At 34.9% G+C, this 120,393-nt stretch overlaps 1 protein-coding gene across 6 annotated transcripts; it reads left to right on the top strand.

The window, feature by feature from the left end:
- The first annotated feature begins 2,627 nt into the window (after window positions 1-2,627).
- Window positions 2,628-118,939, top strand: Scn3a (sodium voltage-gated channel alpha subunit 3). 6 transcript variants are annotated; one of them, XM_046447580.2, is made up of 28 exons: window positions 2,628-2,866; window positions 22,551-22,687; window positions 37,878-38,191; window positions 43,783-43,901; window positions 45,831-45,920; window positions 49,351-49,479; window positions 50,145-50,236; window positions 51,081-51,353; window positions 52,522-52,585; window positions 58,707-58,848; window positions 59,530-59,736; window positions 66,954-67,238; window positions 73,335-73,631; window positions 74,710-74,842; window positions 76,169-76,407; window positions 82,616-82,789; window positions 83,895-84,251; window positions 86,011-86,481; window positions 97,314-97,434; window positions 98,543-98,697; window positions 99,373-99,546; window positions 106,209-106,331; window positions 108,956-109,228; window positions 110,083-110,136; window positions 110,960-111,097; window positions 112,358-112,462; window positions 114,114-114,384; window positions 115,234-118,937. In XM_046447580.2, exons 3-28 carry the CDS (start codon window positions 37,928-37,930, stop codon window positions 116,427-116,429), a joined length of 5,946 nt encoding a protein of 1,981 aa, XP_046303536.1. In that variant the 5' UTR covers window positions 2,628-2,866; window positions 22,551-22,687; window positions 37,878-37,927; the 3' UTR covers window positions 116,430-118,937. The 6 variants fall into 6 exon arrangements, with proteins under 6 accessions (XP_046303536.1, XP_046303531.1, XP_046303543.1 ...); XM_046447575.2 differs by having other exon boundaries at window positions 73,335-73,682; XM_046447587.2 differs by lacking the exon at window positions 50,145-50,236 and adding an exon at window positions 49,961-50,052 and having other exon boundaries at window positions 73,335-73,535.
- Window positions 118,940-120,393: the final 1,454 nt, after the last annotated feature.

The raw sequence follows: 120,393 nt of genomic DNA, 5'->3' as shown, positions 1-120,393 counted from the left end.
AGGTTAAATGAATATTTTTTAAAAAAACATTTACAATGGTGACTGATACATGTTACTAATAAATGTCAATTTCATTACTATTTTTACTATTGTAAATATTTAAAATATTATCTGAGGCTTTTTCTCCAGATCCCAACCTCCAACCCTTAATTCTGGCCAAATTCCAAGGTTATTATGGTCTAAGTGAAATTATCATCAGAAAGAGTCAAAATAATGATCATATTCTTGTGCTTTAAATTTAAAAGGTTTCAATCTAGATGATAGAAGATGAATTGTGTCCCTTCCCTCTGAAAACATATGTTGAAGTCTTAATTTCTAATACCTCAGACTATGCCCTTATTTAGAAATAGGGTCTTCACAGAATTAAGCTAAAATGAGATCATTAGGGTCTATCCTCACTTGAAATAATGGGTACCTTATAAAAAACAGAAATTTGGACATAGTGATAGATATGCACAGAGGGAGGATTATGTGAAGAGATGCAAGGAAATCATCATGTATATGTGGAAATATGTGGCTACACTATCACAAGCTAAGAAATGTCAGAGGCTATCAGGAACTGAAAAAGGAAAAGGAAGTATCCTTCCCCTTTCGGAGGTGCATGTGTCTTCTGATATCTGATTTTGACCATCTAGCCCCCAGAGCTGTGAGACAATAAATTTCTGTGCTATAAGTTATCCAGTTTGGTACTTTGTTATAGCAGCCATAATATACTGATACCTTGAGTATAAGATAGAAAGATTTAAGAGGAAAACTTGTAGATCCAATTCATTATGACATAGAAAGAAAAATCCAAACAAGCTCTTCTGACTGGAAAGAGAGTTCGTTTAGAAGCAAAATAACCCGACCCAAGTGGATTCTCTGATACAGGAACTGTAGGTATTTTACTCAGTAAAAAGTTGGAAAAATGAGAAGTATGGATATTTTGGTGGAGCAGAGATTGCACTTCACCTGCCTAAAGCCCACAGAGTGCTTTATATCCCTTGGATTGGAAACAGTAGAAAAGAGATGGCTGCCTGGGAAAGGGAGGCGGGCTTTAATCATCCAATTACAACCTGGAGGGAGTGATGCTGAAAAGATGCTACTTGTTTTTATTCCCTCCATTGCCAAGGCCAGGATCAAAAGTTAGCTGAGAGGAAAGGCTGTTGAATCCTGAGATAAATAATAGTTGTAAATAAAGGATGTTGCCCTGTAAAGATGAAGGAATGTTGTTCTGGGGCCAAATGGAAGTGTGGGTGCATTGTAGATGTGGAGGGATGGTAGTGTCCATGGATCAGACCAGATTCTAGACCTCAGTGAATGTTCACATAGGAAGGGGAAAGGCCAGGGATCACACTGTGAATTCTCCATCTATGTAGGTTTTCCTGAACTTACATCAGTCTCCATGAGAAGAGATGGAAAAGGAAAATCATGCACGGGTTTAGTGTAAAGCTGAAATCATTGGGAAGAGCCTCAAGTGATTCACTTTGACTAGACTTTATTTTTCTGCCATCAAGCAAAGTGTGGGCTATAATTAAAAAGTAAGTAAATAATGTTTCCCAAGCACATTGCTGAAAATATGTTGTCAGCTATATTTGTCTCTCTTTGTTACAAGTAAGCTGCTTAAAATGACAGACACTGTATGTTTCTATCTTTGTCTTCAAAGCTAATATAATTCTTGACTTAGTTGTTGTCTGTCCATGCAGTCGTTCCATCAGTACAACTGTATTTAGTTTTTTTTTTTTTTTTTTTTTGTAAATTATAGTTGTTTGCTTGAAAATAAATTGAAAAGTCAAATGAAAAAATCACACTTGGATTGAGAAATCTCTTAACAGGTAAAAATTTTCACTTTCATTATGTAGTGTATGTTTTAATATCATTATAAAATATGTTTTCTTAAGTATTTAAAGACCTACATATTAAAATTCATCTGAATTATCTTCTTTAGGATGAATTCCAAAAATTCCTAGTGTTGTACAAATACACCTTGTTATAACCAATGATCTAAATTAACTAGGCTTTACCAAGGTAAAGGATATTTTTGTAGTTTCTGGTAAACATTTTAACATAAAACAACATAAAAAGACTCTTCTCGAAAATTTATTATATTTTTTTTCTAAAAGTCCCAGTGACAAACTTTGAAAATAATTCACACGATGAAGAGAAAATATTTTCAGAAAATCAAAGAAGGCCATAGAAGAGATCTTACAAAACTCTACATACAAGATATAAGGTAGCCTATAAGTATCATTTCTGAATAGAAATTTGAAGATTAAAAAAAAAACCTTTTAGCAATTTATCAGTGAAAGAAGTTTCCAAATTTATAAAACTTAAAAAAAAAATCTGCTAGTGATTTTAAATAACTGGGTATGCAAAAGGGTCTCTTTGTACATACTCAGGTGTGGCAGACAGACTACATTTTTTGCAACTTGGGAAGTGTTACCTTCCTTCACCTCACTGCTGTCATCTTGTTCACGACGTTTCCACACAGGTTTACCTTCTCCCTAGATAGAGAATAATGGGAGTGTTCTGCCTTTTGTTCGATTTTGCAAGTCTGCCAGTAGATGGCGGTACCACGCTGGGTGCTGCCAGCCATTCTTTTTCTTTCTTTCTTCTTCTTCTTTTTTTTTTTTTTCAAAGCTGTTTTCTGATATATGTTGGGTACCATAGAGTGAATCTCAGAACAGGAAGCGGAGGCATAAGCAGAGAGGATTCTGGAAAGGTCTCTTTGTTTTCTTGTCCACAGAGAAAGCAAGAAAAAAATTGTAATTAATTTGCAAGCCTCTGTGGCCAAATATCTGAAGAACTGCAGGGGAAGGCGTGTTACAGTCTAACCATCTTGGATGCTGGGCTTTGTTGTGCTCTGATTCCTAAGGCTTTCTATCAGGTAAGCTGACAAAACATTTAATTTTTTGCACCATGTAATCTAGCAAGCAGGTCATTTTTCTCATTTTAAAATCATCTTCGTGTTATTTTTAATACAAGGTTTAAATATAAATTACAAGAACCAAATGCATCATTTGATGTGTAAACTGCTTACTATTCTTTATCTTTCAAAAGAAATAGAGCCTGTGTCTATAAATGGTGACTTACAGTACAGACTAGGCATTAATGATCTTGTGTTTTTGAAACATGCAGATGCTTATTATTCATTGTATTCAGAGAAAATATAGTTTATTACACTTAAAGCAAACCTAATGGATTTTATGGCTGTATCTCACCTATTTAAATGTTCAGTGTGTCCTGTTTCTTTATACATCAATGTACAGTGACATTGGAGCTATATTTTTTTATGCTTTAGTCTTTTATTTAGTAGCTTTGGAGAGGCCATGCATATAGGAGTGATAACAATACAGAGGTGCTTGTCTGTTAGAGACACATTATCATTTTTCTCCAAAATCTGTTTTTATAGAGGAAAGGAGATCACCGATACTAATCATTACAAAGAAATTTAATCTTCAATAATAAAATGATCTCTATGTGTTCCATAATGTGCTATTTCCTTTTCTTTTAGTATATTCATCTTATGTTAAATATTTACCTTTTAATTCACTGATTTAAAGGGTATTATATCTTCTGGGTAAATAGTCCCATAAGCTTGATATATTTCTGTTTATTTTTCTCTATGTGGATTTAATGATTGGTTATTATTTACCAGGAAGAGCCATTTAATCCAAAAGGACAATAATTTATCTATGGTCTATATTTTCTATAGGTGTCTTTAAAATATTTTTATACCATAACCATCAGTGTTTCATTCAGCCAGCAATTATATATTTAGAATAGAAAATTGTGGACAGAAATTCTGTGGGTAATAATTGAAATACAAGTTTTTTAAATGATAAAGGCTTTTTAATGTATACAACAGGTAGTGCACTGTCACTTATGAGGACAAAGATAAAGGCATACGTGCTTGTAGGAATTTGTATGGAAGCGTCTCATGGCATTTGCTCCAAATAGTGTCTGCCCTTTATGAAATAAAGACCTATGATTTCAACCTGGGTTTCTGGTCACTGCTAGCTGAAAGGGCCTTAAAAATAGAATTGGAGGTGTCTGGACCATAATTTCTAATAATATGGTAAAAAACTGAGATCTCAAGTAACAATTTACATTGAATGGCACTAACACTCCCCCTAAAAGCATTTTAAAATAGTGATTGCCTCTGTGGAAAGCCCTGGTCTTGTGTATTTTAGAAGAACTCCTACTATAGGACATAAAGAAAACTGTTTCTTTGGAAAGGGTTCTTAGAAATAAATGTGAATTGGCTTGAGGGTATTGTGCTGTACAACGTGCTGCCCCACAGGTGACTGATGTGAGTAACTTTGTTCTCCGTAAACAACAGAGCTGGTTGATTGAGGTGGTTTACATTTATGAATGGGTGTTTGCATTTTGGCCCTGAATGTTGCCCTTTTCTCCCTTAGTTGCAATAATCTCTTGGTTGTTCATCTGTATGTGTAGTCAGAACGAAAAAGCAAATGCACCAGACAGACTCTTCACAAAATGTGCCATTTGAAATTTTGATAGAAATTAAATGACATATAAAACAAGTTTGATTATAAGAATCTATCTGTGATTTCATTTGTAAGGTCAAGAATGATAGTGTCATTTTTTCATATAATAGAAACAGATTGGGCTCTGAAGTGGAGTTTTGAGGATCTGGTTCAAGTTCTGCTACTAATGAGCTTTGTTGCCTCAGAAAAGACACCATGTATCACTGAAGTACATTTTCCTTCCTGTAAAAGATGGGAATTGAAATCAAAGATAATATACGAAGACCCTTTTCCTTTTAAAATTCTTTTATTTCTCCCTTAAATATAATCTAAGACACATTTGGCTCTCACTGAGCTGCATATTACAATGAAAGGTGTAATAAGCATGAGGATAGAGAAACAGAGATGTTTTGGTGGTCCTTGGTCAGTTTCTTCTGTGTGGAAAGAAGTAGGGAGCAATATGGAGAAGTGGTTAAGAGAAAGAGTGTGGCGGGTTGAATCCTTGCTCCAGTGTTCCTTGACAAAAACGTTTAAGCTTTCTGAACTTCTAATACATCATCTGTAAAATGGTAATAATAATGCCTACTTACAAGAATGGGGAGAGGAGATAATGTCTATTTGGCGTATAGTATAGAGCGTGGAACATGATTACTGCCTCCTTCTCTCTGTCTGCACCTCGACAAACACCCACCGAAAGGAACAGGTATCACTGTTAATGTTAGTGCCAGTGGTAAACTACCTTCTGCCACAACAGGAAGGTTAGAATGAAACTGCCAAGAACTTCTGTAGCTGAACAGTGAATAATTCTCATCCTGGAAGATCGCCCTTGCTGAAACAACAGCAATAAATGTGTTACCTATAATAATGCCAATTAGCGGCAACATTCTGGGCGCTTTCTGGAGAGTTCATAGAAGTCTGTAATACCTTCTCAAAGACAGTTCTATCTGTCCAAATATATTATCATGAACTCTGTTTCTATGCCTTTTTCTTTTTTAACAAAATAGAAACAAGGAGATTGACCGGTTTGCTTCAATAGATATTACATGTTCAACAAAAGACCTCTGGGACGATTCACAGACGCAGTCTAGGTTTCATCCAAAGTCAAATTTAAACGCCAAATAATTTCTACTGTGAGCATCAGATCACAGAACCTAAATCCTGGAAATGTCTTGGCTATGTGATCAACCCACTAACTCTTTGCTGTTTAAATCCGGTTAATGGTACAATGGAAGGTAGAAAGGTGAACCGAGACTGATGAAATTGTTGATATACTGCAAAATCCCTGTTTCCCTCCAAAGATTTTCTCTAAGAGCAGCTGTGTGTTCCTGACAGCTGTGTGCTACTGGATCTCTGGGAGCTAGGCCTTTTAGCACCCCAGGCCTCCTAATCCTTCCCCTCAACCACCCTGGGCCTCTTTAAACTGATTCAAGTAACTGTGCTGTCAGCTTCATCTTCATGGCAGCCCAGATGACTTAATGGATTCATGATTAGACAGATCTGAGAGACCTGAGAGCTCTCGAAGCTTGGAAACAGGAGGGTGAAGGTTCAGTCAGACTAATGCTGTGCTTGGATTTGCTGCTGGTCATCTCTGTTGATTCTAGGTCACTCCTAGCTCTTGAGCATACATAAACATAAGCATGCAAAGACAAGCTTTCCTTTCACTGAAGAATGAACTTGTGAATAGACAGTGAAATTTTTTTGCACTAATGGCTGTGCAGATTACTATTTTCTGGTCTCTCATGTATAGAAACATTGAGAGTTCACTGAAGGTTGGGAATTAGTCTTTAACTTGTCACCTAAAAGTACATTATTCATTTCTACCATAATTTTGATGGTCATTTTACTGGTTTTCCAAAACAATGAGGATTAATAACGCACCTACTTCTGAAATATAATTTAAGACATTGACACTTCACTTCTATATTTTTAGTTTCTATTTTTTTTTACCTTTGACTAATTTTAATTCTAGATTATCTTTTTTTGTCCATTTGAATTTTGCCCCATAAAAAAATTTTCCTAGAAAATCAATATACAATGTGGACATCTGAATTACTGATATGAAGGTGATTGTTCTTTGAGGTAGTCATAAAATTTGGGAAGGAAGAGAGCCAGTCATACTGTTGCTTTGTCTTACAAGTTCACACATTTGTCTTTGATCAGGAGTCTACTTTTGTAGTTTGGCTTTAAATAACAATATTTTTCTCTCCAGAGTGAAGTTAACACATTCTTTAGTTACATTTTAATGAGTTATAACAAGTTGTAGACACTAATTTCAGAGCAGAATAGGGCTAATTTTCATTTACTTAATAATGCAGCAATAAATAAAATATTTCTGTCCTGCTACACAAAGACATACTTTGTTCTTTGAACTGCCCCAGCTCTTTAGAGATCTGAAATTTGAATCTAGATCTAGACATATAATTAGACACAGGAGAATCCTTTAAAATGAATATGAGTGCCTGCTCAGCGGGATACCACAAATTTTAATGTGCCAAGTATTTACTGATTGATTTTTTTATGTCCCATCTTTTTCTTCTCTGAATTTGAAGTGGTAAAAGACCTTATGGAAAGAATTTTCAGGAAGTTTTTGTCTAAGATATGCAAATAAAGAACAACTGCAAAATAGCTCACAAGCAGGTTGACAATATTAAAATTCAGTTCACATAAACATGCTAGGAAATGATTATTCAAGGGAATTTTCAGGGACTGTGTAAGCTCAGATAACTTTGGAAAGTCCAGAGTTATTTCTGTACTAAATGAGTTAAGCTTTAGTCCTTTCAGAGACTTTATATAGTGAGACCTTCATGTGATTAAGCTCTGTGCTAACCAAAGAAGGAGAAATGAAGGTCCCTGAATTATTGAAGAGTGTTTTAATATTGTTTTATTCAATGGGTGAATTCAAAGATGGGAAGTCACTCTTTAAATAACTTTGGCCATTTTCTGCCAAGAAGTTCCCTTTTGGGAATTGTAATCTCCTGATGGTCAGAATATACTTTATTCTTATTTGAGTTGTACAGAACATTTTGTGCTTTTTCTTTCCCAGGAGCTTGAACTACAATAATTCACTAAATCACAACTCTTACTGCTAAAATGTGACATTGTGCTTCTGGAGTAGAACACCAGCATATTGGTGCATAAGGTTTAATAGGACGTGTTTTGTGAGCTTAGCCTCTATTTGCGAGTTGGTCATCTATTTGTTACTTTCTCTGTCTCCTTGGTGCTTCTGCTTGTGATGTTTACTTTTCTTAAGTTATTTTTCTTTGCCCTAACCAAAGAGGTCTGAAGTATTCTGGGCATTTTTTTTTAAACATGGAATTACGGTTGGAAATGACCTTGAAGAATAAGTTATAGAGGAAACAAATCCAAACTCCTACAGGGCCAAGTGAATCAGAGAAAAATGAATGGAGCCATTCAGGCTGAAAACTGAAGAACCAGAAAACTCATGCTCTTGCTAAAAAGGGGAAGTTCCCTCTCAGAACCTAAATTGGTGAATGCAATGATTTTTCTGAAAAACCTGAGAAGTCCAGAATTTTAGTAGAAATCTCCTCTTGTTGAATGTGGTCATCTATTGAACTTAATACTGGGCAGATCTGATGCAACATGGCTATTGGCAGAATCCAGTCACAGTGTGGCCAGTTTCTTTTTCTCAATCCAACCAATATTCTTGCCAGTGAGGGAAAAGAAACTTTATGGAAAGGAAATGGCTTGACCATATTTGGAGGCACAGCTCTGCTGGAACTCAGGTTTCTTATCTAGTACTCTAGCCTCAACCTGTTGCCAACCCTTTCTCTATCTCTTCTTTTCAAATTCCTGAATAGTCCACACATTACCTCCCAGGATTCTGTTTTTTTCCTGCTAACATTTATATCACCACAGAAGTTTAGTTAACATCATAGATCCTTCCTTTTCTTTCTGTTGCTATTAAGGCTTCCCTTGCTGTTGATATCTTGTTCCTGATGTGTTAGTTGGTTCCATATATTATATCTTCACACCTGCTGTATTCTGAAACTATTGAGATTTATCTTTAAAGTTGAAAACTTATAGATACATAAGTCCTTTATCTGTGAAACTGAAAAATGTTGTTGATAGAATATTTACATATCTTCCAGACCTATGTGGCCTCAAAGTTCTAATACTTTATATTATCTTAATCATTGTCAATAATGACAACAATTAAAGTAAATTCCTTCTTGGTGCTTCTGTCTCTTTATTTACAGTACTAGGGATTGAACTTGAACATGCTAGTCAAGTGCTCTACCAATAAGCTACATCCCCACCTGGCCTACTAAATGATTTCTCTCTCTCTCTCTCTCTCTCTCTCTCTCTCTCTCTCTCTCTCTCTCTTTCTTTCTCTCTCCCTTTATGTAGTGCTGGGGATCAAACATAGAGCTTCATGCATGCTGGGCCAACACTCCACCACTAAGCCACTGAGCTATACTACCAGCCCCCCAAACCCGTTCTTACTGTTCGTTTTTAACAACTGCAACAAGTTCTACTATCAATCCTTACATATTTACTCATATAGACTATTAGCATTGGAACAAAAGCAAAATTGTAATTCATGATCTTATTGTGAATCTTCCATTGACATAAAACGTGGGTAACTTTTGATAAGAATACAAATCAAACACATGTACTTGGAATAAGAACTTCTTGGCCAATAAATAAGAGGTCAGAAAGAAAAAGCCAAATGACCTAAGAAAAAATTTATAAAACTTTAATAATCGAAGCGTGACAGGAAGATTAAAAACTACCAGCTTAAAGGAAAAAAGGTACACAGACATTCTGAGGGAAAACAGAAAGTGGTACAACACCAGGAGCTCATTCAGAGAGGCCCACAGCTGAGGATGCACATTAGAATCACTTGGGAAGCCCAGAAAAGAGCAATGTTGGCTCCACTGTCTACCAATTCTGTTAGGCTCTCTGGGGCTGAGCCTGGGTGTCAGTGTTTTGTTTAAAGTTCTACAAAAAGAGTTCAAATAGACAACCAGGTTTGAGAATCAATTGACTGGAGGAAGGTGGAGAAAAATGAGAGAAGCTAATGAAAATGTAGCTGAAGAAGTGAAGGATAGCTGACAAATCACTTTTGAAAAAATTTCAAAATGCTAAGAGTAGGCATCTGTTAAGTAAAGGTATTAAGATACTTAAGAAATTAAACAAAAAATACACTCATAGGAAAGAAGCAATAGAAAAGAACAAGTTGGTGTTTATTCTCTATGTTTAGCAATTTTATACTTCAAATAGTTGATTTCTTACACCTAACCCTTTTGAGCCAGGTGCGGTTTATGGTATATTTTCAAAGTAACCATCCAAACAATTGTACATACTTAAGTAAGAATCAGTAAATTTCAATTTATATAATCAAGAATTCACCCTTGTTTTTCTTCTGTATATAAATTGTTGTCTTGAGAATTAAGTCTTAAATAATCAAACAAGAGCAAGTCTATTGAAAGACACTCTGAATTTCCAGATTATCCTGGACAAAACACTTAATTTCCAGTATTTTTCAACTGTAATCTTTGGAAGATTTTAAAAAGGCAGTTTTTGTAAACTGCAATTTTTTTAAAAGCCAAAAATGCAATTTAAGAATACGTTTTCAAAGAGTTATATTTGTTAGATGGAAGTGAATTAACCTAGTGGCTAAGTAGAATTAATAATTAATTTCACTCCTTAAAAGGAATTCCATTATTAACGTGAGTCAGCGTCTTCAGCTCCTTAAGGAGACACTTCCTGGGTTAACACCTCCGTTGATTTTCCTCGTTGGTTTCCCCACAATCCTTTCCACAGTTGGGGAGGAAACCATGGGAGCCATTAATAAAACAATCCTTTATGTCCTTGAGAGCAGATTCCACCCTAGTCTTTCCTTCAGAGGATCATCATTTAATATGACTATTTAACTAGCCTTTCATTACCATCTCTAACATTCTGTCAGTCTGGTCAGTAATATTATCATCATATAGACAAGATCTGTAAAATCTCAAGATGGGAATATCTATAGTTTGAAGCAGTTTCCTGGTGCTTCTATGGCAAACAGAAGGAACACAATATCATGTTCAGGGCCAGCATTATAATAAATGTCTAGGACACAATGTTTGGTTCTCATACTGAGACCGATCACTTACTTAAAAAAAAAATACATCCTCCCACAATACACAAAATATTTGGGCAGTCCACAATGAAAATATAAATGATATGACAGTCATATATTCATAAGGATGAAAGCCTGAAAAGGTTCAAATAAGTATAGAGACTGAATAGTTTATTATTGATATGACCATTCCCATCCACCAACTTGGTGATAACCATAGGAGTGAACTTGATCCTTTTGGGGAAAGCTTTCCAACTTTTTACCAGTACATTTTGAGAAAGAAAGCATAATACTGAAGAGTTAATTAAAAGTGGCAGCACAGGGCTGGTGCTATAGCTCCGTGGCAAAATGCCTGCATAACACGCGTGAGGCACTGGGCTCCATCCTTAGCACTGCATAAAAATAAATAAAATAAAGGCATGCTCTCCATCTACAACTATAAAAAAAAATTTTAAAAAAGCGGGAGAGCAAATCAAATATGATGCAGATCTTCATGTAAATTAACACAGAAGAGTAAAGAACCACAACAGTGGTAAACTACCTCTTGTATACATTTGTAAGATATGATTTTTTACTTGGTAACTTAAAATTATCCTTAGTCATTGTCAGACACAAGTCTTTGAATGTCCCACTAAAGGCACCACAATGGTGTCAGTTTTCAGACAACACTCTGAAATCAATTTAACCAGAAAATAATAAATACTTTTTCAACAATCCACAACTCTCAGGAAAGTTTGGGGGAAGTTTTATGCATAACAAAATATTTTCTACTTAGTCTCTTAATTTCTTTCTGAATAAAAAATTTGAAGACTAAATATTTAAGCCATAAAAGGGGCATCTGATGTGGGAACTCTCTGTACTTTCCAATCAATTTTTCTGCAAACCTAAAATAGCTCTTAACAAAAAGACTCTATTAATTTTTTAAAAGGAGGGGGAGCACTTGAAGAATGAGCAACTTCAATGTCCCATTTGCACAGACAATTTTGTTAGAACCCTGAATCACCCATGTCCTTGAAGAGACACCTGGCACTGGGTAGGGTATCTATGCTACCTGGCTTCTTTCCCCTTCTGCTCATCTTAGTTTTCTCAACTTTGCTGCCCTCTCTAGCCAGTGTGCCTCACTTACTAGATCCTCTACCCTTGGAAAGGTGGAGACAGGCCGCTCTTTCTGGCTTTTGTTAGCAATTTGGTCGCTATAATCCCTGTTTAAAATAAAGTTTTGCATCAATGTAATTTTCCCTTACCTTGTAGAATTGTGGCTCTTCTTTGGCTTCAAAAGAATTGAGCATTGAACAGCATCCCTCCTGCCTTTATGCGCAGAGACCTTCCACTCTGCGCTCCCTGCTGCAGTAAGTGGCATCATCACACCTAAATCAGGGCAGTGTACGCAGTCCCTCGCTCTATTTTGGTACCAATGATATGCTCCATGACTAAAGGAAAAACACGGACTCTCTGGGTCCTGGATTCAGATCCTAGCAATAACTTTTTTTCCCCCCCTTGCATTATCTTTGTTTCAATAGGCCATATTTTAAGGGGAGATAACCAAGGGTCTGGTTACATTTCACGGAAAATCACCCTTAAAATTTTGTAGTTTTAAAAAATTGCACTTTGCATAGTTCTAAGATGAGATTTTTTTTTTAAATTCTTGATGGACCTTTATTTTACTTATTTTTATGTGGTGATGAGGATCAAACCCAGTGCCTCACATATGCTAGGCGAGTGCTTTACCACCGAGCCACAACCCAGCTCCAAAATTTTTTTCAACAATACCATTTCATGAGCAAATCAGGTATATAGAATTGAATATCTATAATTAGAAAGGATTCAAGAGATAGTTCTTTTCAGCAATCAGCCTTCAACCTATGCTCTATTCAAGGCATTCAATTATTTATTCATGAAAAACAAGTTTCAATTTGAGATAGAGAGGACCTATGCAAGCATCCAGTTTATCAAAGTCTTCTAAATTTAAAGATATCCTTTAATAGGTATAGCCCTCCCACCTTAGTACCATGATTGGTGAAGGATCCAGTCACCCTTGTTCAAGGTTTGGGATATTGCTGTGCCTTCAGACTCTTCTTCATGAGGAGATAAATACAGAGTCAAGTCCGGACACTGACCTGGAGTTTTAGTGATAAAAGAAGCACTATAAATTAACTGGTCAGTTTCCCTCTGATCCTTTCATTTATTGCAGATGTGGACACTACACACCTGAGATCTTGAGTGTTCAATATATCACAGCAAGTGAGAGCAGAGGCAAGTCTAGAATAAAGGTTGCCTAAATTACAACTAGTTTCCCCTTGCCCTCTCTCTCTCTCTCTCTCTGTCTGTCTCTCTCTCCCATCTTTTTGTTAAATCCTGTTTCTAAACAGCATGGGGCAGGGGCATGATTTTCTGATGTGTCACCCTGTCTTCTGGGGCACCTCTTGAGGTGACCTGCCTATTCACAGGATGTGCTTAATACGCAAGGCCTCCTCCTGTGGTTACAGTTGGGTTTCCACTAATGAAGAATCACATGACAGATGAAATCCAGAATCTCCTACATCACCCTGTGCTCCAGTGGAGTTTACCACCAGCACTGATCTGTGGGCAGTGATTGAAACCTTTCTTGCTCCATGCTACATAAATCCTAGCCCTCTGTATTTTAAACCTCTAAGGAAGTGCAGATAATTTGTGGAGGGGTCAACACTACCGTCTGGAAGAAATGCAAGTTGTACCTCAAGATCTTAGTTCTAAATTGTCCTCAGGTTGCCAAGATAAAAAAGGCAATCAACTCTCAGCACTCAGTTGTGAAAACAGTGTGCTGTCATTTTGATTACAGTTAGTAAACAGTCTGTGTTTGCCTGGGAAGAAACTGCCTAAAGCACACCAGCAAGCAGGAGAACTGAGGCTGAGGGCCACTCCCAGGGCTCGCTCTTATGGTTGAGGATAAGGTGGATCCAGGATTGGCTATCAGTCTGAGAATGCTGTTTGCTTTCTATTTGTCATAGTGCCAATCTGCTTCAAAATAGAAAGCTTCCTATAATTCTGTTATAGTCAGGTTTAAATGTGAGCTTTACTCCACTGCACACACACACTTACAAAATGTTTTCTTAAGGACAGAGGAGTTTTTTACATTGTAGTATTTCTTCATCCAAAATCCTATAACCTAAGGATAAAAGCAAGGATCTTAAAAAAAAAATAGAAAACTGTCAATACAGAGAGACCTCTTCCCTTTTGGAGCACCTATAATAGGAATTGCCCTTTTATAAATCATGCATTTGTTCAATTGTGGAGGAGGGTAATGGAGTAGGGGAAGATTTATATAAAAGTGGCACCTCCTATGGAAATATAATGAGACCCACATATGTACTTTAAAATTTCCTAGGTGCTAACATCAAAAATAGGAAAAGGAGAACAGAATTTTTATTTCATTAGTGATGAATTTTATTTAAGACCATATGCCCCAAATATTATCATCTCAAAATTTGGCACCAACTCAAATTCTAAGTGCATGGTTTCAACATGTGGTCAGTGTATATCACATTGGACAGAAATTTTGTAGAATTTGTTTTAGGTAATTATGTTCAACAGATATCTAATAATTTCCCACTTACTGTAGTGAGTAGTCAATAGATAAGCTCTTATCTTCAAGGAATTTAGCAGTAATTATAGAAACAATAAGACACTTACTCAATAACAATAGAAGACAGAACATTATAAGCCATGGATGAATTTTAAGGATAATATAAGTGAGCCAGGAAAGTTCAGGGCAAGGGGAAATTACTTATGACTCAGAATTGGTGTATGATGGCCTTGGAGTGTAGGCAGGATTTTAAAAAGCAGTGATTGCTGGCTAATGATATACTAGGCTGGGGGAACATTTTTGAATGCCAGAGACTGGGGAATTTTAGGGAATGGCACATACATCACTTTGACTAAAGAAGAGCATAGAGACAGAGTATGAAAGACAGAGCCAGAGAAGAATATTGGTAAAATTGTTTTCAAGGCTTTGGATACTTCTTCCAAAGGAAAATATCATTGAAATTGGAAAAAAACATTTATTATAAAATATTAAATTTATGTGGCCTTGGACAGGGTACTTCTCTTCTCTGAACTTTAAGTTTTTCTTATCTGCAAAATGAGGACACCAAGAGTATTTATCATATATGATCATTGTGAATATTAACTGAAGTATTCAGAGCCTGGAATACAGCAAGTGCTTAAGCAGTGTTCTATTACTATTATTATTACTTCTTTAAGATATTTTGGTGTCGGGAATATTTTGAGTGAAACATTCAGTTCTCTGCTTTATTTTGAAGAGAGTCTGATAAATTAAAGAATTATACAACTATCTTTGAGGTAGACAGGATTTTAGGTAGGTAGGTACTGGGGATTGAACTAGGGGAGCTTTACCGCTGAGATATATTCCCAGCCCTTTTCTGTTTTTGAGAAAGTGTTTTGCTAAGTTGTTGGGGCTGGCCTCAAACTTCTGACTGAGCTTGCTGAGTCACTGTAATTATAGGCTTGTGCCACAGCACCCAGCAAACAGGATTTTAATGTATGTATTTTGATCAAGATTAAACAGGAATATATTATTAGGGCATAAGATACTTATTGGGAACTTGACTTTCTTGTTGCTACATTGAAAGATTTTATATTTTATTGACCTAATGGTTGCATTGTGAAAAAACTAAGTTACCTTATTTACTTAACCAATTCCTCATTACTGGATATTTCAGTTTTTACTAGACATTGCTATCATAAAATATGTTCCCATAAATAGCTTACATGACTTTCAAAAAGGGTGGGATAAATATTCTAACAGTAAATCTAAAAAAATTATCAAAATTTGTTTGAAAAAACGAAATTAAATATTTCAGTGAGTCAAAAATATTTGTTGAGCACCTACTACGTTTAGGGACATGGGATTCATTGTTGAATAAAATGGGATTCCCCAAAATACTCCTTTGAGTTTTATGTATCATCTAAGAGAGACAGAAAGTGAATAGTGAACACTATAAGTAAATTATGTCATATAATATAAGTGATTTAGAATAAAAAAAGGCAAGGAAGGTAGATAATTGGAAAAGAAATATGAGCAGTTCTCATGAAGAAGGGAAATTTTGTCAGTACTTGAAGAAGGTGAGTTGATCATTCAGCTTACTAGAGGAAAAGCATTCTGGGGTGAAAAACCTGTGAGTACTTCCAGGCGCTTGGAGACAGGACAACCAGAGCCAGTGAGTGAGGTAGGAGCAGAGGAAAGCAAGGTAAGTTCAACTAACTAGCTGAAAGGGGGGCTCACAATGACTTGCAGGCAAGTGTAAGGATTTTGGACTTTTTTTCCAGCTAGCTACTAGGGGCTTCTGGGCAGAAGAATGACAAGATCACTCTGACTGGTAAGATGAAATTAGGTAATACGGGAGTCAGTTTGAAAGCAGGGAAATAGAAAGCTACTGCAGCCCTCTCTGAAATACTGCCACAAATCACTTCAAGGTTCAGGTTCAGAGGAGTTACATCAAGGACATTAATGAATGAATAAATGAGACTGCAGAAGCCATGATTGTCATCCTTGAGAAATCACTAAAATGAGAGCAGCATGACCCATATGAATGTTTCTAACTGCAAAAATACAAAATGTTCGATTCCTTAAGCTAGCAGTGGTGGCAATGGGGACCCTGGGCATCTGCAGCACTTGTGCACTTGCTAGAAATGCAAATCTGAGCCCCACCCCTAGCTGCTACTGACAGGCAACTTTAGGGTGGGGTCAGGAAAGCTGTGTTTTAACAAAAGCCCTCCAGGTAATCCTGATGCTAAATTTTAGTAATCACTGCTATAAACCAGATGGGTAAAACTAGATGGACAGAAATATCCTTTCCAGGTTGAGGATATTGGGCTTCCAAGATTTTATTGTAAAATTAGTTCTTGAAAAAATGGGTTATTTATAAGAAGTGTATACTCATGCTTCAGAACAAATAAATTATTTTAATCACATACTTACAAGGATTTATTTTTAAGTATATCACACTTCTCTAAAAAAGTGACGTAAGCTGGTGTATTACTAGTTGTCTACAATTTGCACAATAAGAAATTCAAGACAAGGAAAATGAAAGAAATATATGTGATAAGTGCATTAAAGACTGTGAGTTAATGAAATTACTTTTTAAAAAGGTACATTTAGTTCTGAGTCCCCTAGGCTCAACATTTTTAGAGTAAAGGTAGGAATGAGGCCCAGCGTGATGGGGCACGATTCACTAGAGATTAATTCCAGCAACTTTTTACAGGAAACAGCTGGTATCACTTACCCTTTTTCGAGTAAAGCTTTGATGATGCTCTTAGAGCTACCACTTCCTCAATTGTGGAATAAAGAACTTCTAAATTACTGAAATGATGAAATTCTAATCTCAAAGAAAAGCTAACCAAAGAAAAGTAATTCCAGTGGCTCAGGAGGCTGAGGTAGGAGGATCGTGAGTTCAAAGCCAACCTCTGAAAAAAGCTAAGCACTAAGCAACTCAGTGAGACTCTGTCTTTAAAATAAAAATACAAAATAGGGCTGGGGATGTGACTCAGTAGTTGAGTACCTCTGAGTTCAATCTCTGGTAGCCCCCCCAACCCCCCAAAAAAATCAAACGTAAGAATGAATTTTGTACAGCATAAAGAAATATCAGATTCTAAGGTAACAGACCACCATGAGGTGGTCAATTTGCTAAAAGAAGACTTGCTGAAGCACATGAGGAGTGGATGTTTGACTTCTTTCCTAGACAGCATTCTAGTATTGCATGATATTTCGGTGATTTGGCCAAGTTACCTGCTTGTCATTCTACTATCACGTATATCTAAAATGAAAAATAAAAAAATCAATCGTAAAAATAAGTAAATAAATAATTGGAAAAAAATTAATTTCCTGCTTGATAAAGATATTTATTGAGCAGGCAGTAGATGGGACTGTTTTCTAGTTATAAGGGTTGAGGAAAGTGGACCCTTCCTTGTGTGAATCACTGTTAGGGACTTGAGGGCCAGGCCTGTGAGCTCTGTGGTGAGCAGCCTTGAATCTGTTTTAGCCCTTGCACAGAATGCTAAGGAGGCAGTTGTATAGTCCACTGCATGAGAGAAAATGGTTTTGATATGAAAAATTCTGAAACAGGTATATGGCATGGTCAGCATAAAAGAAGACAAAATAGATTGATGAAAAATAAGTAACATCAACTCCCAGAACAATTATGAAGAATATAAAAAAAGAAGCAAAATGATGCTAAAACTAATGGAGCTATAATAAAAATAAAAATCTAAAAACATTGAAGACTAGAATATTATAAAGTATACATAAATTGGCAGGATAAATGAAAATAACACACAAAGGAATAAAAACATTCAGAAAATTCTAAAAAATTTAATTGCTGATATTAGTGATAACATTAATGATAAAAATAGGAATCAATTAAGAAGAAATAAAGTAAAGCAACTTTTTACAGGATTCTTCAGCTGGTATCACTTACCCTTTTTCCAGAAAAGCTTTGGTGATGCTCTTAGAGCTACCACTTCCTCAATTGTGGAAAAAATAACTTCTCCTAAATTACTAAAATGATGAAATTCTAATCTCAAAGAAAAGCTAACCATTTGGGGGGAATCCCTGAGTTTAATACACATATTAGATCACCTGAAAACAAAGTTTCTGAACCATTTATCACCTTCTAAATACAATTCACTTCAGTTTAATTTTAGCCAATGGTAGAAGACTTATTTGATTTATAAGATTTATACAAATCTCGTGTAAGTCTGCAAAATTGAATGTAAGATACCTATTGAGCATATTACCGAGTGTTCCTCATGCTACGTTCTAAGCAAACTTCTTTTCAGTTTAGTTCTTGGAATAAGCTTATTTTTTCACATACGACTGATAGAATTGTTTTTGTTTAGTTTTTTTCCTCAAATAAAATAATCTTTGTGACCCAGTGTGCTTCTATGTTCTCCTAGCTACTGGATACACTAGAGGTTAATTCCAGCCTCGATAATGTCATGTCCTTATACAATATTTCTAGTAAGCTTTACTCTTTCCCTCCATAGCTTTCTTTCTTAAATTGTTGTCCATGTACCATGTACACTGAATTCATTTGGGAAGCTAGTTAAAAATGCAGATCCTAGGGTCTTACCCTGGACTTCCCTTTAGAAATCTGAATCTTTAACAAGTAGCTCAAGTAATTCGGATGCCGAAGTTCTGAACTGCTTTAACGAGCCTCATTTTATGCTATAATTAATATGTAAGCCATGGCCTGCTTTTAAAGAAGAGTGAGATAGAAATCTTATTAAGATATAATGAAGCTTGGAGCATGAGGCCTCAGCAAGAGTGTGAAGCTGTATGTAGAAATGACTGTTCTTTCCAGTGGGCACTCGGGATGGCAAACACTCTCTCCCATTTCAAGCCCAAGCCATAAGATATATTTTTTTCTAGTGTGTAAATCAGTGATATTCTTAAAAATGGGGAGAAAAATGTAATTTCTCAAGCAATTCAGAACCTTCTGGAATGCATTTTCAATGTCTGTTGTCTTGCTCCTACTCAGTTTCTTATTCCCTTTTGGATAACCAGAACTTCCTACCTCATCCCCCTTTGTATCCCCAGTGAAAACCTCTAAAATATTTAAGAAAATATATTCAACATGATGTTTTGGTTATTTAATGTCATTCTCACTACATGTCAGGCAGGAGGCCAAAGTATTTAAAATCTAGTTACTTATGTTCTATGAAATCTAGGGAAGTAATGTTTATCAAGCTTGTAGCTGTGAAATAGAGGGTACTAACACTTAGTAAATGGATATAAATTTATTTAAAAATGCAATACTCAATCTCTGATTCATGGGTCTATCTGATGGTGTGTTACCTTTCCATCACTTTGACGAAATACCTGAGAAAAGCAACGTATAAAAAGGAAGGGTTTATTTTTGGCTCATGGTTTCAAAAGCTTCAGTCCATGGACACTTCTTTTGGGCCTGTGGTGATACAGTACATCATGATGAGAGTGCAAGACAGAGGCTTGTTCGCCTCACAGTGGAAAGGAAAAGAAGAGAGGAAGAGGAAGAGTGGTATGAGTCAATATTTTTAGAGTAAAGCGTTGGTTATGCTGTGGAGTTACCACTTCCTCAATTGTGGAATGAAGAACTTGCCCTAAATTACTAAAATACTGAAATTCTAATCTCAAAGACAAACTAACCATATTACTTTCAAGGATACAACCCCATGACCTAGCTTTCCACTACCCTCCACTTTCTGAAGATTCCATGGGCTGGGAACCAAACATTTCAATGAAATCTATTATAGATGTGTAAAATTACTAGAATTATTGTCATTCTAGAGAAAAATAATAAGTGTGATATACTATTGTTACTTCTAATAATGCCATCAAAACCTCCAGCTTTTATGGAAAACCTATTTTATGCCAGTTATTGTTTTAGAACTAGGGCCTTCTGAGAAACTGAGGCAGCATGAAAGACTCCTCTTCAAACCCTGATTCTTACGACTAAGTCAGAAATATTTCAGACATATCCCTCAAAATAATAGGCATGAGTTTATTGAAGGGGTAGGAAAAAGGGAAAGGGGACATTCTCAAGGGAGAGAGTGGATCTTCTCAGAGAGGAGAGGGACAATATGCCTTTCCTACACTCCAGTTTTATTGGGGATCTCAGAGAAGTTTCCAGAGAGTCCCACCTAGGTCCACCTTTTGACTGTTGACTGATAGCAGAGTGACATCAGACTTTCAAGTCTAGGTCACATTGACCCATGCTAACAGATTCTAATTAGATACCTAGTCATAGATTCCTACAGATTTTATGGTTAGGAAGAAATATCCTTATCTCCAAGAGTACCAGGATCTGGTCACAAAAGTCTCCTCCTTCAAGTAACTTGGGATCCTTTTATCAACATTCTTTTGGGCCTGCATTTCTCCTGCAGTTAACAGGTAGTTTGCTGAGGAATGTGACACATCTTATCCATTTAGGCCAGGCAGGGCTTCAGGTAAATTGCTTCTTAGAAAAGAAAGCCTGTGGGGGTCAGCCCAGTAGGCCCAGTGAGGTGAAGAATTATTCTCTTCACCTCATGTTCTGACCATTCACATCTGTCTATCCCCTAACATAATGATATAACTAAATTCATATAAACATGTGTATATATGTGCACATATGTATTAATTTAAAACATCATTTAATGCTAAGTATCCTATTTTGCTAGATATAATTCCCACTAACATATGTGGAACAAGAGATTGGACTGATTAAGAAACATGTTCAACATCATACAGCTAGTGGATGGCAGGCTCATGCCTGTGTTACCACAAAGTGAGAGAGGTCGGGGGGAGAGGCAGATGCCAAGTTATGATGTCACTTTCACACTGTGATAAAGTGACTCTAAGTTGCTGCAAGACACTGACAGGTGTTAATAATATTCTGTCTTTGGTGATAGAATAGAGAAAAGATTGGTGACTTAGAGGGAGAGTTCCTCTGGAGACAGAGATTTTAATACACTTTAAAATATGAAATTTAAACAGTTCTTTTTTTATCATAATAAGTGGTCAAGAGAGATTTGTTGGTGAGAATTCATGACCAATTAAATTTATGAGCATGGTGTAAGTGAATTGTAGTAAATATTATTTTAAATATCAATTGTGATCTTGAATCACATATTTTGTCTTTTGAAATAATCGTTCTTGGCTTATCTGTGCTAAGCCATCAATAATGACTAAAATGGAGAGGAGACTGATATCAGTTGTTATATTCAAAATAATAATTTGATTTCACTTAGCATGCTGTTTTTTTAGAATGCTAAAATTTTAGGAGCAATGAAGTTTGTTTGTCTTATCTTCATGAGCTAATAGAATTGGGTTTTAGGTGGAGAGGAAAAGGAACTAGAATATTGACCCATGGCACTGAAGTGGAGCATATGTTCCCCTACTCTGCCTCTTTGGTCTTTGAGGTATTTGAGGAAAAGAACCAAAGGGGAAGAAGAAAGGACCAGCAAGAAGAGAAGGAAGTACAAACAGAAAGATACCCCAATGTGATAGGGACTTAGAGAAACTGCTTTTGCAAAAAGCAACAACTCTTCATTTAGGCCTGCAGATGGGTAATGAAAAGCAGGATAGAGCTTGGCATCTCTGCCTTCATTTTGGATCAGGTCCTTGCTCGGCTATGCACATAGTCATGTTAATCATTTGAAAAGCGTTCATCTAAAATCTAGTAGTACATGTTTTATTCACCCTAAATCTACCTATCATATCCCATTCTGCCCCAAGACTGAGGCGAGATTTGCAGCATCGTGTTTCAGGCTCCAGTCATTGCCCTACTCAGCTGAGTCTGCCCATGGCAAGACTGCCCGTTAAGCAGGAGCAATCATCTCCTGGGAACTGAATTGCCCCCTTCCAGAATCATAGGTCTAATGCATAAACATCCTGACTAGCAAATGGAGATTTCCCCCTCAAATGGTAGGGACTTCTCTGAACCAGAATAGAACCAGAACCAGAATAGAAAATGATCAACCAGACCACAATTTCACCAGGACAGATTGTGCATTCCTCTTCAGCCCTAGTGCTTCCTCTGTTTAACCCTATAGCTCTCCTCAGCAACCACAGACAGGGCTGAGGTACTATATCTTGCTTTGCTTTCCCAATACAGTCATGTTGATTAAGTTTCCTTTCCCGATTCTTACCGTCACCTTTCTGCTTGGTTTTTGGGACAGGTGGCTAGTTCTGCTTTGTTGGGACCCCCCCTGGCCTAGGGTGCTGGTAACACAGAATGCTAGCACATTTTTAGACAGGGTAAGTGCATCAAAGCAGCCAGTGTCTGTGGCTCCTGGCTCCATGCATCCTGGAACATGCCAGGCACACTTCCTTGGAGGGTCAAATATCCTGCTTTGCGTTAGCTGTGTTTTATTGCTCAGTGGCTATAAGTAAACAAAGGATTCACAGTCAGAGTGCCCTCTGCATTCTAAATGGCCAAGATGCTGGGCTAACCTAACTAGAGTCTCTTTTTACACAGATCATGGAGCAAGAGAGCTGAAACCGAACCACATCAGAGTTGGTCAGCGATGAGATATCTGTCAAGGATTCATGGCAGAGTGGCTTGCTGGAAGAAAAACACAAAATCTCTTCTAGGGATACTGCAGAACAAATGAGGTAATTCCCAGAGAAGGCCTGGAGCTTTCCTGAAAAACGGTACTGGGACTATCAGAGGTACATAAACTGCTACTTGGCCATAAATTTGTGTTTGTGGAGAGTAAATTGAAATTTCTGTTAGCCAACAAGGACAGCTGTACCAGGACAAAAAAGAAAGTAGAAGTGAGATTCCTCCCCGCCCCTCCTCAGTTTGTTCCTCCAAACAGGCAAACAAATAGATAAAGAGTGGCAGATATGACCTCAGGGAATGGAACCATGCCAAAGGCTATTGATGCAAGAAAGAGATTAACCCAGCTTTTTATTTCTTTTAAGAGGGACATTCATGTTGTGTATTTAGTGAATTACCTGGGATTGTGTTTACTTTGAATTTTATTATATTTATTTGGTAATTGGATCCATAGCTCACCTGCTTCTACTGGGTAAAGGATATCCCAGTGTGTGGTTAGTATTTGGTTGTGAGCTGGCTTCTGGGCTAGCCAAATTTTTGAACTGACCAAAAAGTACTTGTTTATTTGGTGTATCAGCCGCTGCTAACTAGAAAAGCTTTCTGAAAGTATCTTAGTCAAGAAGGATGTTTATTGAACATAACAAGCAGTGCAGAGGTTGTTTGGGTCCAAGAGCTGAGTGATCCATCAAGGGCCCAGGGGTAAATCTGTCGCTGAGATCTGCCACACTCGGTGTGTCAGCTTTGCCCTCAGAATGGCATCCGTCTGGTTGAACCTCAATTGGCTGATGTAGTGCCATTTATTATACCCTGATGCAAAAAGGTCCAGAGGACAAAGGATGCTGTCTCCTTCTCTCTCACTTTCTAAGGAGCAAGGAAATCTTTCACAGAAATCCACTTGACAGACCGCCCCCCCCCCCCCATATACACACCCTGCCTTGGGTCACATGACTATTCCTTAAGCTCTGATCACTGGAAGGAAGTATACGGAGTGGAATGGATGTGGGGGACACAAACATATTAGCTATTTCAGTTTGCAAACATTCAGTAGAAAACTTCAACAGCCAATGCTAGCAATGTTGATTTGTCTATTACAATGTTGGCTTAGTTCTTGTCATTAATTAATTGTTGTCTCCTCAAGTTTATAGTTGTCTGTTGAGGACAAAGTCATAAAAAATATCAACCTCCAAAATCTACTTCTCACTTCCAGAAAATTGTTCTGAATACCGAAATGAGCTTGTGTTTTCTTATTCTACTAATTTTTTAGAGGTGTGACAGAAATAAACAGGAAGACAGAAATAAACTTTCTTATCAAATTAATAAATATGTATGTTTTGATAATCATGTATTCAGCTGGTATGGAGGGAACAATATAAAAGAAAGTCAAGATTTCATCTTTATTTGGCCATTACATAGTGATATTTTTACTAAAGAGTTGCTTTATTGATGTGTTTATTCAGACTAATAATAATGATGAATTTCTGTCAACACACTGAGAGCAAGACATGTGTGATACAGAACAGCCAGCCTAGTCTTTTAGTTTACCTTAAAATAACTCCAAAGTGCTTAACATACATGTGAAAATACATCTATCAGGTGTGGGTTTTATGTTTGCAATTAATTCATTCTGGTTTGCTTCGTCTCCTACATTAAAATGAAGGTAAGGGCTATCCACTATGCTTTTTAGCTTAGACACTCCATTCCTCACACAGGGCTCTATACATAACCTCCCAGTAAGATAACTGGCTTATCCTAATTCCATCTCAGCAAACACTACCACAGAATCTTCTTATTTTCTAGGTTTAGAAACTCGGGCTTTTTTTTGTTTCCTATACCATTCAGGTTTAAATCCTGCTACCTCAGTTTATTAATTTTGTAACTTGGACAAGTTATTTAACCTATCTGCTCCTGCTTCTTTATTTGTAAAATAGGAATAATAACTGTATTAATCTCATGAGATGGGTACTGGTGATTAAATGAGCTAATATGCATAAATTACATGGGAGTATGGGAGACATAGTAATCATTTAACAGAATTTTGTTGATTATTATTATTTAATCTTTAAAGTCATCTGGTTAGGAAAGGTACACCAGCCAGATATAATTTTAGAACTCTTGAAATACATAAAGTAGTATATAATATGCCTTGTAGTAGGTTCAATGGTTGTCATTGCAGTGTGCTGAAGGCTGTATGTATGTTTTCAGTCAAATATGATGCTATTGGTCACATACACTCTCTGAGAATATATGATAAATGTCAGACAACAATTGGTCCTAAATGAAAATTCTATTAGAAAAAAATAGTGTTCTTTAATAAAGGATAGTTAATTGGTCCATCTTATCTTTTAGATTATTCACTTCCAATGATAGCTTGTTTTGTTGATACCAAGAAAAACAGCATCTTTCCTTTGACAGTAAACTACATTTTTTTCTAATAACTCACTCTGCCATCATAAGGACATGAAAACACATCTTGAATTTTTTTTCTGATAGCTCACATTGTGTGACATAGAGCACCTTTCCAACCTTGAAGATGACAAATTCACAGCTTTCCAACATAATTTCGTTTCCATGGGAACAGACCAGAACTAATCAATTTTGTCTGCAATATAACCATAAAAAAGTCTTTCGGAGGGAAAGGGAAAGATTTTTAACAGGATATAGACCAATAAAATTTGCAAATTTTTCTGCTATTCTTGAAAATTAGTCAAGATAACAATCCATGGACCATATAACTAATGGCAAGAAAAGGAGTTTGGGTTTGATAGTGTCATAGCATATCCCAAATATTTGCTATGCGACTTTTCTCAGATTCTGATTTATTAGCAAATATTAGCACTTGTACTCATTGTATTGGTCAGTTTTATATACTTTCATAAGTTTATGATAGTATTATAGCACACTGATATGTAAGCTGGGGAAACCAAATAGATCTGTATAAATCTATTTTTCTGTAATTATTTACATATAGCTTAGATCTTCAAAATCAAATCATACATAGCAATATTTAAGACAAATATATAAACTATAATAGGAAGTCAATGAAGCACAGAAGGTATAGAAAAATGTTTTGCCTCAAAGCAACAATTTATGTTTATCAGTAGATGTTTCAGTGAAAATTACTTAGCTTCTTTGGGCCTGTTCTTCATTTATTTTAAAAGCAAAGAGTGACTAATTGTCAAATCCAATATATGCCTTTTAATTAGCATCCTGGAAATTCCTCTTTTGGGGTCCAGGTAATCATACTGACTTCATTGTCTAATATTCTCTGCTTCCTCTCTTTAAAGCTTGACAGTCCCACAAGGTCTGCCTATTCACCTTTCCACTTTTCTCCTAGGCAATGTCAAAAGGATTCCCAGATTCAGCTTCAACCCATGACCCCTTAATCAACATTTCTCCAGCTCAGACAGCTTCCCTGCATCTCAGACACATATTTTTAATTACCTACCAGATATCCCACAGGCATCTTAAACTAAACAGGTCCCAGACAGAATTTATTATGCTTACAAACCTTCTCCACTTCTCTATTGGACTAATGTCAACTTGTGCCTTAAGCTGAAAATCCAGAAATGAGACTAACTCCATAACTCTTCTTCATTCTTTGTATCAAGTCAGTGCAAAATCTCACTGATTTTCTATCTTCCATGATCTTGCCTTGAATATACTCTTTGGTCTCAGTTTTTTTCTTCCCTAACTTTCTGATGGCCTACCATCTTCCAGGTGCTATGTTCAGCCAATAGGTGCAATTTCTCATTGGAATTTTTCTGTTGACTCTGCAGAGGATGTGCTTTCATTGCTATGAGCAAGAGAAGCTAAAGAGTATAAAGGATTTTAAAGCAGTTAGAATGTAGCAGAGCCAGGGCTTGAGTCCAGGTCCAATGCCAAGTCCATGCCCATTAGCAGCAGAGCTATAGTAAGACCCTCTTTGCTCCTTTGTACCAACTGCTTTTTTCTAGGGCAGCTTTCCTCAAAGTGTGGATTTTCTGAAACTGGAGGCCTCTGGAGCCTTTTGGAGGAAAGGGCTGTGACATCTAAAATATTTTCACAATAATACTAAGCTGCCACTTGCCTGTTTTCACAGTTTGGGCTTTTGTACTGGTAGTGCAATAGTTATGGGGGTTAAATGGCTACTGAAGTGGCTTCAAACTGGAGAAATTGTTTTTGTTTACTTCATTGCTATACACTCTAAGTAATAAAACAAATGCCAGTTCACATGTGAAATCTCTGATGAAACAGTTAATATTAATTTTGTTAAACTTCAACCCTAAAGAGTACACATTTTTAGTATTATTCTGTGTGATGAAAGTGGAAGAGTACATAAAGTATTTCTGGAGCATGCTGAAGCACCCTGGTTCTCTCAGAAACATTTGTGTGATTATTGGAGTCAGGAGCTGAATAAGTCACTTTATTTATTTTTTTCATGGAACACCATTTTCACTTGAAAGAATAACTGACAAACGATGGTTATTCAGACTTGGTTATTTGGCACATATATTCTCAAAAATGAACAAAGGAAAATCCTGTCACTTTGGGAAAAGCAAATGACAGCATTTGTTGTCAGTGTTAAAACTGGAGCTTTTAAGTGGAAATTGGAATTTTGCAAAACTTTCACCTGCCACTGGGAGCCTTACAGCCTTCCAAGACATTATGGCTTTTCTCATGACATCACTGGCGATATTAACAAATGTGATTCTTGGGTATTATATGATGAAATTTGCCAAAACTTGGAAGATCTGCATACCAATGAACTGATAATTTCCAAATGACCCATGCATGATGGTACAGAATCATGCATAATTAATTAAAAGACTCATTCAAAAGGCGAGCTTGATCAAAAGTTTATGGACGTAGTTTCAGATTCCACATTGAAACTAAATTTAATGAATTACCATTTCTGGAATCTTGATGTATTATCAAAGAAGAATATTACCTGAAAGGAAATATATTTTTCTCCCTGTTCATTAATAATTTTAAGGGACATGGAAACTAAAGAAAACTATTGCTTAAGGACTACACCCTTCCTGCCTGCCCTTCATACTGCTGCCATATTTTCAGTCTTCAAGTTGACCATGTCACTGTTCTTTCATGGTTTACTCTAGTATGTTGTAAAGACCCTTGGTGACCTCTCCTGCCTAACTTTCCAGCCCTATTTCACCCCACCTCCTTTTGTGCAGATTGATGTACACCCATAACAAACTTTTTTTTAGTTCTCTGTACTTTTCTTGTCTGTGTCCACACACATGCAGTCCTCTGTTTAGTGTGTCTCTATTGATATGTCTTCCTACATCCCTTCTCCTACTACTACCACCAACAACCCTGGTCAAGTTCCATGTAGCAAGTTGTACTCTGATACTACTTTCCCAGGGTAACTCCCTGAACTATAACTCTTCTTTCCTTCCTTGGGCAGAATAAATCAAACACTTTAATGACTTCAGATAATAACCAGCTGTACATAATTGTATTATAATAATTTGTAAAAGCATCAGTCTCCCCGATGGAATGTCAGCTTCTTAGAAGGAGGGACCATCAAAGCCTGGTTCAAGCAGTTTAGATAGATAACAGACCTTCAATAATATTCTTGAATAAACAACCCCCCAAGGTTTCTTCCAAGTTTGAAAATCTATAGTTGATTCCTATAGCACATATCTTGAATCACAATCTTTTAATTAAATAACAAAGGGATGCATTTGCTTACACACACACAATCATGCACGCAGGGTTTTTGATTTGTTGTTGTAGTTGTTTTGGTTCCAGGGATTGAACCCAGGGGTACTTAATCACTGAGCCACATCCCCAGCTCCTATTTACTTTTTTTTTTTTTTTAATTTCGAGACAGGGTCTTGCTAAGTTGCTTAGGGCCTCAGTAAGTTGCTGAGGCTGGCTTTGAACTTGCAATGCTTCTGCCTCAGCCTCAAGAGTAGCTGATATTACAGGCCTCCAGACTCTTCATTTTTTAATCAAAAGATTCATATCCTCAGATTTTTTTCCTTGTCTTTTTTTGTTCTTGAAAAGAGACTTCTGGAGAAACTTTGTTATATTAAATATGATGTATTTTAATAAATCATAATGCACATATACCCATTAATAATATATATTCCATACCAAGTCGTCAGTATGAATTAATTTTTAAAAGTCTGTTCTAATGTGAATATAAAGTTATGTAAGAGCTCTGTATAATAAGCTCACAAAGGACAAGAAAGAAGAGAGAAAAATTAAAACAGAACTGCCAAAGAACCATGACAGATTTCTGAACAGCAAAGCTATAGATGAAGCTATGAGAAACTCAACCCACTGAGTTCTTTAGTGTCAAAGCCTACGCAAACAATGAAAAGCCCCAATTCCCCTTACAGGGGAAAAGCTGAGAGTCTGGTAGCCTGTCTGCTCAGGATTTAGAGACAATATTCTGAGAATTTCACAGAATTTAACTAAGAATCAAACTGTTTATTGTATCCCTTGATAAATAAATAAGAAGATACATGAATTATTTCTTTGACAATAAATGTTTATGATTTTATGATGGCATATTTGTCCGCATCACTTTAGAGACATCATAATCTGTTAAGAGATTTCCATGGTTGATATTTTAAATCTAATTTTATTTTGAAACTTTAGGAATAAGGAGTCTCCAATTAAGTGAAATGTCAGCCTTTTATCTCTATCTCAGAGTATTGCCACCTTTGTGATGAACTACTTTGATGATGCTGAGGTTTTGCAAGTTTCAGTGACACAGGCAAAGTGTCCTCGGCAGGCTCAGTGCTAACCCAAATCTCCCATTCCAATTTCTGCATGTTTTTCAGTGTATTGTCAATAAGGAAACCAAAAGCAATTCAACTAAATGCTTAAATACAAACACAGCCTTTCTTCTTTCCTAAGAAGCAAGCGTCTTGCAGAGAATTTCTGTAAGTCAGATTTGTCATGCTGTTGCATTCTCATTTAGCACTTGGAAGAATCACAGGCATTCAATTTGTGACAGGTGATGAGAGACAGGTGGATTGCACATCTTTAGGTTTTGAGATTTGCAGAAAATGCTCAAACTTGTCCTGCATTTGAAAGTACACAGCCTGGTGTTGAGTCGACCACAGTGTGACTATCAAAATTGACGTGAGATGGGTGAAGACATTAATTCAATGTTGTGTTGTCTTCCACAGATTTAAAAAGCACACCAAAAATATGATTAATTGATTTTTTTGGAGTAAAATAAATTGTTCTCAGATGTTCTAATTCATGTGCTAATCGATAATAAAAAAATACAGAACCGCAAAACATGAGTTCTTCTATAAAATTAACAGGAAAATTGCAGTAACTTTTCGGCAGACTTTATATCATAATATGATAATATCATAAAAATTATATAGACACACCTAATATTAAAAATGTTCTCTGTCATTGCAACACATATTCAATAATATATGCAATAATAGATATAGTTTATATTTATAAATTCAGATGTAATCTCAGAAAATATATAGTAATTTACATACATATTTTTTATATTACTAAAGAATCCATGTTTTCTCATTGTAAGCTCAGTATATGCATTCAGTGAACTGCTGGAAATTAGAAGGCCACTCAGGGACAAAGTACTATGGAGACTAGAACAAATGTTGGAGCTGGAGGGAGATGGTTTAAAATGGGAAAAACGTCACAATGGCTTTAACAATGATTTTGATACCATAGTTTGTAGATCCTTTTACAAGATGATCGATGTGCTCATCATGTTTTGTTGTTATCATTGTTTTCTATTTCCTATCTTGATTTTTTAAATGTGAGTTTTGCCATAATGAAAAAAATAACTGCTACTTATGATTGAACATTCATATAACCGATTTCCTATATTTTTGACAGTCCTGTCACATTATCTGCAGACATATTTTTTTCCTTCCCTGGGAAATTAAATGGCCCCTCCACCTGTCTGCCTTCTCTCCTTTCCTTTCTCAGTCAGGTGCCAGACATGTATGAAAGTGCCCCTATATTCTGCACTCCTCAGGGCCTTCCTGAAGCTCCAGGGTCTGTTGTGGTCCCAGCACATTAAGAGCTTGTTTGAAGGAGAATGGTTTGAATTATGAGGATGCTTGAAGCCATGAGAGAAGAGAAATGCCTGGCAAAATGAAGATAATTCAATTATGATCACTGATTATAATACAGTGATTATTAACTCCAGAAACTATTCTAGACACAACATCAATTAACTCGTTTGTTCCTTGCAATCCCGGGTCGTCAGTTTTCCTATTATTCCCATTTCATAGATGAAGATTGAAGCAATGAGGAGGTAGTTTTCCAAGATTCCTATCTGATAAGAGTGGCAGGGCCAAGGTTTAGAACAGAGGGAGTCTAGCCTCATTGTTCATTCTTTTAGCGGCGGCTTCAACTGGATGAATCAGGAAGAATATTAAAATTTTCTTGGAATAGTTGAAGGATAGCAAACTGAAAAATGAAATAGATATTCTCTATTGTCTCAGACAGTGCCCCAAAAAGATCCAGGTAAAAAGCTAAAAAAAAAAAAAAAAAAAAAAAAAAAAAAAAAAAAACTTGACTTAATAAAAGCAAGAGAATACTAACCAAAGTTGGACAAATTATTTTGGGAAGGCAGTAGCTTCCTTATTGCTACTGTTGATCAGATATTTTGTGGTGCAGCAGTTAATGAGGCTGACAACCAGAGCAGTTATTGGGTTAGGCAAATAATTCCTTTCTTATCCTGATATTTGAGTCAGACATGTATCAAAATAATTGCATTGTTACTAGTACTTTTTTATATGAAGAGTTAGTAAATTGTGAAAAAAACAGTGTGTGCATTGGTGGGGAGGGAGAATGGGCTTTTAAACAATTTTACCGACAAGTATTACTGGTATTACTCTTTTATCAAAAAAGTACTATAATATGTTTTGGCAGAATAGTCTCAGAATAGGCTATTTGTAAGATTTTTTTATCTTTCACTTAGCACCTAAAATTCTGCATATTTATTGTGTGCAATATAATATTTTGAAATATAGCAACATTGTAAAATGGCTAAATCAAGCTAATTAACATTCAGACCAGAATTTGGATAGATCTGCAAAGTTGAATTATTAAAAATTAGATCAGATGATGATGTTTCTGACTTTGAATTTGTAGTATAACACTGAAAGCATGACTTCTGGTCATTTAAAAATTACTTTTAAAATGACATTCTGGGTGGCCCGCGGCGGGACAGAGCTTCCAATCACTCCTGCAAGGTAGGCGGGCCTGCGACCCACCAGCAGAAGAGGAGCAGCGACCTGCTGAGAGGCAGAGCCGCCCCCTCCCCCTGCACCGGCAAGGTAGAGGGAACTGTGACCACGCACAGAGCAGGCCCAGCGGCCTGCTGAGGGGCAGAGCCGCCCCCCACCCCCCGCGCCTGTCAGGTAGGCGGAACTGTGACCACTGACAGAAAAGGCCCAGTGGCCCGCGGAGTGGCAGAGCTTCCAATCACTCCTGCAAGGTAGGCGGGCCTGCGACCCACCGGCAGAAGAGGAGCAGCGGCCTGCTGAGAGGCAGAGCCGCCCCCTCCCCCCCGCGCCGGCAAGGTAGGCAGACCTGCCACCCACTGGCAGTACAGCCCAGAGGCCTGCAGAGGGGCAGTGCCGCTGCCTGCGCCTGCAAAGTAGACAGAACTGTGACTGCCGACAGAACAAGCCTAGCGGCCCGCAGAGGGACAGAGCCGCCGCCCGCGCCTGCGAGGGAGACTTTGCAACTATACAAGACCAATATAAATATATAGGGGGAAAATTCAATAGCACAACAGTTTCACCAAGTAGAAAGGAACGCGAACAGTATGAAGAGACAAGGAAAGAAAGGACCACAAGCATTGCAGGTCAACTCAACGTTAGAAGAGGTAATAGCTGCAGCAGATGGAATGTCAGATAAAGAATTCAGGATATACATGCTTCAGATGATCTGGAGTCTCAAGGAAGACATCAGACAGCAAAATCAGACAATGAAAGATCACTTCAACAATGAATTACATAAACAAATCCAAGAAGCAAAAGATCAACTATATAGGGAAATAGAGGTTATAAAAAACAAACAAACAGAAATCCTAGAAATGCAGGAAGCAATAAGCCAACTTAAAAACTCAATTGAGAATACTACCAGCAGAGTAGAACACTTAGAAGACAGAACATCAGACAATGAAGATAAAGTATTTCAACTTGAAAAGAACATAGACAGTTCAGCAAGACTGTTAAGAAACCATGAGCAGAACATCCAAGAAATATGGGATAACATCAAGAGACCAAATTTAAGAGTCATTGGGATACAGGAAGGGACAGAGTTTCAAACCAAAGGAATGAGCAATCTATTCAATGAAATAATACGAGAAAACTTCCCAGACTTGATGAATGAGACAGAACCCCAAATCCTAGAAGCCTACAGGACGCCGAATGTGCAAAATCATAAGAGACCCACACCTAGACACATTATAATGAAGATGCCCAACATACAGAATAAGGAGAGAATTTTAAAAGCTACAAGAGAAAGGAAGCAGATCACATTTAGGGGTAAGCCAATCAGGATAACAGCTGATCTTTCAACACAGACTCTGAAAGCTAGAAGATCCTGGAATAACATATTTCAAACACTGAAAGAAAATGGGTTCCAACCAAGAATTGTGTTTCCAGCGAAATTAAGCTTCAGGATGGAAGATGAAATTAAAACCTTCCACGATAAACAAAAGTTAAAAGAATTTGCAGCTAGAAAACCATCTCTTCAAAATATCCTTGGCAAAACATTGCAGGAAGAGGAAATGGAAAATAACAATGAAAACCAACAGTGGGAGGTAGTGCACTAAAGGGGGGAAAATAATCAAAGAGGAAAACAAACCATGTTTAGTAACATAAATAAACAAATATGGCTGGAAGAACAACCCATATCTCAATAATAACCCTAAATGTTAATGGCTTAAACTCACCAATCAAGAGACACAGGCTAGTAGAATGGATCACAAAACAAGACCCAACAATATGCTGCCTACAGGAGACGCATTTGATAGGAAAAGACATACATAGGCTGAAGGTGAAAGGTTGGGAAAAATCATATCACTCATATGGACTTCGGAAACAAGCAGGAGTATCCATACTCATATCAAATAAAACAGATTTCAAGCCAAAGTTAATCAAAAGGGATAAAGAGGGACACTACATACTGCTCAAGGGAACTATACACCAACAAGACATAACAATCATAAATATATATGCCCCAAACAATGGTGCAGCTATGTTCATCAAACAAACTCTTCTCAAGTTCAAGAGTCTGATAGACCACCATACAATAATCATGGGAGACTTCAACACACCCCTATCACCACTGGACAGATCTTCCAAACAAAAGTTGAATAAGGAAACTATAGAACTCAATAACACAATTAATAACCTAGACTTAATTGACATATATAGAATATACCACCCAACATCAAGCAGTTACACTTTTTTCTCAGCAGCACATGGATCCTTCTCAAAAATAGATCATATATTATGTCACAGGGAAACTCTTAGACAATATAAAGGAGTAGAGATAATACCATGCATACTATCTGATCATAATGGAATGGAACTGAAAATCAACGATAAAAGAAGGAAGAGAAAAGAATACATCACTTGGAGAATGAACAATAGGTTACTGAATGATCAATGGGTTATAGAAGACATCAAGGAAGAAATTAAAAAATTCTTAGAGATTAATGAAAACACAGACACAACATATCGGAATCTATGGGACACATTGAAAGCAGTTCTAAGAGGAAAATTCATTGCTTGGAGTTCATTCCTTAAAAAAAGAAAAAACCAACAAATAAATGATCTCATACTTCATCTCAAAATCCTAGAAAAAGAAGAGCAAAACAACAGCAAAAGAAGTAGAAGGCAAGAAATAATTAAAATCAGAGCTGAAATTAATGAAATCGAAACAAAAGAAACAATTGAAAAAATTGACAAAACTAAAAGTTGGTTCTTTGAAAAAATAAACAAAATCGACAGACCCTTAGCCATGCTAGCGAAGAGAAGAAGAGAGAGAACTCAAATTACTAACATACGGGATGAAAGAGGCAATATCACAACAGACACTTCAGAAATACAGAAGATAATCAAAAATTATTTTGAATCCTTATACTCCAATAAATTAGAAGATAGTGAAGGCATAGATAAATTTCTTAAGTCATATGATCTGCCCAGATTGAGTCAGGAGGATATAGACAACCTAAACAGACCAATATCAATTGAGGAAATAGAAGAAACCATCAAAAGACTACCAACTAAGAAAAGCCCAGGAACGGATGGGTATACAGCAGAGTTTTACAAAACCTTTAAAGAGGAACTAATACCAATACTTTTCAAGCTACTTCGGGAAATAGAAAAAGAGGGAGAACTTCCAAATTCATTCTACGAGGCCAACATCACCCTGATACCTAAACCAGACAAAGACACTTCAAAGAAAGAAAACTACAGACCAATATCTCTAATGAACCTAGATGCAAAAATCCTCAATAAAATTCTGGCCACTCGGATACAAAAAATTATCAAAAAAATTGTGCACCATGATCAAGTAGGATTCATCCCTGGGATGCAAGGCTGGTTCAATATACGGAAATCAATAAATGTTATTCACCACATCAATAGACTTAAAAATAAGAACCATATGATCATCTCGATAGATGCGGAAAAAGCATTCGACAAAGTACAGCATCCCTTTATGTTCAAAACTCTAGAAAAACTAGGGATAACAGGAACATACCTCAATATTGTAAAAGCAATCTATGCTAAGCCTCAGGCTAGCATCATTCTGAATGGAGAAAAATTGAAGGCATTCCCTCTAAAATCTGGAACAAGACAGGGATGCCCTCTCTCACCACTTCTGTTCAACATAGTTCTCGAAACACTGGCCAGAGCAATTAGACAGACGAAAGAAATTAAAGGCATCAAAATAGGAAAAGAAGAACTTAAATTATCACTATTTGCAGATGACATGATTCTATACCTAGCAGACCCAAAAGGCTCTACAAAGAAACTATTAGAGCTAATAAATGAATTCAGCAAAGTGGCAGGATATAAAATCAACACGCATAAATCAAAGGCATTCCTGTATATCAGCGACAAATCCTCTGAAATGGAAATGAGGACAACCACTCCATTCACAATATCTTCAAAAAAAAATAAAATACTTGGGAATCAACCTAACAAAAGAGGTGAAAGACTTATACAATGAAAACTACTGAACCCTAAAGAGAGAAATAGAAGAAGATCTTAGAAGATGGAAAAATATACCCTGTTCATGGATAGGCAGAACTAACATCATCAAAATGGCGATATTACCAAAAGTTCTCTATAGGTTTAATGCAATGCCAATCAAAATCCCAACGGCATTTCTTGTAGAAATAGAGAAAGCAATCATGAAATTCATATGGAAAAACAAAAGACCCAGAATAGCAAAAACAATGCTAAGCAGGAAGTGTGAATCAGGCGGTATAGCGATACCAGACTTCAAACTATACTACAGAGCAATAGTAACAAAAACAGCATGGTACTGGTACCAAAACAGGCGGGTGGACCAATGGTACAGAATAGAGGACACAGAAACCAATCCACAAAACTACAACTATCTTATATTTGATAAAGGGGCTAAAAGCATGCAATGGAGGAAGGATAGCATCTTCAACAAATGGTGCTGGGAAAACTGGAAATCCATATGCAACAAAATGAAACTGAATCCCTTTCTCTCGCCATGCACAAAAGTGAATTCAAAATGGATCAAGGAGCTTGATATCAAATCAGAGACACGCCGTCTGATAGAAGAAAAAGTTGGCTACGATCTACATACTGTGGGGTCGGGCTCCAAATTCCTCAATAGGACACCCATAGCACAAAAGTTAATAACTAGAATCAACAAATGGGACTTACTCAAACTAAAAAGTTTTTTCTCAGCAAAAGATACAATAAGAGAGGTAAATAGCGAGCCTACATCCTGGGAACAAATCTTAACTCCTCACACTTCAGCTAGAGCCCTAATATCCAGAGTATACAAAGAACTCAAAAAATTAGACAATAAGAGAACAAACAACCCTATCAACAAATGGGCCAAGGACCTGAACAGACACTTCTCAGAGGAGGACATACAATCAATCAACAAGTACATGAAAAAATGCTCACCATCTCTAGCAGTCAGAGAAATGCAAATCAAAACCACCCTAAGATACCATCTCACTCCAGTTAGATTGGCAGCCATTATGAAGTCAAACAACAACAAGTGCTGGCGAGGATGTGGGGAAAAGGGTACACTTGTACATTGCTGGTGGGACTGCAAATTGGTGCAGCCAATTTGGAAAGCAGTATGGAGATTTCTTGGAAAGCTGGGAATGGAACCACCATTTGACCCAGCTATTCCCCTTCTCGGTCTATTCCCTAAAGACCTAAAAAGAGCATGCTACAGGGACACTGCTACATCGATGTTCATAGCAGCACAATTCACAATAGCTAGATTGTGGAACCAACCTAGATGCCCTTCAATGGATGAATGGATAAAAAAAATGTGGCATTTATACACAATGGAGTATTACTCTGCATTAAAAAATGACAAAATCATAGAATTTACAGGGAAATGGATGGCATTAGAGCAGATTATGCTAAGTGAAGCTAGCCAATCCCTAAAAAACAAATGCCAAATGTCTTCTTTGATATAAGGAGAGTAACTAAGAACAGAGTAGGGTCGAAGAGCATGAGAAGAAGATTAACATTAAACAGGGATGAGAGGTGGGAGGGAAAGGGAGAGAGAAGGGAAAATGCATGGAAATGGAAGGAGACCCTCAGAGTTATACAAAAGTACATACAAGAGGAAGTGAGGGGAAGGGGAAAAATAATATAAGGGGGACAAACGAATGTCAGTAGAGGGAGCAGAGAGAGAAGAGGGGAGGGGAGGGGAGGGGAGGGGAGGGGGGATAGTAGAGGATAGGAAAGGCAGCAGAACACAACAGACACTAGTATGGCAATATGTAAATCAATGGATGTGTAACTGATGTGATTCTGCAATCTGTATATGGGGTAAAAATGGGAGCTCATAACCCACTTGAATCAAATTGTGAAATATGATATATCATGAACTATGTAATGTTTTGAACAGCCAACAATAAAAAATTAAAAAAAAAAAAATAAAATAAAATAAAATGACATTCTGGTTGATTTTCTTGTTCCCTCTTTGTCACTTTCTCTCCTAACTTTCACGCATTTTTTTTTTCATTTACTGTAGGCAATTCTTATGCAAGAAGCTAAACGTAATTAAATGTGCAGGATGAAAAGATGGCACAGGCACTGCTGGTACCCCCGGGACCTGAAAGCTTCCGCCTTTTCACTAGAGAATCTCTTGCTGCTATCGAAAAACGTGCCGCAGAAGAGAAAGCCAAGAAGCCCAAGAAAGAACAAGACAATGATGATGAGAACAAACCAAAGCCAAACAGTGACTTGGAAGCTGGAAAGAACCTTCCATTTATTTACGGAGACATTCCTCCAGAGATGGTGTCAGAGCCCCTGGAGGACCTGGACCCCTACTATATCAACAAGAAAGTGAGTGTTGATTTTGTAACGTGTCTTTAAGCATTTAGCATTGATATCCTTTTCTGGGACTTATATACATATGACACCCATGATTTTTCTCCTTTAAAATTTTTCTCCTTTAAAACTCTTTACTGCCACTTACATCTATACACAGTAATATAAACAGAAACATTTATAAGAAATAAGGAATTGATTACACACTGAGGAAATAGGAATAGATAACAATTTCTACAATTCTCAATAATTGAAATAAATAATAAAACTTAAAATCGACACCAACAAAGCTAAATATCTGCTATTGCTAACATAATTAAGCACACAATAGACAACCAAACAGCTGTGCAAAAGAAAAGAAAACTAACTATGGGTCTATGTTGTGCTTTTTAGTTCTTATTTGGCTTGAAGTTTCTAGTGGACAGTAAATAATCATCTACTTAACACTCTTCTATAGGCAGATAACATATGGAGATGCAGATTCACCAGGACATATATTTTTGTTTTCCGTCCACTAACCTGGAATAGGATTAAGAGCTAATCTTAACCATACCAAGATTCTTATGCTGTATTTGGAATATCTAAATATGCTTAAAACATTATTGGGGGGGAGGTGTCAAGATTAAAAGTAAAATAAAATCCCCAAACTCAAACAAATAAAACGTTCAAGTTTTCTTCATATATGCATGACTTAGAACAACAATTATGCCGGGTGTGGTGGCACATTCTGTAATCTCAGCAGCTCAGGAGGCTGAGGCAGGAGGATCTTGAGTTCAAAGCCAGCCTCAGCAACAGGGAGGCGCTAAGCAACTCAGTGTGATCCTGTCTCTAAATAAAATACAAAATAGGGCTGGGAATGTGGTTCAGTGATTGAATGCCCTGAGTTCAACCCCTGATACCAAAAAAAAAAAAAAAAAGTAACCATTATGACTGTGACCTCTGAATGTTAAATGTTCTGTAAGAATTAGTTTCTGTAGTTAAACAAGCTTGGTGATATTTTATAGGAAATATTAAAAGAACAAATGGAGATGCTATGATTTCTAACTGGGTATTTTGCATTTTATAACCACAATTTATATGTTATCTTCACATGCATAAAAATATTTCAATATAGAAACTCAGGGTAAATTAATATCACTATGAGCTGGTGACTTATGGGTTAAGGAAGATGTTGAATACCTATTTTAGTCAAAGCAGACCCTTTAAAAAGCAGTGGTTGAGAAATTGTATTCTTTAAACAATATTCAATTTATAGTTACAAAATAAATGCTGGCTAAAGGAAGTGACAGTTAATCATTCAGATGCAGACTAGCCTCTTGCTTTAAAAGAGTACTTCTCAAACTTGCCTGAACACATAGGTCACCACTAAATCTTATTAATATGCAGATTCTGATGCCACAAGCTGGGGTGGAGCCAGAGATTCTCCCTTTCTTTATAAACCATCAGGTGATATGATACCTATCCTGCCAGGACTTGAATCACACTTTGAATAGCAAGCCTTCAAATGTTTTATTTAAGATCATAAAAACAAGTGAAAAGAATTAAGCAGGTTCTTTTTTTCCCCCTTTTTAAACTAGTTTCACAAAAGGTGGCATTAATTACATAATCATACACACCTAAAATATTTTTTCAGTACTGTACTGCAGAGTTGATAAACAAAGTTCTGAAATTATGTTACTGTATTATTACAAATGGTGATGACAATGAGACACCTCCCAAGAAACTGAAAAAAAAAATTTCTCCTCTGAGAACTATTGATCTAAAGTATTTGAAAAGATATCCTCAAGAGACAGGGACATTTTTCACTCTGACATAGTTAAAAATATTTTCTACTTAAGAAGAGGAAAATGCTCAGCTTGGTGGGATCATGGGGAGCGGCGGGTAGGGGAAAGGAGAATAATAGGGTAACCATCATCCAAGGGAGACAGGCCTTCTCAGTAGCACCGAAGGGCAGGGCCAGCTCATTGTGCAGGGGCTACCCTGGGCTAGCCTAATAGATGACATAAAACATTCTGCATCATTTGATTAAATAAGCTGGTTTTAACTCAAAACTCAGCAAGAAACTTCTGTTTATAATTGGTTTTCCCATACATCTGCTGAAAGGAAAGAATGTTCTGGTTATGCCATTGTAATTATTTTAGTCCATGTGAAAGTAATATATCTCACTGTAAATAGATTGGCATCTGATTTTATGTGTCAGGCTTTCAAGTTTGGTTAATATGAGTCTGCCACTAGAAAACAGAATTGCTCTCTTTATGCTGACAAAACCAGTTATTATTACCTCCAGAGCTGAGAACTAGACTTGGGTCATGATTTATTCCTAGTTTTGCTGTGACCCTTCCTAGGAGATCTCTAGTCAGGCTCTTTACTGTTGGCATCACTCCTGTTATACATGAAGTACTGGTAAAGGTGGAGATTGAGGTGATACTACAGAAAGAGACAATGATGCATAGAAGGAGATAATGGAAAGAAACTAACAGAAGAAAGTCTAGAATTTATGATCATGGCGTGGAGCTATTTTAATTGTATGGAATAATTCAAGCAAAGAGCATTTTAATAGCATAAAGCATAATGCGACTGTTTGCTGCCATTAATAAGTGATATAGTTTGGTACCACATATGGATGGATGGCGTCACAGTACATTTTCATGGTATGTAACTTGACCATGGTGATAGTGTGGAGATAGTGACAACGATAATAATAGCTAATATTTGCTGTGCTTATACTGTGTTGAATATTACTTGAGTGCTTTAGCTCATTTAATATTCTGTGCACCATTGAAGTGGTTACTGTTGTTAGCCTTAGTTTACAGACAGGGAAGTAAAGCCCAAAAAAGGTAAATTAGCTTACCAGGGTCATAGTCCATAAGTGTTGGATACAGGATTCAAATTTAGACAGTCGAGCTCTAGAGTCAGAGCTCTAAACCACTAACTATATAGAGTATTTATTAATATAGTAAAAGGTTTGTGGAAAAAATTGGTTGTATTATGTTTTTAAAACTCTATGATTGATGTGGTCCTACTGATTGAGATGTAAAGCTTACTTTTGCTTCAAAGTAGCAAAAATTTTAGTGAATTTACAAGCTGTACATTTGCCTAAGAAGCAAATAGTACTCCAGAGTAGAAAACAACAACTGTAATATAGTTCCAAATATGGTACTTACAATGTAGTAGCAACGGGAACTATTTTTTTCTATAGGCACACCATTATTTATCACTATTTGAAAACCTGACTCTAAAGTTGGCACTAATCCACCCTATCATCTGTTATTGCCTCAGGTAATTTCCAGTTTGTGTACATAGTTTAATAATATCAGAGCGCTAATTTTCAAATGTTTTTCTTGTAATTCCTACATTATCTAGGACATTGATATTTTATTTCTAATTTTTCATAACTGAAGGTTTTATGTTGGGTTTTGTTCTCCAGAAATGAACTGGGATTATGTTCTTAAGGTCTGCCCTGTTCCAGAACATAAATTTAATAAAGATGCTCTTGGCATGTTAGCCTAATTCCACTAGTACTACACAGGCTAATCCTGCAGGAGTAGCAGAGGGTTCCATTTTTTAAAGGACATTTAATTCCTGCTCACTCTGTTTTTGGCAATATTTCAAAACAAAGTCCTTCTCTAATGTTGCAAGTAAAAATTTCCTTTTCATGGAAATTGTTTGAAAAGCATGAATTAATGCACCTTAAAGTATAGTGAACTTTTACATGTTATTGCTGTCATTGAATGCCTAAATTGATCTTGATTGTTTAACTGCAAGATTTAATGATCTAATCCTGTGAAATCAAGACAATCCTTCTGCACTTCAAGGGAAGTCTTCCCAAAGTCCACTGACCCTGCAGATAATCCTAGTTGTAATCTTGCTAGTAAAGGTTAGTTTACTAGCCATCTTCATAGAATTTATGGAAGTTTATTAAAATTGGTTAGTTAAGTAATGGTTGGCTCCAAGGTATTTAACAGAAAAGGGCGAAGAACAGAGAACATGTTTTCCCTGCTCCTTATGCCCACAATATAAATATTTCTGCCTACCTATTCAAACAGAGCTTGTCGTCAGTGAACATGAATATATGGGATATAGCTCATAGTTAAAGGGTAAAAACATATTATCAAGTAAATCAATACAGAGAACAGATGTCATAAAGGTGAATAGCATCTTAAAGTAAACCCATATTCAATTAAAACAAGTGTTTAGTTTAAAACTATGCTATTAAATACTGCAGGGAGAAATGGAAAAGTCGATTACAGACTCTTTGTGCTCAGTGGTATACAACTACATCTAACCTAGTCCTCCCTAGAATGAAGGCTACAGGGAAATTGCTGCTTGAATTCTGGTTACTTGCAACATGCAAAAGAATGCAAATTTATATACTAAGACTTAGTGGTAAAGGAAGCAATTAAGGAGTGGTCAGAAACAGTGTGATTTGTTGGGAAAGATATGAGGAAGGAGGTAATTTGACAGCTGAGGACATGCCCAGAGAGCAGGATTTATCAACCCCATGTGCACGTTAGAATCACAGAATCACTCAAGGAAAGCATCCAAAATACCCACATCTGTGCCCATTCTCCAAAATTTTTGATTCAATTGATCTGAGGTGAGACTTAAATTTCAGCAATTTAAAATTCTCTCCAGCACATTTTGGCATGCAAGATTTTTAAAGAGCCACTGATATAATAGTGGGTCAATTTAAGTGGGACATTACTGTCAAATCTGTCCTGGAGATGTCTTCCTGAAATGGCAGGGAGTTTTCATTAAATGACCTCTAGGGTTCCACCTTTCTCTAAGATTCTGTGACACTCATTTTCAGAGTCAGAGGGAGAGTTTGACAGGTTGTGAGTAGGACTGAAGAGTGGATTGAATTGGCTGAAGCTGAGATGACTCTTAAAGGAGAAAAGAAAAGATGATCCAAGACTGACTTATTTGGCAATCACCGGGCAGTATAGTTTAGATGCTAGGTTGATGATTATAGCTTTCAGATCATAGAACCTTAGCTGTGGAATGCCCTTCAAAGTGATGTTTTCAGGCTAATTTTCAATGCAGCTGTCCCTTCTCAGTATTAGCTGGGAAGCTGATCCCTTCCCAGCTGATGTGCAGAATCAGCAAAGCCAGGTAATTCAACCCACTTGAACAATTTTTAAAAGAAGAGAACAACTGAAGGGACAATAGGAAGAAGCCATTACACATTTTGGAGTTAAAAGATTTGATTTAATTAAAATATCTAGAAAAACACTATTTTAATAGCATTGTGTACAGAATAATCTGAAAAGTTACCAAAAACTGGAGACAGATGGCAAGCTTTAAATAGAATTGAAATCTGTAAAGCTACATTATAATTTGCTAAAAAATTTTGTGTAGGATTATCAGTTTGTATCAGCAAGTTGGAACCTTAGAGACAGAATAGATAATAGTAAAGTGTATTTTATATATAATTTTATGTTAAATTATGGGAGAAACACCTAACATGTATACTTTACCTGTTTATAATGGTTTAAACAAATAAGTTTGAACAAACACATCAGAAAAAAAGTTTTTGATGTATATCAACTCTTCAAATAAGCCACATGTCTAATTTAACAATTTCTTTCTCATGTTTTCTTTTTCAGACTTTTATAGTATTGAATAAAGGGAAGGCAATTTTCCGATTCAGTGCCACCTCTGCCTTGTATATTTTAACTCCATTAAACCCTGTAAGGAAAATCGCTATTAAGATTTTAGTACACTCATATCCTTTTAATGTGAATTGTCCAAGTGCTATTTCTAAAAAGAAGATTTTAAAGAAAATGTCACCCTTATTGCAAAATCCTCATAAAATTTCTTTGAGATTAATGGTAGGATTGTTAGTTTAATTGATTTATTGCCTTTGACTTTAGCATGAAACTTTATGTAATTAAGATTATTATAGAATCATTATTATAATTCTTGAAGTAAATTTGAAAACAGTGTAGTGAATTCATGTGGAATGAATTCATGTGTAAATGAACTATATTTGTATAGTAGGTAAAAGACCTGATCCCCTTCAGACTTTTATTAATTTTAATTAAATAATTAATCTTAATTAAATAATATATAACCTTTGCTAAAAAAAACATAATTTATTGTGGTTAATATTATTATCTGTTTTACTAAATCTCAAACTCTTTTGGGGGCATGAGCATTGAACCCAGGGCACTTTACCAATGAGCTGCATCCCCAGCCCCTTTTTAATTTTTCATTTTGAGACAGGGTCTTGCCAAATTGCTGAGGGTTTCACTACGTTTCTTAGGCTGGCCTTGATCCTCCTACCTCAAGCTCCCAAATTGCTGGGATTACAAGACTTTTCCATTTCACCCTGATAAATGTTTAAACTTTTGTACCTTAATTGGCTATTTATCTTGGCACCTGAGTCTATTCTCCTCTTTTCCTTCTTTCATTCCTCCTTTAGTAAATATTTATTAAACTTTCATTGTGCTTCTGTATCTGGTTGATAATATATGAAAAAACTATTTTTTCATATTTGTTAAAACTATTCAAAGTCTGAGACTGTAGCTCATTAGTAGAGTGCTTACTATCATGCACATATACACATGGCCCTTGATTTGATCCTCAGCACTATTAAAAAAAAAAAAAAAACTATTTACATTTTCAGTCAAAAGAATTTTGTGAAGGGGAAGAATATAAAACTAGGTGTAGATTCTAATAGATACTTAAGAAAAGATAAAATAGAAAGGTGATTTAATTCAGGCATTGTTTAAGAATGGGCTTTTATATAGGAAAATTCAAAACAGGCTTATATATAAACTAAAAGACCGGTTCACCTGGAGACAGAGCAAATGAGACTGACAACCTTTTGAAGGGTATTTGAATTCTCTCATTCTGGGTTTATATTGGAAAGTAAAGTATATTTTTTAAATACGATATTTATCTCAATATAATCATAAACTTCTTGCAGTGAGGTCTGTATTGAAATACCAAAAGAAATGATTACAGTTGATTCTTCACAACACTTCTTTACTGGTTTGGAATGATGTGGACCAGATGCAGGAGGATAGCTAGATGGCCTCTTGGGTTCCCCTAGAATTTAAAGTGAAAACAAAAACATTAGCAAATAATGTTACCTTATTGACACAAAATTTTATTATGTTGTAAATTATAAAGGAATGAGTTACATCACTACAAGGAGAATCTCCCTACAGTAGAGATCTCAAGGTGATCTTTGAAAATATTGTGCTTATATTTCTCAGGTTTGCATATTGCATTCGTTAACCTATTTTCCCCATGGAGTTTTTTAGTTAGATCAGAAGTGCAATGATTCCACTTATATCATACTATAAACCTAAAAAATGGTGAGTTGCCCTTCTAGTACAACTTCACAGAACTGACTTGAATGAAAAAATATTTCTCATTTGCTTCAAATACTTAATTCAGTTTTGTGAGCATATGATGTAAAAGTTCAAAAAGAATAGACCAAGACCATGTGACAGGCTTTAGAGTTTATTATTATTTTTTACCATTGTCTTAATACTAATAAATAAGATTGATTTTCGAGTTACATTGTGTTGATAAATTTTGGTGTGGTGTGTGTGTGTGTGTGTGTGTGTGTGTGTGTGTGTTTTGGATCATTTTTAAATATCCATGAAAACAAACTAACAGTTATTCCTTAACTATAATCTACCTTATTCAGCATGCTTATCATGTGCACTATTTTGACCAACTGTGTATTCATGACTTTGAGTAACCCTCCTGATTGGACAAAGAATGTAGAGTAAGTAGGAAAAACTTACTGGAATGAGAAATGCACACATGTATTCTCTAGCTCTGTCCTTGTGGTTATGGTCTGACTTACCATTTCCACTTTTTGAAGTCAGGCTAAATACTTCTAAGAAAAGTTATATTTCCATAATATGAAAGAAGATAAGGAATGTTCTTTGGGGGAGTTATTCTTCTTTGAGGTAAGTTTTTTTTTTTTTTCCAACAAATTCATGATAGTACCCATTTAAAAGAGGCTATCAATTAGCATCCACTAAAACAATCATTTACATCTTAAAGTTAAGACTCAATCATTGTTACACATTATAGATATAGTCCTGAGCAGCCTCAGATCCTGGCTGTCTCATTCTTTCTCCCTTTGAGACAAACACCAGGGGCATCTGTTTAAACATTTGTTAAAACAGTTGATTCAGTATTTTAACAGAATCAATAGGAAAAGCCAGGAAAAGCCAATAAAAGCATGTTATTTCTTGAGGTCCCTAACCTAGCCCTTTATATGCACTAAAAGAAATGCTTCCATTGATCTTTCACTTTAAAGTCCTTTTAATTTCTAGAGATTTTCTATTTAACTTTTAGAAAATAAAATGTTCCTCATTGTTTCAAAACATCAATATGAAGTAGCACAATTTCTATATTATCACATTATTCTCTTGTCAGTCATATATGAGATTGTTTGTATCAAAGAAATATGCTTTTTAGTGAAATGGAAGGTATTTAGGTCATATAGACTATTTATGTATAGTATAATACAATGGCCAGATATTTGATCTATTCAGTGAAAATTTGGATACACTTTTTTATTTTTATAAAGTAATGTCCAATGGAAATAAAATATTAAAGCAAACACCGTCATTTTTTATTTCTAACCATTTTTGAAGATTTCTATTAGAATTTAATATTCTATTCTAAGCCACTGTTTGTCAGTGATTTAACATGTTGAAAAATTTTTAAAAAATAGTAGTTTGAAAATGCTTTCTAGAAGGTCTTGTCATAAAGAATCCAGTTCTTTTGTTGAGGCAGGCAATTTAACAGAGCTATTAGTTACCATTTGTGATTCTGGAGTTAACAAAATAGACATAGCTATATAAAACTTCTGTATGTTCTTTCCCAGCAGGAATTATTGAAGCATTTAAACCTGTATAAATTTCATTTATTTGTATTAAATTAATGAAAAATAGGTAAGGGTGGTATTTGATATATACATATATATCTTTTTTTAACAGAATAGTATTAACTTACAGACATTTTAATCCATTATGAAATAGTCAGCATTACAGAAATTTTGAACTGCATTTTTCAGTTAGAAAACTTTGTGCACGTTTTCTGATCAATTATCTCAAGTAGCTTGACAGCAAGGTATCAGGAAAACAAGCAAAACAGTAGTGGTTACTGCATAAACAAACAAAAACAAAAACCTAGAGTCAAATGAGAAGAGAAAACAATTCAGTTCTGAGATGAAAACAGAAGCCATTGAAATTAGAAATGGTTCCTGTACAAAGATGTGACATACCCAAAATAGCCTCAGGATGATATAGTATAGTGAGGAGAGTATTATGTAAGGTAGGGCCCTGCTATAGATTCCATAATCACAGAAGAAAAGAATAATAAAAAAAAAACAATCCTGTCACATGGATGGAAGAGACAGCAAGATTAGGAGTCTAGTAAGGGCTGAGCCAAGAAAGATCCAGGTCACCTAATTCCTACATGCCTGTCCAATCTAGTTTGTTAATAAGCACTTTGAATACCTGTTCTATGTAAAGCTCTTTCTCATAGTTCCATTCTAAATCTCTTTCGTGCACTACCTACTCTATATGTCCCCATATAGATTACATTTCCTAAAACAAGATCAGAAGACTTTAATCTCTCTCAGAGTAATTTCACAAACTGCCCAATAGATAAGAGCATTAACCCCTAACATGACAAATAGGACATATATGTAATGTGTCTCTAAGTCCTTTTAAAAGAACACATATCTCTCCAAATGGAAATGTCATAGTGATTATATTTAGTACACAATGATCCAAACAAAAGTGCAAGTACACGTAAGTTTGGGATTGTCAAATACATATTCTCCTAGTAGTCAGCTACTTCATAATTATGCAAAGATAGGAATTATACTTATTGCTCCTGAAACAATTGAGTTGTCAAGAAAAATGGAAGAGAATATACTTAGGAAAACAAGATGTGAATCTTTCTGCATATATTTTTCTACGATTTCTTTGTTCCGTCATATGAGAAAACTTTCTGCAGAAGAAAGTTACAAATACCTATCCCAACATTATGCACATATGACACACTGGTAGACTGGAGGTACAATGGATTTTAATAAGAGCAAATGAAATCTTTGTGACTTGAGTGAAGTATTATTCTTAAAAATAGACTGAGATTGGACTTTTAAAGAACACAATATTTAAAAATGAGTACCCTCAGCTATTTCTGGAAGAAACAGAAACAAAAATAACTTTATTGTCAATGCTCAAAGGAAAAATGAACTATATTGGATAGCAAACAAAAGTCTTCCATCATTTTGGAGGCTGAAATTGGAATTTAAGCAAGAGTTAAATGATTTGACCCAGTGAGTTGAAAAGAGATAGTAGCTGATGAAAAGTTAAAGAATTTTTTTTAACTGTGAATTTTGGTAACTATATAAATATAGACACATACAACATACCAGAGAACTGAATCATTTCTTGTGACTATAAATATATATATATATATATATATACAATTATATATGGTGAGATAAAAAGAGACAGGAGAGGTGGGTAGTTTTATAATTATGCCTGACCCTTAATGACAAAAAAAGAAGTATATTTTCCATATAAAGACACATAAAATAAACCTAAATGAATCTAATCATCATGAAATTTGAATAGAAACATTTTCATACAAGTGAATCCAAGCTATGTTGCCTATAGAGTTCTGTCCAATGAAGGAGTCATCAGCCTCATGTTGCTATTGAATTTGGCTAGCTTTACCTTTGAAATGATGATATTTCGGATATATTGATTTCATCAAAATATAACATGGAAATTAAGTTCACTTGCTCCTTCTGACTTTGTAATTTGGCCACTGGGAAATAGCACATCACCTTTGTGGCTTATATTATATTTCTGTTAGACATTTCTGTTCTAGAGAATCAAGCCTATTGATTATCCACAAAATACATGAAACTGTTTTTCTAAAATCCAAAAAGTATAACAAGAACAGATGCCTGAAGAATATGTTTTCTCTTCACTTTAACCTTTTACTTAGTCCAATAAGATTAATTATACTAGAAGATTCTTTGACATAGAAATCCAGAATAAAAGTTTAGTGAATTGAAAAAAAACCACACACATACAAGAAGGATTTCATATACTTGAAAACATGTGTTTTAGCAGTTCAAATTAAATTATTAATTTTGGTTTGGATGCTTTTCCTAGGTACACATTCACTGGGATCTATACCTTTGAGTCATTTATAAAAATCTTGGCAAGAGGGTTTTGTTTAGAAGATTTTACATTCCTTCGTGATCCATGGAACTGGCTGGATTTCAGTGTCATTGTGATGGCGTGAGTAATTTTCAAAATTATAATTTCAAAGGAATGGCAATAGTTACAGCATAAACCAGGATATTGAGACATATCATGAATGTAGAGCTTTCACGTTAGTCAAGTTAGCTATATGCCTCATGTATTTTGAGAATACATATTGCAAGGTAAATAGATTTACTAAATGAGCAATAAATGGAATTACTCTGATGTCACAGTATTTATCTTCATCAAAATGAAGTTATCCATTGACTAAAATTTAATAGCTACAACTGTACTTTGATTGGTTTTGCAAACAGAAGTATCCATATTAGTGAAACCTACACAGAAATAAAACAACAATTTTTTTTCCTTAAAGGCACCCTTCAGCAGATGCCACCCTGAGGTCTATGGCAATTCTGTTTATTTAACTCAAGGGGCTATATATGCCAAATCCAGCATTAGTTATTTCTTTAGTATGAAATTTTCCAAAACTATCAGTAACTCTGATTTAATTCTACAGGTATGTAACAGAATTTGTAAGCCTAGGCAATGTTTCAGCTCTTCGAACTTTCAGAGTCTTGCGAGCTCTGAAAACTATTTCTGTAATTCCAGGTAAGAAGAAACTGGTGTAAGGTGATAGGCCCCTTATATCTCCAACTTTTCTTGTGTGTTATTGTGTTTGTGTGTGAACTCCCCTATTACAGATATGTGACAGAGTTTGTGGACCTGGGCAATGTCTCAGCATTGAGAACATTCAGAGTTCTCCGAGCATTGAAAACTATTTCAGTGATTCCAGGTGAGAGCTAGGTTAAACACCGAGGCTGACTTTATATACACTACAATAATATTCAGGTTGATATCAAATGTATGCAATTAACCTTGTTGTTTATTGCTCATTGGTTACATTAAGGAATGCCAAATAATGTTTCAATGTCAGTTTATTTCCTAACATTTTAGTAATTTCTGCTTCTTTGTAAAGTCAGCCTTTGAGTTTAACAAAAATTTGCATGAGACATCTACTAAAAAAAAAAAAAAAGATATTACTGGTTTTGTGCTCTCTCTGTCCCCCCCCCCCCACTTCTCTCTCTTGCATATGATGCAAAGTTTTGTCTCTTGCATTCTGATGAAGCTTTGCTACCATGGCTTACTGATTTGTATTTTACCATTCACTGCAGATCTATTTCAAAAATAGATCTTCTTTGATAAAGGAGAAAAGATTATATGGAAAAGCATCCACATTGCATGGGATTTCTGTATCTTAAAATTCTTTTCTCCTCTAAATCACTGCTACTTGGAGGCTAGTGTAAACAATGGGTTGGAGGGAAATAGCCTCATTAAACACAGAATCTGAAAGGAAAAACAAAACTGCAACTTTGTCTTTTATATGGCAGCACATAAAACCGCACAAGCAAAACTTCCTGCCTATATACTTTAACTTTAATTTTGAACCTCCAGAAAGCACACTGTTCATATTGAAAGTCTGCGCTACATCTACTTTCCAGATCATAAGGCTGTCCATAAAGCTTTGGTGTGTACATGGCCAAGCAATATTTTGTGGGGAAATAGGAATGTGTGCAGCTTGTGAGAAAAAAAAATCATGGTTTATGACACTCTTCCTCAATTGAGTTATTTCTTCTCAGGTCTGAAGACCATCGTGGGGGCCCTGATCCAGTCAGTAAAGAAGCTCTCAGATGTCATGATTCTGACTGTGTTCTGTCTGAGTGTGTTTGCTCTAATTGGACTGCAGCTGTTCATGGGCAACCTGAGGAATAAATGTTTGCAATGGCCCCCAAATGATTCTGCCTTTGAAACCAACACCACTTCCTACTTCAATGGCACAATGGATTCAAATGGGACATTTGTTAATGTCACAATGAGCACATTTAATTGGAAAGATTACATTGGAGATGACAGTAAGAAGTATTACCACATATGTTAACCTTAGTGTTGCTCAATGAGTTTGCAACTATAGATAGTTGAGATTTTGTGAAGGTACTTTCTTAAAAACCTTATTCTAATACATGACAGTAGAATGCATTTTGACACATTGTACACAAATGGAGCACAACTTTTCATTCCTCTGGCTGAATATAGTGTAGAGTCACACCAGAAGTGTAATCATACATGTATATAGGATAATAGTGTCCATCTCATTCCACTGTCCTTCCCATCTCCACAACCCATCCCTTCCCCTCACACCTTTCTGCACAATCCAAAGTTTTTTTCATTCTTCCCCACCACCCTCCATTATGAATTAGCATCCACTTATCAGAGAAAACATTTGGCCTTTGGTTTGGGGGGTTTGGCTTTATCCATTCATCTGTTTAAGGGCATCAGAGTTTAGCTATTGTGAATTGAGCTGCTATAAACATTGATGCACCTGTATCACTTGGTATGCTGAGTTTAAGTCCTTTGGGTATAAACTGAGGAGCAGGATAAATGGGTCAAACAGTGGTTCCATTCCAAGGTTTCTGAGGAATCTCCATACTGCTTTCCATAGTGGCCACACCAATTTGCAGTCCCACCAGCAATGTATGAGTGTACACTTTTCCCCAAATCCCCGCCAACACTTATTGTTACTTGTATTCTTGAGAACTGCCATTCTGACTGGAATGAGATAGAATCTCTGTGTATTTTAAATTGTATTTCTTTAATCGATAGAAATTTTAAACATTTTTTTTCATATATTTGTTGACCATTGTATTTCTTCTTCTGTGAAGTGTCTATTCAGTTCCTTTGCCCATTTATTGATTGGGTTATTTGGAGTTTTTTGGTGTTTTTTTTTTTTAAGTTCTTCATATATCCTGAAGATTAGTGCTCTATCTGATGTGTGTGTGGTAAAGAGTTTCTCCAATTCTGTAGGCTCTCTCTTCATGTTCTTGATTGTTTCCTTTGATGAGAAAAAACTTTTTAATTTGGATTCATCCCATTTATTGATTTCTTGATTTTACTGCTTGTGCTTTAGGAGTCTGGTTAAGTACATTAATGAGCATGTAGAAAATAACTGAAACAAATTTGGGGATTTTATTTAGTGTGAGTATGACTGATGAAATGAAAAGAGTTTATTTTTTATATTAACAGGTCACTTTTATGTTTTGGATGGACAAAAAGATCCTTTACTCTGTGGAAATGGCTCAGATGCAGGGTAAGGAGTACAATTCTTTAAAAAAAAAAAGATGTCGAATCTTATGAAAATAAAGAAAGAAAACAAAACAAAAAGAAAATGAAAGTCAGGAAAAAATACAAAAGGATATTTACATATAAATAATGAGAGCATGTCTACCTAGCAAGGGCCTTGTGTGACTTTCTGAATTACCATTGACCCTAAACTCACAGCCTTTGAAAAATCATTCCTTTGGATAAAGATGTTTTCTCCAGAATGTACACTCAGGATGTACCTAATGTATTTCTCCAATGAGTGAAAGGCCCAGAGTCAGCTTTGTCTGTAAACCCATCAGGATTATTTAGGAAGCAGAGGAAAAGAACACAAGGTGGGCACATTTTTGTTAATGTGCGTTTGTACTGATGAAGTAAGTTTTGTTGTGGCAAAAAAAAAAAAAAAAAATCCAGAAAAGAGTATGTCTTTAGGATGCCATATGTTTCAAGAAAATGCCTTGAAAATTCAGGTATTCTTAAAATCGCATGAATCTTTGAGCAAAGAGCCAAAGGTATGTCCAAGTCTGAGCCAGAAAACTACTTCTATTTGGTTACATTCTGCAATGAGAGATCCTTTGATATCTTAGTCATCCTTCTAATCTCTCACATTTAACATATTTTCCCAAAAGTATGAAAAATTAATTTTAAATCAAGACAGATAATGTTTTAAAAGAAAGAAAAACAAATAGTAGGTGACTCAGAGGCCATAAAACTTGAACATATTTTAGGGCATCTTAGAACAGAAAATTGGTGTGGTCATGAAATCTAAGAGCATCAATGGAAGTACATATTAGTCCTATAGATAGAGCTTTGGGGAATTTTTTTTCCTGACAGTTTTGGTACATGAATGTAATAGATAAGAGCATGGATTCTAGGTTCAAATTCTAACTCCACAGTCTGCAAGTTCTTTGAACTTGCAAGTGTACTAAACTCTTGGTTACTTCAATTTATATATCTCTAAACTTGGAAGAGTAATATAGTCCACTCTTAAAGTTGTTGTGATGAATATTTATTTAACATAATAAAGCATTTGTACTAGAACAGGCTCTATCATAAGCATTACAATTTATAATATCATAAGCTTATAATAGGATTGTAACTAATGCTATTATTTATTATTATGGTTAACTCAAGAGACTAGATAAATGTTTGGATAAGGCTAGTTAATGCATATTTTATTCCTATGAAAACATAATAATCACTTCTCTTTAATAAATACCTACTATGGGTTAAGAAATTTGCATGGTAAAATTGATAGTCACTCTATTGTTAAATGTCAAAATTCTAAAAATATCTACCCAGTTTCAAGACTTCATATAAGGTCACAGTAATAAAAGTAACATACTGATTTTGTCATTTTTTAATGCAGAGTAATACTCCATTGTGTATAAATGCCACATTTTTTTTATCCATTCATCCATTGAAGGGCATCTAGGTTGGTTCCACAGTCTAGCTATTGTGAATTGTGCTGCTATGAACATAGATGTAGCAGTGTCCCTGTAGCATGCTCTTTTTAGGTCTTTAGGGAATAGACCGAGAAGGGGAATAGCTGGGTCAAAAGGTGGTTCCATTCCCAGCTTTCCAAGAAATCTCCATACTGCTTTCCAAATTGGCTGCACCAATTTGCAGTCCCACCAGCAATGTACAAGTGTACCCTTTTCCCCACATCCTCGCCAGCACTTGTTGTTGTTTGACTTCATAATGGCTGCCAATCTAACTGGAGTGAGATGGTATCTTAGGGTGGTTTTGATTTGCATTTCTCTGACAGCTAGAGATGGTGAGCATTTTTTCATGTACTTGTTGATTGATTGTATGTCCTCCTCTGAGAAGTGTCTGTTCAGGTCCTTGGCCCATTTGTTGATTGGGTTGTTTGTTCTCTTATTGTCTAATTTTTTGAGTTCTTTGTATACTCTGGATATTAGGGCTCTATCTGAAGTGTGAGGAGTAAAGATTTGTTCCCAGGATGTAGGCTCTCTATTTACCTCTCTTATTGTTTCTTTTGCTGAGAAAAAACTTTTTAGTTTGAGTAAGTCCCATTTGTTGATTCTAGTTATTAACTTTTGTGCTATGGGTGTCCTATTGAGGAATTTGGAGCCCGACCCCACAGTATGTAGATCGTAGCCAACTTTTTCTTCTATCAGACGGCGTGTCTCTGATTTGATATCAAGCTCCTTGATCCATTTTGAATTTACTTTTGTGCATGGCGAGAGAAAGGGATTCAGTTTCATTTTGTTGCATATGGATTTCCAGTTTTCCCAGCACCATTTGTTGAAGATGCTATCCTTCCTCCATTGCATGCTTTTAGCCCCTACATAGAATTTACAGGGAAATGGATGGCATTAGAGCAGATTATGCTAAGTGAAGCTAGCCAATCCCTAAAAAACAAATGCCAAATGTCTTCTTTGATATAAGGAGAGTAACTAAGAACAGAGTAGGGTCGAAGAGCAGGAGAAGAAGATTAACATTAAACAGGGATGAGAGGTGGGAGGGAAAGGGAGAGAGAAGGGAAAATGCATGGAAATGGAAGGAGACCCTCAGAGTTATACAAAAGTACATACAAGAGGAAGTGAGGGGAAGGGGAAAAATAATATAAGGGGGACAAATGAATGTCAGTAGAGGGAGCAGAGAGAGAAGAGGGGAGGGGAGGGGAGGGGAGGGGAGGGGAGGGGAGATAGTAGAGGATAGGAAAGGCAGCAGAATACAACAGACACTAGTATGGCAATATGTAAATCAATGGATGTGTAACTGATGTGATTCTGCAATCTGTATATGGGGTAAAAATGGGAGCTCATAACCCACTTGAATCAAATTGTGAAATATGATATATCAAGAACTATGTAATGTTTTGAACAGCCAACAATAAAAAATTAAAAAAAAAAAAAAAAAAAAAAAAAAAAATAAAAGTAACATACTATTGGTTAAAAAAAATAACTGGTATATAGATCAATGAAACAGAACCCAAAACCCAAAAATAGTCATGTAAAAATATAGTCAACCAATTTTTTGACAAAGAAGCAAGCAAATGTAATTCAATAGAGTAAACAAAATCTTTTCAACCAATGATGCTAGAACAAATTAAAGAAACAAAACTAAAACAGAACATATATCTGCAACAAAACTTACTCAAAATAGATTATGCATTTAAGTGTAAGATATAAAACTTTTTAAAGAAAATATAGGAGAATCTACATAAATTTGAGATTGGTTATTAAATATATAACCAATTAGCACAGTCCATGAAATAAAAAAGGTGATAAATTGACTTTATTAAAGTTAGAATCTTCTGTTCTGCAAACACATTCTTAAGAAAATGAAGAGACAAAGCACATGATAGAAGAAAATATTTACAAAACCCAAATCTGATAAAGGACCTACACTCAAAATATACAAAGAAACTCTTAAACTCAATAACGAGGAAATAAATAACCCAATTCAAAAATGACAAAAACATCCTGAACATACAACTCACCAAAGTATATATACAGATGGCTAGTAAAATACAAAAAGATGGTCAACATTATTTATTAGTAGGCAACTACAAATTTAAACATCTATGAGTTTCCATTGTATACATATTACAGTGACTAAAATCTCCAAAATACTGGCAATATCAACTTCTTGGTGTACCAACTTGTGGATGCAGAATAACAGGAATTCTCCCTTATTGCTAGTGGGAATGCAAAAGAGTTTGGTGGAGTCTCACAAAATAATCACAATTTTTACCAGATGATCAGAAAACTGCACTATTAGATTTTCAGCCACCCAATATAATGACATATCTATACCAAACCTGTAAGTGAATATTTATAACAGTTGTGTTCATAATCACTAAAACCTGGAAGCGATCTGGATATCTTTTAATATATGAATGAATAAATACATTATTGTTACATACAGTGACATATTCAGTGATTTTAAAAATGAGCTATCAAGACAAAAAAAAAAGACTTTAATGAATCTGAATGCATGCTTCTGTGTTTAAAGAAAGCCAACCTGATAAACATACATGATATGATTCCAAATATATTGACATTTTGGAAAAGAGAACAGTACAGATGAGAACAAAATCAGTGTTTATAGGGGTTCATGCTTAAGTGTTAAGTAAGTGAGTAAGTGAAGCATGTGGGATTTTGAGGGTAGAGAAAGTATTTTATGACTGTAATGGTGAATAAAAAACATTATGCATTTGCCAAAACTCACAGAACAAAGAGTAAACCTTAACATACACAAATAATTTTAAAAAATCCTTTGTAATGTTTAGGGATCCCATGATGAAATAATAAATATGAAAAGACTATTTAAATATATTATGAATGTATGAAACCATTTGACTAAAGGAAGTGGCATAATAATGTGCTATCCTAAGTCACTCTAGAAATGAACAGGGTCTGTGAGAATAAAGGGCCAAGGAACAGTACTCTAGTGGATAAAGTCATTGCTCTTGGTGGTATGAACTGATAATCCTAAAACTACTATGCATGTGTACTGGCATAGAACAATTAAGCAAGTGGATAGTGGATAGTAGGAGGCAGATTTCTCACTTTTGCAGTGACACATTTCAAATAAAGGGAGGAGTCTAGAATGATCCTGTGGTAATGGATTTGAATTGGAGACATGAGCATAACCTCAAGTTTAGCTTACTCTTAACACAAATGATTTATGTATTTGTGTGTGTGCATGCATCACAAGTTAGCATATATGTGACCTTGTTCTGAGAGGTAAGAAGCACTAGAAGCAATGAGATCTTAGTAGCAACAAACACCCAGCTAACATCTGACCTTGGTTTTTAATACTGTTCTCCAATAAAAGGAAATGGGAATCCTTGGAGAAATGGTTAATTAAAGAACTAGTGTGGAAAATAAAATGAACCTATAGCATCTTGTAAGGTCAGGAAGTACAAAAGTGCTAAGAAAAAAATAAATAAATAAAAACAAAATATGCAGCCATTGGGTATATCAGACTGGTACAAATATCAACAATAAAAGCTGGTAATGACCAAAGTTTGAAAAATTGAGCAAGTAAATATTACATTTTAATTCAAAGTATAAAATGAATATTCATGACTATGAATTGATGTGAATAAGTAATCAAATAAATAAATAAGTGATAATGGACAAATATTCCATGCAGAATTCCAAATAAATTTTATGCATATACTGCCTTTAAGGAGATCATAACTGTGCATTCTTTAAGTGTGGACTGCACATTCTGACTTTATTCCAAAGAGTGTAGTATAAAAGTGAAAGAAAAAAAGTAGACTTACAGTGAAGAAACCTAGCAAACACTATGTCCTGTCAGGTGATCAATGTTGTCAACAATGACAAATGACATTGATTAAGTGCATGCTTTTAGCATGATGAGAGGATAATAGTACTTTTATTCTGTATTTTTCCACCCCAAAATCGATAACCAAAATAATAATGAAATAAACATGTCATAAATCCTAACCTTGGAACATTCTATAAAATACCTGACTTGTGCTCAAAACTGTCAAGTTTGCCAAAGACAAGGAAAGTCTGAAAAACTATACAACCAAGAGGAGACTAAAAAGATATATGGAATAGAAAAAGTATGTTGAGGAAAAATTGAAGAAATAGAAATAAAGTCTAGACTTCAGTTAATAATAAAGCATCCATATTAGAAACTGGGCATGGAGGATGTGGGAGATCTGTACTATTCTCATAGTTTTTCTGTGAAACTCAAATTATTATAAATCATAAATTTTATTTTAGATAATTCTACAGAACTAATTGAAATAGCCCATTAATTAAGTGGTTTCTCTCCCTTCGAATGTTTTCTGACATTTAGCTTTTAATTATTTGTTATTGCCACTTTGTAAAGAATAATTATGGTGTCAGAGCCAAAGATCTGCAGTTCTAAATGTCTGTAGATATGGTTCCTTTATGCCTAACTTGATTCTGGTTTTCCTGGTAATTCTGGTTTTTATTTGATGAGTTTCCCTGTGAGCAGGCACATAAGTGTTCTAAAGTGGAAGGCAAAAAATAATCCATTGCCCATAATTCCAGGTTATGACAATTCCTACAAAGCAAGATGAGTTGAACTTGGTATAATTTCTGTACTGACCTTACTATCAACCCTCTTTATCATAGTCAGTGTCCAGAAGGATACATCTGCGTGAAGGCTGGCCGGAACCCCAACTACGGCTACACAAGCTTTGACACCTTCAGTTGGGCCTTTCTGTCCTTATTCCGTCTGATGACTCAAGACTACTGGGAGAACCTTTATCAGTTGGTAAGATCCAAATTAACATGAATAGAATCTTTTTTGAACATATATAAAATTTTAAGTATGGATATTTGTTTAAAATACTCTGGAATACATAAAAGGGTCTGGTATAAAGTAAGTGTGCATAGAATCCTCACTGCTCAGTCAGTTAGATAGATGGAGAGTTGCTTATATAAAAGGCATTCTGCTAAGGGCTGTAGCAAATGCAAAGAAGGTTCATGGCTTTGAGGAGTTTATAACCTAGTCATGGAGATTAGAAACAGCATGTAAAAGGATTTTACAAAGTCAATTATACAAAATTTTCAAATTAAAGCTATAATTAATTGAGGCTAAAAGAGGAAGGAAGAAAGGTGTCTCTTCTAGAAGATTTAGAGGAGGATACTATGGGTGAGGAGCCCAGTGTTCTCCGTTGTTCTATCACCCTCCTTTATTCACCCTTCAAATATATATCCAAGATGCACTAATGTGAAATGTATTTATATCAGATGCACTATGGTCAAACTTCTGATAATTTGATTATTACTTTCGTATGTGTGTATGCTTGCATATTTTAGGAGCAAAAGAAAATTGATCAAAATAAATTGAATATTAAAAAGCATTCATCTCTTGATTTCTAATTGTGATGATTAGATCTTTATTCGGGGACCCTATTCTAAAATATTGATAAACTTCTCTTTTCTCCCCTAGACATTACGTGCTGCTGGAAAAACATACATGATATTTTTTGTCCTGGTGATTTTCTTGGGCTCTTTTTACTTGGTGAATTTGATCCTGGCTGTGGTGGCCATGGCCTATGAGGAACAGAATCAGGCCACAATGGAAGAGGCAGAACAGAAGGAGGCGGAATTTCAGCAGATGCTCGAACAGCTTAAAAAACAACAGGAAGAAGCTCAGGTACAGAGTGATAAATAAGTACAGCTTTATTATTGTTTCAGTTATTTAGTAGGAATATTATTGTACCACAGGGGTTAAGTTGGAGCTAGCTTCTCATTTTGACTGTAGAAATTACCATTAAAAAAGAAAATCATTCAAACTTAAAATTGTTTCTGAAGTTACAGCCCAAGAGTTCTTTAGACACTATACATTACCAAGAAATTAGCTAGTAGCTAGATAAAGCATTAGAGATAGAGTTTACTATATGGTTACCTCATGGAAACTGAGGGAGGAATCTAATTTTTAGTTTAATTTGAAAAAGAAGTATAAGTGGCATTTCCAACTATTATTGTTTCACCTCTAATTTTCCCGTTTTCTTCTGAAGTTAATTGATTTTTAATATCAAAGAGATGACATTATGTATACCAACACTTAACCATTCTTCAGGACATCTGCATTGCAAAACTTGTTTGCTACAGTCCATATCAAGATATTAGGAAATCATAAGAAACTAAATACCAATTTCAGATTTTTATTAGTATTAAAGTTGATTTGGTTAGGAGTTTAGTGAATGGGTCACTCAGGTCTTAAGGAATGCAGATAGGAGCACAGTATTGGACTAAACAGGGAGCAGGGGAAAACATGTATTTTAAGATGAAGACCATGAGAGACTGTGAATATCTGATTCATGTCAGTTGCAGATACAATTCTTTTACATATTTGACAACACTTGATATGGGCAGTCTTTTTAATTTAGGTCCTTCTAATAAGCATCTCATTGCTATTTTAATTTGCATTTTCCTAATGCTTTTCATGTTATTATTTTTTACCTGTATACCTCTTTTATGAAGTGACTGTTCAAAACTTCATCTATACTCTTTCTTTGTTAGTGTTTTTAGTTAGGCTTGGTTTTGTATGAATTTAGTTTTGAATGTTCTTTATATATTCTGGGTACAAGTCCTTCGTTATATATATTATTTGTGCACATATATGATGCTTTGCAAATATAATCTCCCAGTTGTATACACACACACTCTACTAGGAGATTATATTTGCAAAGCATCATATATGTGCACAAATAATATATATGTATACACACAGATAATATATATGTATACACACTCACACACACACATACACACACACACATATAACCTCTGAGACACATTCCAAGATTTTTAAATAGTTTTTTTTATTTTCAAACAGCGCCTCACTAAATTGCGGAGCCTGGCTTTGAATGGGCATTCCTCCTGTCAGTACAATCCTCCTGACTGTCAAGCCACTGGGATTATAGGCATGTGCCACTGCACCCATCTACTAACTGTATTTTTTGAAGCAAAGGTTTTTAATCTGAATTAAAAATTCCCTGGGAGGGCTCTCAAAGAAGATAGGCTCAGCAGAGATCTGAATAAAGTGTTTTCTTCCTAGGTACAAATCTCTCTATGCCAGGTGTCCCACAGGACCTTCCAGTCCCTTAAAGGAAAAGAACATGGAGGCAACTTCCTCCTCACATGTTTCATTTTAGTTTATTTAGTTTATATAATTTTTGACTTTTTAAAAACTCAATGATTTTCATGTTGCATCTAAGAAATTATTGCCAAATAAAGATTTTCTCCTGTATTTTCTTATAAATCCAAATCATTGTATATTTCACATGAAGGTCAATGACTTGTTTTAAGTTAATTTTTGCATAGAGTGTGAGTATTATATATTCTTTTTTTGCATGTGTATATGGAGATATTCCAACAACACTTATTGAATATAATATCCTTTCTCCACTAAATTGACTTTGAACCTTCATCAAAATGCATTCTGTTAGTCTGTTAGACTAACACACGTTAGTCTGTCTGGGGGATTTATTCTGTCCAGTTTATTTGTCTTTCTTACACCAATGGCACACTCTTTTAATTACTGTAGCTTTTTATATGCCTTGAAATTAGATTATGCTAGCTCTTCAACTTTAGTTTTCTTCTCAAAGTTGTTTTGTAGTTCCATATGAGTTTTAGAATAACCTAGTCTATTTCAGTTTGGTTAATTTCTACTGCTCTATCTTCAAGTTTATCATCTTTTCTCAGCAGTGTCTAATGTGCTGTTAATCCCATCGTGTGTGTGTGTGTGTGTGTGTGTGTGTGTGTTTGGTACTAGGAATTGAACCCAGGGTTACTTTACCACTGAGCCACATTCCTGCCCCCACCTTTTGTATTTTAGAGACAGAGTCTCACTAATTTGCTTAGGGCCTTGATAAATTGCTGAGGCTGGCTTTGAATTCACAATCCTCCTGCTCCAGCCTCCCAAGCTGCTAGGATTACAGGTATGCACCATGATGCCTGGCCATTTAGTGTGTTTTTAATCTCTGCTATTATCATTTTCACCAATGAAAATTGAAACTATGTCTTCTTTTTATTTTCTAAGTCTATAATTAATATTTTGAACGTACACAGTGCAATTTTAATTAATTAATTAATTTATTTATTTATTCGAATTGGTTTTCATGACAGCAGAATGCATTTTGATTTATAGTACACAAATGAAGCACAAGTTTTCATTTCTCTGATTGTACACAAAGTAGAGTCACACCATTCATGTCTTCATACATGTACCTAAGGTAATGATGTCCATCTCATTCCACCACATACAATGCAATTATAGCAATATTTTAATGTCCTTGTCTGCTACTTCTAATGTCTGTGCTGGTCATTGGTCAGTTTCAATTAAGTTGCCTCTTCATCTTGGGTTAAATATTCTTTCTTTTATACATTTATGACAATCTTAAATTCAGAAACTGACCATTTTTGTTTTGGGGGTGCTAAATAGGACAAGAACAGCGTTTAATCTAAGGCTGATTGTTGAACACTACTGAGGGAAGCCATTTCCTAATACTCTACTCAATGGCCCATTTAAAATGAAGTTTTTACTAGTGTTGCTGGTAGGAACAGGCATACGCCGCTGGCTCTGTATACATGGTAGGTGGCATTTCCTGTAATCCTTAGCCTAATACACATGCATTGATGAATATTTTTCTCAATACTCATGAGGGATCTCAGAAGAGCTCCAGAGTTCTCTGTTCAGCCCTTTCTTCTAAGATGCCTGTCCTATGAACTGTAGCCACCTTAGAGTTCCTGGACACCTAGTTCTGTGTCTTCCACTTATGGAGCCCATACATAGGCCTTCCTTGTCCTTTAGTCTGGAAAGCAATGCTGCTCTGTATTACCCTACCTTGGCCAAAAGCAGAAGTCCAAATAATATTTTTATATACTGACATTTTAGAATTTTTTTCTCAGATGAATTAATTCAGATATTTATTCTTTAAATGGCAGTATATGAAGTTTAAGTTTTTAACAATTATGAATTACTTTGAAGATTCACAATATTTGGTCTTTTTTTGAAGCATTTTTGGTAAAACAGGGACTTGACAGTGAGTGGCCTAGCTAATTCCTGACCTCAATCATGTTAGCACCTGCTGAACTCAGTGCAGGCTTTTCTATTTGCCTCTTACCCTGAGTAAGAAGTTGCAATATGATTTTACTCTATTGATTTTAGAAGGAAACTATGGAGAAATTTGAAATATTTGGAATCTCATAAACTATCCCTCATACTTTCCAAAAAGTTTTATTCATATCCGGAATTTTTAGGGAGTTTTATTTCATCTTACTATAAATAAAAGACATTTGTAAGATAGCAAAATAGCTATTTAGAGAGTAAAGACATTTCTTATTTCAAAGTTTTAAATAAATGTTATAACAAATAATATTTACACACTGCATATAATTTTATATTAAAGCATTAAGTTATCATATTATTATTTGTAAATGCAGACAAGTTTATGTGTTTAAAAATGCCACACAGAAAACAGTACAAAAAGAGTAAGTTATTCTAAGATGAAGCCTCTTTAAGGTAAAATATGACATCAGTTAATAAGAGTGTCATCTTTTTGAATTTAGAAATAAAAGTGCACTATGTCTAGTAGAATTTTAAAGAAGCTAATTATCTCTATTAAAATTTAGTCAGCAAAAAATGTTAATTATATGTACGTAATAATCAGTTATTAGATTCCAGTGACTGAATCTTGATTTGACTTAGCTTTTTCTTTACAACATTTAAATTGATCCCAGAAAAAAATGTTTTAACCTTTATTGTGATTGCACAGTACCAAATCAATTTTAGTTTCTTCTTGATATCACAGGTTACAATGACTGGTGGACAGCCAATACTGAAACAGAAGAGGGAATCAGAAACAAAACTCGTGCTGGAGGGAGGAGGGAGTTAAAAAGCATTAGTGCACTCCTGGAATTATTCATACTGCAATATAGTCTAAATCTTGCTCACCACGTATGACTCTTCAGAACTGACTCTTTTGCTAATGACTTCACAAAGCCTAGCATCACTTCCACTTTATTTAATACCACTGAGGGTCCTTGTGTGGTTTTAGTCATTGTTTAGACATGAAAACATGACATGTACAGCTCAGGGGATTCACAAATCAAGTGCAACTTTTAGAGATGGAAAAAAGACCAATCCTACAAGAAAATAAAAACTTTGCTAGAGATCAATGGAATTATGTTTGGCATTTATGATCTTTAAATGCCTAATAGTGACCAACTTTAACATATCCCATTGTGATCTACATAGGTCTGACAGGAAAATACTTAGGAGTCAGTTGTAAGACAAAACTAGAAATAGCATTTAAGAGATGCAATAATTAGGGGTCAAATTGAAACAGGTACAGTTAATGTCTCATGGTTTTAAATGGGATTTTACCTGAGTTCTAAATTTAAAATGAAAGAACTATTAGGTTTTTTTTGAAGACACATAGAGACAGGAAGTTCTGGAGCCTGTTTTGAACCACAAAGAAATGTACTAAGAAAATGTTCTTACCTGTGTAAGTATATTAAACACTAACTGTTATTTGTTACAAGAAGAATTCAGGAAGTTGGTTGTGAAAAAAATTGCTATTATTCTAAATAAGCAGGACATTGGCGGTGTCGCAGACATGAGAGATGACAGGAAACATCTGCCTTTCAGGGAATCAGCAAATCTCTGAAAGTGGAACAAGTGACAGATATGAGTTGATGAGTGACAGAGAAAATGTGTTGTGTCGGAGGTTACCTTTGTTGCCTTAAAAAAAAACGTGTTTTGGTTTTTAGTTATTTGAACTGCTACTCAGAATAGATAGGGAAATCATGCTTATGCAAAACAAATTCCAGACGTGATTTGAATGAACATGAGTTTCATGATTATGGCAAGGGAATAGTACCACCACTTCCTTTGTTTCTAGGGACAAACAAGTTGATAAATGATATTTCTGTGTGTTGAGTACATGTGTCTGTATAATGGGGAAAGGAGAATTAGGATTGTATTTGGCTAAAATAAAAGATATATGTTGACATTTGTTAGCTCCTTCAAAAAATGGCATATATTATGTACCTCTATGGATCAAGCACTTTGCAAACATAACTTACTACAGACAAGTGCTTAATTTATTTGCCTTGTTATACTTATGCAGTCATGTAGTAAAAGATCTTATCTCCCATCTTTTACCATGGATGATATGGGAAGTATTAGTGCCAATCAATAGTCATAAAGAAAGTTGTCTAATAATATGCAATTTTATAAATATCTGAATTGCAAATTAGGATGTAAATAAATGCTAGACATTGTCTTATATCAAGTCTTTGATCTAGGTTTTCCATGTGAATATAGCACTCGGCATAAACTAATATTCGTGTTGCTGAGTTTAACACATAAATTTAGCACTATATTTAGTACTACAGTTAGCTCCTCTGAGGTCATGTTAATCTTAGAAAATCCACGGGATAGCTTTTTTGGTTTCAAACATTTTATACTTCATTTGAGATGACATTCAGAAATAAAAACTACTTGTTTCTTTTCAGCAAGCAAGAAATAAAGCACAAAGTATTTTTGAGGCTGTAAATGGGTTTTACCTTTATTCCTTCCTAAAATAAGTTGCTATTTTATCAACCATTCTTTACAAACCATCATCTTTTATGAGATCTTGAAAAGTCAGGGCTCACATGTCTGCCCCCAGTCACCCCCCACCCCAGTGTCTGAGAAAATTGACAATAAAATGCTTTTGAAACCTTTATGCTACAAAAATTTACTGAGCACCTTTTACGTCAGATGACATACCAGTCACTGTGCAAAGAAACAATGACAAAATTCCCGTCTAATTTACAGTCCATGTGGGAAGAGAGACAAAATGGTAGATAAATTAGAGTTGTTTTTATTTAGTAATGTGAAAATTTTAATCAGTGTTTTCATAATTTAATTATTTTCACTTCTATGGTTTTGTTTAAAAACAGGAACATACCTAATGAGAATTCAGCTTTGATATACATCATATTGTTTCATATCCTCTCTAAGTCATGACTGAATCATTTCCAGTCTAAACATGTTCTTAATATAGATTAAAGTACAAAACATTTGTCATGTTTAACCTCAGAACTGTCTGTGTTTCATTAGCAGGTACAGAAATTCAAGATGCTTAGTAATACTTAGGGCTGAAATGTAGCAAGAAAATATTTGAAAAAAATTCTCATAATCTCTTGAAAAAATGTTCACATATTTACTTATTGATATGTTAATCATTTACAATAAATAATAATAAATTTGTAAATATTTAAATTTTAGAACAAAAAGTGATATACAATCAATTCTCTGAAATTAACATAAGCCCACAGATGTAGACTATATTCCTAAGTGTCATTCAAATAAGTGAGGGGGAAAACTAGCCAATACATTCCCACTACTTCTATCTAGAGGTAAAATAGTAGATACTATAAAAGTTTTGAGTTCACAAAAAAAGGAAAGTATTTTGTCCTGGATTTAAAGGACAGTTACATATTGGAGAAATAATCCAATTGGCTAAAATGGAATAGTGACCAGAGGAGCAACTACTACTAACAAAGCATTTACTTTTAAAGTGTAGACGACACAGACAACACTTTACAAGAGCAAACATCCCCTAAACTGAAGTTGATCTCAACAGAGATGAACAAGGGCAGACTTTACTTGCCTTAATATATAGAGTACCAGATAAATTTATGCTATTTATCACAGAAGGGTTATTTTAAAGTAAACTCTCCTGGCAAAGCAAAATAAAAACCCAAAAGCCTTAATTCACACATATAGTTAATAGTCTCAAATGACAGCACTTGAACTGTGGTCAACTGACTTCCAAGTTACACATTCTGAGCAGCACCTGTCTCTGTCTTACACAGGCAGTTGCAGCCGCATCCGCAGCTTCAAGAGATTTCAGTGGAATAGGTGGCTTGGGAGAGCTCTTGGAAAGTTCTTCAGAAGCATCAAAGTTAAGCTCCAAAAGTGCCAAGGAGTGGAGGAATCGGAGAAAGAAAAGAAGACAGAGGGAGCATCTCGAAGGAAACAGAGAAGGAGACAGGTTTCCCAAATCTGAATCTGAAGACAGTGTCAAAAGAAGAAGCTTTCTTTTCTCCATGGATGGAAACCGGTTGACTGGTGACAAGAAGTTCTGCTCCCCTCATCAGGTACAGATGTCTATTGGGAGCTCTGGTTTGTTTTGTCATTGCTTTTGCCTTCTAATTACCATATTTCATTTTGGTGCATCTTTGTAGTATTTAACTTGAGTGACAGGCTTCTAACGTTTAATACAGTTATATATTAAAATTATAAATTCTTTAAAAGAGATTTTTTAAAATTAAACCATTTATACCTTTTAAGGGAATCTATTTTAAACATTTTCATGATTTTGAGACCATATTTTTTTTTTAATGAGAGAGAGAGAATTTTTTAAATTTTTTTTTTTTTTTAGTTTTCGGTGGACACAATATCTTTATTTTATTTTTATGTGGTGCTGAGGATCAAACCCAGTGCCCCATGCATGCCAGGTGAGCGCGCTACCACTTGAGCCACATCCCCAGACCTTGAGACCATATTTCTTAATTGGTCTTTTTTTTTTTTTTTTTTTTTTTTTTTGGTACAACCTGCTTATCAGACTTTTTAGTGGGATAGTTTTGGAAGCTCTTGTTAATCTTTTTCATTTTGAGACCTCAGAAAACACTATTTTGCATGTGTGGGTCTCTCTGCCTTTATCATCTGAGACTGTAACATGTAACATGTGTATGAATTTTGAAAAGAAATATCTCTGGATTTTCCTTTTGCCTTTATTTTTCGATGTGAGAATTGCACTGCTGGGAGTCTCCATTACACTGGCCTGGAGTCATGCCATGATCTATTAGAGTGATATTATGGCCTAAATGCTTCTGAAGAGATGATATTAAAAATAGTCATTTTTCCCCGTAATTTAATGCCCACTGCCCAATGCTTTAACGTATTTTCAAGTCAAATAGGAAAAAATAGTTTCAATTCTTTGTTGTTAATAAATACTATGGATTCCATAATGTAAAGAGTAAATAGTTCTGTGATGAGGACAGTTGGGTCTAACTACTACTCTCTCCCATAATACAAATGTAAAATATGGTATTTAATCATGTAACACATTTGGGATCTATTTGAAGCCCTGTAGGGAAGTCAGTTTCTCAGAAAAAAATGTTTTGAATTAAAGAGTCACCCTTAGCTGTATGCAGTGTCCTATGCCTGTAAAACCAGCTTCTTGAGAGGGTGAAGCAGGAGGATGGCCAGTCTTAGGCCAGCTGGGGCAATTTAACAAGACTCTGTCTCAAAATTTAAAAATTTAAAAGGCTAGGGATGTATCTCAGAGGTAGAACACTTGCCAAGCATGTGTGAGATTCTGGGGTCCATAACCAGTGCAAGGAAAAAAAATAAAAGAGTCACCCTTGATATTTTGGCATTCTTAAAACTCTTGGGAGTGATTAGGATTAGGAATATTTTACAGTCTAAAATAATGATTGATACTATAAATGTTTGTGTTAAGTTCTCAACTCCAAACCAGTTCTGTGACCTTGGTCAAGTCACTTGTACTTTGAAATTTTCTGTGAATTTTCCCATATGTCTTAGAAGGTTGTGGAGAATAAAGCAATGTATGGAAATTCTATGTAACAAAGAGAAAGTTTCTTATTAAGATGGGTGAGTGAATTTCAAATGAAGATGCTAAAAACTTTGAGTAACTCAATTATAAATGCATATGTATAGGGAGTAATATTTACATGAGCATATTTATGTGCTTTTGAAAATAGTATTATTTCCTTTATAGAATAAAAACTGTTGATTAATTCACTTAGTCAAACAACAAATGTATTATCACTTCCCATGTGGCACAAATAGTGATCCTGGATATACCTCAATGAACAAAGAAATTCAACTAGCTGACCTCAAGGAACTTTTTTCTAAAGTTTAATAAACAATAAACAAAACAAATTAGTTAAACATTGTGCTAGCAGGCAATAATTGCTAGGGGACAAATTAAAGCAATCAATGGGAACAAGAGAAATAGTTGGAAGTAAATTTTTCGATAAGGTGGTTTAGGAAATCTCCCTTGTGAAAAAGACATTTTGACTAAGATTTAGAGGAAGGAAGTGACTGTCTGATGGAACAACATTCCAGGCTGATCTGATGGAAGTGCAAGAACCTCATGTGGTGGAACACCTGTGCTGTCAAAGAGCAGCTCAGAGGCCTGAGTTGCAGAGGCTCACCCAGCTGACAGAAGTTGGTAGAAGAGGGAAGTTGGCTGACAGCAGGTTTTAACACTGAAAAGAGAATCAGTCTATGCATATGGTATATGTGGCTCATTTTCTATTTATAGATAGGTATATGGATAGATAGACAAAATTTCAAAAGCAAAAGAAATGACCAATTAGCATTCAATTTACAAATCCTAGTAAAGACAGGAAGAGGGCATTAACACAACTCACAGGCAGAAATAAGCCAGAAGCAATTTACAGTTCTGGCTTTGTCAACAGAAAAGGTCTGTCTCTGGTAGGAACAAGAATCCTTGCACAAGATGGACAGGGCATACTGTTTAAAACAAATACAATTACTGAAAAATGTCAAAGCATAGAGGCCATAAATTATGGGCACCTTGTCCTCTACTAATGTTAATTTTAAATGTTAATTTACATTTATTATATTATCCTATTTTTCAATATGTAATGCATAGTAGTGTTGAAAAATGAAAAAGTATTTAAAGGTGACCGTGGAAACTGAATCTGAACAAAGACTATGTTGCTTGAATACACAAAGGCATTTTTATTTTAAACTAGAGGTTTTGTAGCTAGAACCAATTGTAGTTATTGACTTATTAGAGACAACAAAAAATGCATACATTTAACTTAAATTTTTATTTAAGAATTTCTAACAAATATTCATTTTACATTTTTCTTGAAATTTCCTGCAACTTTTTTCTTCTTGACTTCCCAGTCCACTTTGAGTCTAAACCTACATGCAGAATTGTGCCATACAGCCTTAGTTCTGTATTTTATTTTTGCTATTGAAAATTAAGAATAAGTTTTTACTTTCTTAGAACAGGTAAAAAATAGAATAAATCCCTGAAGCTTATTTCTTGGCAAGCCTGAGACAGAGAGAGATGGCCTCTGTTCAGCATCAAAGCTCTTTTTCCCTGAGAAAGGGTTGCCACAGCTGTGGGTATTCCCTTCACTCTGCTGTGTCTTCTAGTGTGTTATTTTTGGTTTATTTTCTCTGAATACTATTTTTGCTATCTTCTTTTTTGGTCTCTGTTGCCTTGAAAGCTGCGCTCACACCCATTATTATACTTTCCAAAGAGTGAATAGAAGTTTCAAATAAACTGAAAGATTCGGAACGCCTCTGAAAATACCCCAACATAAAAACATGTAAATTAAAGGCATGTACCAAATCTGTTACAGATGTGAAAACATACCAAATACCCACGACCAATATTACGCAGGTAATTTTCAGTTTTCAGAGAAGGTTTTATGACATAAATGTATTAAGACGATTACATTGAACCACCCAAAGGATTAATATAAGGGATTAGATAATATAAGATTGTGTATCTCTAAGTGTAAAGTGAGGTCCACCTGCGTTAGGAACCACCTAGAGTATATGGTAATTATTCAGATCCCTGAATCCTAGCTCCAGCTGCCTTAGTCTGTTTTGTGTTTCTATAACAGAATAGTTGAAGCCTGGATAATTAATAAATAAAAGACGTTTATTTTGACTCATGTTTGGAAAGCTAGGACGTCCAAGAGTATGGCCGTAGCATCTACTCAGCTTCCCGTGAGGGCTTTGTGAATTGAAGGTCAAATGGGTGCATACAGAAGAGAAAAGAGGGGATCAAGTCTGGTATCTGCTAACCTGTTCCCACAAGAAAAGCATCAATCTAGTCATTATGGTTCTGCCCCCACTTCCTTCTAAGCCCCATCTCTACATAGCCACATTGAAGAATGAAGGTTTTGACATGAACTTTTTTTTTTTTCCATTAGAGCAGCATAGTTATACACAGTAGTTGGGTTCACTTTGACAAAACCATACATGCAAGAAATTTGATTTCAGTTCTTATCGCCCCATTCCTTTCCATTTCCTATTCCCTTCCTTATTCTCCTTCATCTACTCTATTGATCTTCTTTTCACTCCTTTATTTATTTATTTTTATTGGTATATTCTACATATGCATAAAAAGATGAAATTCCTTATGGTAAATTTATATATGCACATAACATGATTTTGTTAAATTCATTGTGTGTGTATGCCACATTTTCTTGATCCATTCATCTGTTGACTGGCATCGGGGTTGATGCCCTAATTGACTATTGTGAATTGTACTGCTGTAAACATTGAAGCAACACCTCAACTTTTGAGACACATATTCAAACCACAGCATCTACTTTCTCAATCACAATTCCAAAAAGATGGGGCCTAAAAGTTCATATTTTAAACTCTCAAAGTGATTCAAACATAAAGTTTCAAAACACGAGTTCTGAATATAACCAATAATATATTGATCATTTAAATTAAGTGATGAGACTAACTTTATAAATTGAGGAGGTTTTAATCTCCTGAATGCTTTGATAAGAAGCCAGTCTCACTACTGTTTAGCATTAGGTAGACACTTCTGTAGGAACTGAATGTCACAAAGACACAGCCTCAGGTTCAATATGCTAAACAGCCATCAGTTCCTGTGGAGAATTTAACCAAATCCAAAGAAACAGTGCCATTTCTGGTGAATAGTCTCTCTCAAGAATATCACTGGGATGGAGGGCAACAAAATTATTCTGCTGCTTTGGAGTCTGGGAGAAGCCATAAAAAATAAAGCTAAAAATGGGACCTAAGAATATCAGCCTGGCCTAATTAGGCAGAGAGACCAAAAATAATCCAATAGAGTCTTCTTTTCCTATGTTTTTCCGCTAAAAAGTATTTTATGTGCTTTTACACTAAAACTTAGAAGGAAATGTGGAAGCAAATTTGCTGCTAGCATATGCATATATATGCATACATCTATGTGAGTGTGTAGGTATATTACCTTGGCTGCAAAAAGAACTAGGAAAGGGAATGGGAGACCAAGCAGAGGGGTCAAAGAAGAGTGTCAGCATTAATATCGAGGGAAGTAAACAAATATTCTGCAGACCAAATACAAATATTTTTGAAAATTGTCACTAAGAGTGCAATAAACACAGAGTTATCTGATGCTGCTAGTTTAAATTTCACTCAAAAAGTTAAAGATTTAACACTGAGATAAATCCCCATTTTTCTGGTACTAGAAAATCAATTACTTGATTTATTATGAATGTCAATAATAAAAACAATTTTGTGGGCTGAGGATGTAGCTGAGTGGCAGTATTCTTGCCTAAGTTGTGTGAGATCAAACCTGGGTTTGACTTCAGAGACTGAAAAAAAAAATCATGTCTAATCAAGTAGTATTTTTTATTATAATTACAGTATTAAAGTGAAGTCAGAGGAATAAGCTATATTCTCCATTTTATTCTCTATCACCCTTTTTGGTAAAGTCATCTTATATGTCTTGTCTCTTTAAGCTGGTATTAAATTTTAAATAAGAATACTAATGTATGGTAATAGTTTAGGAAATCCTCTCGACTGTGTTTTGTATGGCATGGAGTCACTCAAATAAAGTGAATCATTGGTTGCCATTAGAGAAATTATTAGGAAATTTGGAAGACAGCATTTAAGTAAAGTTTTGTGACTTTTATTCCTATGTGGATAGAATCAAACAGAGCCACAGAAAATCTTGATTTTAGAATCCAGAAAAGAGAATGGAGAAAAAATGGTATTTTTTTCAATACTATAATTATCAAAATGTAAACTGGTTGAATTTAAAATTCAAACTGAGCCAAAACCTATTTTCGAAGTCACAAGCCCTTCAGATCATAGTGCCACTTGCACCCAAAAAAAGAATCATTTATCCTTTCCAGCATCTGAACCCTTACCTACTATAGCATGGTAATGCAATCTGTCTCATACTAGAGTGAGGTTGTGCACTTGGTGAATTGCAAATCAGGATTCTTAGCCAGAACAACACTTAAATCATTTTATGGTCATTAATAAAAATATCAAAACACATATGTTTCCTATAAACTGATTGCCCATGTTTAAAAGCAAGATTACTCCAGCGCAAAAGCAAATCATTTCTACAATATTAAGATTTTTATTAAATAACTGTGTCCTACCCCACCCCTTGCCCCCAATTCCTTTCTTCCTTGCTTTCTCCTCAGTCTCTGCTGAGTATCCGTGGATCCCTGTTTTCCCCAAGACGCAATAGCAAAACTAGCATTTTCAGCTTCAGAGGTCGGACAAAGGATGTCGGATCTGAAAATGACTTTGCTGATGATGAGCACAGCACATTTGAAGACAGCGAGAGCAGGAGAGACTCACTGTTTGTGCCTCACAGACATGGAGAGCGACGCAACAGTAACGTTAGTCAGGCCAGTATGTCATCCAGGATGGTGCCAGGGCTTCCAGCAAATGGGAAGATGCACAGCACTGTGGATTGCAATGGTGTGGTTTCCTTGGTGGGTGGACCATCAGCTCTAACGTCACCTACTGGACAACTTCAGCCAGAGGTGATAATAGATAAACTAGCTGCTACTGACACTGTACATCAATTCAAAATGATCCAAAGGCCTGGGCAGTTTAGCCTGTTATACCATCTCATTTCCCCAAAATGAAAGTCTTTAAAAATAATACCTGAATGGAAAACAATAGAATATTGAGAACCAATTGAATTGTATGCAACCATTACCTTTCAAATGCTTTATGTTAAAAGAACTTAATTTTTAGCGTCTGGAATGAAACCCAAAGCTGCAAATTTGGTAGACTTCCCAACACAAAATGTTAAGCACTTTGGTAATCAAATTTATTATAGACATAGATTAGATAGGTTCACCCGAAATTATAAAATTATCTATTTATTTATATTCTGAAAAGTTCTTGTTCCTAAAATAACTAAATATTATATGACTAATGTATTGATAATAATCAGTTTTCATACAACTGTCAATATTATAGTACAATTTAAAATGACTCTAAAGTAAAATGTGTTAATTTCTTGTAGGATGGCATATAGAAATAATTGAAGAAATCTCAGGAAAGCACACACATTTCATTGTACATCTGTGTTTGTGCATGGAAAACAAATTGGCCCATATATGTTGATATTATCAATATAGCCTCAGAGAAGATAATTTATCCTTGAGACTATATAATCATAGTATTTATCTTGGGGGAATATTGATCTGAGTGTTAATAATTTCTGTAAGCTGAAAATATAATTTGCATTTGAATGAAATAGTATTTTAGCATGCTTATAAAAATTTTCCCTGAAAAATATGACATGTTAATTAAAATATTTTGTGACATGGTTGCCTTATACAATTTCATCCAACTGGTGAATTCTTGTCGAAAGGTATCACCTGTAATATTGTCTTCAAAAAGTATTTATAATATAATAATAAATTCAATATTTTATTATTACTTGAAAGTGATTACCTGAAAAAAATTGCATGCAGCATGATTTTCCAAGGAAGTGTTATGTGTTCTTGTATTATCTTTTTAAAAGGGTGGTTTGAGCCATCAGTATTTGGTTTGCAGGGTACCACCACTGAAACGGAAGTCAGAAAGAGAAGGCTAAGTTCTTACCAGATTTCAATGGAAATGCTGGAGGATTCCTCTGGAAGGCAAAGAGCCATGAGCATAGCCAGCATCCTGACCAACACAATGGAGGGTAAGAAGCAGGCGGGGCGAGGAGGGGGATGCTCAGCTCTCTATAATATTGTATGCTTTGTGGAGCTATTCTTTCTTCTTGGAGAATTCTTTATGTTTTTTCCCCAAGATCAGAACTGCATTATGGACAAGTACATGTAAAAATTGTAGCATGATATTATCACAAAAACTGACGTTAGCCTATTTCTTTTTTACTTAAGTCCTCATCTTATCTATGGAGGGATACTCTTCTGCCTTTTTTGTTTTGTTTTTGCAGTATTAGGGATTGAACGCAGGGCCTCCTGCATACCAAGCTAGCACTATTAGCACCACTACATCTCCAGCCTTAGAATGATAATTTATCCTTGATATTGCATCAGTGAAGATCTAATCTAATGATACACTATACTTTATGTGAACACTTCCTTTTTAAAATCTGAATGTGTAGAAGTGCAGGGCAGTGGTTGTGGGATTGGAAGAAGGATGAGAATGAGTTAGACAGATCAAAACATTCCAACAAAAATCCTAAAAAATTTCTCTCTTTCATATTCCACATACACAGCAAACATGACATTCTTTCAAAGGACACTTGACATGAATGTTCATTGGTTTTAACACACAGGAATGGTCAGCAACTACTACTCCCTTGTTTACACTTTAAACAAGTCCCTACTTCTTGAAATTTGGTGCAATATTACATTAATACTGCACTTTTGTAAATCAATTATATGGATACATTCTAACAGATTTTTTAGAAAATATCAATTGCATTTCCTATTTGTCCTGTTAGCATATTAGATATCCAAATAGTCCCATAATAATTTTATAGCAGGCTTCATTTATTAAAATTACCAGTAATTTGTTTATGTATGAGGCTAGAATTCGCAACTATATGAATAAAGGGTAGTGTAGATTTGGATCTGAATCCAAAGAAGAAAGACATGTTCTCATTCTACACAAGATCAACTTCCTGTGAGGAAACAATAGGTTACAGATATTAATGAGGATCATAGCTTTAGACAATGTTCTTTAAAAGGCACTTTTACAAGAAACAATGATGTTTTGCTAAGTTTAATATTGCTGTGATGCTTATTTTAAAATTCTATTTTGATAAAGAGAATATAAAATTCTCTCTTTAATCATTATTTTGAATAAAAATGACCGAAGTGTTTATTTTCTGTGTTTAAAAGAGAAAGTCTATTTAGTAGGACTGTCTTGTCAAGTTTGTTAAGCTAATATGAATTTCTATTCCCAAGTAAGCATCAAATTTGTCAAACAATATGTAGTCTACTACCAACAATAATTCATTTTTATTGTTACTTACTACTCTTTTTTGTTATCATCCTAGAACTTGAAGAGTCTAGACAGAAATGTCCACCTTGCTGGTATAGATTTGCCAATGTGTTCTTGATCTGGGATTGCTGTGATGCCTGGTTAAAAGTAAAACATCTTGTGAATTTAATCGTCATGGATCCATTTGTTGATCTTGCCATCACTATTTGCATTGTCTTAAATACCCTTTTTATGGCCATGGAACACTACCCCATGACTGACCAATTCAGTAGCGTGTTAACTGTAGGAAACCTGGTAAGTTCATTTGAAATTTACTTATTTCCTGTGTAGGGGTAGAAGAGGTAGACCAAAGGTGGTGAGGAGACGTGTGTCCTATGTTGAAACCCCCCATATTATATCTTCTTTCTTCATAAGAAAAAACAACTAAAGGAATATTACAGAGAATCTAGGAGATACTGTCTAAAATTCACCCACTATCAATGCTGATTGTTGAGGCTAATGTTGGTGCAGACTGATCATGGTGTCAACAGTAATAAATAAACTCCTCACAATCTTCTATCTATTTCTTACTGAAAATGTAGGTCCAGAGGAATCACAAGATCCTTATTATCAGTCCTAAGGTGATAGCATTAACAGACACAGGTTTTAAAGAAATTATGTCTATTGGAGGGCTGACCAAGATTTGGATTTCCTTTAAATGGGGGAAGGGACAAGCATAATTGTTTCAAATTAATGAATTACTTAAGTGATAGTCATGGAAGAAAACAAATGGCAAAAATGCATTTGTAATTTAGCCCTATTTAAGATCCAAATTACTTGAGCATACATCTTTGCGCTAATGTACATTTCTTCCTAAATCTACATGCAAAAGAAAACAATTAAAATGGATGAACAAGTTTGCCTACTGTGACCTCTCTGTGTTAGACAGTTTTGCTTAGTTTTAACCTTCAAAATACCAAATATCTTTTCCTCATAAAAATTACCCTTATGTATAATTGAACACTCGATTTTAGTACTTAAGACTATCTTAAGAAAAGATCATAGACAAATATCAGTGATTATGTTTATTTTATTTTAATGTATCTTTAGTGCCTAATCCCTGGAAATGTTTCAGATAAAAATATATGGGATAAGCAATTCCTTTTGTAGTTTCTGGCAAGTAGTATATACCTGGAGTACATTGTTTCCTTAAGGGTGATAGAGTCATCAATGAAGATGGATGCTGTTTGGTTTATTAAGCCCTAAAGGTGATAGCATCATTCTTTCTGATCCTAGGGATCTGATCCGAGCTTTGAGGTTCAGGAACTTCCAATTGTGACTATCTAGTGTGCTTTTAGAAGCATTCTCTCATGCCTGAAGGCAGATAACTTATTATTCATATCAATTTCACATTAGAAATCTCCATCTTCTTTTTAACAGAAAGTTACTAATAAGGATAACACCTCCCAAACAGCATGTTCCTAAGGCTTTTAATACCTGTGGGCTTTTTGAAAGTTATTACTTGAGCCTAAGGTCTCTAATCAGTGAAAAAAAAAAAAAAAGCTATTTCATTCATTTTAAGTAAAATGTCTAATCCATGAAAGTGTTAGTTTCTTTCCTCTGATTCCTCCTCTCTCCTACCCTCTCATTCCTGCTGGTTTCAACAGGATGTCATGAGTTAGGATGGACATAGATAATTTATGGACAAAGATCGTCCTCTTTACTAATTCATCCCCGGTTGGAGGGGTGAGGGAGACTGACTCACAGAATGAAAAGAAAAGGTGAATCACTAAGCTTTGTAGAGGGGCTTTTGCAGTTGGGTTTCAGGAACAGTTCTTGGGTGTAGCCCAAACACTGACTGTGTCTTTTGTATTCAGGGCAGAAAACATTCAGCCACAGCTCACAGGTTTTACATCTTCTATCCTCTGCACTATAAAAAGATTAGATCTCTTTTTGAGTTGCAATTCAATGACCTTCATGATAGAGGTGTGTTAGGCATAGGTTGGTAGCTGCCCACCTCCTCTTCGTCAGCCTTGGCAGCATATGAAAACATGGCAGCCCTGAGGCATCAAGCAAGTGGAGGAAGAATTCCCAACAGATGGGGTGAAAGGAATTCTGAGCAGACAATTGCAGTATTCCTTAATAAGTCACTTCAACTTCTCTTCACTATTAGATTCAGGAGAATACCCACCATGTTCTCCACCATGTTCACCTGTAATGCTGGGGTTTTTTTTCCTGATGCATTCCTTGATCTTTTCAGTACCTCCATCCCTGCCTAATTTATCTTTTGTTTGTTTTTGAACTTTTCTTCTGATTCCTATTAAGGTATGCTTTTCACTCATCAATGCTAGGAATTACCTACTCTAGTGGTATAACTTTTGTTCAAGTCCTATATGTACAACTGTTATAGATCATAGTTCAAGGATTACTTTAGATGAAGTCAGGGCCAGCTGGAAGGTCATCTTTCCCACAGCTTATTAGAAGTACTGTCAACATCATTTCAATTTTATATTACCTAAACTAGTGACCTTCTGGCTCCAAAGGTAGGAATATTATATTACTGCTTACTTTTCCTTTATTTCTTGTATAAACTTGATATGAAGACCCATTATTTTTTCTTTCAAGGTATGTCTTTTTATTGTAAAACTACTTGTAAAATAATATTTCTAGTACTAATCTCCATTGTTTCCTGAACAGTCAAAACAGCCCCTTCAGAAGAACCTTGTACCCATCTCTGAGAGCTGTACCACATATATACTACACAAATATAAATACCACACACATATTTATATATGTACATGTAACAAAATATTTATCTGTTATTGTTCTCTACATTCATATTTGCAATGTTCTCACTCATCTCAATTCTTTGTATTCTTTAAGGTCCAACTTCAGTGACATCTCCTCTAACATGACACTCAGCCCATATAAACATTCTTAACTCCTAATACTCTTGTGAATAAAGCAAGGTTGTATATTATACCTTGAGTTTGGATTTTCAGTCTCTTATAAATTACTCAATGGCAGAGGTCATGACACATTTTTCTTTTGTGTCTCCAACTATGCTCACATAGTGGTCACTTGATAAAGAATCCACTGGTTGATTCTATCCCCAAAGAGCTGCTTGGAGTTGCATATTTTTGTCAAAGAACACAAGCTCCTAAGTCAGGCAAAATTGGTTTTGACCATAGTAGCCCATGTTTACTAATAATATGGGCTCTGGAAAAGTATAACAAACAATCTGAGTCTTGGTTTTCTATTATTGAAATGGATGTAATAATACCAATCTCTGAGAGCCTTTGTGAAAGTCGAATGAGGTAATGTGAAAACACCTATCTCTGTGCCTGGCATGTAGCATGTGCTCATTAAACAGCTTCCTTCCTCCTTCCTTTTATATATGCTATTAACCTCTTGAACCTTTCTTTGAAACACTGATGGAAAATATTTCTGTTCTAGCTCTTGTGTTTTTCCCAGGATTTTGGACAGTTAGGGAAATTGAATAGGTGAAGAATATTTTGGAAATTTGTCAGAATAGTGCAGGAAATTGAGGTTTTATGGACTTCCAATTGAGTATGGAAGCACAAGATAAATAGATTTTGGATTTTAGGGTAAACAAATGGAAAAACACTGATCTAAAGCACAAAATCTGAGTCCTAGTCCAAGAGTCAATGCTAGGTGTCTGTGTGGTTCTGAAAAAGGTTTCTTATATCCTTGGGTCTGTTTTCTCAATACACATAATCAATGACTGTGTTGGATTAGCGAACTTCATTTCCTCCTATATCTACAATTCCATGACTTTATGGTGGTGACCTAAGTAATGAGGTAGTGGAGTAGAACAGGGAACTGATGACTAGTAGATTGCTGGTAATAAAACCATCAGTAATTGAGTTTAGTGTTGGGGAAACAGGCTCATGAAGATGGAAAGCATAGATGTCAGGGAATAGACTTGAGTGATCTAACTATGAGAATAAGAAAATTTATGATCTCTCTATCTCTGTGTACTGAAACTTCATTATAATTAATAGTAACATATCAATAAGTCATAGCTTAATTTTCAAAACAGTTTGACTATAATTTTTATGTATCTTATTTAATACTCACAACAACCTTTATAATATTTATACATATGAAAAATAATATATATTTTATATAGAGAGGAAAAGAGTTGGAAAGTATTTCATGTGTACTTAGCTGTCTTCAAACTGTATTATACCATTTAGGTGGTTGTATGGCGTATTTTGTGTGGAGTTTCTAGTTTGCCCATTAAAATATTTGTATGTCTATGGAATAGCTTATTGCTGCTCCAATAAGTTCATACTGACTTATAGATGAAGATTTAAAGGTTTTGGTTGAAGCAATAACAAAAGAACACAAAAGAGTTGTGAATCCTTTAATCTTGAATTAAAGTGCTCCTTTTTGTATCCTGTTCTTGCAGTACATAAAAATTCAATCAGTTCTTTGCTGATTAGTTTAATCAAATTTGAGAATCTGGAAGACATCAAATCTCCACTGAGTTTCTATAAGAAAACTATGTGTTTTTATAGGAATTCATTTTTGTTGTTGTTGTTGTTTAGGAAGCTATTTTAAAACTCATCCTCCCTCAGCTTCTCTAAAAGCTAGAAAGAGTCCACCAGTCATAGTAGGTTAGATAACCTCTTCATCATATAAACTTTCCCAGCCAATCTGACAATGCTAAATCTAGACTAAAATGTATCAAAAACAATGATTTGGAAGCCTAAATTAAAAGCATTCAAAATGATATAGCTTTTATTTTGAATTGCAAATTGTAACTGCAATATTTTTAAAGAGAAGTTGCACGGTAGTATTATGTTTTGGATGAAAGAGAATGAATTTAGGTTTTTAAAGAGAATGAATTTAGGTTTTTAAAGAGAATTAATTTAGGTTTTTAAATGCAGGAGACTTAGTCATTTCAGAAGACCTAAAAAGATAACCTCATGATTTTCTAAGAAGAGATATTTGAAGATCATTTAGACAGAGAATATCTAGCTCACTTTAATGCATTCCTATTGCCAGGGTGCCTTGTTCAAATAATAGCTGTTATGAAAATCTTATATAAGAAATCAAATTTGTGTAAGTTAGAACTTAAATTCACTAGGGAAACTCACAATCTGAAAAAAAATCCCATTGTGAGCTGTTCTTATTCATAAAATGAAAAAAATATATATTCTTCAAAGTTAATTCCATTATGTTCCTAGATTTTCATGTCTTAAAATGCATCTTATTTCTAGTTATATGAATGCATGACTAACAGCAGTGAAGCTGTTTTCTGCATAGCCATTTTCCTTAGATCTTGCTGGAATTAGGAAAATGAGATGTTAGCTACATTTATACTTTTATAAGAGTGGTCAAGATTTCTTTTTAAATTAATGTGATGTTTTAGAGCACCAACTAATTTTAATAATATTGTTATTTTAACATAATTCCTTCAAATTCAAAGTCTGATTTACTTTCTTAAATTGAAAGCTGAACTTTGTGATCATAAAATGCAGTCTTTACTTAAAAGAGAATTAAGAAAATTGCTTTAAAAGACTTTCTGCAAGAGGAATTCCATAACTCTTCATGTCCTTGTATATCATCACCTGTGGGTTTTTGTTTTTGTCATTTTTTCAAAAACAGGGATTGAACTCAGGGGCACTCAACAACTGAGCCACACCTCCAGCCCTATTTTTTGTGTTTTATTTGGAGACAGGGTCTCACTGAGTTGCTTAGCACCTTGCCCTTGATGAGCCTGGCTTTGAAGTCATCTTCCTGCCCCAGCTTCCTGTGCTGCTGGGATTATAGGCATAAGCAAGGGCACCTGGCTTCACCTGTGGTTTTAAGTTAAAAAACAATGTTGACTGTCTTTCATTGTTTTTCTTTTTGTTATCAAATACACATTTTTATCTAGCCACTCAAATAATTTATTAATCATAATTATGGGTATATGCATATTTAGTTTGTACTCTTGATGATTTCAAGTAAATCTCTAGCTCTGCGCTCTATTAATTCATTAACCTTAATTCTGAGGCATGCACCCAAAGATTATTATTTTAAAATAATCTTCTTTTAGGAATGTTTATAAAATTATAGAACTAAAACACTGTCTGTTTTAAAAACACAAAATCCAGAACAAAATACATATTTTAACCAAATTTTAACTAATTTTTATTAACTTTCATTAACTTTTAGATTTGTTCCTGATACAAAATTATCCCCCCAAATAAATCTGCATGTAGAAGCATAGTGTGCCAAAGGGCAATAATTCAGTAGCTATTTTTCAGGTATCAAATTTAAAATGTGAATGGTGAAATGTTTTAACATCTATATTTTCCCTGGAAATCCAGCCGATTTGTTAACTGAGCCAAACCCACCTAACAAATTACTACCTTGCTGGGGAATGTTAAACTTGAATTGGTGCTAAATTTAAAGTTTAAATAGTTTTACTCATTAACATTCTTCTTTATAAAATCCTAAAGTACCATTTTTCAGTGCCATTGAAGTGCTGCTCTCTATTTTACTTTAGGTCTTCACTGGGATCTTCACAGCAGAAATGGTTCTCAAGATCATTGCCATGGATCCCTACTATTATTTCCAAGAAGGCTGGAATATCTTTGATGGAATTATCGTCAGCCTGAGTTTAATGGAGCTGGGTCTGGCAAATGTGGAGGGACTGTCTGTACTGCGATCCTTCAGACTGGTACCTGCATACCCTACATTTACATCAAATCTCTCATTTGAATAACATATTATGAGATGTATATTTACAACTTACTTCAGCTTTTGTAATGATGTTATAATTTACATCAATATGTGATATCCTAAGAAAATACATAAGCATTCTCTTTAAAGCCAAGAATATTTTCAAAGAAAAATAAAAGTGGTTGAAACACTTTATAAGGATGATATATAAAGAACACTTTAGGGCTGGGGATGTGGCTCAAGCGGTAGCGCGCTCGCCTGGCATGCGTGCGGCCTGGGTTCGATCCTCAGCACCACATACAAACAAAGATGTTGTGTCCGCCGAGAACTAAAAAAATAAATAAATAAATACTAAAGTTTCTCTCTCTCTCTTTAAAAAAAAAAAAACATATGTTTTTTAAAATTATGTCATAAATTTCTGGGTGTTTTTTTTTTGCATTATAGTATGTAAAGAAATGCAAATAAAAATAATGGGCCTGAATTAATCTTAAATTTTTATCAACTCTATGATATTAGTAGGTACTACTTTTGAGCAAGATTCAGAAAAGTATCTGATGACTTTAGCATTTTAAATAGTATAGAAACTTTTCTGAATTATAGGAAAACATTTATATTAAAAATATGTAGGCTTTTATTGGAAATTAAGTATATGTGTATATTTTTCCAAATTGAAAGAAAGACTTTCTATCTTTTCAACAAAGTAATTTATTTCACTTTCATTTTATAAAGGTCTATGAAGAATACATAATTAATAGCTTTGATGTTTCTTTTCAGTTTCTAAAATAGAGTCTGAGGAGACATTAGCTGATAAATTTTAAAATGTTTCCAATCAAAGCAGCAATTTGTGTTCATGGTTGTATCTTTTGATAAATCAGAAATGAGTCTTAATTTTTTTTGCTTTTAAATAATATGATCTAATTTATGATTCTAGTATTATTGACACTATTTTTTTTTCTGGATTTGAAGTTGAATTAATTTAGTATGAAGAAACATAAGTTTATTCAACAGACATGGGTTTACAATGTCATATACTTGTAAAATGATGGTAACTTCCAAAATTATATCACGGTTAACACTCAGAATATCTTTCCATTTGATTACAGCTTCGAGTTTTCAAGTTGGCAAAATCCTGGCCCACACTGAATATGCTAATAAAGATCATTGGCAATTCCGTGGGGGCGCTGGGAAACCTCACCTTGGTGTTGGCCATCATTGTCTTCATTTTTGCCGTGGTTGGCATGCAGCTCTTTGGAAAGAGTTACAAAGAATGTGTCTGCAAGATCAATGAAGACTGCACGCTCCCACGCTGGCACATGAATGACTTCTTCCACTCCTTTCTGATTGTATTCCGAGTGCTGTGTGGAGAGTGGATAGAGACCATGTGGGACTGTATGGAGGTTGCTGGTCAAACCATGTGCCTTATTGTTTTCATGTTGGTCATGGTCATTGGGAACCTTGTGGTATGTATGTGTTATACATGCTCATCATAAAAAAACAATATTAGTAGATAAAGAAGGCCAGAGTGGCAAACGTGTGATTTTATAGTAAATGACTTAGTCTCAAATCCCCCTACTGGCCCTCTGAGAATGGAAAGTTACTTAGCTCTGAGACTGAGGCTTCCTATCTATGACCCTGGAATAACAAAACTGAAATCACATGGTTGATGTGAGAATAAAGTGAGGTCTATCTAATGAAAGCTCAGAAGTCATAAATACCAATTTGCTTTTACCTGATTCTTCAAAAATGCATTTTTATTATTAAGACTAATATTATCCTAATGTTAGTTTCATAAGACAATCTCCACTGAACCTAAAATAGTTATGCATTCTATATTGAAGTTCCTTTTTACATGTCTATAGTTCATATTGTTTGCTAACTCGGGGGCATGGGTTCATACTAGCAAATTTTGAAGATAAATTCAATGAAATAGAGCATTATATTTTAGCTTTGGAGTATAATTATCCAAATAATTTACCAGAGTACTAAATATGTTATTCCCTAAATTTGCTTTAATAAAGAAAAATAAATTATTGCAGTTTGATTCATTCATATGCATGGACATTGATCAGATTTAAAAGACTGACTTTTAGCTATTACTTAAAAGCATTAATGTGAAAGTAAAATTTGTATATATGTGTTAGTGCTTGAATTTCTTAGTCTTGTGTAGACAAAGTTTTTCTTTGCACAGACCCACTAATCCTTCCCTTTAAGGATACATTTTAAACAAAAAAATTACTCAAAACACTACTAGTGAGATACCTGTGAACATGGAAATTTTGCCCCCAGAATAGTAAATTAGAAAGCTTTAGATTCTTAACAATATCTGATACAGATAAAAGGAAATGAGATAGGATTCTAGCTTTGCATTTGTCTATGATGTAACATATGCTGGAACTCAATAATTACATTTCAAGCTAAAAATATTCCTATAAATAAATTTCCTTTTACACCAGAAATTGGGAATTACTCCTGTACTGCTATAGTTGTTTGGTTAATTGGGTAATTTTTCTATGTATCCTGATGACACTCTGAGAATTAACATTTCCTCATATTTTCTCAACAAAAATGAGGGAAGAAAAAGTAATTTACATTATATGGGTCTAGCCTAAACCTTTGAATAATTTTAGATTTTTCTCCATCTGTTGAGATATTTGAACACATAAATTTCAAAGTATATTTGATGGGAAATGTGTTGAGCCTTGTATAATTTGCATTTAGAAATTTCTACTGTTGCAAAAGTAATTTGTAAGGAATTTGTATTTCAAGTATATTGTTTATGTAAAGATCAGAAGGCTATTAAAGAAATAAGTTTATTATTTATACACATGAAGCTAAACATTGACTAGACAAACTGGTAAGATACAGTAAAATGATTAAAATTGAAGTATATTTTTTTTCTTCTTGGCAAATCCTTAGACATGAGGTTTTGACTTCTCACTGAAAAGTCTGAGTCAATACAATTTAAACCTTAGATCTCCTTTCTTAGTGTTCTCTGTGAGAAGGAAGAGGTGCCTGTTTTTCAGTTTTGCCTTTACAGCAGGTAGACGATATCTGGTCCTTTAAATAGTATGTGATTTCTACATGGTGTCTGAAATATAATAAGCATTCAAGAAGCATTTGTTAAAATAATTTTAGCTAAGATCTAAGTTCCCTGTTTAGCCTGTTATTTTTACACATACTTCAATACTAATAGAACTTTTTGCCTTCTTTTTCTTTTAGGTTCTGAACCTCTTTCTGGCCTTATTGTTGAGTTCTTTCAGCTCAGACAACCTTGCTGCTACTGATGATGATAATGAAATGAACAATCTCCAAATTGCAGTAGGAAGAATGCAAAAGGGAATCGATTATGTGAAAAATAAGATACGGGAATGTTTCCGAAAAGCTTTCTTTAGAAAGCCAAAAGTCATAGAAATCCATGAAGGCAACAAAATAGACAGCTGCATGTCCAATAACACTGGAATTGAAATAAGCAAAGAGCTTAATTATCTTAAAGATGGAAATGGAACCACCAGTGGTGTAGGTACTGGAAGCAGTGTTGAAAAATACGTAATTGATGAAAATGATTATATGTCGTTCATAAACAACCCCAGCCTCACTGTAACAGTGCCAATTGCTGTTGGAGAGTCCGACTTTGAAAACTTAAATACTGAAGAGTTCAGCAGCGAGTCAGAACTAGAAGAAAGCAAAGAGGTAAGTTTTGGTTGTATTTCCTATAAGAGCCACACAGTATGGTTATTCAGTATTTTTACTGTGTTTAGGTGCATTATTAAAAATTAATATGGAGATTGGGATGTAGTTCAGTGGGAGAGTGCATGCTTAGTATGAGTGAGATTCTGAGTTTGATCCTATCACTGAAAAGAAAAGTAATATAGAAGTCATATGGTAATTAAAATTATGAGAAATTGGGAAGTCTATAGAGATTTCAGCATTCCACAGCAAATCGCCATTCTGAATAATCAGTATGGTCATTTTCTCGTTAGTTGGAAAATTTGGTTGAAAATGGAGCCTTACAAAAAAAGAGTTTTATTTAATAAAGTCTACTCTATACTACATTATGCTCTTGTGAAAAATCAGTAAACTGTGGTTTTTATAATTATGCCAGTGTTATCTCCTTATTTTCTATATTAGGTTTTGCTATGATTCTTAATACAAAAGTATTGTGTATTTCTGTTCACCTCTTTACTCACTTTGATAGAGTGCTTTATTTATGAAAGTATTATATTCATGGAAATATTATATTTATTAGGAAAGTTCAAATAGTACTGATTTCATTTGTCTTGTCAAAGATAAGCACATTTGCATGATAAAGTCTTCCAGATTAACTTGAAAATACTAAGTTAGTGAACTACTTAGAAAAGTGCAATTTGAGGATTACAGTTAAACTGTAGATAGAAAATCTGCTGTTACTGTCATTACTAGTTGGAAAGGATGGAAGGAAGGAGAAAAAGGAAGGGGAAATGCACATATCTCATGGTTAGAATTCATAGGGTCTTAGGATAGTAGTTTAATGGCATCAATTCTTCAATTCTGTGCTGTGAAGAACAGGATTAAACTTTTACTATTATTTATTTATGATCTTCTTATATACACTTGGCAGCGAATCTAGCACAGATGGAGTTATAAAAGACATGTTTTAGCCTGAGGGTATAATGCTGACACCATGGGAATCAGACCAATGATGTCTGATTTTTGTGAGCATATTTTGGAACTTTCTTTTTAAAAATAAGTATGCCAACATATTTGATTTGAATTCCTTCAAATAAGTAACTGACAGTGTTACAACTCATAACTTCCTGATTTTTTCCAAGCATTTCAGAGCTGCTAAAATATAATAGTAAATTTTAAAATATTTTGAAAAAAGTAGAAGTATTTACAAAATGAAGTAGCAATATTCTTTCTCTGAATTCCACCTAAAGTCTGCTTGATGAGTTCACTTCTAATTTATATTGCTCCTTCTGGTAAACTAAGAATTTAATTCTAATTTCATTTTTCATCATCTGATATAGATTTTTTAAGAAGAAACACCAATTAATTAACAAGCATTTATTGACCACTTTTTGTGAATTTGCACTCTATTGGATAATACGGGTAAGGAAGAGTTAAAGAAGAGCTTTATAATTCTCCTTCAGGGAGATCTTAACATCTTTGAGTAAGCTAACACTTTTCACAAAATTATTAAAGACCTGTTTAAAAGTTTAATGTTGTAGGACTGCATATAAAGTTGTAAGTGTTGAGGACAGCAATAGTAGTTGTCAAATGGAAGAGATAAAATTGAAATAGGCCTGAAAGTTTGGGTCAAATACAGACAAACAGAAAATAAAAAGCAGAAACTTTCAAAAGGAAAGCCAAAGTTGAGAGTGAGCTCTTGGTATTAAAATAAGAATGTAAAACAATCATCATTAATAAAGTATTGGTGAAGATTGGAAAGTTTTGAAGTAAGTCAGAGTTTGGAATTGCCTGCTTAATCAATAAGGATTTGTTCTGAAAGAGAGGAAGAAAAAAGGAAAATGATTGGAAACATTTATTTGGTATCAAAAGTAAACAATTCAGAGAGGTAAGAGAGATTATCTTGGAGAGTGTGGTAGTGATCATTTCATAGCAATGAGATGATGACATTTGGGGCTAGGATCATGAGTAACTATAACTGGTAATTTCACAAACCTAAAGAATCCAGGAAATCAGAAAAATGTCAATGCTACTGTATAGAATGGCCTTTTTAAAAGGTTACACGTTTTATGTGGGAGAGAGATCAGCCCTCCATAACTGTGGATTCCACATCCAGAAATTCAACCAAACTCAGATCAAAAATAAAATTTTTAAATTTGAATATGAACAGACATTTTTATCTTGCCATTATTCCCTTAAAATGTAGCATAACGTCTCTTTATTTAGCATTTACATGATATTAGGTACTAAAGATGACTTAAAATATAAAGTGGATGTGCATGGATCATATGCTAATACTAAGCATATTTGTATCATGCATACCCACAGATTTTGGTTTTTGCAGGGGGTCCTGAAACTGAGCCTCAGGGATACCATGAGATAATTATGCTGAATTAGAGGTGATGGTATTGGGAATTAGAGTCTGGATAAGAAGTCAGGGTTAAAAATAGATTTGATATTGCAATTTTATAATAATTTGGTTCCCTGAAAACAGAAGTGCTTACCAAAGAATTCATTGTAAAGCAAAATTGAGAGAAGACTAGGGACAAAATAGCATGAGTAGCTTAGGGTCAAGAAAAGCCAAAGAGTTAAAGAAAGTTGTTAAGTTAAGGTTTTATGACATCACATTTATAAATTAAGATATTTAATTTCCTTCTACCAAATAGCTGGATTTCAAAATACTTCAAAACCTTCTTAAGTCTACAGATATTTCTTCTCAGTGCCTCAAACTACAAATTTGGAATACTGAGATAGCCTTTTCCTCATCATCAGTCCTTCAAAACATTTACTACCTGAACAAAAAAATTTTTATTGGGTGAATTTTAAAACCATTCTATTCTCTTTTAAGCTAATTTTGAATACATGGAATCCAATTACAGAAAAAAATGAAATTGTTTACATTATAAAAATATATTAGTGGAAAATCATCAAAAGTACATATGAAATTATATGTTTTTATAAATAAAGAACAAATTTTCAAATGATCTTGCACAGTAATACTAAATTCAACAATAAATTATATACGGGTAATGTGCTCAAATTAGTACCCAAAACACTCTAAACAAGTAATAGGGCAATTCTCATGTGTGCTCACATACAAGATAAAAAGCAGTTTTGAAAAATAAAAGTGAAAGATCCACATGTTCTACTATTATAGAGTGTTCCAACTAAAAACAATTTTGATCCAAAATTCCAAAAACTGATGACTGGTCACATTTCAGTTTTGCATTCACTTCCATTGTTAGGCTTTTAAAAAACGTATCACACACACATAAGTAGTGGACTTTTGGTTCATGTTTCTGAGATTTTTTGGTCAAACTAGCAAAAAAATATTGAACTCTGCTTTGGAGAACACAGAACATTCCTTTTCTTTGCTGACAAACTGAGCAACCACATAGGCTCAACCTAACCAAAGTATAGGTTATATATTTCTCACTAAAAAAGGGAAAAAAGAAAAAAGAATACAACCACGAGAATGGGATTCTAATTATACTCCATGTATGTATAATATGTTAAAATACATTCCACTGCATGTATATCTAAAAAGAACAAATAAAAAATAAATATGTTACAAAAAAATACACACATTTTCTGTTTTAAGAGGAAGCAGTAAATTAACTAATTAACTTAGGTGGTATGTGAAAACTCCATCTCCTCTCTTCTTTCCCTCATTTTGAAATAAAGTCTGCCTGGCATGGATAGCATGGGATAAATGATCCCTAGGAGTGTTTTAGAGATGAAAATATGAACTGCTCTTATTTCATAAATTACATAATATGTATTATAAAAAGTGTGCATATTATATTTGTGTATATATATACCACTAACATAAACAGGCAGGTATGAAAATAATGGAAATAAATATAAACCACTGCATGAAAAAATATTGTAAGACAACCGAAGGCATAGATTTCAAAATAGTATTTTTTTTTCTTCTCAGAAAACTTATAATTATACAAATCTTGTGACAAACTCTATTGTAGAAGTTTTTTTTTTAGCATTCTAAATTTCACAAAATCATGATTTCTTAGCATTTTTATGTAACTATATATCTTTAAAACATACTTCTTAAGAAGTCATTGATTTGTCTTCCTAAGTGAAGGATATAGAATAAATGCTTTTAACAATCATATTTGAAGTTGAATTCCAAATTCAGTCTGGCAATGTCATCCTGTGACCTTTACTGCTTACCATTCTTACTTCTCACAGGGGTAAAATCAAGCTGGAGCCATCAGGAATGCAGCTCTGGTGTTTTTTAACCAGCCAGAGGCTCGTGCCACCACTTTTACCCAGGTTACCCAAGCAAGTTGCACATGTACAATCACTTTCTAAATGATTTTGACTGGCCTGCATGCTTCTCGGCTCTGTTGCTTCCCCTGCCGTGGCAAGGAAGCGCTAGACTCGCCCAGCTGCTCTCTGCTGAAGCGTGTGACATCACAGCATGGTCAGGAAAGATGGGAAGTCCCAACATCACATTTAGTTCTGCTAATGAGTTTCCCAGTTTACTCTTTTAGACTTTTAAAAGCAATAATTGCATGCTCATAGGATTTATAATATCTATTTTAAAACATGATAGGAATGTTAAAGATTCAATATAATCAAAGACTTAAGAGAGCATGCATTTTTTTTATTTCTCTGCTTTTATTTCATCAAATTAAGACCACAACCTTTTTGTTGTTGATGATTCAGCCCTTATAAGTAAATGTTATTACTAAAATGAGTCACAGTTTTTTGTCCTGATAGTACTGCCATTTTCATATCATTATACTCAGATTCATGTATATAATCTTTAATTCATATATTCCAGATGGAAATGCTTGCTTTCATGTATTTGGGAAAGGCTCTAAAAAAAAAAAAAAAAAAAAAAAAGTAGGGTAAACATTGAGTTTTTGGAGAATAAGGGCCATAGTCTGTTTATGCATTTGGACACCACATATCTTGGATTTTCAGTAGGTTAGGAAAGTTGTTGATTTGAGTATCTGTAAAACCATAATGATCTTTGTAAAGTAATTTAAAGAAGGAAAATATCATGATATAGAAAGAAAAAATTCATTACATCCTGATTATTAATTGGTTTAATGTACTCATTTGGAATTTTCCTTATGTATGTTAATTTCTTCATCAATATTCTACGCAAAACCGAGCAGGCAAAAAAGAAACTTGGAGAATTTACTACTTTTGATTATTAATTATAGTTTCATTAGGAGTTAAGGGCATCTCCCAAGATTACTGTAGCTTTGTGGGTTAACTAAGCCTTTAGTTAACCTTCTAGAATCTACTTTCTCCTTTCCATAGCTCAGCCAAAGTGCAGGTTCTGGGAGGGAAAATTATAAAGTAAAAGTAAAAATTTTAGAAGTATTGAACTTTTCCAGGACTTTTGGTACAAAGAATATCTAATTAGAGTTTGGGGATGTTTCTAGGTTTAATTTGCACATATTTTCCTTTTCCCTGGGGAAATGGAGAATTATCTGTAGAATACAACAAATTAAGAAATAAGATTATTAATAAATGATAAAAATTCTAATCATTTATGTAAATTTTATTTAACGTTGACTTAGTGTTAGGTGCAAGATAGCATTAGTATTCACTGAAGAAAATCCGATTTTTTTTCTTTTACACAAGCAGACTAGATTTAATTGGTACTGGCAAATTGTCTTTTATACCATATTCATTGCAGGATGCCCTCTTTTTGAAGCTTTGATGGGAACTGTGAGATGTGGGACTGAAGTCCTGAGCACATGCCCTTCTGCGGAAGGCGTGATGCTGTTTTGACTTTGAAGAGTAAAGGGAGGACAACTTGAGCTCTCCATTCCTCTGTTATGCTGCCAGTGTCACCCAAATGTCCTTTCTGACAGGCAGAGATGGGTTTGTGGTTAACCATTTAGAACCATTTCTATTGATGCCCTTTTACCCTACTCTTCAAACACAATCTAATTATCTTCAGTTTCATATATTGTGTTCCTATCAAGCTATTTTTAAACAAAAGCAGCACTAATGATGTTGTGCTCTGAACATATGTCAAAACAAAACCAAATGGTGGCAGTTTATATTTTTAATCAGTTGACAAGTGGTCAGAAAAAATAGAGATTTGGTTAAATATTAGCCATTAAAATATTAGCCATTTTCTTTCTGCCTTAGACCAGCAACCAAACAGCTTCAATAGGTGGCTGCCTATTTTTCAAGTGAAATATGATAAGTCAAGATATGGGTATGCATATCCAAAGATCAGACTAAGGCCCTGATAGTATGTGTGATCAAAAGACTTTCCTCTTCTACTAGTAAGACAAAATCCAGAATGTTTGGGAGAAATGGCTAGATTTTTAAAGGCAATCTGTAATGGCTGAATCTTTTATTTTGTCTCTTGAATCATGCAGCAGTTTGTGAGAGTCAAACATTTAAGAGCTGACTGAAAATAAATGAAATGTGAGCGCATTTCAGTGGAAGTAGGCCAGTTGCTAACATTCTCTTCCATTTCTGAAAGTTAAATTTCATTATTTAATTGGATAAAAATCAAGGATAATATTCATAGTAAGGGGGAATTTCCATACAAGGTCATGTGATATGAGAAGGTGGAAAAATGGTCTCATGGCCTTTTTGGTTGTGAATTCTGTCATTTTTTAAATGTCGAAATAACCCATTCCTCTGAGTGGTACTGGTGGTAAACTTCTTGAACACTTCATATTCAGGTACCATGTCTTTGAGAACATGGTTCTTGGATCAGTGTGCAGCTTCCACAGCATTGCGCCGGGCTTCTGCTACAGCCAGGCATGTTTTCTGTGGCTGAATTAGGCCTGGAGAATGTTGCATCTCAAAACCTGCTTTCCAGCGTGCATTTGTAGAGCCTAAATTATCATCCCTCTGTAGACTCAAGAGTTTCTACAAGGGATGGAGGAATCTAACTTTTAAATGCCATAAAATATTGGAAGGCTTAGGGAGAAAATAGTACAAGAAAACAAGTTTGGGCTTGTACTATGTGGTTTTATATGGAAGCTTTCTGTTGTTATTCCTATATTAACAATTACATTTTAACTACTTCAAAACAACTATTCATTTTAGTTATTCAGTTTAGTCACTGGGTTCCTTAATGTGGTAAATTTCATTTCAGGTTTCTTTGCTTTTTTTTAATGTCATTATAGTTTCACAGCTATGGCAATATAAAGAAAGTAAGTTATTCTTTATACTTAATTATCAGTTATTTGCTTTTAAATCAGTTACATGCTTTTATATAAATTTGGGAGTCATTTTTGGTGTGGCTGTAATAAGATTATAACAAACTACCATCTACTAGAGTATGAATGCTAAAATGTTCATGGTTAGATTATACAAATATGTGGAATTAGTATAGATTGCTATTACATCAATGTTAAGAATGAAAAATGCTTAATTAATTTCAAATTAGTAACTTAAATATACAACAGTAAACTTTTATGTATGTAGTGATTAAAGGATAGCAAGCAGTATATTGGTCAATTTAATGTAACTTAATAAGAACTCAATTCAAGCTTTAATTTATTAATGCAGGTAAACTCACCACTTTTGTTATTTTAAAATTGTTTAGTATTTTTATAATTTCATAGATTAAATATATATACTTCCCCTCATAAAAATGCAGCCTTGCCGGGCATGATGGTTCAACCCCATCATCCCAGCAGCTCAGGAGGATGAGGCAAGAGGATTACAAATTCAAAGCCAGCCTCAGCAAAAAGCAAGGCTCTAAGCAACTCATTGAGACCCAGTCTCTAAAGGGCTGGGAATGTGGCTCAGTAGCCCAGTGCTCCTGAGTTCAATCTCCGGTACCCACCCCCTTGATGTAGCCTTGGAGTTGAGAAAACAATGTAATAGCATTTCTGAGAGGAAAACATCACTGAGCCTAATTGTCCATCTTAGAAGAGTTGACTCTATGTCAACCTTTATGGGGAAGGAAGCCTCACATGAACCCTTGCTAGGGAAATGACCTCTTGTCTACTATTTTCCAGCCTTTAGTTCAATATCCCCTTACCCCCCACTCTCCTGCCACCAAACTTTCTTTGGAAAGACTTCGAGAGCCTAAGTTTAAAAAACTATACTTATAATTAGGAGGGGGAAACAACACCTCCTGGATGACAGCAAAATGATTCATGGTATAAATGGGTTCTGCTTCTTGGAGAAGAGCAGAATGGGGGCAAAATCTTTTTCAAAAGACATGTTGTGCCTCATAATGAGAGGCAAATAGAAGTGAATTAACTGAAAACCATTCCTCTCTACTTTACGATGTCTGAATACATAACCTCCAAAGCTATTTAGAATATCAAGATTATTTACATCCAAATATATTAGCCACATTCACAAAGGTTTAAAATCTACAGACTATCAATAACAAAATACATTCAGAGGTTCATCCTTGATAAACGGTTCAATCACATTCAAGTTAGTGGCTTTTGTTACTTGTGCTATGAAGCACTGTTTTAGATAATTATTTATATTTAAAATATAAGGTAACTGTAGACTATATGATAGACAATTATAATGTGAAAAATTAAACACTTCACCATTATATTGCCAGTTCTCTTACCAATTATATTATAAAAATGGAAAACGAAGGGTGAGTATATTTTTTGTATGAATATGCATATAATATTTACTACTATATTCCTTCTTTATTCTTTATTGAATGTCAAGGTTTTAGAGAATTTTGGAAATACGTTTTTAACATTAAAGTATTTTTAATTAAATAATTTCTATTCAATAGTAAATTTCATTTTCTAGTACAATTACATAGACTTCTCTTACGGCCATGACTGAGTTATACTTTATCAAAAAGGAGAGATGAAATTATCTAAACATTTTAGCTCTCTTCATAAAAGTAATATAAAAATGCATTCAGGCATTCATTTATTAACTCTTTGTGAACCTAGCATAAGTATTTGGTGTCTATTCTATTGGTGATATGCCAGATTTTTTGATATATAGTATGTGTGTGTACTTGGTATAAATATTTGGTCAAAGGCCTGAATTACAATGGACTACATGTACTGCAAAATTTAGCACAGATAAATCATACAAGAAAGAAAAACTTCAAGAAGGATGTGGACCATGACCAGGTTCAGAAGAAATTTTTGAGTTTGGATTAGCCCAGAGGAAGAAAATGAATCATGAACCTTTTTATAAATAGCTTCCAAATAACTTGATTTCTTACCGGTGTTATTTATTCAGCAGATATTATTGCTGTTGCTCCTCAAAAGCCAAAATGCCCAACCGATAAACTATCAGTGAAGTTGGGAGGGAAGTTAGTTACTGCAACCAAGAAATTATCCAGTATCTTCTTGATCACTCAGTGGTAACTACAACTATACCCAGTAGTAACTTTCCTAGGCCTTTCCTAGAAGAATAAAGATACTCTGGCTGTACAAAGCAGATAAATCCCAGGAGAATAAAGTAGGTCTTGACAGTCCCATGTTTCTAAAATGCAGAGGAATTTAATGGTAAAAAAAAATTTTTCATTTTATAACAATCCTAAGAACCATCAGTCAAAAATGATGACCTAACTTCTCCTTTTAGCATACTCCAGACTAGGAAGGACTATATTATGGAGTCATATGTTGATTTAAAAGTCATTTTCATAATATATTTACTTGGAAATGGTTATTGTCACCTTCAAAATCATACCACAGAAAGTATATCTGGGTGTTACCCTTCAACTTTGATTTGAAATAATAGACCACATTGGCATTATGTGTTAAATAAATCAGAATTTTGAGTCAGATTTTCTCCAGTATGACTTGTGTTTAGGGATTCATTTGGCCTTTTAAAAATAACACATTAACTCTTTCATAAGATTAGGACAGAGTGACCTAACAGTTAGCTGCTGAAGTTAGTTGGGGGCTTTGAAACCATTAACATATCCATGAGCTATTCTTTCATTTTAAAACCTTCTCATTTCCTCAGTTGGGCTGTGTGTCCTGTCTTTGTGCCAGTTTTTATAAAACATTGCACATTCATAATGTCTTCCCAAGTGATCTCAGAAAACATTAGGTATTTATTCTTGTCACATTAAAGTGACTCTTCTAGCCATTTGGCATGTCACAATGATTTATTTAAAGGAAAAATTCACAGCCTGATCAAATGTTGAATTCAAAGTGGACTTCTAATGAAAGTCTATACAGATCTTAGACAATACTATTTATGAAGAAATTTCCATTTAATTTAGAATTCTTTGGCAAGTGTTGAATTCATTTATGCAGAGAGAGAGAGAGAGAGAGAGAGAGAGAGAGAGAGAGAGATCCATCATTTTCTACTAGTAAAGTAAGGAGAAAATTATGTAAGCCAGAGAAAAATATAGCTCAAAGTTGAAATGTAATGACTGTGACTAATGTTAATGTGCTGCCCTTCCTTTCTAAAATTACAGAAACATGGACAGTACTGAAATTTTCCATCTAAAGAGGTGGAAGTTGTGATTTGATTTGACACATTTTAATTAATATAATCATTAGTAGATGTCAGTATACCAAACTTTTATCAAACTCTTCTTGGTTTGGCTACAGGATTAATGTTAGCAAGTAATGTAATGTGGCGTTTATATAAAAAGTGACATCAAAAAATAAGTTAATATTATCCTTCCTTACCAATTCATCCACATTAAAGCCTATGTCTTTCTTTCTCTCTTTCTGTCTTGCCTTTTGTCTGAATTAGGTCAGTAGTCACATTGTTTTGAATAGTAGGACTTCAATTATGTTAAACTATTTTTAAATAATTATCAGTAGTATTAGTAGAATCAAATGCAACCATTATCAGTTTTTGACACTCCAACAGAGCATTTACCAATTAGATGAATAAAAATGGAGAAAATTCATATCTTTGAAATTGGATTATGTTTCCAGAAATTAAATGCAACCAGCTCATCTGAAGGAAGCACAGTTGATGTTGCTCCACCCCGTGAAGGTGAACAGGCTGAAATTGAACCTGAGGAAGACCTTAAACCAGAAGCTTGTTTTACTGAAGGTAAACAAACTCTCAAGTCTCCCCTCCTTCCTTAGAGAGACTGAATATACCTCATTTGAAGGAGATCTTTTAAAGAAATATTGAAGTCATGTTCATCTCTGTTTTCCTCTTCCAAAAAAAAAAAAAAAAAAAGAAGAAGAAGTTCATCTGTCTATATTTCTATAGTATAGCAAAGACTATGCTGGAACAAATCAGAGGATGTGAAATGAGATTTTGTCATTATTGTTGTTCCCACACTCCAGAATGTAAGAAAGCTGGCCCTGTGAGATAAATGGAATTCTGCAATGTCATGTCACTGATATGGCAGTCCCTTCAGAATGCACTGGCAATGGCTAACTTATAGATGTCTCAGTAATCACATCTCATCCCCTATAGTTTCAAATGCATCAATTTGTGCTCTGACCAGAGCTGTTTGGGGATGTAGCTGTGTTTTAGAATCTGGGCAGGGTGAGCTATATTTGTTCCCACAGCAACCAGCGTAGTGTCTTGCATACAAATCAATACTTATTGATTTATTGTGATTGAATTTAATCTGATGAGTAGATGTCCAGAGCTAGAGCAGAACAGTGGGTAGAAGTTAGAAAAAATATGAAATCTAGGAAGCAGAAGACAAAGGAATAGAGATACTGACTGCCAAGATGAGTCCTAGGTGTGATGAAGAAAAGCACTGAGGCTGAAATTAAATTAGCTTGAGAAAACTGACAGGGGCTGATGCCTGGGAAGACAGTGGGATTTTCCATGCATGAAGAAACGGAGTGAATCCAGGATCACATGAAAATATGAATAAACATCTTTAATGTGTAGTTTTGCCCAATCTGAGAAATATACCAAAACCCTATTTCCCTCAGTGGCCTTAAGACAAAAAGATCATGTTGGGTATTGAAGAATGAAACCATTTTTAGTCAAGCAATATGGGTAAAGTTTTTTCTTGAATTCTAAGTAGCTATCTGAATATATAAGTCTATAAATGATTCATATACAAGGAGGGATGTTGACTGTTACTAGGAAATGAACTGAAACTGGGGTAGGGAGTGAGCAAAAAGTTTATTTGTTATTATTTAAGATTAAAATATATTTTTTACTTATTATGTTTAATGTTTTCTTTTAGGGTGTATTAAAAAGTTTCCCTTTTGTCAAGTAAGCACAGAAGAAGGCAAAGGAAAAATCTGGTGGAATCTTCGGAAAACCTGCTATAGCATTGTTGAGCACAACTGGTTTGAGACTTTCATTGTCTTCATGATACTTCTCAGTAGCGGTGCTTTGGTAAGTGAAAAGCATATTGGCAAGAATCAGCTTCTAGTAAATTTGCTTGTTTTCTAAAAATACTAGGAGCATAGACTATGTTCAAGAGTCAAAGGTGGAGGAATAGCTGTGCCTTGCAGACCTAGACACCCAGGGTTTAATTATGCAAAATTCCATTCAAAACAAATCAGAATCATGAATCAGTCAGATGAAATTTCTGCTCTGGTGTTTATCTAACAGATGTTTTCCTCACGGATAAACCATTTAGAGATATTCTGTTGCACACACCATCCAGTTATCCCTAATAATAATTTTAACATTAGGGACTAAGAGTATATTTGGCTTTCATTAGCGAATCAACTTATTCTTTCAATATAAGCTAGATTCTTTAGGGAATCATAAAAAGTAAAGTTGGAATAAGCCACCTCTGTCTCTTATTAACAGAACCTCAGGTTATTTTGTGAGTTCATGTTACTCACTAAAAGTATGTTTTTGTAGCAGTAATGGAAGTAGATCCTTTTGGTTTGAGAAGCAGAAATAAAAGCCCACATGAAATCATCTCAGTTAGTTTTACCTGTAAGAGTTTATCTGATGTTCAATGCTTTTGTGATGTTAGCCAATACAAATTATTGCTTCATACTAAATTATGCAATTTTGCAAGAATTTAAGGTAAAACAAAGTATTCTTGCTTCACAGGCTTTTGAAGATATATATATTGAACAGCGAAAGACTATCAAAACCATGCTAGAATACGCTGACAAGGTCTTTACTTATATATTCATTCTGGAAATGCTTCTCAAATGGGTAGCTTATGGATTTCAAACGTATTTCACTAACGCCTGGTGCTGGCTGGATTTCTTGATTGTTGATGTAAGTATCCTGAATGATTATTATGAAATTACTTTTAAAAGACTCAAGTTTGACATCACATATATTTCTAAGATTAAAACCTTGGCACTAAAAAACTATTTTCACTAATGCTGACATAATTGTACAGGGTTTTTAAAATTGTAACAAATTAAAAAACGAGGAATATCTTACAAATAAGAGTAGACGAAGTCCCCAAAATGTAGACAGTGGTAAGAAAAAAAAACAACAAAAAAAAAATACAGAGAAGGTTGTTATATACCACAAGATGATAGCTAGCTCTTTTTCCTTTTCTCCTGAAAGTTAAGGACCTCAAGATAAAGGACAGTTAAACAATCTGATAATTGACATCTAAGCACTTAGCTTATTAACAGCTCAATTAAAAAAAATCTCCAGGAGGCAAAGTCAAGACAGATTTGGGGACATTAATTGTGGGAATTGAGCTCTAAGCCCTTATTAGAGTACATGTGACTAGATAATGTTAAATTAACCCATTTACTGTCTCTTTTCAGCCACATACCCACGGAGACAACTAAATATGTTTCCATTTTTAAATCAGTAGTTGGATATACCAGTAGCTAATCAGATATTTACCATGCAAAGGGTTAGGTATGTGTCTGCTCTGAATCTGATTATGCTGGTGAGTCGTCATAGGAACATGGCAATTATAGAATCTACCTGATTTGCAACCTGTTTTTTTTTTTTTTTTTTAATTCCAAATGACAGAGAAGTGCTGGGTCAAAATGACAGTCATCTGCTTTTTTGTAGTCTGGGATATTCTATTGCACAGGCTTCACAGTCTACCAACAGAGCAAGGTGCCTCATGCACTATCTCTAGCTGTTTCCTAGCCATCCTAAAGCACTTTATTTTTAGCTCCAACACTTGCCAATATGAATCAATGCCTGCCATATGTGTGCATTCATTCTTTTTATCAGTTTTGACAAGTCTGGGTCTATCCGATTCTACTCTTTTCTCTCATACATATTACACTCATGATTATATAACCAAAATATATTTAACCCTTTGAGTTCATAAGAAATCAGCTGCCAAATCACTTTTAATGAAGCATAAATGACCTCCAATTTCTATATCTGGCCTTTCATAAATAATAGTGGTGAATCTAAATATTGTCTCAAAAAGTTGTCCATTAAGGAAAGTTCAATATTCTCGTATTTTGTAGCTAGAATGAATTTTAGAGTGTCTAGCCTTTATTCTAGATATCAGGAAACTGAAGCCTCAGTTTAAATAATTTTCCTGAAATAACACAACTGCTTAATAAAGCTGACCCTAGTGTCCATGTTTCCTAATTCTCAATTCAGCTTTCCTTTTTCTCCCATAGATTTCCAGTTTAACTGATCCACTGTAAACATTTTAGGCAAATACTGGGGGATGTGTGTGTGTGTGTGTGTGTGTGTGTGTGTGTGTGTGTGTGAGAGAGAGAGAGAGAGAGAGAGAGAGAGAATGATACTGGCTTTGGATGTAGCATGTATAATCATCTTCTCTCTGAAATAAGAGAATACCAAGTATGTTCAATAATCCCCTCTACTCAAAATTTTGTCATGTATGTAGATCATGTTTGAAGACTTCAAAATGTGATAGAATCTCTCAGAAAAAAGTAAACATAAAGGTTTTAAAAGTACAAGTACAATATCTTAAAATAGCTTCATAATCCATAGGTTACATTGTTGGAACTAAACCCAATAACCACAAAAAACTTAAATGAATCACTACCAACAACAAAAATTCCTTTAAATGCATAAAAAAAAAAAGCCAGGCACAGTGGTGCACGCCTATAATCCCAGTGGCTTGGAAGGCTGACACAGGAGGATCCCGAGTTCAAAGCCAGCCTCAGCAATGGTGAGGAACTAAGTAACTCAGTGAGATCCTGTCTCTTAATAAAATATAAAATAGGGTTGGGATGTGGCTCAGTGGCCAAGTGCCCAAGTTCAGTTCCCAGAATATAAAAAAAAGTATATATGTGTATATTATATATTATGTGTAATATATGATATACGTGTATATTATATATTATATATCACATATATAATATATTATATACACATATATAATATTTATATATTATATGCACTGTCTCTAGCTTGCATAACCAAAATATATTTAACCTTTGAGTTCATAAGAAATCAGCTTATTATATATAATATACACATGTTATATGTATATCATATATTATATATTATATATAACGTATATATGTGTGGTATATATATATATGTATATATGTATGTATATATATATTATATACTTGAGACAGGTATCTATGTAAACAATTTAACCTCTTTAATCCCCTACAAGGTAAAATTAGATTGCCGTATACTCTTTCTCATCTCCTAAAATTCATTCATGTGTTCAGTCGACATGACTGGTGCCTAATAATAAGCACCATATTCTTTTCCAGAGAGAGGAGATATGAAGATGATGGGGCAAGCTCTCTATTAGAACTTAGGCTCTATGGGGCAGAAAGTGGAGGAAGCAAAGAGCAAAAGTGTAAATAAATAAAACCTAAAAATTAGATTACTTGGCTGGGGTTGTGGCTCAGTGGTAAAAGTGTTCACCTAGCATGTGTGAGGCCTTGGGTTCAATCCTCAGCACCACATAAAAATAAATAAAATAAAGGTATTGTGTCCAACTACAACTAAAAAAATAGATTAAAAAAATTAGATTACTGCTAGAAATAAAATAGGGTGGTGGGATAGAAGGTGATCATAGTGTGGGGAACAGGAGGACAAAGTCAGATTTTGTCCACCAGATGTCTCTGAAGAGGAGTTAGGAAGAGGGGGCCATAAAATCCATTGGCTCTGGAGTGGGGAGGAGCTGATGATATTCAAGAGAGAGAAAGGAAACTGGTGTGCTTGTGTGTGATGAAACATGAGTGAAAGTCAAAGAAACTGAATTTGTTTTGGCCCTCCTATACAGAGAATGTAGATGAACTAGGACATCCAGAACCAAATCGTGGGGCACCTTAACACTTAGAAGTCAGGCAAAGAAGAAAGAGAGAGTAAATTCTACTGAGAAGTCGTACTTGAATGCATGGTGTCACAGAATCTCAGAGAAGATTTTATCAAAGGAAGGGAGAACTTGTTTTCAAAGGCTGCAGGAAGGTCACTTAGATTTGGCAAAAGGGAGAACATTGATTTTGTGGATGAGAGATGTTTCACAGAAGTGAAGGGAATAGAATGGTTGTTGGAAAGATAGAAGAGAAAATAGAGACGAAGGAGTGAATGACAAGTATAGTAAATCAGTTTGGAATCCAGAAGGACCTCAAAAGGACTCCATGCCTCTGCCATAATATCAAACTAGGTGGACTACTTTTACTGTGTCTGTATAATTCTTTTTTTATTATCCCCAAATCAAAAAGGTATTATTTTTATAAAACCACAAATATATTGAACTATTTTAGATTTCAGCAAACTATATACCATAGGTACTAGCCATAGAGTGAACTAAATACATGATTTAATTAATATTTATTTGAAATTGGTTGGAAGCAATCAAAATTCTTGTGATCCTTATCAAGTTTTGCTTAAGTGTCATTTTTCAGAAAACTAATCTGTGTATCACTCATAATAACTTTAAATTTAGTTTTTAAATTATCCTAAGATGCTGATGTATCCAAAACAAACTCCATACTCAACCAGAAGGAAATATTTATTGCACTCGGGGGTTCCACTTTATACGCAGCACAGCAGGGTGGTGTGGTAGACAAGAGATGCTTGGCTACAGGTTGCTGGGGAACTCTTCCCTGCCTGTTCAAGGGCTCCTTAGATTTCTGTCAGCTGTTCCGTTGATGTGAACAGCAGAAGAATAGGGACACTTTCTGATCCTAATGTGGATTTCCAGCTGTCAGCAACCTCTGGAATCTAGTGGTTCCTGCCTTAATTCTTGACATCCTGACATCCACAATAATGAAGCTAGACTGTTGTGGTAGTAGCACAATGTATTATCTAGAACTTTTTAAGCCCTTATTGTGGGAATGCTCTCATGAAGAGCCTTACATAATAATGATGAAAATCCCTAACCCTGATTTATTGCTGTATATAGGTGCTACTGAAAACACTTAACATATGCTAACTCATTTAATCTTCAGAGTTTTATGAAATGGAAACGGTAATTATTCTCATTTGCAAATGGGGAAGCTAAGGCAACGAAAAGTTAAGTTGCTTGTCCAAGTTAGTATATCTAGTGTTTATGCTGGAATTTGCACCAATTTGTAATTTGTCAAGTGCCTTGCCAGTATAGAACATTAGCTTCAAACTTTATGTATGCTGAAATCTTTAAACCTTTTGCAAGAATCTACCTCTGTTTCTAATAGATTTAAAATATCTCATTTCAAAATCGGCTTGATATTTTTACATTAGCTAACCCAATAATAAAATGAGTTTCTGTCTTACACAGATGACATTTGACTTAAGTCAAAAGGAAACCAGAAAAATTATTTACATTATTGGTAATATTACGATAATCTTATCCGAATGATTTACACAGAATATTTAAGCTACTTGATTAAATCAACCTATAATGAATATTCTGAGAATCAGACATTTCTTTTAAATTTCCTTTATTTTCCTAAATAAATCAAATATGCTACAAATCCCATCTCAGGTTTTCCAGGAAGTTCAATGTCATACAATTTTTTATTGTCTCACCTTTGTAACTTTCAGAAACTCTGGGACATTGTAGCCCAGGGAGAAAAAAAAGAGTAAGTTCTGCTGATCCTCATTATATAAGGTTGCTACTCTGGCACTTTGTTCTCTGAGCCATAAAGTCCATTAAAAGAAACACTGTTTTGGATGGGTGCATTGGTTCATATTTCATAATCCCAGCAATCTGGGAGGGCGGCTGAGGCAAGAGAATCTCAAATTCAAGGTCAGCCTCAGTGATTTAGCAAGATACTATCCAAATTAAAAAGAATTGGGGATGTAGATCAGTGGTAAAGCATCCCTGGGTTTAGTCCTCAGTATACAGAAAGAAGGAGGAAAAGGAGAAATGTTTCATCAGGCTCATACCTATAAACCTAGTTTCTCTGGAGTCTGATGGCAAGAGGATCCCAAGTTCAAAGTCAACCTGGGCAAATAAGCGAAACACCATCTCAAAAGAAATAATAAAAAGGGAGTTGTAGCTCAGTGGTAGAACACTCCTGGGTTCAATGCTTAGTACCAAAACAATACAAAACAAAATAAAACTCCAAGGAGCACAGTTTTACTAATGTCCACCTTCCCTAACAGTTCCATTCCTGTATAGGGTAGTGAAATGCAAGTGGGACCTCCTAGCCTTTAAATGCCTGTCTTCCTATAGTTCCAGCACCCACTGGTTTGTACATGATCTTTTTTTTTCCTTTCAAAGCATGAGCTTTCTTACTTTAGAGTCTTGAGAAATTTGCAGCCACCTCCTTTCAAAAACTCTTATCTTAAATAAAGGACTTGGTTGGAAAAATGGAATAAGTCTTCAAACAGTACCTATAAGAATATAAAAACGCTGTTAATGTCTCCTGAAGCATAGTCTAAAACATAGAAACCTCTGAGTCCTTTAATAGCCTGTCCAATCTTTCCTGTCTTCTGTAGCAGCAAACCCAAGATAGAAATAATAGCTCCATAAATTATTCTGCCACTGATCAAGTTCAATATTTAAGTCATTTCTTATTCTGTTGAATTCTGTAAGATACGTTCTAAATTAAACCATGAAAAGAAAGTGGTTTCTTTTGCCTTTAAAAACCATATGCTAGTTTTAGTGTCACCCTTGATACCATGTGTCCTTGAGCAGACCCTTCCTTCCTTCCTTCCTTCCTTCCTTCCTCCTTCCTTCCTTCCTTCCTTCCTTCCTTCCTTCTTTCTTTCTTTCTGTGGATGGGTGGTGCTCAAATTACTAATGCAAAGGTGATACCTACTTCTTGGAATTTGTGCACGTAATCAAGAAATTATATTAAAACAAAAAAGTTCCCTTTCCTGAAAAGGACATGTCTTTTTATTTTTAATATTTCATATATTTAAGTGCAATTTAACAAATGTATAAATATCAGAAAGGTGTATGACCACTCTAAATAATAGATACTAATTCTCATCATAAGTATAATAGATAATTTGGATAGAATTTTTTCAGGTAAAAATTTCCCCTTATTTATTTATCCAATACATAACCACTAAAGTATGTTCAGTCAGAGAGTTTTAGGCATGTTAAGTAAAAAAGTGTTTCAACCCAGATAATAAAATGTTTGCATGAACTGCAAGGGAAGACAAGGTATCTAACCAATTGACTCTATTATATGTAAATACCTCTAGAATGCATAGTCAGATGCTACATAATTTGGGAGAGAAACATGATTGCTAATCAACAATACTAAGAACGCATCCATGGAAGATCTGGCTTTTAAACTAAGCCTTCAATAATCTTTGGCATATACATAGGTTGTAAGGGGATCTACAGTGTGACGTATCTAGCAGGAGGGGGTTACAAATGTTTGTAAGAGTAGGCAAATATTGCAGTTTCATTGATATTCAGTGGTTGGGGATGAGGCTGGTAGGTAAGATGATCCCACAGTGCAGAAGCAAAGGTTGCATGTCTAAACCTTCATTCAGCACGGCATCCTGTGCCTTTAGTCAATAGTTGATTTATTGGTGGACTAATTAATATATTTTTTTTCCTTTTGTAGGTTTCTTTGGTCAGTTTGGTAGCCACTGCTCTTGGCTACTCAGAACTTGGTGCCATCAAATCCCTCCGGACACTCAGAGCTTTAAGACCTCTAAGAGCCTTATCTCGATTTGAAGGAATGAGGGTAAGACTGGAAGCTCTTTAAGATTCATATCAAAATAACATGTAGTCAGTCATTTAGATTCAGATGACTACCATCCTCTTCTGATATTTACATCAGAGAATTACAAAACTTGACAGCATGAATCTTAGTGACCACTAAGTCTAACCTCTTGAAACGGAAGTTTAGTTTAGGCCTTTCAAAATTGTGATAGAATCCAGGTTTGGGATCACAGTTCAAGGATGTCGTTTCCACAACATCCAAAAACTTCGTGCTGCCAGTTATTTCTTTTCATTGCCTACACACTTTGAAATGACTGCTGACTGTTGACATTCATCCTATGAGGGTTTTTTGTTTTTGTTTTGTTTTTTGTTTTTTTAACCCTTCATAATATTTAAATTTGCTTCTTCAACAAGTACCGGTAAAGTTTTCTCTTCTTCTGGAGATAGCCTGTATTCTCCCTTGAATGTATACTCTTCACTTTCCCTCCAAAGGCCTCTGTCTCTTGAGATTGCCTCCATTCTTCCTTGAATATATATCTACTTTCCTAAATAAACTTCTGTCTGTGCCTTTGGAGGGGGCGGGAAAGGTACTGGTAAGGAATTAAAGGCAGAATGGTTTTTGTGTACTTTAACTCTTCAATCAACATTAGTAATAAAAATTGATGCTGGGCATGGTGGTGCATGTCTGTAATTCCAGTGACTCTGAAGGCAGAGACAGAAGGATGACAAGGTCAAGGTCAGTCTCAGCAATTTAGCAAGGGCTTTAGCAATTTAGTGAGACCCTGTCTCAAAAAAATAAACAAATAATTTTTTTTTAAAAGGAATTGAGGATGTTGTTCAGAGGTCAAACACCCTTAGGTTCAATTGCCAAAACCCCCCAAAATTGTTATACATCCAAGAAAACAACATAAATAGTAGGCTCCAACAAAATCTGTATATTCTGAGCACCAAAATAAGTTGTTAAGCTAATTTGCTAAGTATTTCAAACAACCCCAGGCTTTGTTTTATAGATCTCACTTTTAAGTAACATTTTCAATGAGGTTCACTTTTTCCATAGCACTTTCATTTTCCTTTCAGTTCTCTTCCTTAGTACTTTAGATATCGTGCATCTAAACATGACGTACACGCTTACCACACCCCACTCAGTACTCTTTGGCACAAAGGCCAGCTTTGTTTAATCTGGTTTGCAAATGCACACAGATATTAAATTTCTTCAAGGCCACAAGACTTTTATGTTAGGAGGTGGTTTATTTGGGGCAATAAAAATGCTTCAGCCTTGACTACAAAATTTATTCATCAGAGAGAATGAAACCACTCTGCAGAATCTCCAAAACCATTGTAAGCAAAAAACACTTGGTTTTTAATTTTATTTCATTGCTACTGTTAACAAATTCATAAATAATCATACAATTTCCCATTTCTCAAACAAATGTGTACTATTACTGATAAGAAAGACTTAGGCCCTCTTCTGTTTTCATATCAATAGTTCATTTCAGAAGGGAGGTGACAATTGAAAAAATTGAAAACAAATAAATATGCTGTAATATAAAAATCATTTCATTAACATTTTAATTCACTTATATGGAAGAATTACCATTCCAATATTCAAATAAACGTATAATAGTCTTTTTTAAGATAGTAGAATTTGTAGAGGCATGCAGGTTATTTTACATAAATTTTAGTAAGAAACGTAACATAGTATGCATAGTATATATGGCTTAATTTCGGAGAGAAATGAAATTCAATTAGTACAGGAAATTTTTACAATTTTACATTTCAGATTTTTATGTCAGTTTTAAATTCTTTGATATTTATGTCTAAAATGTCTATAGTATTTTAATCAAATAATAGCTTCATTCAATATAAATGCTAAACAAAAATAGTCCAATTTGAACTAGATTAAATTAGATAAGAAAAGTTACTTTTGAGTGCTGTAGAGATTTCAAAATATATCTTAACCTCTTCAGAATTTAACGAGGTGAAGGATAATTGAATTTACCTTTCACAAAATCAGTCAGCCTGGTCTGATGAAAAAGTTTGTGCCCTGAAGTGACCATTTAGAAGACCATGGAAGACTAATGGGGACATGTGTGCAATACGTTCATGTCTACAGATATCTCACCTCCTTTCCTAATTTGATATGTTTTTTAAATGGAGATTTGCCAATAGGAAATAAAAGGACCTTGTAAATTCCTAACTTTATTCTTCATAGTCATTAAATGTTACCTGATACGAGGATACAGATTTAAGACATGTTTATTTGTAAAGGGTTTGTTTGCTCATTTTTGTCCAAATCATTATTCAGTATTTAATATTCTGGATAATTAAAAATGTATTGCTAAAAGATGATTATTTCTTCTGTTGGCATTTAATGCACCTTTTCCTCCCTTTTTTCCCTACCACACATTTTATGACTCCATCTTACTGTATCGGATGTTTTGTTTGTTTCTTTTCATGTTTTGGTATAGTTTGCTTCCCTTAAATTCTTAGCCCTTCAGTTGTGTCACTGTTTTAAACCTAAAGTAATAATTCACCTAGGTTGTTACTTAACTCCTTTCAAAATATCCTATAATACTAAATACAAAAATGAAAGGAATGTTTTCCACTTTGAACATTTGTAAATGGTCTTCTTGTTTCCCCTTCTAGGTGGTGGTGAATGCTCTGGTGGGAGCCATTCCCTCAATCATGAATGTGCTGCTGGTCTGTCTCATCTTCTGGCTGATCTTTAGCATCATGGGTGTGAATCTGTTTGCTGGCAAGTTCTACCACTGTGTTAACATGACAACAGGCAACATGTTTGAAGTTAGTGAAGTCAACAATTTGAGTGATTGTCAAGCTCTTGGCAAGCAAGCTCGGTGGAAAAACGTGAAAGTAAACTTTGACAATGTTGGCGCTGGCTATCTTGCCTTGCTTCAGGTGGTAAGTGATATACCATATGAGTATTGACTACATTTTCAACATGTTTCAAGTAAGATCATCTCTCTGATGTTCTTCATTTGAGTGATCAATATTTGACAGTGGAAAGTAGATGATAACACATATAATATTAAGTTGACTCTAAAGATGTTGCTGTTGTTTATTACATTCCTAGTCTGCAACCTTTAGAATGTTTGAGCATAATTTCATATTTCTTCTTCCTTTTTTTTACTATTGAACACTACTTTCATTTTTAGTTTTCTTTAGCAATCATTGTCAAAAGAGAAATTTAGTATTAAAATGATAATCTATAAATTGTAGTAGTGATAATTTAAATGTACAAATTATTAACCAGATAATTTTATTGTAGCAATGTCTAAATAAATGTGATTGTGTCATGTGAGGAAATATAAATGTTATGGGATGGATTTCAAAATAATGTACTGTTTAATTTTCTTTTACTTCGATGGTAGTATATTATCTAACCAATGATTAGTAAAACTTGAGTTTTGTTTAAACCATGGGTTTGAATCATAAAGCTTACTCTTTGGTAAGAAAGGGATGTGAGACTGAGATGAAATTTTCATCCATCTAGCTAAATTCTAGTCTCTAGCTAAATTTTATTACAGAAAAAAAATTAGAATATCTTCTAAGAGAAATAAAGAAAACAAGTTCAAAGCTCTAAATACCAATCTTTTTCCATTTATTTTTTTATTCCATTCACTCCAATCTCTTCATAGAAAAATTCATATCGTGCCAAAATTTATTTGCAACAATATTTTCAGATTTTCATCTGGTATGATGCCATAGTCTTGGATGAGGTTTTTATGTGAAATTCAAATATATTTTGTTTACAGGCCACGTTTAAAGGCTGGATGGACATTATGTATGCAGCTGTTGATTCACGAGATGTAAGTGTTACTCAAATACTATCTGTTAATAGCTGCTATATGTTCCATAGTGACTATTGTTGATAATTCAACCGAGAGACCCAAAATTGTATGTTACATAAAATTAGAATATTTATTATTATATGTGGAAATGGTCTCTTAAAGCCAGTATACTATGATGGTTGATTGGTTGATAATTTTTTAATCTATGTCTAATATATAATACATATCTGTAATGAAAGGATATCTAACTGCATGGATTATGAGACATCAGATCAGTCCTGTAAGTGAGACTCCTCCACTCAGCAGTGATTGTCTCTCCCTGTCCCTGGAGAGTATATGATAAACCAGCCTGTGAAGCAACTTCCAAGAATATTATTATACAGAAAAGCAAGCAAGTTTCAGGAAAATGCATTTTCGAAAATAGAAATAAAAACAACTCCTCAGAACATAACTGTTTATGCTGTATTTCCCTCTTAAAAGTCAATGTTCTATTAAAGGTATATTTGAAAGAAGCAGCATTTCCAAAACCACACTGAAAAGATTGTCAAACATTATAAGACCAATAACAGGCTCAAAATGTTTGCCCTATTTATATCATTGTTATTTATGCTAAAAAATATGTTACATAAAGATATGTTACATTTTGTAAGACACAGTGGGGAAAAAGATTCAAGAAAACTGTAAAATTGGAAAATTTTCATGCTAATTTGAAAAAAGAATTGTTTTTCTAAAATAGTATCTTAAGACAAGGTAAAAGTGGCTCTATATTCAGTAAAAACCCTCACTACATTATTAATCTACTTTAATCATTCAATATTTTAATATTTTCAATATTATTTAGGTTAAACTTCAACCTGTATATGAAGAAAATCTTTATATGTATTTATACTTTGTCATATTCATCATCTTTGGATCTTTCTTCACTCTGAATCTATTCATTGGTGTCATCATAGATAACTTCAACCAGCAGAAAAAGAAGATAAGTATTTCTCAGCTTTTGCCGTTCTGAGTTTCTGTCTGTTCTATCACCAAGTAACCAGGATACCCACAGCCATGACTGCCTCAGACGACTGTGTTGTATTACTTTCAATTTACTACATGGTCAGCTAAGCTACTGCCCCAATCAGTGGCTCCCCTCCATTTAAGAGCTGCTGTGGTGTCTTTCTTACCCAAAAGTGTGACCACTAATGCAGATCTTTGGATCTCCCATTTGTCTTGTGGAGGCTTTTAGGAATTGCCTCCACTCATTTTTCTGACCTCATCTTCTCCCACATCTCATTCTCTGTAGCTACTACTCTGCTACCCAGTCACTCCCCACCTACCAGCTAATGCCACAAGGAGTTGCTACAGACACAGCTGATTTTCACTGACCTTTTCTGAGCAAATCATACCCTTGTATCTCCATGACTTTATCTGTGATATTTTCTCTTCCTGGGGTGTTTTGTACACCCAGGAACTCTTACTCATCCTTTAAGGCCTAGTTTAGGGCACTCTTCTATGTAAAGCTGTCTCAGAATTTATTATTGACTCTGCAGAACAATTTTTTCCCCAAATCACTATGCAGTTTTCCTCTATGTTTTCAGTTTCCTGCCCTGGTCAGATACAAGATGCTGTGTCTTTTTTTTTTTTTCCATAAGTACCAAGAATTGAACCAAGGGGTGCTTAACCACTGAGTCACATCCCCAACTGGTTTTTGTATTTCAGTTTGAGACAGGGTCTCATTAAGTTGCTCAAAATCTCACTAATTTGCTGAGGCTGGCTTTGAACTTGTGATTCTCCTGCTTCAGCCTCCCCCAGATAATGTGATTACAGGCATGTTCCACGAATGCCCTCACTGTGTCTTGTATATTTATGGAATACTAATAGCCAGTACACAGCTCAGCACACAAAAAGAGTTCAAAACAAATTGTTGAATAAGGCAGCGAACCTGTCAATAGTGAAATGGACTAATAAAACATACTTTGTTTCATGAAGATATATTTCAGATCCTTAAGCCTCCTTCTAAACAACATAATGTTAGGTCCCTGTGCTAATCAGAATTTTGTTTACTTATGGGATTTGCATAATATTAAAGTTTTCCAAATTTATCATAAATATGAGAAGCAGAAAGATTCTAGATGTAGTAGAATAATATCTTTTTTAAATTGAGAAAAATTAAAGGAAGACTTGGAAATATTTTGGTAAAGGTGCTATTGTGACACGTGTTGGGATTGTAACCAGTTTTGTACTATGTCTTTACTTTGGAGGTCAAGATATCTTTATGACAGAGGAACAGAAAAAATATTACAATGCAATGAAGAAACTTGGATCCAAGAAACCTCAGAAACCCATTCCTCGGCCTTCAGTGAGAATTATTCATAATCTTTGCAATTTCAAAGTTTCCGTATAATCTAATTGGGTAGTGCTCAGAATCAGAACTTTTGGGTGATGTCACCAATGTATAGATCTAATTATGAAGTTTATATTGTGTGTAAATTTCAACTGCTATACTCAATAACAATTGCCAAGTTCTTAAAGTAAGATAATATTCTTTATCTTTTACAAATTGAAAATCTCCAGATCAGGGTTCCCACTAATTGATTTCAAAGCAAGGTTCACCCTTCTGCTGCCACCGACCCATCTGGCTTGCTGTTCATCTGATCTTAAGTGGTACTCTCACATCCTCTTAAGTAGGTGGAGATTTCCAGCTGTCAAGGCCTCCTCCCTCTGTGCTCTTGGTTCTTGCATTCTTAAGACTAGAATATATTCCTACCCTATTTAGAATGGAAGAATGCCATCCAAGTTGTTTGTTGTTTCACTACATACACCAAAAAAGAAAAAAGCTTATTCATAATGCATATGCTAGAGCTTCATGATAATGGAATGTCATAATCATAAGTTATGTTGGCAGAACTGTATTCTAACTCATCTATCCTCTAAGATTGGTAACAAATAAGGAAACTGAGGCTCAAAGAAGATAATTATTGTATCCCAGGTCACAAGATGTGATTTCCAGAATTGGGACTTTGCAAGATCTCATGAATCCTATAAGTGATTTTGCTTTACAATACTTTTTAATAGTAATTGGATAATGTATACATGTACAAGTATGTAAAAACAAATCCTATTAGTATAAATAAATATAATGCACCAATAAAAATGTCAGAAAAAAGAATCATTGGAGCTCAGAGGTGTTAAGTAGGAGACAAAGGGACATAGAATACTGTACACAGAAGGGAATGAACCTACTTTACTGAAACTCATTTAAATTTGGAAGCAAGTCAGTTCATGACCTTTGTTTTTTGGTAAGCCATATAATTTTATGTTTTTATTCAACATCGTAAAAAACTTCTTTAAGTAGTAAAGCTGTATTTAACTACAATGTTAAAATAGGACTATTCGAAAGGATGTACTTCCTAAAATGACTGTAAATTAGACAAAAACAAAATTTTTCGTCATATAGGTTTACTGAGGCACAAGCAAAAAAAAGGATGAAGAGAAAAAGAAATGAATTAACAAACACATAGAAACATGAAATGGGAAAAAGTAGAATTGTATGGAAAAGTGACTGACTTATTTTGAAGAAGTAAAAAAGGTTTAACTGAAAATCCCTAAAAGGTTCATAAATGACCTAGAGTGTCTATCTATATAAAAATCTATCTATATTAACCTAATTTATAAGTTCTTATTACTAGTTGCCATTATTTTTTATAAAAATCATCATAGTTATTAGACTCAAGCAAAGTCTATGCATACTGTCAGCCAATTGCCACTCTTTTATGTCTAGTCATCTTTTTCTCTCCATGTGTTCTAAATGTAGAAATAAACCAAATGTGGGGGTCATGTGGTAGATAGATCGATATTAATAAGAATAATAATGGAGCACAAAGTGTTTAGGGTAATGTGAGTAGATACACATCTCATAACCATATGTGGAAAGAGTTTTCTCTATAATTTTAATGGATCATTATTTATGAAATGCATACATTAACCTCCTCTCCCTTCTCTCTTTCTAGAACAAATTCCAGGGAATGGTGTTTGATTTTGTAACCAGACAGGTCTTTGATATCAGCATCATGATCCTCATCTGCCTCAACATGGTCACCATGATGGTAGAAACTGATGACCAGAGCAAATACATGACTCTAGTTCTGTCCCGAATCAACCTCGTGTTCATTGTCCTGTTCACTGGGGAGTTTGTGCTGAAGCTCATCTCCCTCAGATACTACTACTTCACCATAGGCTGGAACATCTTTGATTTTGTAGTAGTGATTCTCTCCATTGTAGGTAAGAACATTTTAATTACAGAGGCACAGTTACAGTGAAACAGTTCCCCCAAGTCCTACCAGCTGCTTAACAGGGAAATTAGTTGTGATAAAAATAGATTATGTAGATCTCAAGTTCAGTGCTAACGAATTTGAATGAAAACTCTGAAACCTGGATGTATGGACAAAGTTGATAGTTAGAATCATGTTAGAAATACTGAATGGGGGATGGGTGGGGAGGATAGGAAACAAAAGTCATCATATTCTCATAGTCTTAAACAAAAATCACAGGCTGAGAGAAGAGTCTCTGAAAAGTCATCAAAATAGAATAGAGTTATACCATAAAAAGCTGAAGAAATGACCAGCACTGCTCAGAGGAGTTAACAGTTTTCCAAAAGTATGAGTGATGACATCTGAGACTTCCCTTGAAAGTAGGATTGAGTTTTAACAGGAGAAAAGAGAAGATATGGCATCATAGAACAATAAATTTAGAAAATTTGTATCAAATAGTGTTCATTTTTCTCTAACTAAAGAATGTCATTAAAAAATAGAGAACAGATGTATTTAGATGTTTCATAAGTAGTCTTTGAAATTTCCACAATTGATTTGTGGGGATAAGCGTTCATAGAAATTTGGGTTATATGATCTTAAATTGCCATGATAATATCTGAGATTATCTTAAAATTTTCAAAAGTCTATATTGGTTTATGATATTCTACAATCATTGTACTATTTAATTGCTAAAATCCAAGAGTATACAATTATTTAGTAAAGGTTTACATTCTGTTGTTTTCGCAGACTACACAGAGATAAGGCAATCATATAAGCACAATATATTCACTATTTAGCTCTGTTCTGTATTTTTACACAGGAATGTTTCTTGCTGAGCTGATAGAAAAATATTTTGTGTCCCCAACCCTGTTCCGAGTGATCCGTCTTGCCAGGATTGGCCGAATCCTACGTCTGATCAAAGGGGCTAAGGGGATTCGTACACTGCTCTTTGCTTTGATGATGTCCCTTCCTGCCTTGTTTAACATCGGCCTCCTGCTCTTCCTGGTCATGTTCATCTACGCCATCTTTGGAATGTCCAACTTTGCCTATGTTAAGAAGGAAGCTGGAATTGATGACATGTTCAACTTTGAGACCTTTGGCAACAGCATGATCTGCCTGTTCCAAATCACCACCTCTGCTGGCTGGGATGGATTGCTGGCACCTATTCTCAATAGTGCCCCACCTGACTGTGACCCTGACGCAATTCACCCTGGAAGTTCAGTTAAAGGAGACTGTGGGAACCCCTCTGTTGGGATTTTCTTTTTTGTCAGTTACATCATCATATCCTTTCTGGTCGTGGTGAACATGTACATCGCTGTCATCCTGGAGAACTTCAGTGTTGCTACTGAAGAAAGTGCAGAGCCCCTGAGTGAGGATGACTTTGAGATGTTCTATGAGGTTTGGGAGAAGTTTGATCCTGATGCAACCCAGTTCATAGAGTTCTCCAAGCTCTCTGATTTTGCAGCTGCCTTGGATCCTCCTCTTCTCATAGCAAAACCAAACAAAGTCCAGCTCATTGCTATGGACTTGCCGATGGTCAGTGGAGACCGGATCCATTGCCTCGACATTTTATTTGCTTTTACAAAGCGTGTTTTGGGTGAGAGTGGAGAGATGGATGCCCTTCGAATACAGATGGAAGATAGGTTCATGGCATCGAACCCCTCCAAAGTCTCTTATGAGCCTATCACTACCACTTTGAAGCGCAAGCAAGAAGAGGTGTCGGCTGCTATCATTCAGCGTAATTTCAGATGCTATCTTTTAAAGCAAAGGTTAAAAAACATATCAAGTAAATATAACAAAGAAACAATCAAAGGGAGGATTGACTTACCTATAAAAGAAGGCATGGTTATTGACAAATCAAATGGGAATTCCACCCCAGAGAAAACAGATGGAAGTTCCTCTACCACTTCTCCTCCTTCCTATGATAGCGTTACAAAACCAGACAAAGAAAAGTTTGAGAAAGACAAGCCAGAAAAAGAAAGCAAAGGGAAAGAAGTCAGAGAAAATCAAAAGTAAAAAAGAAACAAAGCATTATCTTTGTAATCAATTGTTTACAGCCTATGAAGGTATAGTGTGTGTGTCAACTGGACTCCAGAGGAGGTCCTTGCCAAACTGACTGTTGTAACAAATACTCATGGTCAGTGCCTATACACGACAGTGACCTCTCTGTCACTGCAACTCTGTGAGACAGGGTATCCACATTGACAAGAGGTTGCTGCTTCATTACCAGCTGACACTGCTGAGGAGGACTCAACGGCTACCTAGACCACAGGGAAAGCTGTGCAAAGTGATCGTTGTGACTACACCAAACACCTTTAGTAGAGTACTCGCATCTGCTCTATTTTTAACTTCCATATCTGCCATATTTTTACAAAATTTGTTCTAGTGGATTTCCCTGGTCCTTGATTCATAGTTTATTCATAATATTATGTCACTATTTTTGTAAATGAGGTTTATGTTGAGGGAAAATTATATAAGAGCTCTGTGTTCCTACTCCATAAGTCTCTTAAATAATCAGACAAAAATATTTTGCCTGAGCTGGGCGTGGTGGCACATGCCTGTATTCCGAGTGACTGGGGGAGGCTGAAGCAGGAGGATCACACGTTCAAGACCAACCTCAGCATGTAGCGAGGCTCTAGGCAACTTAGTGAAACCCTGTCTCAAAATAAAAAATAAAAAGGGCTGGGGATATGGCTTGGTGGTTAAGTGCCCCTGGGTTAAATCCCCAGTAACAAAAAATAATAATAATATTTTTTTTTTTTGCCTGATGAAATCCTTGCTCAAAACCAGAAAAAAAAAATTCTGATGTTCACAGTTTCAAGTACTTCCATTTTCTAGATGCTTTAATTTAAAAAGTGTTTTAGTCTGTTATGTTTGTTTACATCTGAACAGTTATGTGCCTGTAAAGTGTCCTCTAATATTTAAAGGATTATTTTTATGCAAAGTATTCTGTTTCAGCAAGTGCAAATTTTATTCTAAGTTCCAGAGATCTATATTTAATTTTGGTTAAATGCTTTCCAAAAAAAAGTAATCTAATAAATCTGTTCTAGAAAAGTATATCTAAAGTATGACTTTAGAGTAGTTCCACTTCCTGCTGCAGTATTGCTTTGCTATCTTCTGCTCTCAGCAAAGCTGACAGTTTATGTCAATTAAATACCCTCTTTTATGTAAATAGTTATTTTATCCTGTGGTGCATGTTTGGGCAAATATATACACATATATAGCCCAATAAACAACTTATATTAAATTAAATATGTACCACAGTTTATGTGTCTTTTGCGAGCTTCCAACAGGGATGTAACCTGTTCACTCATTACACATAAATAGTTTGAAGGCTATCACTAATGCATGTCAATATTGCCTATGCTGCTCTATTTTACTCGATCCATTCTTCACGAGTCTTGGTTAGAAGTCACATGTTGGTGGTAGAATGAAGTCAACCAGCTCTGTCTACATGTCAAGCATAATAATAGATTGAAGTTATTAAAAGACTCCTTTACTTTCGCATTTTTTAATTCAACTTGAGTATCATACAGTGTCTCTCTCAATTTCAATGAAACAAACTGCGTATAGCCTATTGTCATATTCATATTTTGCTAAAAGTATGTCCAAAACTTGTTAAAATATAAATAATGTAAAAATATGATCAATTTTATTTGTCAACATTTTGTACATAAGAAAATTATTTTCAGGTTGATGACATGGCAATTTATTTTACTTTATGCTTTTGCTTTTTATTTATAATCATAATTCCAAACTTTTGAATCCACAAGACTTTTCAATAGATAATTTCCTAAAATAAAAGTTAGACAATGGGTTTTTTGGATTTCTTTGTTATACTATATTTTCTACCATTCCAATAGGAAATACATTGGTCAAAAACTCAAACCTAGACCATTTTCTACCAACAATGGTTGCCTCAAAATAACCCTTCATTCATGGAATTTTTTTTTAACTTAACTTTTGTAGTATTTGCATATGCAGACTAGGCTTATTTTTTTAATTCCTGCTGCACTAAAGTTATTACAGATATAACTCTGTCCTTTTAAGCCATGAACAAGTGGCAAAGTTGTGCAATTACCTAACATGTTATAAATTTTTGTTTTTTGCACAAACCAAAACTTTAATGTTAACTACTTTTACAAAACTATTTATTGTAGTGTATTGATGAACTGCATGCAGGGGATTGCTATTACTAAAAAAGAATGGTGAGCTACTTCATTATTGAGCCAAAAGAATAAATATTTCATTTTTTTATTGTATTTCATTTGTTTGCCTCTGATTGTTTTTATTGTTGGCTGTTTAAAATATATATAATTAATGAAACATGTTATTGATCTGATATGAGTACATGAAAGTTCACATGAATTTTCTAATAACCTACTACACGGTCCACCAAGAAGTTCCTCAGAAGAAGGCTGGTTAAAAGCATTTTTATAAACTTTTATGGGTGCAAAGTATTAAGCCCATATATTCTACTTCCAGGTTTGATAATAATAGTAGCCACCAACAATGGCTGATGGTTCCAATAAATTCCTTTGGCTATAAACATTTGAATCTCAGTTTTCTAGATTTACTTGATGCCATCTCCTATTTTCTTTAATATTTTTTTAGTTGTCTATGGATCTTTATTTTATATGTGGTGGGAGAATCAAAACCAGGGCCTCACACATGCTAGACAAGTGCTCTACCAGCCCCTCCTATTTCCTTGATGACTAACAAATATTACATTCTTTCTTATTAAATACACTCTGAATTTTATCTATACATAAAGTATTAATGATACAAAGATTAAGAATTTATGTTAATTTTTTCCACATCCCTTGGATTTATGTCAGGTCAAAAACAAACTTTTATTCTCAACGGAAAATTCAAGTTGTTAATGCATATTTTTAAGACAACTTGGATCTAAATATGTATTTCATAATTTCCCCCAAATATTATATAAAGTGACTAACTGGAATTCATTGGCTTCTTTATGCTCAAGCCAATTTAAGATTTCACAGATTCCACAGAGAAGCCAAATATTGCTTTGCAAAATCTTCAGCCTTTCTATGAATACTGTTACATAATCACTAGCTAATTTATATGTGAACTATTAATTAGTATGTATTATAAATAAATCATCATCTCTGAAAAAAAGTCAGAAGAGGCTTTAGCTGAAAAGACAGAATACTTTTTAAATATACGTATCTAGCAAAAGGCTAGTATTGTTCGGGATGTAGAGCTGCTGATATAATTTTATAGATTTTTTTTAAATAACTGCTTCCACCAAAAATATACTTCTATCACTATAATTCTGTCAAGGTGGCTGTAGTAATAATACTATGAAATTGAAGAAATTTAATTTCACCAATAAGTAACACTAAATAGCTGTTTGGTACCAAAAACAAACAAAGGTTTTTATTGGGGAAGAAATGGATATCCTTGTTTTTATGTATGTAGCCAAAAGATAATTACTATGTAAATTTATGCACTACACTAACTTTCAAATAACTGGTACATAATAATGTAACGTGGAGACCATTTTTGTGTGTTTAAAACCAGGCAGGGACTGGAGAAGATGGCGGCGAGGGGAGTGCATTGCCCCCGTGTGCTGCTTCACTGTGTGGGAGTATGACAAGTCAGGACGGCTAAAGGCTATCTTGTTAGGAATTTCCAGCAATAGTGAGGAGCTCCGGAACCTAGAGGAAGGATTTCCATCGCACGAGGATCGGCTACGGGGACTCAAACGCGAGAGGTTTGTCGCACGGAGGGTAACACTGCTTATTCAGCAAATCGCCCCGTGGCTAGAGTCTGCAGCGCGCGCTGGGAAACAAGGAGATAGCGACGCAGGGATACAGCGCTGCAGTTTCTGCTAGCCGTGCAAGCACCGTACTCAGGGCTGAATTCTGGGTTCGAGACGGGGGAAGGAAGCGGTCCATCTCGGTTATCCACACCGGTCAGACCACAGAGGAGGCCAGCAGCCACCATGTTGGAA

This window comes from Marmota monax, unplaced genomic scaffold (genome assembly GCF_021218885.2).
Source record: "Marmota monax isolate L192 unplaced genomic scaffold, Marmota_monax_Labrador192_F-V1.1 WCK01_AAM20220418_F8-fsc00007, whole genome shotgun sequence".
NCBI lineage: Eukaryota > Metazoa > Chordata > Mammalia > Rodentia > Sciuridae > Marmota > Marmota monax.
This window is presented reverse-complemented; position numbering and strand designations above follow the sequence as displayed.

What these genes read in the sequence shown, in the direction of transcription:
- Scn3a (XM_046447575.2), top strand. Translation starts at nt 37,928, where the DNA reads ATGGCACAGGCACTGCTGGTACCCCCGGGACCTGAAAGCTTCCGCCTT. An exon ending in GATTGGACAAAGAATGTAGA is followed by an intron (nt 45,921 to 49,350) that starts GTAAGTAGGAAA and finishes TGCTTTTCCTAG; the next exon opens with GTACACATTCACTGGGATCT. An exon ending in AACTATTTCAGTGATTCCAG is followed by an intron (nt 50,237 to 51,080) that starts GTGAGAGCTAGG and finishes ATTTCTTCTCAG; the next exon opens with GTCTGAAGACCATCGTGGGG.